Source organism: Pelobates fuscus, chromosome 13 (assembly GCF_036172605.1).
Source record: "Pelobates fuscus isolate aPelFus1 chromosome 13, aPelFus1.pri, whole genome shotgun sequence".
NCBI classification, from domain to species: domain Eukaryota; kingdom Metazoa; phylum Chordata; class Amphibia; order Anura; family Pelobatidae; genus Pelobates; species Pelobates fuscus.
Genome location: NC_086329.1, coordinates 85,577,128 through 85,699,023, shown reverse-complemented (window position 1 = coordinate 85,699,023; position 121,896 = coordinate 85,577,128). Strand labels below are relative to the sequence as shown.

The window sequence follows — 121,896 nt, the reverse complement described above, 5'->3', positions numbered from 1 at the left end:
AACATCCAATCATCCTCAAGCTAGGTAGTATAGTGTTTATTCCATGATCCAGCTGGTCCTCTTAGTGTACCTGTTCTTCTGTGGATAGTTGACAGACACTCATACTATTCAGACTGTGAATAAGGTGATCCCAGAAACAGGAGGTGAACACTGTTCCTCTGACTGAGACAATATATAAAAGTTAACCTGAATATTAAGTGGAAGAGTTCGGCTGTCTGGCTCACAAAGTAGAGCCCAAAGGATGAGATATATTGGAACATCTTCACTAACATATCCTTCATTACCAAAATGGTGTTGTGCTGCTGGGGAGTAGGTTCATCATTAAGCCCATTGTCTGGTCTGATTAAGGTTTTTAAGTTACAGAAAGCTGTCTGGTCTATCTGGAATAGTAATTATATACCTGGAACAAAGCATTTGCAAACATTTAAGGAGTAGAACATTATAGGCAAAGAGCTGAAAAGAAAATCCAGTTCTCCACAATTCCACGTTTACTAAATAAACCCCATTTATATTTAAGGGACATTCTTACACTTTATGCTTTGGATACTGCAAAGTACCCCTCCCCCCCATTAAATTGAGGTATTATTTTAACCCAGGAATATAGAGCTGCTGCCTGTCTATCGTCTGCTCGCCTTTATTACCTGGGGCCTTCTACAAATTACAGGTTTCATCTAACCAGTTACAACATGTTTTATATGTTCTTTACACCTTCTCTGCTTTGTTTTACTCGGTGATTTTAAAATTGGAAATCATAATGTGACAGCAATTCTTCATGTCTGCCAACTCTTGCTTCTAGTCACTAATTAAAACACAAAGTGATTGAAATGGGAAAAACACCCATCATGATTTAAATTGGGGTGTGGGGGTTGTTTTCCTTCATTTATATCATGAGGCACTAAAACTAACACAGTAAAAATAAACGAAGGACCCCTCCAACGTGAAGCAACAGCTGATCTAATACTGTATGAGACCAATAATCAGCAGGGTCTCTGTTGTCTCGACATTGAGGAGGCAAGCCAAAATTAGAAAGAACACTTTATTTCCCAGGGACAGACAGAATAAAGGTGGAATGTACATGGGGCCCACTCTCGCTAAGTGGGGCTCAAGTGAAGAAACCAAAATCAGTTCCTTTTCTTGCTCTTTCCAATCACCTTGCCAGGTGTAACAGCCGGTGCCATTGTCTGGTAGAGTCCAGAGGAGATCTTGTTGACGTAGTAGAGGTCCACCAGAGAGAAAATGAAGCTGGGAAAGGTAAGAAGGCGAGTAAGTTACGGAGTAGGTGAAGTCCTGCACTACATCACAGTGAGTTTCGGCTTATGCCATGGAAGGGGGGGGGGGGAGGGGGAAGGAGGACAGGTCTCATTCAGAAACATTATGTAAGAGCCTTGTGATGTTCATAGTTCTCTAAAGCTGGGCCTTTTGTTGATTATCACCAGACTCTGACATGTGTAATGTGCCCGTTTCTGAATTACAACTTGGAGATAGTGAAAATGATACACCTCTCCAGAGATCCCGACACACTATACACATCGAAAAACTAAGACATGCCATTCATTAGATCTGTCTCGTGGCAGTAAACCATATCTCTTCCTATTAGCAAGCCCCTTCAGGTCTGAAGCCTACTGAATTTATCTTGACCAGCAGGACGGCACATATTTATCTCCCTGTATTAGGAGTCAGCGGCACTAAGACAGTGATAGAACCAATCTCAGCACAATCCCAATTTATCTTCTAATTTCACACTCTGTTGTGTTACTTACCAGGTTGTCACGCAGACTCTGTGTACCAGACCAGAGGCAAAAAGCGCAATAAACAGGCAAACGACAACTGCAGAAAATACAGAGAAAAGTTAAAAAATAGACAAATGCTCAGTGGGTAAGCAGAGAAGGGGTACTGTATAGACAAGTAGTGAAGATCTGACAGGACAGAAGGGGGATAAAGGCGTGTTTCTCGTAACAATTTGCTATTTTTAAATAAAATAAGTAAATAAAGAAAATGTGCTAAACACAGACAATGAGTGGGCAGCTGGAGAGTATAGCCGCAAATATAAAGGGATGCAAATAAATTAACAAAAAAAATCTCACCTTCTGGGAAGATCTTCGCCTGGAATCCTTTCCCAAACACAACGTTCTCCAGGTTACTAAATGCCTGTGGCTCAAAGTTAAGGAGGCATTGGGCTTAAACAGGATTTATATTGCATCATGGAAGTAAAGCGGGACTGATGGACAGTAAATGAGAAGCTATACCAAAGAGTGGTTGAAGTCATTCGTAGAATATCTGTTGCATTTTAAATGTGTAAAATTTTATTTGTTCTTTAGAACAAAGTTAAAAATACAAGAAAAAATATTTATTCGTGTAAAATGTGTTTTCGCCCTTTGGGCTAACTTTTATACTCAACTTTGGAATAGATTTAATACAATAATAAATCCTTTTTTTTAATACAACCTAAGTGCTTTACACCCTTGACATATCACAGACTTACTGGCTCTGTATAAATTCCTACAAACATTTCTGGAGTTCTTTTAAAGAGGACCTTCTATGTATAGGGGAAATGTGGTGAAGCTGGGAGCCCTGCAGTCCATTGGAAAGATAGGTCACACTATGAGCTCTGCAATTCATTTCATAGATCAGGAGAAGAACATGACCCTAGAGGCTTTGGAGTCCACAGAATGAGAAAGATGTGACAACAGACCAAGCACGGTCTATACATGAGGAGAGGGATATGACACTACACGCCCTATAGTCCATGAATGGAATGAGGGATGAAACAATAAGTGCTGTAGTGTCCACAGAAAAGGATAAGAAAATGACACTAAAGATGTGATACTAGAAGGCCTGCTGTCCATGGACATGGAGAGGGAGGTTGAGTTAGTAGCCCTGCTTTCCAATGACGGGGAGAGGAAGGTGGTGCTTGGAGCCCTACAGTCCATGGATGTTTAGAAAGTGGTTTTAAGAGACCTGCAGTCCATGAATGAAGAGAGGGAGGTAGTGCTAAAAGCTAGGGATCGACCGATATTGATTTTTTTTAGAGCCGATACCAATACCGATAATCTGTGAACTTTCAAGCCAATAGCGTACCGATATTCTGTACATTTACCGTATTTTTGTTTTTGCAAATCTTTTTTTTTTTTTTATTAAGTATAAATGCCCAAAATATACGTCAGTCAGATTTATTTTATGTTTTCAAGAATATTTCTGGGTATGAGTAGTGGATGCAGTAAGAGTATTTGATTAGTAAATGCAGTGTGTGTGTGTAGGGGATGCAGTGTGTGTAGTGGATTCAGTGTGTGTGTTTGGTCAGTGGATGCAGTGTGTGTGTAAATAGGTGCAGTAGGAACTCCCCTCCTTCCCACCCCTTACCTTTCTCTTAGTGCCCTCCCACCCCCATTTTCTCTCCCTTCTCTTTTAGTGGTCCCCCCCCCCCGTGTTCCTTTTCCCTTCCCTCCCCTGTACCTTAGTGTCCTCCCTTAATGTTCCTCTCTCCCCCCTCCCTACCATGTCCCATAGTATTCTCTTCTCCACCCCCTCACCTGTTCCTTCTCCCCCCTCATCTGTCCCATAGTGTTCATCACCTCTCTCACTTGTCCCATTGTGTTCTTCTCCCCCCCTACCCTGTCCCATAGTGTTCCTTACCAACCCCACCCCTGTCCCATAGTGATCCTTAACACCCCCCCCCCCCCCATAGTGCCCCTCTCTCTCCCCTCCTTGGTCCCCGCTCCCTGGTGTGTCTCCTGGTAGCGTGGAGGAGCAGAGCAGTGCACACCGTGGTATAGGGGATTCAGTCTCCTGTACCTGGCCGGACTGAGAGGAAGTCTCCTGTACCGCGGTGCGCACTGCTCCGTTCGCACACTCTACAGAGTGCCTAGCTGGCAAGAGGGAGCGCTGTGCGCCCACATCCTGCCGGTCACTCCGATCTAGTGCCCCCCGGCCAGTGCGCCCATCCATTCATTATCGGTATTGCCGGTGATTATCTGCCGATGCCAATACTTAAAAAATAATAATAATCGGAATATCGACAGATAATATCGGCAAAATCGATAATCTGTCAATCCCTACTAGAAGCCTTGCAGTTTATGGATGTGGAGAGGAAGTCAATGAATGGGAAGAGGAAGGTGGTGCTAAGGGCCCTGCAGTCCATGAATGGGGAGAGGTAGGTGGTGCTAGGAGACCTGCAGTCCATGGATGAGGACAGGGAGGGTCTGATAAGAGCCCTGCAGCCCATGGATGGGGAGCGGTAGGCAGGGAGATAGGAGCCCTGCAGTCCAGGAATGGTAAGAGGTAGGTGGGGTTCTAGGAGCTCTGCAGTCCATAGATGGGGAAAGGTAGGTGGTGCTTGGAGACCTGCATTCCATAGATGGGAAAAGGAGTGCTAGAAGCTCTGCAGTCCAGGAATGGGAAGAGGTAGGTGGGGTTCTATAAGCTCTGCAGTCCATGGATGGGGAGAGGGAGGTGGTGCTAAGAGTCATGCAGTCCATGGATAGGGAGAGGTAGGTGGTGCTAGAAGCCCTGCAGTCCAGGAATGGGGAGAGGGAATGGCATGGTGCTTCTAGGAGCCCTGCAGTCCCTGGATGGGGAGAGGGGGGTGGTGCTAGGAGCCATGCAGTCCATGGATAGGGAGGTGGTGCCGAGTGTACAACAGTTCATGGATGGGAAAATAGAGCTTTTACAGTGAGCCAAGAAGCCACGTGCATTGTGAGGTAAGTATTTCAAGCATGTGGAAATGCTAGTTTTCTAAGCCTGCCTCTTGACAAGATAACGCATGCTCACGGGCTGAATAACAGTTAAGACAGCCTGCTAATATCAAAAAAGGATACAATTAATGAGAAGAAGAAAACTCCTGATCCCAGCAATCCTCCAAGTATGGTGAGCCACTCTGAGGATGCAAGTTGCCTGCTGTACATCTGCATCCCAGCAAAGAGCAGCAGGGAGATCAGGGAGGACAACGCCAGAGAAATTCCAGTGCTCACAGCTGCAGGAAAGAGAAATGGAGACAGTCAGGAGAAATTCAGCATAAAATTACATACCAACCCAGGGAACAGAGGAAGCATACGCATCAATTTAACCTTTAACGGAGTTTGCTACTAGATGTTACATGACAATTTTCACTGGCATCTTAAAAGTTAAAGTCACAAGTTATTAGCCAAGCTAAAATACTTACTTGGCATCTCAAATGTGCATGAGTGATATTTAGTTTCCAATTCAAGGTGTGTACAAGGCATGGAGAATCACTGATTAATGAGTGCATTGTGAAGTGGGTCAGCATGAGTGAATGCAGAATTGGTTTTGCACCATTCTCTCGTCTACATGTCACTAGCCCAATCATTAACGCTCCCTTCTGCATATCAGCAGTGTATGTGTGCTTCACCCGATCAGTAACCCAATTTCTGTTTTATTATTGTGTGTGGCGTCCTCAACGCAGGTTATTTACAATGTGGCATGTTTGGAAGGACATGGAAGATCAGAATCTATTAATTCAGATCTGTAGCTGCCTGGCAGGAGAGTGGTAGTTTGTGCTCGCTACATACAAACACAATTGTGTAACTGGCTCATTGACTCCCCTCCAGGGCCAGCCAAGTATTCAGTAATATAATGTTGAGATCCATGCAAGCCAGCATTATAACAGCCAGAATAAAAGTAACACCATTTACCCATGGTTTGCAGTATGCAAAGCTTTTTTGGGAATTTTCAACAAGTCTGACCCACAGTTATGAAACTATTTAAAGGAGAAAAATGTACTACCCAGTATTTGTTCATTATGTTTACTTACTGTCTATATTTAACAATTATGTTTGTGAGGTCTAAAAAATAAAATATAAAAATCAAATCTGTACATTAGAAAATAATGGACCGCTGTTTGGAATGGAAGGATCGGCATACTGAATGAAGGAGGGTTGGGGAGCTCCTCCCACTCCTTTTCTAAAACCTCTCTTAGTTCCTTTTCAATTAAAGGAGCACGGTAACCACCATAACCACTTCAACTAATCGTAGTGGTTATGATGCCTGCCAATGGGTCGGTATTACTGCAAAAAGGTTGACTCACTGTTTAGCAGAAATGCTCAGTCCCTTGCAGCCCAGCCTCCAAAAACAAAATGGCGGCGGCAGACCTATATCCTTTCGCCTTGCGCCATATCAATTAATTGAGAAGTTGGAACGGTTACTGTGCCTACAGTGTTTCTTTAATAATATAAGCTCTGCCCTTTGCACCTGTCAGCCAAACAGAGATTATAGAGACAGGGGGAGAAACATAATTATTTCTCTTTCTCCTCTAGACTAGACTATTATGTAAAATGCTTAAAGTACCTTAACCATCAAAATGGTCTGACACTATGTTAGGCCCCGATCACCTCCAGTCCTGTCTAAATTTCCCCTTCCACATAAGTTTCCACATATGTTTCTAAAATAGAAAAAAAAAAAAATTAAATGAGGCTACGGCACAAGTGCGGCAAGCGCCTTAGGCCTTTCTTATAGGAAATAATTGCTGCAATGCTTTCCCATGGGGATTTAACTGACGCTGGATGTCCTAATGCAGAGCGTGAGGATGTCCAGTGTCAGGTGTCCAAAAGTTGTCTAGTAAGCAGGAAGTGCCTCTAGTGGCTGTCTGATTGACAACCACTAGAGGCAGTCTTAGTCCTGCATTGTTATCATTGCAATTTCTCTAAATCTGCAATGATTTATACTGCAGGACTAAGAGGGACAGTGATATTGCAGCTCCCTCTTAAGGACCTCAGCTAATTTACTAACTTGTCAGGGAGCTAAGGCAGATTCTGAAGTTGATATATGCCTGGTCAAACTTCCCGAAATTAGAATTGAAATTGAAGTTCAAGTTGAAAGGGGGCTTGCCAGGTTTTGACAATTTCCAACACCATGCACAGCAATCAGACATAAAATGTGAGTGTCAATATATGTGCCAGGAGGGCAAGCAGCAACCAACAACGGTGAAACCCTCTGGTACAGATAGAAAGGTCCTGGAAAAAAAACAACAACACTCCAGACACATAATACACTCTAATAATAATACACTTAGCTCGACAAATCCCAGGCGCCAGGTCGCCGTGGCGACTAAATATTTTGCACTGGCACCTGGGATTGGTCAGCCCGTTCCATTCTACTCCTTTCTCGATCCACATGCAGCTCTCTGTGCGCCGGGAAGAAGTGAAGAACTGTAATTACTTCCTACCGGTGCAGAGGCAGCACAAGGGGAATGGGGCAAGCTAACCTGGCAGGACACCAGGTAAAGACCCACTCCACAGAGCCGACCCTGCTCCCTGCCCACCTTCTGCCCCAATGCTGCACACCGGTGGCCCTCTACCATGCGTGACCTCAACGTCGAGAGGAAGTTATTACAGTTCCCTTCACTTCCTCCCAGTGGACACAGAGCTGCATGGGGCTGGAGAGAGAGGAGGCAGCAGAAGGAGGGAGTCTGGAACAGCGGCTGCCTACTCCCATTAGCCGCAGTCAGCCCCACTAACCAGATGTCAACTGTTGCTGCCCAGTCCCACATGACCACAGGGGAACCACCCCCTCCTGAGCCGAAAAGGTAGGAGGGTGGCTAAAAATATGTATTTTTATTTTCTGTGTATCTGTCGTGTGTATGTCTGTATGTCTATTTGTCTGTATTAGTATTTGTCTGTGTGTATGTATGAATGTTCGTGTATATATTTGAGGGTATCAATAATAAATACTTTGTGTGTGTGTCTGTCAGTGTGTGTCTCTGTGAGTTTCCGTGACTGACTGTCTGTGTCAATGTGTGTGTATCTGTCTCTCTCATCGGGTGTGTGTCTGTCCGGCTGTCTCTCAGTGAATGTGTATGTTTATGTCACCAGCCCCCTCCGATCGCATTGGGAATTATGTTTTTATTCATCTTTTTTTCCAGCGCCATGCCGGTCTCGCTGTACCTGGCCCGCCTCTATAGCTCAAATGATCAATTACCAATCAGCATCTCCTCATAGAGATGCATTAAATCAATTAAAAGCATCTCTATGTGGAACATTCAGCGCCTCCATGTAGGGCATGGAGACGATGAATGTGGGTGCTGCACATTCTGGACCATGATAGGAGACATTTTAGTGGCCATCTGAGTGACAGCCACTAGAGGTGTTACTAGGCAGCAATGTAAAAACTGCCTTATCTCCGAAAAGGCAGCTTTTACATTGAAAAGTCTACAGGGACAGGCTATATACACCAGAGCCATTACATTAAGCTGTAGTGGCTCTGGTGACTATAGTGTTCCTTTAAGAATTGTATTTTTGTCGTTGGGGGAAAAAACTGACTCCTACCTTTTTTTTTAGCTGGCTCCCAGATTGAAAGCAAATTTATCAAGCCATGCTTTAGCTTGCAAAAAAAGTTTTTGTGTCGGAGTCTGTCATATTTGTGACCGTTTATAAAAGTGCAGATTTCAGTAAAAGTAATAAAAAGTACTCAATACTTTTATAAATAGGGCAGAAACACCTCCTTGGCTCTCACAAGGGAAAGGGGGAAAGGGGTTATTTCCATCTTGCTGGACTGCCACTGGTTTTCCTGAGAATTTCAACTATATGGACACGTACAGAAAGGGCTGGTATAATGTACAAAGGATACTATATACACAGACAGTAATCTGGTATTATACACAAAGAGTGTTACAATACACTAAATATAAACATAGAGCTTGTACGATGTATATGTGATTCTATATATGTTCACATAAAATGGGGGAGATTTATCAAGGGAAAAATATGCTATTTTGGAGCAAAGTGCTAGTTTGGGAGCAATTACCATAGTGACCAACAAAATGTCTCTCAATATTAACTGTTTGCACCAAAATAGCACCGGTTTTGCCATTATAAATGAAATAAATTCATATACATGAACAACGAATTGCTATATAGTATACAGGACACTATATACACATAATCAGAGAAAATATATATATATAAAACTACAGAGTTGATATAATGTATATAGACACTATATATAATATAACACACAGTATATATCATTACATTACACACTATATAATATATATATATATATAATATAACACACACTATATAATATAACACACAGCTCCCAGCTCCTGTGTCTGTGTTGAAGTTTAGGACACGTCACCCTCCCTTGCTGCCCAGTAACTCGGGCTCCCCTGTCTGTCTCCCCTCCCCAGGCACTGACCCCCCCTTTCCCGCCCTGTCCTCTCCCGGGGGGCCCGCCCTGCCTGTCTCGAGGTCCCGGTTCCCGGTATCTCACCCATGGTGTCTCCGGGACCCGGCTGGATGTCAGGAACCGGTTACAGTCTGCGAGAACCACCGAGCGAGCCCCGGATACAGAGCGCCAGGGGCAGAGCAGCGCCACCTAGGGGGCAGGAGGGCAATAGCTGACCATAGGAACTACAGCGCAATACTGCCTGGAACACTGATATCAGAATGTCAGAATATCAGAATATCAGAGTGTCAGAAAGTCAGAGTGTCAGAATGTCAGATAACCTGGATCTAACTAAACCTGGATTACAGATAACTGAGAAAATCAGAGCACATTACAGAACAATATAGTCCCACTGGAATTTCCAAATCAGATCTTTTCGCTCAGCTATTTTGGCCTAAGATGCACATTTCACTTATTATTTCTCCATAATTCACTGTGTAATGTAAGACACCTCTTTCTTGTTCTTTTCTATATCTCTTTGTCCAAACCGTTCTCAATAAAATCAGGGTCATTCACTAAACAGTTAGTTGTAAGAAATGCTATGTAAGGCCAAAGTAATCGATCTGAAACCATTTCTAAGTTGCGGATTTTTGAAAATCAAATGTGTCTGTTTAGGCCAATTATGTTTACTCACTAACGTCTGAATTGTACTGTATAAAAATACACCTTGCTTCTTTGAACTAGCAGGCAAAATCTATAAAGATATCCCCTGGACTGCAAGGAAGGGGAGGCATGGCTGCTGCCCTGCAGTAAGGGGGTGGGAGTATGAGGGATACATTGTTGCCTATATGGTGGGATATAAGAAGGAGAGCAGATGGGAGGGACTCACCAGTGCAGAAGGAGCAGTCTGGAGCAGTTTCCCGCCCGCCCTCCCCATTTTTTCCTATGCTATGTGATGGTTTCTGGCTTGTGGTGTTGTTTGTTTCTGTTCTTTTTTTGTCACCGCTATGGCGGAGTTCCTGGCAAGCGCACGTAATGCACGAAAAGGATTTGGGGAGTCGCAGCCTGCTAGGGCTGATGGCCGAAGGCAGGCTGTACGAACTCTGGATAAAGACTTCTGGATAAAGAGTATCTGTCTGTTGGGTAGTCACCCCAACAGCTGACAGGTGGAAATGCTGGCTGTGTTAAAGTTTAATAAAGCTGTGGCCGTTGCCCTTACCCAACAATCAGGTGTCATGTCGTTATTGGGGGTAACTGGTTTGGTATTTGGGTCAGCAGTCATGAGATAGAGAGGGATATTTTTCGAAACCCCTACACAATTATTAATCCTTAAAGGGACACTGTAGGCACCCTGACTACTTCAGCTCATTGAAGTGGTCTGGGTGCAATGTCCTATGTCCCTTAACCCTGCAGTGGCTTCCTGCTTTGAAACAGACTTTTGGTCTGGTACCTGACGCTGGAAGTCCTCACGCTCTGCATAAGGACCTCCCGCGTCAAATTTGTCCCCATAGGAAAGCATTGATTAAGGAGGCGTGAGGGAAGGGGGCACTGTAGGATTCTATAGTACCAGGAAAACGGCTTTGTTATTTGTATATATTTCTGGTTCCTTTCATTCCCCCTTCAGATTAGATAGTACAAACGGACTTAGCGTTCCACAGTGAAACGCAAACCATACAGAATACTGGTCGAAAGAGGAAATGACGTCAACGCAGACAGGACGTTACCAAGCGTTCCAGTGTGGAACTCACACCACGGGAACGCGGACACAGCCGACACTCGTTAGGAAGATGATTCTGTGTCGTATTTATAGGAAGACCGACCTGAAGAGGACACATATGCCTGAAGAAGTCAAGCCAGACGAAACGCGTTGGATATACTATCCAGAGATTCTGGATTCATCTGTCCTGGGACTTTTATTCTCATTTTTATTCTTATTTTATTACTATTGTTGTTACTTTATCAGCTAGCTCCTAGACCTAGAGTGATTCACACCATCTGGATCCGCTGGATGCGGAGATATGCTGATTTTTAAGCTGAGTCTCAAAGAACTACTACACTTGAGAGAAAACAAATTCCTTCTACATGTTTAGATTTCCATGCTGATATTCTCATGATGGGCTTACCTATATCCAGGTTCCTGTGAGTGCAATTTATTATCAGCAGGTTGATTTATATCTGACGATATTACCCTGTGTTGATTCTGTTTCCATTTTAGATATCTGGATATATTGGCTTCATTGTTACATAAGGTGGTATTACCTCCTTCATTTAGGAGATTTATTTTCTCTTATCTATACCCCACTTATTGGTTGTTGTTTTTTAATTTATTATCCGGTGTACAGTGTGGGTGTTCATAAAGCACGTACAGTGGTTATATATTCTATCTCTGTTTCTAAAGTCATATTCCCCAACATTGGTGTCCCTAGAAGTGAGACACTGATGGTAGGGAAGCAATGCGAGCTGCAGTGCCACAAATGTGTCACTAGTTCCGCCCACAGTGGGCTGATCCACCTGGGAAGGCGGCAAATGCACGCCAGGCCGCCTGCCAATCATCCAAACCACCCAACTATGTGCAGACTTTGCAGGCTATGCATTGTTTCAATGCTCTCTAGTGCATCTAATAACATGCTCGCACTAAACTTTTTGTTGACACCAGGTAGCAAGGTTACATAGTTACACAGCTGAAAAGAGACTTTCGTCCATCAAGTTCAGCCTTCCTCACATATGTTTTTGCTGTTGATTCAAAAGAAGGCAAAAAACCTAGTCTGTCACGAAGGCAGAACAGGACTCGTAAATCAGGACTGTCCCACCAAAACTTGGATCGTTGGGAGCCATGCAAAATAGCTCAATTGGGAAAGTTCCTTAAAGGGACACTATAGTCACCAGAACAACTACGCCTTAATGTAGTTGTTCTGGTGAGTATAGTCAGTCCCTTTAGGCTTTTTGCAGTAAACACTGTCTTTTCAGAGTACAGGCAGTGTTTACATTACAGCCTAGGAATACCTCCAGTGGCCACTCCTCAGATGGCTATGCATGGAGGAAACCTATAATGTTCCCTTAAGTCAACTCTCACTCCAGGCCTCATATTTTGGCCTAGTATTGGAATGCCTCTGGTTAACGTTTGATAATTCCCTGATAATCCTGGTTATTATTTTTTTATTGCATGGAATAAAGGTATAAATACAAGCAAGTAAAAAAAAAAAAGAAAAAGGCACCGGCAATTCTAAATTCACTAGCTGTTCTTCAAAATATAAGTAATTCTGCCCAAGTTGCAATTGTCAGGATTACAGTATGATCCAGCACGTAGAATTGTGTAACACAGGAGACTAATAGGTAACGTATACCGGGCCTTAGAATGGCTGGACTTACCTCCCAAAGAATAGTCAGAGAAATAGCCGAGGTCAGGGCACACAGAAAGGGACACAACGATAAAGGAAAGCCAGAGGTCAGGGATACTAGAAAACAGGGAAGTCAAAATCAAAGCCAAAGTCAATAACCAGAATAAAGAACGCGCTCTTGGACAACCACTAGGGAAACCACGACAGGGCAATGAGGAAAGGTAATTCTAGGCTTTTATACCTGCTTTACTTTTCTGATTGACCGTGATCGCTCTTTGACCCCAAAACGTGCGCGCGCATTGCGTGCGCGACATCACGTGCACGCCGACATCGTCAGTTACGTGAGAGAGCGTGAGGGTATAATTAGCCTTGGATCTGCAGCGGCCGGCGTTAATTAACATGCCGCAAGTGTCATTCATGCAGATGCACAGCCACTGACCGCAAGGAGAGGATGAATATGTTACATTACCCCCCACCTGAAGACCGCCCACCGGGCGGGCAGGACCAGACTTCAGAGGCCAGCATGTATATCAGAGGCCGGGACCCAAGAACGGTTGGCCGGACTATAACCTTTCCAATCCACCAAGTACTGCAAAGTGCCCCGAGAAAATCTGGAATCAATTATGGAAGAGACCTCATACTCCTCCTGTCCAGAAACAACCAAGGGAGGAGGGGGAACACTTGGGCTAGTATATTTATTGCAAATAAGAGGTTTGAGCAAAGAGACATAAAAGGCATTAGGAATTTTCAAGTAGGCCGGAAGGGCCAGAGAGTACAAAACGGGATTGAGCCACCGAAGGACACAAAAAGGCCCAAGGAACCTAGGGGCAAATTCCATGCTAGGGACTTTAGGCCTGATTTTGCGCGAAGATAACCAAACTCTCTCACCCACTTGGTACACAGGGTTGGCACTTACTTCTGGTATTAAATGCAGTCTTCCATTCATGGTTTTCCTTGATTCTTACTAAATTGTAAGTACTTCTAAGGTCAAGCTTAGTAAATATTTTAGCGCCTTGGAGCCTGTCAAACAACTCAGCAATAAGGGGAATGGGGTAGGCGTTCTTAATGGTGATTCCTTAATATATTCCTCCATTATTTTACTTTCCTGTGGGGATAGAGCATAAACTGCTCCCTTAGGTCGCATAGCACCGGGTAGTAGGTTTATGGAACAGTCATATGGTCTGTGTACATTGGACTGAGTCTTGCTAAATACTTCCTTAATGTCCTGGTATTGTATGGGAGTTTGAGGAGTAATAGCGGGTAATTCGATAGTACCCACTCTCTTGGTGATATGTACTATACACCTTCCCTCACAATCATTACCCCATTCCAATATTTCCCCATTAGCCCAATCAATATGAGGGTTATGCTTACTAAGCCAAGGAAAGCCTAATATGATAGGACAGGAAAGGGATGCAATAACCTGAAATGTAATCTCTTCCTTATGCAAGGCACCAATGGACATACTAATGGGTAAGGTTTCATGAGTAATTAATGGTTGTGAGAGTGGTCTCCCATCTATAGCCTCTACAGCTAGAGGTGATAGTCTCTCCTTGATAGGTATAGTATTACCCTTAACAAATTGGACATCAATGAAATTTCCAGCAGCACCTGAGTCCATCAGGGCTTTGCATGAAAAGTTATTTTTGTCAAGGATAATCGAAATATCAAGGAGAAATCTATATTTATTATTTTCAGAGGACGTCTCCATATCACCTAAGACCTGTCCCCTTAAGGTTGCTTAGGTGCGGTAGTTTTCCAGACGAATGGGACAGTTGTTTCTTTACTACCGCAGTATAGACATAGGCCTACTTTTCTCCTATATTGTCTCTCGGCCTCCGACAGTCTAGTGACCCCCAACTGCATGGGTTCAGGTTCGGACTGTATAGGAAGGTTAGGAACAACAGGTTTGAAGAAACGGGGTGCTAAAGGCATTGTCATAGGTCTGGTCTTGTTTCTAGTAACTTCTCTGGTTCTTAATCTATTGTCAATTTGCATAACAAATGTGATAAATTCATTACGTTTCTTGGGTAGATCTTTGGCGGCAATCTCATCTAGCATAGTGTCAGATAGTCCCTTTTTAAATGCAGAGATTAGCCCACTTTTAGTCCAGTCTACCTCGGAAGCCAGGGTCCGAAATTCTATGGCATGCTCCGAGATAGAATGGTTCCCTTGTCTAATGTGCATCCCTTGTTCAAATGTAAGTTTTAATTCCATAAGGAATTCCTGGTAATTGTGTGCCACACTCTTATTACTCTCCCATAACGAATTGGCCCAAGCTAAAGCTTTAACTTTTAGTTGGTTCATCAGGTAACCAATTTTATCTCTATCTGTGGGAAAAGATCCCGGTGAGGCCTTAAAATGATACTCTATTTGGTTAAGGAATCCTCGGCATTCTTGAATATTAGCATCAAAATGCAGGGGAGGAGATAGAGAGATAGTGGGTGCCTTGTCTACTATAGGTGGAGGTACATAAGGCGGAGGTGAGACAGTAGAAGAGGCAGCAGGCTGCAGATGCACTGTTCGAGTAAGAAGCGTACTGAAGGCCTGGGCAAATTGATCCATGCGGTGATCATTCTCCTCTAGTTTCCTTTCGCAAGCAGCTATGTGCTTACATAATTCTACAGGATCTATGGCTATGTCGTAATGTCAGGATTACAGTATGATCCAGCACGTAGAATTGTGTAACACAGGAGACTAATAGGTAATGTACATGTCTGTCTATATATAGGAGGTCAGACACCGAACGTAGAACATGAACCACGTATACATATAAGATAACGGCCTGAAACCAACCATTGAGAACGCTCTTTTGTGATGTATCTGTACAAACGGCATGTACACTAGCTATACCTTATACCGCTCTAGATGAGCATTGCCTTACAGTTGTATGAGCCATTCACTGTAATAACCTGACAAATACCAAATGTTATGACCTGTCATACTGTTTTTCGTGGAGGCCTGCGAGCCTCATTATCTGATTTATTTTTCTTCAATAAAAAAAGTTTGCAAAAAAAAAAAATAATAAGTAACATATACCGGGCCTTAGAATGGCCGTACCAAAGAATAGTCAGAGACATAGCCGAGGTCAGGGGACACAGAAAGGGACACAACGATAAAGGAAAGCCAGAGGTCAGGGATACCAGAATACAGGGAAGTCAAAATCAAAGCCAAATTCAATAACCAGAATAACCAGAATGAAGAATGCGCTCTCAGATAACCACTAGGGAAACCACGACAGGGCAATCAGGAAAGGTATTTCTAGGCTTTTATACCTGCTTTACTTTTCTGATTGGCCGTGATCGCTCTTTGACCCCAAAACGTGCGCGCGCAGTGAGTGCGCGATGCGTGTGCGATGCGTGCGCGATGCGTGCGCGACGTCACGTGCACGCCGACGTCGTCGGTTACGTGAGCGAGCATGGAGGTATAATTAGCCTTGGATCCACAGCGGCCGGCATTCATTAACATGCCGCTAGTGTCATTGATGCAGATGCATGGCCGCTGACCGCAAGGTGAGGATGAATATGTTACAGCAATTTAGTAAAAATACATAAAACTAGTAAATATTATGAGGAGAGACTGATAAAAAAGCATGATAGTGAAACAATATTAAATAATAATAAGCCTGGTCTCCCAATATAAAGCAAGATAAACAAAACTACTCGTGAAGCACATAGTTTAATAAAATTATAGTGAAATAGGGGGATGGTACACCCCAAAACATAAAGCCTAAACTCACAAGGCAAATCACAAAGCGTGGAGTGTGAAAAGTCAATATGACAACTAAACCTAAACAATTAGTCGGGCTAAGGTATTTAAAAAAATATTGCAAATAAAGTAAACCAAGCTTTCACAAGCCAAATTACATGACAATCGGTAGAGCAAAATGGCCAAACTGATCTGATAAAAAAATAAATAAAAAAACACAAAAGGAAGAGAAAAATAAGTTGGCCATAGAAGTCCAAGACACATGGTTGTTTAGGTCTGGATCCTAGTTGGTGCCGAAACAGTGCAAAAGGTTGCATTTTGGTGACATCCCAGGAATGGTTGCTCACAGGTTTCTTTGAGTGGAACCATTAGCTTGTGCGGAAGTTTGCTGCCCAAGGGAGTCTATAGTCCCAGGTATTTCTGAATAATTTTTTATACGGAGGCTGCCTTTCTCCGCATTAATTAATAAGTATTGGGTAAGTCCCCAATGATGTGATATGGAGTTGGCCTACAAGAGGACAGTTAAGATCTTCATAGACTGTTACCATCTCAGGGTAAAATGACAGGTAACATCCTCAAACAATAAGCTGGGTTATTCCTTACTGCTCTCACCAGCATGTTTTTGGGCAGAGTTTGAGGTAAAGCGGTTAACAGCATCAACAGAGGTGTCTCCAGAGACCACAGGCAACTTGGGGAGACGGAATACTCCCTAGACTAGACTAGAGAGACTAGAGGCCTTGGCCAGCTTGGAGGAAACCAGTATGTCTGCTAAGTGTCTACCAAAATTGGGTAAATTCTTTGGTATTTCGGCATTCACCTGACCCGTGGAATAAAATATTTTACACTTTAAAACTATTTCTGTAGAATGTGTGTATTGTGATAGTCACTTGGTTATTCACAAACCCCCAAAATTATACTACAAGTGCAGAATTCTACCCAAATCCCAGAATTTACACCAAAATTGTAAACTTTAGACTAAAATTGCCAAATTGCATCAGGGCAGTGGGGCAGGACCACAAAAAATGGGGTAGGCCCTGTCCAAAAAGTGTTATGTTAGTGTGTGGATGTATGCTAAAATTTGTTATATACAAGGAGGAACAGTATCAGGGCACCGCAACAGAATAGTTTTTGGCGGAATAGTCCCAATTTTGGGGTCCTGTCCCATTGTCCCAATTTAGTTAATTACCATCATTAGATTCAGGCACAGGGCCACCAGTCCTCTTTTGGGATTCAAAGTGTTGACCTGCCCCGTTTCTGGGGGTTACCACGGATGTTAACCACATCACTGGCGATGCCCCCTCTCAGGCTCACCCACCTCAACCCAATCACATACCTCCCAATGTTGGGAGGTATGCAGCTCTTACCCACAGGATGTGCATGGACCTTGTTCCGCCCATGATGACCCCTGTCCACCACTTAAAGCACCTTCAATGGGGACATGAGCATCAGAACTGGACCATGGAGCAATCAAGAAGGTTGCCTGGTGTGATGATTCATGGTGGGATGAATCATGGTTTCTTTTAGATCAGGTGGATGGCTGGGTGCGTGAGGCAGACTGTCGGAGGCAGTGTTATGCTCTGGAAAATGTTCTGCTGGAAAACCTTGGGTCCTGGCATTCAGGTGGACGTTACTATGCCAGGTACCACATACACCCCTTCATGGCATTGGCGTTCCCTAATGGCAGTGTGGCTCTTCAGTAGGATAATGTACCCTGACACACTGCAAAAAATGTCGAGGAATGGTTTAGGGAACACGACAAAGAGTTCAAGGTGTTGCGGCTGATCAGTGTATAACTTATGTGCACATTAAATTGTCCTTTTATTATCACTTGCTCAGCATATATTCTTCATAATCCCTGCTACTTTCCTTCTCTTTAAATCCTTCTCCCCATATTTATTGTATATTATACTATCCCTATGTTTGTATATTATACAGGAGAATATAAAAATTCACTTATACCGCCCTGTTCTATATTGCTCCATATGACCCTGTCTCTATATTATATAGTCTTCTGTTATATTACTCTTTCAGTATGGATATCCATATGTTGTCGTATTATATTTCTCTCTTGGTAAATAATGCTACATATCCTAATTTAGATATTACATGCCTGTTACATTCTATCCTCCTATATTACTCTCAGTATCTATATCAGCTAGTCATTATATTATACATATATACACATCACCATGTCTTTCTAAAATACATCACCCTGTCTTTCTAACAGTCAACCCTGAGCGGACAGGATGAGCAGATTTAGGGCAATTCCCTAAATAACACATGACTGATGTTTGGTAAAAGCATTTGAATTGAAATTCTGGGGAAAATTTATCAATTATTAAAATTTGAATATTTGGGGTATATTCGTGGCTTAGTGAATTAGCCTATATATTAGCGTATATTTTACTCTAGACTAGGGACACTTTACACAAGGGGTGTGAGGCCATGGATGGGCTGATCTGGGAAATTTTAGGTGATTTACTAATCACAATTTTTGCAACAAATATGTAATTTTGAACAAGAACAATGTATTTTATTTACACGTACTGATTTCTAAACACATTTATTGTAGTTGAAAGACACATTACTGTGAGTATTATTGCTGTGGAGTGCTGTTATACACTCAGATGCACCAACAATATGGAGCTCCTAGAAAAGAGGGACAGAGGAATTTGGGTCTAAAATAGGGACTGTCCCTCCTAAATAGGGACACTTGGGAGGTATGAGTACATGAACATAATTTAATTTTTTAGTTTTTCAGGACTACCAGGTTTGAGTGGACTGATATCAGGTGGCTGGGGGTGTGTCTGGCATGTGGGTGTATACATGATGCAATCAGCACCACAGATAACATAACGCCCACAAAGCGGGCATGTTATCCTGGATGACAATCTGTCTCGCTGGGTATCCAGTCAGGGCTGCCCAAACACCAAGCACTGCATTAGCGCACATGTACAGGCTTAACATGCCCTGAATTTAACTCTAAGTGCACCACAAGCCAGGTCATACTTGCGCATACGGAGCACTTTTACGCACACCTCCTGACACTGGGTGACAGAGCTGGGCTGTGATCAGTAGCAGAGAGGGAAAGTCAATGCCAGTGCCGTATTATTGACCGGTCTGATTATGGCTATTTTGAAGAACCTAAATATATTCAATCATACACGACTTTATGTATATCACACACTCTCCATTTTTATGTCCCTGATTTTTACTATATTATATAATACCCAGTATTGCTCTACTTTAAATATCACTTTGAGTATATTTTACGGTACCTCCTATTATATTCTTATTATGTATCGCGCTATATCCCATTTTGTGTATATTATGCTCCGTCCTATTAATATTTATGTATTGCTCTCTATACCATTGTATAAATATAAAATATTAGCATTTATTTACTTCTATATATTTTATTTTGTGTACATTATACACTTTCTTGCATTATATTCATATTTACATGCTGCTATGCAGTTCATTGTGTGAATAATACACTAGGTCATATTTTATAATAATTTCTGTACTTCTCTATATCCCTATTTGTATATTGTTATTGTATACTATATATACCTTGCTGTTCTTTCACACTCCCTGCGTATTCCTGCATATTATTATTTTATTATTTATATAGCGCCAGCAAACTCCGTAGCGCAGTACAATGCATATCCCTGTATTAATATTACACGCTGCTATATAAGTATCTCTCCATGTATTGCTGGATGTGCTGTGTGTATGTGATACACTCTCTCCTAATATATCCCCCTTTAGGTGTATGTAAGAATCTCCCTCCTGTGTCTCTCTCATAGAGCATGCTCACTGCATCCTCCCCCCCCTCTAGTCTGAGCATCTCCTGCGCTCGCTACACAGCGTATTCACATCCTCCAGGACAGAGGCTCTGACAGCGGTGACAGAGATGGCAGAGGGAGATGATCTGCAGGCATTTACATCCATCATGGACGCCCTCGTCAGGATTAGTGTAAGTAGGATATCGACAGCGTCTGTCTGTGTGTGTGTGTGTGAAATCCCTGTGCGTGGGCATGTGACAAGGGAAGTGAGATAAAATAAAATGTAAAACCCACCATCGGATTATCTAGGCATGTGTCGCTCTGCTGTGATATCCCGATTGTGCCATATTAATGGGCCATGTGTCGTACAACTGAGTATTTCTGCATGTGTCGGACAAGCTTAGCAACGCACTGCTGCTAGTGTCACTCAGCCGGACTATACCCGGCACGTCACACAACTGTAGTACCACTGCATGCGTTAAACATCTTGGTTGTCACTACCGTCTACAGCGGGAGATAGGATATATATATATAAAAACAGATGTTTTGGAGGGTATAAGAAGCGGTGTACGAATTATGTCCTGTTTAAGGCGCTGATAGCAGACGGAAGGCCCAGGATATGCATGGTTGGCGACGTTCCGTGTATCAGCAGGTCCGTCTATTACAGATTCACAGAAAGCAGATCCACAGAGAGGAGTAAGAAGCAGGGCTACTTGTTAGGGGTTCATTCATTTTTTTCCCCTGGCCTGGAGGGGGAAGGGTACATTTGTAAAGCAGACCCCCCCTCCCCTCCCTTTCTTTTCCCTTTAAAGCCGTATCTAAACCTGCAGCACACCCTGGAGTTACCATGGCAACTGCATCCTCCATCTTCTAGGGACACCTCTCCTCCCCTTGTTAGGGAGAAGCGATCTGCAGCCAGAGTCCCTCCCATATATACACAGGGAGGACATGGCAGCCAGGAAAGGGAGCAAGGTGAGTGCAGGGCATTGCTTTGGCAGCCAAGAAAGCAAGCAAGGTGACTGCAGGGCATTGCATGGTAGTAGGGGAAGGGAGTAATGTGAGCACAGTTCATTGTTTGGCAGTCAGGGAAGGGTACAAGGTGAGCGCAGGGCAGTGCCAGGCAGATAGGAAGGAAGGAGCCACAGGGCATTGCATGGCAGCTAGACATGGGAGCAAGGTGAATACAGGGCACTGCCTGGCAGTAGGGAAAGGGAGCAAGGTGAGAGCAGGACACTGTTTGGTACAATAAATGGGAGCAAGTGGAATGGTGGGCACTGTCTGACAATCCGCAAAGGGAGCAAGGTGAGTACTGAGTATTGCTGGTTACCCAGTACCAGAGGCTACGTGGCAGACAACAAAGAAAGCAAGCCATGTGTGGGCACTCCCTAGCAGGACGCATTGATACAGGGCTCATGCAGGGCACTACCTGGCATAGGTAATAATACAGGATGTGTACAGGGCACTACCTGGCATAGGTAATAATACAGGATGTGTACAGAGAACTACCTGGCATAGGTAATAATACAGGATGTGTACAGAGCACTACCCAGCATAGGTAATAATACAGGATGTGTACAGGGCACTACACGGCAGACATCAAGGGACCAGGGTGGGCACTGTCTGGCAGCCACACAATGTGCACAAATATGAAAACGCACTGTTGTAGCCAAAGAAAGGGGGAAGCCTGGTACCCCCTTAGAAGAAGAGTTGCACTCATAGCTTTTGATTAAACGCATAGCACTGCCCAGAAGGGAGACGCATTATCTGTTAGCTTCTAGCCGTGCATTGCAATAATTAAGTGGTCAATAATGCAGGAATTAGGAAAATGTATTGCTTTCTACTTAATTAGGGATCACACAAGGGGATATTTAATGTGAGTTACAGCGTGGCCACGGCCTGGGGCTGGGAGTCATGTGATTTGAAAACCAACGTGGACACATTAGCAGCCTAAATATTATTACCTCAAGGTGATATGGCCTGTAGATTCACCTCAACAAAAACTGTGTAAAGCCATAGATACATCCCAGCACTAACTCCCTGTAAATCTACCTAATATCTCTGCTTCATTTCTCAATTTCAAACCAAGCCTGGTTTCACTCTGCTCAGAGGAAAATCCTCACTAAACTGGAATTATTAATATTTAATCCACTATTGTAAACTGCTGCCTAACTTAAGTATTTGGGCAAAGAAAGGACTGAGTTTAGGGGGAAGACAGAGAAAGAACAAGAGTTTTTTAACTTATACTTTTATCTACAGACAAGCATGAAGAACATGGAACGTGAGCTCTTGTGCCCAGTGTGCAAGGAGATGTACAAGCACCCTGTGATCCTGCCGTGTAAACATAACGTGTGCCGTGTGTGTGCCAGTGAGATCCTTTTGCAGAGAGGATATGTCTGTGACCCCAACTCTGAGCCTAACTCTCCAGCATCCTCTCCTTCTACACGAAGTCCACGCATGGGAAGGAGGATTGTCCCCAAACAGGAGCGCATTATCAAATCAGGTAAGTGGTCACCAAACCACATCTTTCCAATGATGTACGATCACTCATGCTACATACATTAAGTGCCAATTACATATTTGAACCCTCATTCCCATCCCATATATTTTGCAGCCAATTGAATATTTTACTCATCACTATAAGTCTTTTTCCTTCCAACACATTCACCCGCATATCATATCCCTCTCTTCAATCTCACCCCAGTATATTTTAGATATAAATATCCCACCCATATACAATCCTACTCATGTAGAGTATCTCAGATACTGTATCTCCGATGCTTCCAGCATTCCATATGTTGGGTACACATCCTTCTCTCTGCTGGATGCTGGTCTTCTCAAGAAATGTTTTGGGAGTAGGGATCTATAATAATTTTGTGTTTTGCTGCAGGATTTGGTACATACCCTGGCAGGAAACGGGGCCCTACCCATCCACAAACTGTTCTTTTCCCATGCCCTCTCTGCCAGCATGATGTGGACCTCGGGGAAAGAGCTCTGGGGAACCTTTTTCGAAACTTGACCTTGGAGCGTGTTGTTGAGCGGTATCGGCAAACGGTGAACATTAGTTCAGCTATCATGTGCCAGTTCTGTAAGCCCCCACAACAGGAGGCCAGTAAGGGCTGCACGGAATGCAGAGCCAGTTTCTGTAATGAATGCTTCAAGCTCTATCATCCCTGGGGCACCCAGAAAGCCCAGCATGAACCCACACCGCCAACCCTCAGCTTCAGACCCAAGGTGAGCAAGGAGAGTGATTTTGAGTTATGGGTGTTTTGTCTGACATGGCAAACAAATGGTCTTAATTTGGAGTGAGTAGCAGTTTGAGACAGATGACTTAATGGTGGTGTGCTAGTTTCTTCCCACCAAGTTACTGTGAGCAATGATTAAAACAAAAGGGAATTGGGGGCACACCCGGAACATGCATCTTGCAGGAATGGTGCTGCCGTAGTGACCAAAATTCATACATAATACAGATTAAGTAACAGCGCACTCATAAAATACATTTCTAAATTCTATAAGACTACCTAAAAACACCTATCTCAGCAAGCAAATATGGGGATTCAGTTCCACCATATGACTATATTGTGTAAGCCCACCACTACTTCGCAGTTTATGCTGTTCCTTCATCTGTACTGTGAGCATGATGACATGCCTGTGGCACAGCACTCAGTGAGCTGTTTAACAAAACCCAAATATTGGAATGTGGAAGAAAACCACATGGGTAGTAGGAGGCCAAACTTAATTTAATTCACCAGAGTGTTCATCTAAGGGAGAGGTAGCATCTTTCCAATGAAACCCACTGAACATGATCTAGGCCAAGGGTAGCCAACCTTCGGCACTCCGAATGTTGTGGACTATATCTTCACTGTTGCATTCCCAGAATGATGGGAGATGTAGTTCATAACATCTGCTGTGCATACTCCTGCTCTAGGATGAAATTTGGGGAATTGGTCAGTCTACCTTGAGCTTTCGGAGCATAAAAAAAAAATGGTCATCCTCCCTTTCTATATAATGTATGTAAGCAAAGAATGTTTTGTGTTAGATCAGTGTGTGATTGGTACAAGCATGGTAAATAATTCTACAGGTGTTTTTTTGTTTTGTTTTTTTATTTAATTTTTGTTGTGCATCGATACATTTACAGAACTAATATAAGTATATGCCAATATAAGTATAAGGGTATATATGACAAAGTAGTACCCATCAATACAATGTACCGAAAACAAGGCAGCTGAACATTTTCAAGTAAAGGCAATAGTGCATAGATGGGGAAATGCTTATTGAAATAAATCAATAATAGATACAGGACTCAGTGGAGAGGCACACAAAAGGAAAAAAGAGATAAAATATGAAAAAATGCACAGGAAAAATAAAAAAATAATAAAATGTAAAATATATAGTAAAAATAAAGATAATAGTAGAGGATTACTGATATTATGAGTATAAATAGATCAGTTAATTAGGTTATACCCTCTTAAAGAAATCCCTCAAAGGGTTAAAAATATAAATATATATGAGAAAATATGGTGCAAACAGACAGAGTACTATTGAAAATGTATTAGTACATGAAACTGTCAAAAAAAAGCACAGAAAATACAAATATAAAGACCACAAATAATGTAGTCTTAAAAAAACTAGTAAAAACTAATAAAATACGGTAGTCCCAACATGAGAGTGCAAATAAAGGAGATAGCATCAGTACCAGGTAGAGCAAACTTTGGTCCAAAGATGTAAAAAACCACTTTCTAGCCGGCCGGACTGAAATGGATACGGACTTTCTCGTGCTGAGTAACACTGGATATTAGCCGCGTGCGTGTCACTGCGGCTGGTGATGCGTTTCAACTATGCTTTCTCTCAGGAACCGATGTGTGGAGATGCCGCCTTATGCGTTTCGTGATCCCAGATCACTTCATCAGAGGATCCGGGATCACTTCATCAGAGGATCCTCTGATGAAGTGATCTGGGATCACGAAACGCGTAAGGCGGCATCTCCACACAAAAGGACACAGATACATACTAACAGACACACATACTGAAACAGACATACACGCATACAGGCATACATACTGACACACACATACTGAGACATACACACAGGCATACATAGTGACAGACAGACACATACTAACATACATACAGACACACATGCAAGAGGACATAAAGACACATCCATACATACAGACACCAACATACATACATACATACACACACACACACACACACACACACACACACATTCATACATACAGACACTGACATCCATACACACATACATTCATAATGGCATACAGACATACACAGACATACATTCATAATGGCATACAGACATACATACAGACTGACATACATGCATATATACAGACAAACTGACAGACATACATGCATACAGAAATCCATACACACATACACACAGACCTACGTTCATAATGATATGCAGACATACATTCATACAGACATACATATATAATGACATACATATATACATACATACATACAGACATACATGTATGCATACAGACATGCATGCAGTCAGACAGACATAGACATACACACAGACATCCATACACACATACACACAGACCTACGTTCATAATGATATGCAGACATACATTCATACAGACATACATATATACATATATAATGACATACAGACATACATATATACATACATAGACATACATGCATGTATGCATACAGACATACACACGTAGACAAACATGCATGCAGTCAGACAGACATAGACATACACACAGACATACATACATAGACATACATGCATACAGACATACATGCATACAGACATACATACATACATAGACATACACACAGACATACATACATACACACAGACATGCATGCATACAGACATACATAGACATACGGACAGACATACATGCATGCAGACAGACATACATGCATGCAGACAGACATACATACACAGACAGACATACATACACATACATGCATCCAGACACACAGACATACATGCATACAGACAGACATACACGCATACAGACAGACAGACATAGACATACAGACAGCCATGCATAGACATACATGCATACAGACATACACATACAGACAGACATACACATACATGCATACAGACACACATATAGACATAGACATACACACAGATATACAGACAGACATACATACATAGACATACATGCATGCATACAGACAGACATACACAGACAGACAGACAGACAGACATACATGCATACAGACACACACAGACAGACATACATACATACATACATACATACATGCATGCACACACACAGCTCATTTTCCAGCCACACTCCTGTCTCTTACCTTTTCTTTGCAGGAGGGTGGCTGGGGATGATGGGAGTCGGCGCTGCTCCCTCTTCACTGCCTGGCTCTCCCTCTTCACGGCTGGGCCCGCGCGCTCCTCCCGCGCGGAGTGAGCTGGGAGGAAGTGACCACTTCCTCCCAGCAGCACTTGCGGCTGCTTTTTTTTATTTTAAAGGGGCCCGGTCGCGCTATACAACGGCCACAGCGCTGACCGGGCCCCTGAAGGTGGGGGCCCGGGCGGCCGGGCCCCCCAGGGCCGCCGGGCCCGTGACAACTGTTATGGTTGTCACCCCCTGATGGCGGCCCTGCCTGACATTGTCCGACACTTACTGCTATAGCCTTATCAGAGCAATGGCCCTCTGTATGCTGAGGAATCTGTGTCAAAAAAGGCAGATTGTTTGGAGTGTAGACATGACTGCATGAAAGGACAAGCCTATTGGCAAGTAACTTCCCAAATATTTTAACAAGCTGGGACAAAAAGTGGAATGAATCTACAAAAGCATTCGTTATTAGTATACTGTTTTTCGAAAGAAGTAAATACATTTTTGGAAATGGGGAGGCAATCGAAAAGAAGTAAAATAAAGAAAGCAGGTTATAGGCGCTCACTAAAATAGTTGAAGTATACGGCAGCAGTGAACCAGCAGGACTTCCCAATACCTGCTAATAACCATAAAGTGCAAAAACAGAGTGGTAAACCGCGCCACAGAGGAGTAGAAAATAGTAAATTATAAAAATGATATATACATACATATAGGGTATTCCAACAGTATGGTAGTGGATATATACCTTGAGGGAATACAAATATAAAACAAATAATAGTGCAATATGTCAATGTAAAATATATATATATATAATATAATGGAAAACCAGTAAAAAGGCTAACTCACACTTTGCAGAGCTACTAAGAGCTCTGCCGTATAGCGCCTGGACGGTATAATCCCCGTCTTGGGATATAGTGATGGAGGGTAGTATCCAAAGCTCCACAGCCGTGCATAAAACAGAAACACAAATAAAATCCAATGGTATAGAGCGTATTATAAATAATATTAAAACAAGAAGTAAGTATCCTACTTACGATTTCCAGAGCAATGACTTGCTCTGGTGATGAAAGCTTGTGGTGGTATAATCCCCACCAAGGGATATAAACAGGATCCTAAGTGCACCAGGAACAAAAAGTGAAGCAGGGAGAAAATTAGGAAAAAAACTGCAACTTTATTTCTAAAAATATAATATTAGGGGGGGCGGGGCCTGACCGCCGAGCGGGAAGGATGTGGGGCGCCTCGGCTCCTCAAAGAAATTACAACAATCAGGCAGAAATTCACCTTTTATGCCTCCGTTTGGCGAGCGGGGGCCACAGGAAGGCAAGGAGGACACAAAAAGTCACTTGCGGTGTCAATCTCAGCCCCCGTCCTGACAGCAGAGCGGACCACTGGGCAAGCGGGATTGAGGCCTGCCGCGAGGCCTTGGCGGGAGAAACGGCCGATCTCCCGCGCTTGGTCCGGCGGGTCGTCTCATGGGCCTACTAAGGGCCCTGTTCCCCCCCCTGTGGGCCGGGGGGGGTTATCCCGGACCCCACCGGAGAGAGGCAGTGACCGCACTCATAATCCAAGCGGCAAGGGAATCAAAGCAGGACCGCACGGCAAATTCCAAAATGGCCGCCGCGCCCATTCCTAAACGGAGAAAGTGCTCACATCCAACTGAAGCTGCAGCTCCCCGTGCAATCGGCAGACCAAGGGGTTCTTACCTGGACTCCCACTTTGCTCACACAGAGCGGGCACAGCACGCAGGTACCCGAGGCTGATGCAAGCAAGGCACAACAGAGAACTCACACATGACCAGAAAATCGCAAATACAGACACAAGCTAGCACCCAGCGGTAAACACAAGCGACCTACAGAGGGCTGAGAAGCCAGCCGACCCAGCACAGCTGCAGCAGCAATTAAGCGGAGGCTAACCACACAGAATGAAAATCCCGCAGAGTATTGTATATACTTGTGTTTTGCACTGACTTTTTACTACCATTTATGTGTGTAACACAGACGTTTTCATCACTCCAGTGCAAACAATTGCACCTGTCTATGCCTGAAAATAAGCATTACCCGGCAAGCTTAGTGGATCGCTGCCCCCTGGTGGTCAATCTAAAAAATGCGGATCTATCTACACCTAACGCTGTCTGATATAACCTGCATTTTACTAATCTATGTTGTTAAGCATGCCATTAGTTTAATTACTGCTCATATCCTGTGTATTAACTATTGGTAGCATATCAGACCTGTTCTGAACCATTTGTCCTCGACTCAAATCTATAAAGCAATGTCTTAGCATGTTTATCTACTCCTACCTTTCCCTAACGTTTATTTCTTCTTGACTATCTTAAAAAAAAATGTGCAACTATATCCTGTGCCACAATTGTAAAATCCTGTTGTAATTCGGTACATGCTACTGCTGTTGTGGCAAAGCATGAAAGCTTGTAATATTAACGAAAAAATAAAGAATTAAAAAAAAAATATATATAATATTAAAATCGAAATAAAAGTCCAGCACCCAGTCTCCCACAGTACTTAACGCGTTTCGCCCGAATAGGGGCTTCTTCAGTACGCGTTAAGTGCCATATAGCTCCTCCAGCTTACAGAGTCAGAGTGTGTTGGTCTTTGGGTGAGAGTGCGGTTTAACCAGATATTAAAAAACTGAAATGATATTCAGAGTTATTCGAATCTAATACGTAATAATCAGTCTCACACATTGCTGTTGTAGCCTGACCCTCAACATGTTTTCTCGTACACTGGTATATCTTTCGAAGATCTTACTATTGCAAGACAACTGCTAATGGCCTTATTAAAAGCCTCTTCTAATCTAACTTTATTGGACAGTAATGTAGACTTGTGTCTAGATTCTAGGCAATAACTTGGCTGCGAGCCTATTAATGAATTAAACGTATTGCTTTTGAGTGTAGACACTTCGCAAGAAAGAGCTCTGTTGTAGAACTGCGTGGTTAGTACAAGGTGTTTTATTTAACCACAAAATTGCTAGAGTCCGCGGACAGTGGGTAGTCCAAAGGACATGTGGAGGAAACTGGTAACTGTTTGTTGGGTGGAGGTAAAATAGATTGTTTTTCATAAACAAATTCAAGGTTTATTGATTTTTTCATAGATACAAGTTAAGCAATTAAAATGAAGGTAATACAGGCCACAACATATATAAAGCTAAGGAGAACAAAATTAAATAGAAAACACATACCATCCTCATGTAACAAAACCATTTTAAGTTGCGTGTGACAACTACCACAACGGTGGCATAATGTGATGAGTTTTTTTGTTTTATTTTTTTACATTTTTTTTATTTTTTTTTTTTCGGACACTCAGATTTAGAAATTAAGAGCTGGTCAGTTTTTATTCTTGTGTATCACCATTGTGTCAATTCCTCAGTGATAAAATTGGTGATTCAAATATTTATGATACTGAAGGGGATTGATCAAAAGCGTAGGAAAATTAAAACGACCATTTTATTTGCTGCGATCTTTGTTCTTTTTTGCTTCCTCCTTCCCTATTTCCCCCTCTTTTTCCCACGTCCCCTCAGTTTCCCTTTTCTTTATCCAAAACTTATTTTAAATCTAATAGAGTGTTAAAGTGTAATTCTGTTAAAAGTATCTATTACAAAATCAAACTCCATTCACACAACCATTCATACCTGTCCCGGCGTGAGAGTGGAGGCGTTAGTTGGAAGGAGTCTGAGGCAAGTCTGTATCCAGAGGCCAGAGTCTCCATATGTCATTATATAACCCCAGGTTCTCAAGACTAACATATACAGCCGTCTCCATGAATCTCTGATATTTAATGTGTGAGGCAGGTTTTTTTGTTTTATAAAAGTGAATATGCGGAAGGTGTGCATATCTCAAACACTTTAGTTGGTTGATCTGATCACTTACTGTAGCAGAATAATTTGTGTACAAAACTTGATATGAACATTTTAAGGATAAATAGTCACATGTATGTGTTATGGGTTACAATGGCACATCGTTATTCACAGGATTGCTATGCCACACACATCATTCTAGGCTTATGGTATGACACATACCCACCCAGGGCCGCCACCAGAAATTTTGGGGCCCCTAACTCAGCTCAGGGTATGGGCCCCCTGGGGCCCGCCTCCAAATACTGCCCACTGGGTCCACACATAGACACAAACTCACACACTGATACAAAAGGACACAGATACATACTAACAGACACACATACTGAAACAGACATACACACATACAGGCATACATACTGACACACACATACTGAGACATACACACAGTCATACATAGTGACAGACAGACACATACTAACATACATACAGACACACATGCAAGAGGACATAAAGACACATACATACATACAGACACCAACATACATACACACATACATTCATAATGGCATACAGACATACACAGACATACATTCATAATGGCATACAGACATACATACATGCATACAGACTGACATACATGCATATATACAGACATACTGACAGACATACATGCATACAGACATCCATACACACATACACACAGACCTACGTTCATAATGATATGCAGATATACATTCATACTGACATACAGACATACATATATACATACATAGACATACATACAGACAGACATACATGCATACATGTATGCATACAGACATACACAAACATACATAGACAGACATACATACGTAGACATACATGCATGCAGTCAGACAGACATAGACATACACACATCTCGTCCTCCTCCTATACTACTTTACTATACCTGGTGCCCATGAAGGCACCATTCCTTTCCTATTTAGGTATACACCAGATTGGGAAATAGTATATAGGTTATTGTACCTTCACGATAGTGAGGTTGGGCAGCAGGATACCCTGTTATCCATATTAGCACGGAATTAATGCTCTATGGGGAAACCTGTTTTCAGTCTAACACCTGACTTGCTACATTACATATTGCCTTTTGATATTTTAACCTCTCCATTGCCTACTATTATAAGTCCGCTCTATTTACCTACAAGAGCTTTTGTAACATTCTGTGGCATTCAAATCTATTGTAGCATTTGTTGCCTTTGACACACGTGTTCAATTAGTATCGCCCTATATTGTTGCCGGTGACTATTTGTCTCTCTGTCATTTAGTAGCAATTTATTGTTTATTGCTCTCTAACAGAGTCGTACTTTATTATACCGGCACTAAGGGCGGCTATATGCCTATGTAGGTGGACTGTGGTGTCATTGAGGTATTCTTTAGGCAGTATCACTTTAGTAGCATTACTTATTCCCCTTTTTACATCTCAGTTTTTCCCTCTGCCCACAATCACATGTTCGCTCCACTGACCTATTAGAGACTTGGAATACTGTGTGGCATTTGGATTAACTGTGGCGTTTGCTGCCACTGACATACGAGTCCATGTAATATCGCTTTAACTGTTGCCGATTATTATTTGTATCTCTGCTGCTTTACAGGAACTAGTATATTCGTTTACTGTTCTCCACCAGAGCTGTACTGTGTCATATCGGCATCTAGTGCGATTACATACCTCTGTAGGTGGACAGTGTTGCCACTGGGGTATCTTTTAGACAGCAACGCTTTATTGTTATACCCTTCAGGGGTCTTTATTCATAATTTTCACTTAGATGTGTCTCACCTCACTCCCCCCTTCCCGCTTATATGGTAAAAGTTTTAGTTCTCTTTATTTATTTATTTGTTCATTCAATTGCTTATTTATTGTATTTATCTTTCTAATAAAGTCTAATATTTTAACTGGGTTTTCCTCTACATCCCGCATATGTTTATATGCGTTTTAGGACAGATTCCTCTCCTGTTCTCCCTTACACACAGACATACATACATACATACATACATACAGACATACACACAGACATACATACATACATACATACATACATACAGACATACACACAGACATACATACATAGACATACATGCATACAGACATGCATACATACATAGACATACACACAGACATGCATACATACATACATACATAGACATACATACATACATACATACATACATACAGACATACACACAGACATACATACATAGACATACATGCATACAGACATGCATACATACATAGACATACACACAGACATGCATACATTTCGGAAGATTTCGTCTAAGGCAAAGGAAAGGTTTTTTTACTGTAAGAACAATCAGGATGTGGAATTCTCTGCCTGAAGAAGTGGTTTTATCAGAGTCCATACAGATGTTCAAACAGCTACTAGATGCATACTTGCAAAGACAGAATATTCAAGGATATAATCTTTCAATGTAGGGTAATAACTGCTTGATTCAAGGATAAATCTGACTGCCATTCTGGGGTCAATAAGGAATTTTTTGTCCTAGCTTGTTGCAAAATTGTGCTTCAAACTGGGGTTTTTTTTTGTTTTGTTTTTTCTCTTTTGGATCAACAGCAAAAAACAGGTGTGAGGAAGGCTGAACTTGATGGACGCAAGTCTCTTTTCAGCTATCTAACTATGTAACTATGTAACATACATACATACATAGACATACATACATACATACATACATAGACACACATGCATGCATACAGACAGACATACACAGACAGGCAGACATACATGCATACAGACACAGACAGACATACATACATACATACATACATAGTTAGTTTTCCAGCCACCCTCCAGTCTCTTACCTTTTCTTTGCAGGAGGGTGGCTGGGGATGATGGGAGTCGGCGCGGCTCCCTCTTCACTGCCTAGCTCTCCCTCTTTACGGCTGGCGCGCGCTCCTCCCGCGCGGAGTGAGCTGGGAGGAAGTGACCACTTCCTCCCAGCAGCACTTGCGGCTGCTTTTTTTTTCCATTTTTTTTTCTTTTTAAAAGGGGCCCGGTCGCGCTATACAACCGGGCCCCTGAAGGAGGGGGCTCATCGGGTGGCCCTAAGTGTGTGGGCCACCAGATGAGCCCCACATGTGGGGCCCGGGCGGCCGGGCCCCCCAGGGCCGCCGGGCCCGTGACAACTGTTATGGTTGTCACCCCCTGATGGCGGCCCTGTACCCGCCAATGAGATTAGAGCTCATTCAATTTGGTGCAGTTTAGTAATTTCTTTCTTAGCAATGGCTTAAAGGGAAACTCCAGACCCCTAACGCACTTCAGCTTGCTAAGGTGCTATATGTGTGAACAGAGTTTCATTTTTTTTTAATTTTAGAAAAAGTACAGATTTCAACAGAAATTGGCACTTTTATAAATGAACTCTGTTACACCCACTGGATGTTAGACAACTGGTTCTAGTACTTCATGGTTTGGTTAACGCAGTGGAGCTAAACTCAAGGGGCTGCAATTTCCCAGAACAACTGCCTTGCAAAGACTTCTCATTGAGCTGCATTGGGAATTCTGTGATTGGACAGCCACAGAAAGTCTGGGCGGGGTTAGAAGGGGAGGGTTTACAAAGGCTGTAGACAATAGATCTGCAGCTTTTATGAGCTAATTCTAGATATAACTCCAATGAAACACATGTAAACATACGTGTCCATCCACTAGGAAGCCAAAGTGTTCAATATCATTTACCCCCAGTTTTGTTTAAGGGTTCCCATGGTTACAGTCACGTAATTCTGCTATTGATAGAGTCGCTGCACAGATATGCTATTGCTCAAGCCAGACTTTGCATACTATGTGGCTGGACCCCCCTTGCCCCCGCCCCGCCCCTCCAAAAGCCAATTAAAAGGATGTGTCTTACTAAAAAACACAAAAAACTATTTCTGCAAGTGTTTTTCCAAGGCATGCACTTGTTGACATTGTCCGAGGGACGTTGCCACCAAGGGAGCAGCTCTAGCCTCTTTACTTAATAAAATGAGCTATAGATGAGTGTGAGGAAGGGGTTTATTGAACATTTTACCTCGCCAGCAAAGCCAAATTTCTTTGCAATGAGGAAAGAATGAGACATCTGTCTCTGCCTTGATTACAGAGCATTTAACAAAATGACCATTAACCACCAGCACCATTCTTTATCTCAGAGCCTTCTGACAGTTTAAAAGGCTCTTGTGTCTTTATTATACAGACCTTGCTTGGTTCATAAAGCTATGTTCCGCTCATTCTGAATGGACGGCCCTGCCTTTCCACTTGTTAAATGCCCCTGGTATTTCAGGACAGTCAATACATTTCTAAGAGCTGTGTCTTCTATCTGAATGACATCAATTGTCGATCCGATCTCACAGACAATATATTAAAAATATATAGAAACTCAACAGTGCTATGCTAAACTTGAGAAATTTCCACAAAATAGCATCTGTATGTATTATAAAATATATAGGTTAATAATTACAAGGTTTTCACTGTTTTCTTTTCTGTCTTTAATTTTACCATTATAAATCTCAATTTCATGTCAATGCCAGGAATTTGAAAACAGGGCCAAGTATTTAATACAATCCTCAATAATTTATTTATTTTATTTTTATTTGGTTTTTTTTTCCAGAAAATACAAAGATACTTGTACATTGTAGTAAATGATGGCACAGTATACAAATAAACACTCAGTTCGCTTATGGTACATGGTACAAGGTGGGTGCGGAGATCCAGACAGGGAAGAACATTGTCCGGTATCACACATTGTGATTTGTTACATATCGCATCACATCATAATTGTTGCAGCGTCAGGTAGTAGTTTCACATGTCTATTCAAGATTATATGCATGTAGCTACTGTCCATGACCTATTGTCAAGCTTTAGTATAGTGATGGGTTTAGCAATTCCTCATACAAAGGTGCGTACTGATGTGTCTGTATTCTCACCATGCTGTTGGTCAGTGTGAGCGCTATTTTTCTGTTGTCTATTGTTTGGTATCTTGAGTAAATGCAGGTGAATTGGAAGCACTTCAAACAAAAGGGTGCGGGCAATATAAAAAAGAAAAGAGAGAAGGGTAGTAAACTAGTGAGAACGTAACTAAAAAGATGAAGTTGGCTATAGTGACTGTGTGAGTGTGCATCTATCTCCCGTGGGATTCGAGGTTTTATCCCCCTATGGGTTAAATGATTGATTAGTTATGTCCAGCACAGTGGCCAGTCTGTGGGGGCCTTGTGTATGCTTGCATGCTCTAGAAGTATAGAAAGGTTTCAATGTCTACAGGTTGTCAGTGCCCGCAGAGGGCCTAACCCCTAGGAGTCTGTAATGTGTCTGATGTGGATGCTAGTCCCCCAACCGTGTTCATATGTGTTATCCAGGTCCCCCATATACTAGGGTACATAGTCTTATGACCCGATAGAGAATAGGTAATTTCCTCCATTTGTCGAATTTGTTCTACCCTAGAGTACCATTCCTCTACAGGTGGTGGTGACTGCTGCTTCCAATACTTGGGTATGAGTGCTTTTGCAGCTGTTAGTAGGTAGTATTTCAGGGATTTGTGGTATTTCTTAGAGGGTTTAGGTGACGAATGAAAGAAGATCTCCTCAAAGGAGCGTGGTTTGGGTATCTGAGCTAGTGTTGCAATCAGGCTAAGAATCGTTTTCCAGTATGCCTCTAGGACTGTGCACTCCCACCATATATGCCTGTATGTGCCCTTTGCATTCCCGCATCTCGAGCAGGTGTCAGACACCCCCAGATAGATGTGGTGTAAACTTACGGGAGCATGGTACCATCTTGCTAGTATTTTATAGTTTGTTTCAATCATAGGTATGGTGAGTGCATTTGTATGTGCCGACTGAGTCCTTCCAGCCCTGGGGGAAAAGTCGGGTTGTGTGAGAGTCCCATCAACGATATTTTAAGACGTGTGACCTCCATAATCTCAGCAGGGGACTAATGGTTGGGTGGTACTGTGGTAATGTGGGCATTTGCGGGACAGGGGTACTGTCTGCCAGGGTAAGGAGGATAGTGGACGTTGTACCTCTTCTTGTTCAAGGTACTTCCAATGTTGCGTACTCGTAGTGCGACACCAGTCCAGTATCCTGGTGAATTGGGTTGCTAGAAAATATTTGAATGGGTCCAGTAGACTAAGGCCCCCATTGTCTTTCGGTCTGGTTAATGTTTGGAAGGACAGTCTAAGACGTTTTCCGAACTAAATGTATTTTGAGAATAGTTTCTGCAGGCTCGTAAAAAAGGAGGGCTGCACGCTGACAGGTAGTGTTTGGAATAAATACAACAATCTTGGGAGGACATTCATTTTTTTATTATGTGTATTCTACGTAACTAGGAGAAGTGGGGTTTATTCCACCTCGCCCGGTCCTTTGTCAGGTTTTGTAACAGTGGTGTATAGTTGAGATGAAAGATGTTTTTCACCTCCGGTGTAATTTTTACCCCAAGGTATTTTATGTGTGTGGTGGTGATCTTGAAAGGGGCATGATCCCTAAGGTTGTGTATGACGTGAGACGGTGATGTGAGTGGGAGGAGTTCACTTTTATCGTAATTTTCTTGAAATTGGAGATATCAGAGTACATTGTCAACTCAGACATCAGGGGGTGATATGTTTGGTTTAGTGATGGTGAACAATAAGTCATCAGCGTAGATTGAGACTTTGTATTGCGATGTGCGACCTTGTACGCCGGTAATAACTGCGTTGTCGCAGATTGCGTTCAAGAATGGTTTCGAGGTATAGTATAAATAATAGGGGGGAAAGTGGACTGCCCTATCTAGTCCCGTTTTGGATGTGCAGGGCGTCAGATTTCGTGCCATTGATTTGTACTCTGGCCTGTGGGTGTGTATAGATTGCACGAACCCAAGTAAACCATCTGTCCCTCGAAGCCCACCCCCTCCATGACTTCAAATAGTCCACTCTATCACAGGCTTTTCCCGCTTCAATACTCAGTAATAAAGTGTGTGTGTGTGTGTGTAGTGGTCGCTTTATGGATTATATTTAGGATTTTAATGGTGTTGTCTTGGGCTTCTCTGCTAGGTGTGAAGCCTGCCTGATCTGGGTGTACCAATCCCTGGAGAAGGGGCTTCAACCTGTTGGCCAGCATGCGTGCAAAGATTTTTGCATTGTTGTTAATCAACAATATCGATCTGTAACTGCCACAGACAGTATGATCCTTGTCAGGTTTTGAAATCAACGTTATAGTGGCTTCTAAGGCTGTGGGACTAAATGGGTTATCTTTAGTTATAGAGTTGATTGCTTGTAGTAAAGGCGGTCCTAATTGCGGTAAGAATAGTTTGTAGTATTTGTTGGAGTAGCCATCTGGGCCGGGGCTCTTTCCATTACGGGCCTGTTTAATGGCTTGTGATAATTCGTCATGTGTGAATGGCGCATCCAGTGCGGCCTGTGCCGAGCTAGGTATCTTGTTTTTGACATGTTTTCGGATGTACTGTGTTCTGTCAGGTTGGGATGTTGTGGGGTTAGGTAGGTGTGGCGAAACCAACCTCGCCACTGGGCCCTGGAGAAGCCTGTTTGCTAGCCTCCTACCTGCTGACTATGGCCCCTGGGTTATTTGGGGCACATTGTACTTTATATTGCTGCAACTGGCCCTTTTAAAATCATCGATGGACATATTGGGATTTTTTGGGATTGTGGCGAAACCGACCTCGCCACGTGTCCTTGGAGGGGGCCGATTGCCCGCCTCTTGCCTTTGGACTATGGACCAGACTTTATGGGAATGTGATACCCCAGATAGCTATACCATGGAGCCTATTTATAATGTGTCAGACCTTCCGGCATTCGCTAACCGTGGACTTCCGGGTTCTCGGAGCGCGGCCACTCCCCCTCCTATGACGTGGTCGTTCCCAGGGTTCATAGAGAGTCCGCGTCAACACCACAGTGCTGGATCAACTCGAAAGCTCCCGCGAACTTCAAACTGAATATTTACTTCTACTGTGTATCGGACCCGGACTGTTTAATCATTTACCCTCCTTCTCCTCTCCTACGACCTCGGACTGTTTTTGGATATTCTCTTGCCTGCTGCAACCTCGATTCTCTGTGGAATCTCTATCACCAATTTGGATTATCACTCCTTCATAAGTTAAGTAAACCAGATTGGCTCAAACTTAATATATAACCATCCTAAATCTAAGTGGTTCGCTATCTGCTCCACATCAACTCATAATCTTGTTTCCAACACCTACTTATTAATTATCTGCATCCTAATTTGGAACTTCTCGCTGGTTGTGTTAAATTTACCTTATCCTAAAACAACTTCAAACACCGCTGCTGGTTATAACCTGCTAGGAATTAAAGAGACAGTTCAATTTGATTATCTTTTTTATTTAAAGTAATAAACATTATCAAACTCAGAAATCTGCAGTTGTTTCCATCTTATCAACAATTGAGCGTTACAGATTGATCCAGCCTAATTAATGGATACAGCAGATCTCACTTCTGAAATCACCAGATTAAACCAAAGAGTGGATACTCTCACTCAAGGCATGCAAGATCTACAGATCACCAATGAAAGAATCCTTACTTATGTAAGGGACTTGCAAACCCATACTCCTCACACAGTTACACACTCGGCTAGTGACCCTGCTGTCTCCAACCCCGAAAAATTCTCTGGAGACAGGTCCCAATACCGAGAGTTCATCAATTCTTGCAAGTTGTTGATTGCATTAAAACCCCGATCATATCCCACGGAAAGATCTAAAGTTTGTTCTGTTATTTCATTTTTGAGAGGTGAACCCATGGCCTGGGCTCATTCCTTTCTTGAGAATGATGATCCCATATTGGATTCTCTGGATGAATTCTTTGAAGCCATGTCTCTCCTTTACGAAGACCCAAACAAACAAGCGACTGCAGATTTAACCATTAGAACACTGCAGCAAAGAAACCGGCCTGTTGAAGATTACATTGCTGAATTCAAACGATGGGCACCTGAAACTCAGTGGAATGACATAACTCTACGTAACCAGTTCCGTATTGGGTTATCTGAAGCTGTCAAAGATGAGCTCTCCAGAACTGAACTACCTACTACACTAAATACACTTATTCAACTGTCAATCAGTATCGACAGAAGACTTAGGGAAAGAAAAGCTGAGAAATCACTCACTAGCTCTCTATGGAAAAAACCCTTCACCTCTTCAAAGGCACCGGAGAAACCTATAACTCCCGCTGAACCTATGGAAATAGGGGTTGTGAGAAGTCCTCTTACTCCAGAAGAGAGAACCAGAAGAAGACAACTGAACCTCTGCATGTACTGTGCTTCGCAAGAACATGTGGTCCCAGACTGTCCCCTATTGAAACGTCCAAGAGGCGGTAAGCATGGTTCTACCACGACTGTAATGAGTGTACTTCCTTCTAAACCAACCTCTCATTTCTCCTCTGTCTCTCTCATATTACAGTGGGACAAAGAAAGAATTACGACTAAGGCCATTATTGATTCCGGTGCTAATGGGGTGTTCCTGGACTCATCCTTTGTTACAAAAAATAAAATTCCTTGTGTTCAAAAACGTAATTCCGTCTCTGTCCGAGTTATTGATGGCTCCTTAATCTCCTCGGGGCCCATTCGCCTTGAAACTGTCCCTTTAAGGACTACTACTAATTATGTCCATTCTGAATTTCTTGTTTTTGATGTCATAAATTCTCCTCTTTATCCTATAATATTAGGGATAGACTGGTTACGGACTCACAACCCACTTATTACCTGGGCTCCTTTCTCTCTCACGTTTAACTCTGCATATTGCCAGAGAACATGTCTACAACACATCCCCATTTTGCATGTTACTAGGGAATCCACTATACCTTCCAGCTATTCGGAGTTCGCTGATGTGTTCAGTAAAAAGGAAGCAGAGACACTTCCTCCTCATCGACCCTATGATTGTCCGATTGACCTTGTTCCTGGTGCTCCTATCCCTTTTGGACATATTTATCCCCTCTCTGAATCAGAGCTAAAAACCCTCAAGGAATACCTAGATGAAAACCTCCGGAAGGGGTTCATTAGACCTTCCTGTTCACCAGCCGCTTCCAGCATGTTTTTTGTGAGAAACAAGGACCAGACTATACGCCCCATCATCGATTACAGGTCTTTAAATAAAATAACTATTAAGAATCGTTACCCTCTTCCCCTGATCAATGAGTTGATTGAAAGATTAAGAACAGCTACCATCTACACTAAACTTGACCTTCGTGGGGCATATAACCTTGTTAGAATCAAGGCCAATGATGAATGGAAAACGGCGTTCAGAACCCGATATGGTCTTTACGAATATCTTGTCATGCCCTTCGGGCTATGTAACGCCCCTGCAACCTTTCAGCATTTCATTAACGATATCTTCCGAGATCTCCTAGACGTTTGTGTCATCATTTACTTAGATGATATTCTCATCTACTCCAACAACCTTGAAGAACACAGAAAACACGTGAGATGGGTATTATCCAGATTAAGAACACACAAATTATACGCAAAACCAGAAAAATGTATATTTGAAGTCAATGAAATCACTTTTTTGGGATATGTTATCTCCCCTCATTCAATAAGTATGGATACCTCCAAAATAGATTGCATTGTCAACTGGTCTACTCCTACTAATACTAAAGACTTACAACGTTTTTTGGGATTTGCCAACTTCTATAGGAAGTTCATTAAAAATTACTCCAAGGTTGCTCATCCCCTCAACCTGCTCAATAGCAGTAAACGGTCCTTTGCTTGGAACGAAGAGGCTCAAGCAGCCTTTGATGAATTAAAACGGAGATTCACAAGTGCTCCCATTCTTCAACTACCTAATCCTGCTTTTCTCTACGTCATGGAAACGGATGCTTCTGATACAGCTATCGGGGCTGTCCTCTCTCAACACCAAACGCCTCAAGATCCTCTCCATCCAGTAGCTTTTTTTTCACGATCTTTGTCTCCTGCTGAACGAAATTATCCTGTAGGAGAAAAAGAATTATTAAGTATTAAAGCTGCATTCGAAAACTGGCGTCACATACTTGAAGACACACGCACTCCTGTAATTGTTTATACCGACCACAGGAACCTTGAATATCTTCATTCCAACAAAACACTCTCTGCCAGACAAGTACGCTGGAATCTTTTCTTTTCCCGTTTCAATTTTCAAATCATCTACAGACCTGGATCCAGAAATAAAAAGGCAGATGCCCTGTCCAGAATTCACCAAGATCTTCCTGTAAACGAAACTCAACCTCCTAAAATCATAGGTATTATTTCGTCATTAACTGATGATATTAAACATCTTAAAGAAGAAGATCTTGAACTTCCCAAACAAGACAATCTATCAAAAAAGGACGGGTTGTACTACTTCAAAGACAGGTTATACATTCCTCCCTTGCTTAGGAATAAAATACTCTCCTTGATTCATGATTCCCCTCTGGCTGGTCATCCTGGTACAAGAAAAACACTGGAGCTGTCTAAAAGATATTACTGGTGGCCTCGCCAGGACAGAACCATAGAATCTTATGTCAAAAACTGCCCAACCTGTCTGAGATCAAAATCTGACCATCATCCACCATTCGGTCAATTACTGAGCCTACCTGTTCCAGAAAGACCTTGGCAGTCCATCTCAATGGATTTCTTGGTAGAACTCCCTCCTTCGCAACATCATACCACCATTCTGGTAGTGGTAGACCGTTTCACCAAGATGTCCCATTTTATTCCTTTAAAGAAATTACCCTCTTCATCTGAACTTGCAAAAGTATTCATCAACAACATCGTGAAACTCCATGGTCTTCCTGAAGAAATCATATCAGACAGAGGAACACAGTTCACCTCCAAATTCTGGAATGAGATGTGTTCCTCCCTCAACATTCAACGTAAATTATCTTCAGCCTATCATCCTCAAACCAACGGACAAACAGAGAGAGTTAACCAATGTCTTGAACAATACTTGCGGTGTTATTGCTCTCATTTACAAGATGATTGGATCACGTGGTTACCAATGGCAGAGTTCTCATACAACAACTCGGTACACACTAGTAGCAAAATGACTCCATTCTTCTCAAATTTTGGATTCCATCCTTCTTCATTCCCCGATCAAGGACTTCCTTCTTCTAATCCATACGTCTCCAACCATAACTCGTTCATGTCTGCCCTCTTCCTCAGGTTACGTGATAACCTTAAAAATGCATCATCTGCTCAGAAAAAGTTTTTCGATACTGGTAGACGACCTTCCCCTACTTACAAGGTTGGTGATCTAGTATGGCTCTCTTCAAAAAACATTGTTACCAACCGTCCCTCAAAGAAACTAAGTTCACTCTTCCTTGGCCCTTTTCGTATATTGTCACTCATCAACGAAAACGTGGTTAGATTGAAACTTCCACCTACCATGAAACTGCATCCAGTCTTCCATGTGTCGTTGCTTAAACCACACCACTCCGACCCTTTCATGAGGGATGTTCATACCACTCCTGATCCCATTCTGGTACAAGGTGAAGAGGAATACGAGGTTCAGAGGATTCTCGACTCACGAATCCATCGTGGTTCCTTACAATATCTTGTCCGGTGGAAGGGCTACGGAGTTGACGAAGACTCATGGGTGTCGTCCTCCGCGGTGCATGCTCGTCGACTTATCAACGCGTACCATGCTCGCTACCCATCCAGACCTCGTTGACAGCATCCGGTGGCTGCTTCTTATGAGGGGGGTTCTGTCAGACCTTCCGGCATTCGCTAACCGTGGACTTCCGGGTTCTCGGAGCGCGGCCACTCCCCCTCCTATGACGTGGTCGTTCCCAGGGTTCATAGAGAGTCCGCGTCAACACCACAGTGCTGGATCAACTCGAAAGCTCCCGCGAACTTCAAACTGAATATTTACTTCTACTGTGTATCGGACCCGGACTGTTTAATCATTTACCCTCCTTCTCCTCTCCTACGACCTCGGACTGTTTTTGGATATTCTCTTGCCTGCTGCAACCTCGATTCTCTGTGGAATCTCTATCACCAATTTGGATTATCACTCCTTCATAAGTTAAGTAAACCAGATTGGCTCAAACTTAATATATAACCATCCTAAATCTAAGTGGTTCGCTATCTGCTCCACATCAACTCATAATCTTGTTTCCAACACCTACTTATTAATTATCTGCATCCTAATTTGGAACTTCTCGCTGGTTGTGTTAAATTTACCTTATCCTAAAACAACTTCAAACACCGCTGCTGGTTATAACCTGCCAGGAATTAAAGAGACAGTTCAATTTGATTATCTTTTTTATTTAAAGTAATAAACATTATCAAACTCAGAAATCTGCAGTTGTTTCCATCTTATCAACAATTGAGCGTTACATAATGAAAGACTATGGGAAAGACTTTAGCTCCATGGCAATTGTACTGTGTGAGTAGGATCTGCGCGCTATTCGGTAGTTTTGTGCGCGCAGATCCCAGCTATCTGGGGATAGGTGAAATGTCTGTGTGTTATGTGTAAAAGTGAATTTATGTATTTTAAAGTGTTTTACTGTCTTTGTGTCCCCATGTGCTTAATGGAGTCTGTCTCTGTGCTGGGAGATAATTGGATTACTTCTCCAGCACAGAGAAGGCCCTGGAAAGCTAGGGGTTTTAAAAGATACTTTTAGTAACTTTTGAACCCCTGGTCTGATCCATGCCATTTTTTAATATGTTGTTCCCCTGAATGGATTGATTGTGGATATGTAATTTTGTGTGAATGTGATGTATGGTTTTGAAGTTATAAATATTGTGTAAAAAGTATATTTTAAACTGTATGAATAATGGGATTATGTGTCACACTAAGGGGAGGGGATGTGTGGGAGGTAACATCTATGTCATTGGTTATTTTATGCCTCCCCCTGGGTGTGGCCTGTATGTGTGAGTTGGAAATAAAAGCCAGGCTGGATGAGCCAGTCCAGAGTTCCTGTTTTACCCTCAAAGTGAAGTGTCGTCTCATTATTGGGGGAAGGATTGATTGCATGCTGTTCCAGTTGACTGCTAGGAGTGTAAGCCTATTCGCATGGTTTTTCCTATTCAGCTGTATACAGCATTCATATGCTAGAGAGGATTCCTATGCTTCTCAGATTCAGTGGTTGTGGTGTCTGCTGCAGTGCTTGAAGTCCTCAGGAGCGCTAGGAGCATCCTTTAACGGAGGTACCCAGTCGGGGTGCCAGGCGATCCGTTACAGTAGGTTATACAGAGAGGCATAATATTGGCGAAAGATTTCCGCAATGTTTTGCGTTAGGGGGTGTGTTGTGCCCTGAGTGTCCTTCATTTTTTAGATATACGAGTTATCGAGCCTTTGCTTTAGTGCACGAGCCAGTAGCTTGCCGCTTCTATTGCCATGGGCATAAAATAAGTGTTTAGTTAGTAATATAGCTCGTTAAGGCTTTGTGATTCAAGAGGAGAGAATTCTTTCCTCCTAATTTTGAGCGTGAGAAGCGTGGTTGGATTTTTGTCTCTTTTGTGTCGTGTTTCTAGGTCTTGGATAGTTGTGAGTAGGGCAGTGTGACGAAACCAACCTCGCCACTGGGCCCTGGAGAAGCCTGTTTGCTAGCCTCCTACCTACTGACTATGGCCCCTGGGTTATTTGGGGCATATTGTACTGTATATGGCTGCTACTGGCCATTTAAAATCATCTATGAACAGATTGGGACTTTTGGGACTACTGTCCCTTTAAGACTATGAAGCATATTCCAGTGTACTCCCTGTAATATTGTATATGTATTTATGTGTTAAGTTTAACCTGGGTGATTTGTATGCAGTATTCACTGATTGTTCGGTAGAATCACTCCATTCATTATATTGAGTGAAACTACCGAACAACCAGACCACCCAGGAATGAGTGTGCCTCCAATTACCGTTTGCAACAATGTTGCAAACGGGTAATTGGCAATCTGTGCAGTGTGGTCTGTGTCCTCTGGGTGGCTGCCATTCGGGAAACGAACACGTGGCGGCGGCCATCTTAAACTACCGAACAGCGGTGTTTTGCCGTTGAGTGTCTGGAACTAAAATCGGACACTCAACTAGGCAAACACCGCTGAGACCTCCATACTTCCAGAAATTCGTATAGAAACTACCGAATGACCCGCCGTTCGGTAGAAAGAACCCCACAAACAAGGGAATTCATTCAAACCCTCTCCAGGCTCTATAACACAGGCAATTCGTCTGTTTTCATTCCCTTGTTTGTGACCGACCGCAGGGCCAAAATGCATGGAACTGTTTTCGGATACTTTACCCATGCGGTCGGTCAAATCTTTGGAACCCCATATCTCCCGAACCGTTTATCCGAATGAACTGATTTTTGGATATGTTGTCCCCCTGTTTCTGGGGTACATCCAGAACTTGGTTAAAAATGTGTACTGTATAATTGGGTTTACTGTTATCTGAGGGGAGGGGATGTGTGGGCTGAACCATTTATGTGATTGGTTATTTTATGCCTCCCCCTGGGTGTGGCCTGTAAGTGTACAAGTGTAATAAAAGCCAGGCTGGATGAGCCAGGCCAGAGTTCCTGTTTTATCCTCAAAGTGATGTGTCGTCTCATTATTGGGGGGAAGGATTTATTGCATGCTGTTCCAGTTGACTGCTAGGAGTACAAGCCTATTCGTATGGTTCCTATTCAATGGTCTACAGCATTCATATGCTAGAGAGGATTCCTATGCTTCTCAGAGTCGGTGGTTGTGGTGTCTGCTGCAGTGCTTGAAGTCCTCAGGAGCGCTAGGAGCATCCTTCAACGGAGGTACCCAGTCGGGGTGCCAGGCGATCCGTTACAGGCAGCAATGTTTGAGTCTCTTTCTTTTTTCATTCTGGTGCCTAATTTAATAAGTGTTCTTCTGATAACGCATTTATGGGCCTCCCAGGTGTTTAGAGGTGAGGTGTCTGACACCGGATTGTCGTGGAAGTATGTTAGAATGGCTTCTTGTACTTGACTTTTCAATTGTTGGTTGTCGAAAAGCGAGTCATTAATTCTCCAGTTCTACGTCCTGGAATTTATAGTGGGGAATGTCATGAATACATGCACTGGGGCGTGATCAGACCAGGTGATCGGGCCTATGTGTGCCTTACGGAAGAGATGTAAGTGTCTGGGATAAGTGAAGATGTAGTCCAGTCTCGTGTATGTGTCCCGGGCATAGGAATAAAATGTATAATCATTAGTTGTTGGCTGTCCAGTAGTCCATTAGGTGATGAGAATATAACGTTTGTATACAAAGTTTTTTTTGTAGGTACCTAGGATGTGTCTAGTGTCTGGAAGTGTCCAAATGAACATTAAAGTCCCTGCCGCAGATAATGATGCCTGTGGCGAACGTGTCTAGTTTGGAGAGCGTCTGTTTGAGAAAGTATCCCTGCCTATTGTTGTGACTATATATACTCTCCAGGGTATACGTTTGTGTTCCTATGGTGCCTTTGACAAATATGAATCTCCCCTGTGGGTCAGTCAATTGGTCAGCCAGTTGGAAGGGTGTGTGATTAGCTATCAGTATTCCTACCCCTCTCGCTTTCCCCCATTCATAGTCACTGAAATAACCTTGCGTATATCTGCGATTCCTCAAAGGCGGCGCGGCTCCCCTTCTGAAATGGGTTTCCTGTATCATTGCTACATCAGCCCCCATTTTTTTCAATTCTGTAAGGAGCAGGCGACGTCTCTCAGGCACATTCAACGCTCTGACAATCATAGATACTACATGTGAGCACGTTTCAAACTGATTGCCTGAGCTTTCGTTGGAGCGTGAGGAGCGTAAGACATTTATATTACCCGTCTCATGTCCCATATTTTGCAGCATATTACACAAAACACACAGGAGTACACATGCAGTTGTATTTCTAAAGGATAGCTTGACAGTCACAGATAGCCTTATAAAATGAAAAGGAACTGTAATAACAAAGTAACAAAACAAATTCATTTCATAAATGTGTGATTCTATCGTGAATCACCTGTGAGGAGATTCGTGTCAACTTTCGGGGTAAAGGATAGGGGCCCTGCTGCCCTGCGGTTCTCAGTTTGTGGCATGGCTCCTTTGGTGTGTGTGTTGGCGGTGGATAGTCATTGGTGACCTAAGCACGCTCATCTATCATGATGGCTGGGCGAACTATGGTTGGACCAATAGAGTCCAGTGAGGGCCACACAGCAAGTTGGTGGGTGCATCAGTATAGTTAGGGCATTATGTTTACTGACAGTTGCATAAAAGAGGTTTTTGGTTGTTTTCCCCTTCCCCTCCTCAAATTTAAAATCTAACAATAAACTAGAACAGGTTGTATTTCCCAATCTCTCTCTCTCTCTCTCTCTCTCTCTATATATATATATATATAAAGCTTAATGCAGAGGCAATAAGTCCTCAATGGTTATGCATGAGAGGTTATGGGTTATGGTAGCGGGAATTATGCCTGCAACCCGGTTTAGTACGTCGGGTCGGGTAGGTATAATTAATTCCCTGTGCCACGACCAAACAAGGTCTAAGATGTACATGAGTAAGGGCAAGTAGTACAGAAACCTAGTAAATTATATACATTACAACCGTCGTTTTGCAAATTAAGCAGTGAGATGAACTTGGTCATTCAGCTTCTTAACAGAGTCAGTTCCGATCTGCATGCCTAGAGGAATGTCCCGTCACTGGTGGAGAGTTCTGTTGGGGAGGTGTCTTCCGTTTCCTAGGGCCTGTCGCATCCCGTTGACGCAGTGGTTGTGGTAGTTTCGGAAAAGCCCCCATCTCTTCATACCAATCCAAGATCTGTGTGTCTTGTAATCCCAGCGCCTACGTAAAGGTGGGCACATCCTCTGCTGTAAAAATTGTGGCTGTAGTCCTGTTTCCAGTGGCAGTGAGGGCGAATGGGAAGCCCCATCTGTATTTAAACTGCTTATCCCTCAGTTGATTAGTGATGGGTACCAGCCCAGGGCTCTCCGGCCCTGTATGGTTATCCATGACAGATCCTGGAACAGCAGTATAGGATGCTCCGTATAACGAATAGCAGGTGTTTTTATAGCTTGTCTCATGATAGCTTCTTTTAGTGTGAAGTCATGGAGGCAGCATATTATATCACAAGGCATTTCTTCTGGCCTTCCCTTGGGTGTGAGGGCTCTGTGCACCCTGTCTAGCTTAAAGGGACACTCCAGGCACCCAGGCCACTTCTGCCCATTGGAGTGGTCTGTGTGCCAACTCCCACTACCCTTAACCCTGCAACTGTAAATATTGCGGTTTTCATAAACTGCAATATTTACCTTGCAGGGTTAACTCCTCCCACTAGACAGCCACTAGAGGGCGCTTAGGGGTTTATAGCACACATTTCTATAACGTCGCTGAACGTTATGTGAGGACCTCCAGCGTCGCTGAAATCCCCATTGGAAAGCATTGAAAGGATTTTTCTTTTTGCTTTCCTATGGGGAGGTCTAATGCGCTTGTGCTGCATTGCTGCGCATGCGCATTAGGTCTCCCCCCCGCCGGCCGCGCATGCGCAATAGGTCTCCCCTGCCGGATGACGTGGGCGGACCCTGAACCAGCGCCGAGGGACATTGCCGCTGGATACAGGTAAGTCACTGAAGGGGTTTTAACCCCTTTAGTAACATGAGATGGGAGGGAGAGGGGACCTGCAGTGCCAGGAAAACAGTTTGTTTTCCTGGCACTGGAGCGTGCCTTTAATAATTGTGTCTTTTGGGCGGTTTAGGATAGAGTTGAAGAGGCCCGTCAGAATCTGAGGTAGATTTTCTGTGCCAGTATTAGATTCCAGGAGACCCCTAATACGGATGTTGTTCCGTCTTCCCCTATTATCTAGGTCTTCCATGTACCGGCGCAGTGATGTGAGTTTGGGGTTTAACATACTGACTTGCTGCATGGAGCGTGTGATTTGTGTGCTGTGAGTGTCTGTGGTTGATTCAAGTTGTTGCACACGTGCGTCCAGGGAGTTGAGCCCTATCCCCATTTCGGAGATCTTAGCCTGGATAGACTTGTCCAAGTCTGTCAACATGTGAGCGATGTCGTCCCTAGATGGTAGTTTATGCAGTATCTCCCGTATGTCTGTTTCAGGATTCATAGAAGCTTCTGACAGGGAGCAGCTGGCTTGCGAGGCCGTCGGGAAGTGTTCTCGTGATGCCATACTGGATCTCGGGGCCTCCGGTTCTTTGTCGGCTTTTTCAATTAAATATTTTCTGAGGGGCTGAAATCATGACCCCGAGGTGTGCTTGGACTCTTTAGCCGGGGTAGAGTCCCATTTTTTGTTGCCCATCTTGCCAGATTGCTGTGCTTGGGTGCAGATTAAGTTGGCCAAGAATCGGAGCTAAGCGCTCACACATCCGTTCTCATTGCTTGCCGGACACGCCCCCCACAATCTTCAATTATTGTTACATTTGCAAGAAGCAACAAATAATGCGTGACCTAAAATAACCATGCATAACTAAAAATAAATAAATGTAAAAATAAAATTATATATATACACTCTACTTGAACACTCTCTCTCTCTATATATATATATATATGGGGAAATCTATCTATCTACATATATATATTTCCCCAATCTGTCTCAATCCAGAAGGATATATTTATAAACACAGATTTGTACTCTTTTAAATACCTGAAGGTTATTGCAAATACTGTATTTAAGAAAATTAGCACACCATATGATGAGTCACTTTAACCATCACTAATTGTAAAGACTTTGATGCATATATTCTGAGTCTGAGGTCTAAGATAGCCTTCCAGACCTGTCAGACAGCCAGAATACCCAATTCCACTGTCTGATATCAGTATCAGTGTTTGTTCCCTACTGGACAGAGGGTTAAGGGATAAAGGTTTCTTCCCGTCGAAGAAGAGGTCTTCTTTTACCAGCCAGATCTATTAAACTGTGCTTAACAAAGAACTTTAAAGGCGCATATTCATTCATAATAATTTTTTTTTCATTATTTTCTAATCTATTGGCCGTGCAATTCATTAAAAATAGGGGGTCGACATCCCCTTTCACTTCCCTTTAAGGACAATTTCAAATAATGTCTAATTCTTCTCATATAATTTTGCAAAAGAGAAATCGAGTAAGTTCCTCTCTCCTCCTCATACATATAAATGTGCACGGACACTTAAGATGAGCAGTAATCACAGATGCTAATAATGTATTGGTTCTCTAATTTCCGTGTGATTAACTTAAATCCTCTACTCTATAATTACAATTATCTGATAGTATATTAGTCATATGGAAGCAACAAGGCTGCCTGTTGGGCTATATTGTTCATCCAATGAGGGCAAGTAGATGAAAATTTGCAGTGCAAATTTAATGTTATCCACGTGACAGTGTAACCCTAAGAATCTGTGTGACTCTGATCCCAAGGATAGCAATGTCTCTCTAATTGTGTTGTCTCTCCTTACAGGGCTTGATGTGTCCAGAGCACAAGGAAGAGGTTTTATTATATTGTAAGACGTGCCAGCGTTTGGTTTGTCAGATCTGCAGAGTACGTAGGACACACAGTGGCCACAAGATCACTCCAATTATCAGCGCCTATCAAGCATTGAGGGTAAGGAGAAATTTGAGCAGTCTAGTTCCTCAATACGTATTTAAAAGTCATTGGCATTTTGAATATTAATTTGTTTTCTACGGATGTGTCTGTTAGAGGATTGTGACTCTATTTGGCTTGAATGACTATTCCATGTATGCAGAACCCTTTCTGTAAAACGAAAAAAGGGAAAGAACCAACTATATGAGAATGTGAGATGGTATGAAGCAAGTTAATGTACCTGATTTAGAATTGTATACGAGTGCAGAGAGGGCTTATAGCCCATTCAGAGCACAGCTAGCCCTACCAGTGAGTGCTGAGAGGGTTTATAGCCCATTCATAGCACAGCTAGCCCTACCAGCGAGTGCTGAGAGAGCTTATAGCCCATTCAGAGCACAGCTAGCCCTACCAGCGAGTGCTGAGAGAGCTTATAGCCCATTCAGAGCACAGCTAGCCCTACCAGCGAGTGCTGAGAGAGCTTATAGCCCATTCAGAGCACAGCTAGCCCTACCAGCGAGTGCTGAGAGGGCTTATAGCCCATTCAGAGCACAGCTAGCCCTACCAGCGAGTGCTGAGAGGGTTTATAGCCCATTCAGAGCACAGCTAGCCCTACCAGCGAGTGCTGAGAGAGCTTATAGCCCATTCAGAGCATAGCTAGTCCTACCAGCGAGTGCAGAGAGGGTTTATAGCCCATTCATAGCACAACTAGTCCTACCAGTGAGTGCAGAGAGGGTTTATAGCCCATTCATATTACAGCTAGTCCAACAGTAAGTCAATACTAAGGATGATTCATTGCCCAGCTGTACTGTTAGTCTTACCAGTCAGTGTTGATATTTGGTCCAGTATAGCGCTGAGGACTGATTTATAGTTCGAGGGCACAGCTTGTCCCACCAATTAGTGCTGAGTTTTGGTTTTGTTGTGGGTGTGTTATTGTCCAGTGCGATTGAAGATGTGATGTATGACTATTCACAAAACCTGTCCTACTAGGGAATGCAATGATCTATAGTTTGGCCACTCATATATAGGATTCCTATAATTTCCAAGGATATCTATCAGGGTAGGGTGAGGGGAAAGAAGGGGGAGGGAAAGGGATAAACAAACCCCCTACCCCTAAAAAGCCCTACAATATACTTCCGCCCAATCCTGAAAAAAAACCTTTACAATAACCGGAAAGATGCCAAAAAAAGAAGAAAAAACAAATAATAAATAAATAAATTAAATAGTTTCTTTAAATAAGATCCCCCTCTGATGCGCGTCAGGGGCTTTGGGGCATGCTGAGTCCACACTACTGTTTGCAGTGATAGCCTATTTTGTTTTTGTGTTTATAGTACTATAATTTGTGTGTTGTAGTGGGATTTTTTTTCGTTTTCTGAGACATTTTTAGGGATTCATAATTAAAAGTTATGTTTTATTTACACCTTCTTTATATATATATATATATATATATAGTGTATCCTTCGCTTCTCTTCTTTTTTTCATTTTGTCTACGGGGGTTATCCCCCATTTAGGAGGTATCCACAGGCATTATTATATTTTTTCTTTTCTTCTTATTTTTCTTTTCAGTAGCATATTCAATTATTTATAGAACATTAGTAACAAATACAAGGCTCACAATTTTAGCTGCATTTTCAGATACACAGAATAATAATAATCATTAAGTATTGGATTACTGAGAAATATTGTATTAAAATTAACATTTCTCTTTACTTTCTTCAGGACAAGTTAGGTAAGAGCATGATATACATCTTGGGGAGTCAGCATATTGTGCACGGTCAGATTAGTGAACTTGAGGAGAGCATCAGACAGACAGAGGTAAGACTCATGTGATGCAGACCACAGGCTGTGCCCTTCATCTGCCGGACAGATCATTGATCATGACCCTCCTTGCACCAGGCAGACCACTGACCACTTCTCTGCTACTGACAGATGGTCCACTCATCATGCCATGCTTCCAGAGTCAACACTGACTAGGACTTGTTCCCAACAGGCAGGCAACTCACTAGGTCCTGCAACATCTAGGCAGACCATTAACCATGATCTGCACCCTTCAAGACCACTTACTAGGTATTTCTTCTATAAGACAGACCACTGAAAGAGCCATCTGTTGTGAGACAAGGCCCTGTCCTGACCATTTTGACTTTGTCAAATATGCCACCATGACCAACCAGGATGCATGCTTCTCAAACTTCACGTGGTTTTTCTTTATTGTATCATTCATTATATCGAATAAAGCATTGTGGTCTGATTTTGCTCCTTTGAAGCTACACACTAACATACATTGAACAGTTGGATTCCTATTTAGAGTCAGCACTTTTTTTTCTGCAGGTAAGTGGAGCAAAGGCAGAGGAGGAGGTACTGCAGTTAATTGCTTCTCTGCGTTCCTTACTTGAAGAAAAGCAAACCACTCTAACCAGAAACATTGCAGAAAAACAGCGTGAACGGCACTGCGTTCTCGAAGCACAGGTCTCGGAAAGACAAGCACTTCTAGATGGTTCAGGACTCATATGCTATGCTCAAGAGGTCATGAAAGAAACTGACCAGCCCTGCTTCATCCTAGCAGCAAAGCAATTGCACGAACGGTAAGGATTAAGAGTGTAATTCACACGGTTTAAGGAATTACTAGGGGATCTGTGTCAAGTGCAGAGGCAAAAATACATGAAGGGTTTCTCATACACAAGAAAATAGGAAGGTCCAAGTTTAGGGAGAAGGGGTCAACAAGGAAAGGAACATTACGTTTTTAAATGAGGAAATGGGAATTGAATAGGGAAGGATACAGAAAGGTTCTATGTAAGAATAGGGATAAGAATAGCAAGAAGGAGTAGGCAGAGATTCTAGATGTGTAACTGGTGGTGAAAAACTATCTTCTAAAGGAGTGATTGAGCTTTAGGTGACTGGAGAGCACAGATCTATGTTCTAGACCAGGTGTAGGCAACCTTCAGCACTCCAGATGTTGTGGACTTCATCCCCCATAATGCTCTTATAGCCATAATACTGTCAAAGCATCGAGGGAGATGTAGTCCACAACATCTGGAGTGCCGAAGGTTGCCTGCTCCGGGTCTAGACAATTTAATGAGATTTAGTTTAAAGAGGAAGTTCAGACAGATGTTCCATATAAAGAAATAAAGAAGCACAGTGGCAGGATCTATTGATATCAAATAATATAGAGTGCCTAAGGTTTTAGATTAAAGAACAGGCTTCAGTTGAACGGAGAAGCTCAAAGGAAGATGTTTACATAAAAGAATAATGGTCAGATTACCATCAAGTCTAGAGGAAGTTTCTAGACAAGAGAATGAGAATAAGAAGCAAGCATGTCAAGGGTTTCTATATAAGTGAATTTATTGAATGGGATAGGGAACCTATAAAATGGATACAGGTTGACCTATTTGATTATGTATGAAAAATTAGAAGGAAGTACCAGGGAAAATTAAAGATAAGGTTATGAGGATCATCATGTAAAGATGAGTGTCGAGAGGTTCTAGGTGACTACTTAAGTAAATAGAGGATCGGAGATACATTTTAAGTAAAGGATGACACGGAGTAGAGGTTCTGATGAATTAATGAAGATTGCACAAACAAGGGAATACAGAAGGGTTCTAAATGAGGGAATGAGGATTATACAGCCCGATGAGGGAGGGTTAAAAAGGTATACACAGAGTTTCAAGAAAATAGGAAGAGAGGTTCTAGATGAAAGAATAAGAGTCTGATGAGCAGAGACCGTGATACATTATTGAAACAGCTGGAATAACTTCTCTCCCAGAGTCCTTCACCTAGATGGAGGGAGCAAATTAAAGAGATTAAGATCAAAATTGTTCTTATTTGCATTTTTGTTCTTGATTTTCCAGACACATATTTTTTATTTCCTTTTTTAGAAAAAGATAAAAGAGCTAGTGTTGTAAACCTTTGTTTTCTGTCCTCTTAGGATGATGAAAGCTATAGATAACGTGCAGAGTTTCCGTGCCGCGGCATGTGCCCCTCTGCCAACCTTCAAGCTGGATGTAAGCCGAGAGATGAAGATGCTAAATGAACTGACCTTTGTCCGAGGTAAATCGGAGGTTAACGGGGGCTCGGCTCCTTTAGGATCACTTTATTTCCATCCCATTACCGTGGACCACAGTGACACCTAGTGAAATATCTATATAAAGAACGGCAAATCGTAAATCTGCCGCCATTTACCCTCCAGATCTGACCCATACAGTGGGACCTGCACTTTGATTAAGATGCCCAGTTTAACAGGCCAGCAAGGGATCAAGCAAAATGCATCACTGCACTGATCTGATAATCCCTTTACTTATGCTTATTCTAACAACAACAGACTTGGGCATAGAACAGCCCGCAGGCCATAGACTTACAAGGGTTTTGAGTACAGCATCACACCATTTGTCTGTGGATTAATAGAAGGAGATACAGGGGGTGTCGGTAGGCAGAGTGCTGCAAGAGTGGGGCAGCAGGCAGGACTTGTGCAAGGACTTTGCTAGCCCATCAGTGTCTCAATGTTTCCCAGATCACTGGGATATTCTCTGGTGGGCTGCAGTATCTGGGGTGACCAAGCTGTCGGACTGTGATTAGTATGTATGAAGCTCTTGGTGGTGTTGGCGAGTTACCGCAGGGGGAGCTGGGACAGTGCTCATGATATTCATAAAGGACACCTGCTGTTATTGGAGGCAATGGATTCTCGAGAGAGTTTTAAGCATGCTTAGATCTCCTAATGCTCTGTCATGCTGAATTCTCTGGACATAATAATGGAGGTTGTAGGGATATAGGATGTCACACTGCAGTCAGACCCATATATTGTATATTCTGCGTGAGCAAGCCTGTCCACAGATTTCTGAGTAGGCTACCAAAATAGGCCATTTGTATGTGCTTGTCCCCCAAACAATAGATTACCAAGTCTTCCCTTGGACCCAGGAAAGAGTTGTACAGAAATGATTATCCTGACATGAAAAAAAAGGAAAAGGAAACCGCACCCTAGGTGTAATGTACGTACACAATGGTGGTGGTGGTGGTCTCTATACAATTGACCTCAAAAGATAAAACATAAAGAGATAATGGTGCAGTAAATCAAATACAGTGAGTGCGTGAATGGATACTTTGAGATAATTCACACTCACATTTCCCAGAGCTAACTCAGAGCTCAGCTGTTAGTACGCATGGACGGAACAATCCCCGTCTAAGGATATGTGTAAAGTAGTAGATATCTTGGTCATCTCGGATTAGATGATATGTGAAGAGACAGAGAAGTCCAAATAGTGCAATATTTACTGATAAAATAAGTAAATAAAATAATAAAATTCTGTACTCACATTTACCAGTTTTTATGGCATAGGTGGTATAGTCCCCACCAAGGAGCAAGATGGTAACCAGGAAGTAAGAAGTAAAATCCAAATGTAGTAAAATGGAAAAAAATACTTTATTTAACAAATAAATAAAAAAATACTATGAATAAAGTCCTTTAAAATCCACTTGATGCGCTTCACCTGTCAAAAGGCTTCTTCAACACAATTCATTTTTCAAGTTGTTTTCCAAACTTTTACTGAAAATGAGGCTTAAAATGACTTCTCCAGTCTCAAAATTATTCAACCCCCTGAATAGAATCCCTCACAACAGTACAAATATGCAATAAGTGTTGTCTCAAGCACACCTGATATAACTTATCAAGGGTTTAATTAGTCGCACCATGTCTGTTTGAGCTGGAACACTTGAAATACCTGAACTGGATAGGGTTTTTTTAATGTCACGTTTGACTGCATGTTGGAATTAAGTCAAAACAATGTTCCAAACATTTAAGAAAAGAGATCATCACCCTTCTCAAACAAGGAACAGGATATAACAAGATAACAACGGCACTGAATATTCCTAGAGATACCGTTAGAAGCATAATTCTCAAGTTCAAAGTTAAAGGAACAATGGTTACACTACCTGTGCAAGGCAGAAAAAGGAAGCTATCAGTGGCTGCAACCAGATTTCTGAGAAGGCAGGTGTCAGGGTCTTACCTGAGTTGGGAGTTTGTAGCGCAGATATGTTGCTCACCCTTGCAGATAGCCACAGGCCAAGGTGGTCGGGTAAGAATTCACCCAGCCTGTGGGTCTGTGCACGGGGGCTGTGCAGGATGAAGAACCAATACGCAGTACAGGCAAGGACTGAACCAGCAGGATTGTCGAGGGATAGCCGAGGTCAAAAGATGCCAGAGGACATGAACAACGAGGAGTAGCCAAAGTCAAGGGATGCAGAGGTCAGAGTAAACGTAGTCAGAAGCCAGGGTCAATAATACGAAGCAAATGAAACAACAGGAACACTGGTACGAAACAGGATCAAAGACTTGACGCTGAGCACAGGGCGAGGTTGAGTTTAAATACCCTGCTGATGGGAACTCTAGGAGCGACCACGTCTGGCCGTCTGTCTGCCACGGTGAGAACCGTGACAGCAGGTTGTGAAAAACCCTTCAGTGACTGCAAAAGACCTGCAGTAAGACTTTGTGGCAATAGGCACTGAGGTTTTAGTGAGCACAGTAAGGTGTGTACTAAACACAGAAGGTTTCTATACCAGAACTCCAAGATGTAGACTATTGCTGACCCTAAAGCACAAGAAAAGTTGACTCCAATATGCTAAAGATAATATAAATTAGCCACAGAAGTTTGGGGATTCTGTTCTGTGGAGTGATGAAACAAAACTGGAACTTTTTGGCCGAATGGATCAGCAGTATGTCTGAAGGAAAACAAATAAAGCATACGCTGAAAAGAACACTCTGCCCACAGTTAAGCATGGTGATGGCTCGGTGACGCTCTGGGGCTGCTTTGCGTCCTCTGGCACTGGAAACCTGCAGCGTGCGGAATGCAAGATGGATTCATTGAAGTATCAGGAAATCCTAGGAGAAAATGTCATGCTGTCTATGAGGAAGCTGAAGCTTGGGCCTCATTGGACCCTCCAAGAAGACAATGAACCCAGTCATACCTCAGATTCCACCAAGGCTTGGTTGCCTCACTTGAACCCCGTAAAAAATCTCTGGTGGGATTTGAAGAAGGCAGTTGCCACATGCAAACCAAAGAATATTACTGAACCAGAAGCCATTACTCATGAACAATCAGCTAAGATTCCACAGGAACGCTGTCAGAAGCTGGTGTCTGGCTATGCATCTCATTTGCAGCAGGTCATGACAGCAAAAGGGTGCTCTACTAAGTACTACAGTTGCTTGCTGTGAAGGGGTAGAATAATTTTGAGACTGGAGAAGTCATTATAAGTTGCATTTTCAGTTGAATTTGGGGAAAACACTTAAAAGCATTCATTGTGTTGAGCTATTTCAAATGCTTTTGTTTGATTTGTTCATTGGAAGCAGCTGAAAGTCTGTAAATTTTGCCCATGAACCTAATGTGGGCTGAAAGATTGTGATTACAGCTGTATATGGTGTAATTTGGCAATTACTCCAGCCCGGGAGGTTTACTCCAGATCAACTAAGTATTGTCTTTTGTAGTAGAGACAATTATAGGTGTGACTTTAATTGTAGTGTTAAACAGCAGTATATATTATTATCGTCTATTCTTTTGTGTTTTCTTAACCCCTCGGGTCCTCCACTGATATTTACATTATATTGCATCGACATGACAATGTTTTTCCTAGTGGCCAACACCACGTTATAAATATAGTACTGTAATTTACTGTCAAGCTCCAAATATTGAAGCTGACTTTTGACTCATGTTTATAAAGGTTGTTTTACTAATTTGTAGTGTTGGGAACAACTAGACAAGGGTTCCTTAACTCTTCGTTACAAAATTATAGAGAGATCAGTCTCCATTATTCAGTGTTATAGATCACTTTCCATTATCCAGTAGTATAGAGGGATTGGTTTCCATTATCTAGTGGTATAGAGGGATTGGTTTTCATTAACCATGGGTATAGAGGGATCGTTTTCCATTATCCAGTGGTATAGAGGGATTGGTTTCCATTATCCAGTAGTATAGATGGATTGGTTTCCATTATCCAGTGGTATAGAGGGATCGGTTTCCATTATCCAGTGGTATAGATCGATTGGTTTCGATTATCCAGTGGTATAGAGGGATTGGTTTCCATTATCCAGTGGTATAGATCGATTGGTTTCCATTATCCAGTGGTATAGAGGGATTGGTTTCCATTATCCAGTAGTATAGATGGATTGGTTTCCATTATCCAGTGGTATAGAAGGATTGGTTTCCATTATCCAGTGGTATAGAGGGATTGGTTTCCATTATCCAGTGGTATAGAGGGATTGGTTTCCATTATCCAGTGGTATAGATGGATTGGTTTCCCTTATCCAGTGGTATAGAGGGATCGATTTCCATTATCCAGTGGTATAGAGGGATCGGTTTCCATTATCCAGTGGTATAGAAGGATCGGTTTCCATTATCCAGTGGTATAGATCGATTGGTTTCGATTATCCAGTGGTATAGATCGATTGGTTTCGATTATCCAGTGGTATAAATCGATCGGTTTCGATTATCCAGTGGTATAGAGGGATCGGTTTCCATTATCCAGTGGTATAGAGGGATTGGTTTCCATTATCCAGTGGTATAGAGGAATTGGTTTCCATTATCCAGTGGTATAGAGGGATCAGTTTCTATTATCCAGTGGTATAGAGAGTTCGGTTTCCATTATCTGGTGGTATAGAGCCATTGGTTTCCGTTATCCAGTGGTATGGAGGGATCGGTTTCCATTATCCAGTAGTATGGAGGGATCGGTTTTTATTGTTCAGTGGTATAGATCGATTGGTTTCCATTATCCAGTGGTATAGAGACATTGGTTTCCGTTATCCAGTGGTATGGAGGGATCGGTTTCCATTATCCAGTGGTATGGAGGGATCGGTTTCCATTGTTCAGTGGTATAGATCGATTGGTTTCCATTATCCAGTGGTATAGAGACATTGGTTTCCGTTATCCAGTGGTATAGAGGGATCGGTTTCCATTATCTAGTGGTATAGAGCCATTGGTTTCCATTATCCAGTGGTATGGGGGGATCGGTTTCTATTATCTAGTGGTATGGAGCCATTGGTTTCCATTATCCAGTGGTATGGGGGGATCGGTTTCCATTATCCAGTGGTATGGGGGGATCGGTTTCCATTATCCAGTGGTATGGAGGGATCGGTTTCCATTGTTCAGTGGTATGGAGGGATCGGTTTCCATTATCTAGTGGTATAGAGCCATTGGTTTCCATTATCCAGTGGTATGGGGGGATCGGTTTCCATTATCCAGTGGTATGGAGGGATCGGTTTCCATTATCCAGTGGTATGGGGGGATCAGTTTCTATTATCCAGTGGTATAGAGGGATCGGTTTCCATTATCTAGTGGTATAGAGCCATTGGTTTCCATTATCCAGTGGTATGGAGGGATCGTTTTCCATTATCCAGTGGTATGGAGGGATCGGTTTCCATTATCTAGTGGTATAGAGCCATTGGTTTCCATTATCCAGTGGTATGGAGGGATCGTTTTCCATTATCCAGTGGTATGGGGGGATCGGTTTCCATTATCCAGTGGTATGGGGGGATCGGTTTCCATTATCCAGTGGTATGGGGCTATCGGTTTCCATTATCCAGTGGTATGGGGGGATCGGTTTCCATTATCCAGTGGTATGGAGGGATCGGTTTCCATTGTTCAGTGGTAGAGTGTGATAAGGTCCATTCTTAAACACCGAGCCTGTACTGAAATGCTGCTTCACTTTAGGGCCATGATCTCTATGCAATATTTAATTTGGAAGGCTTGTGTTCTACTGATCAGTGATATTAAAGAAAGACCATGTGGTATTTTTTAGGTCCCACTTCGTGGTGTATCAGTATATAATACTTGGTCCAAACTTATTTTTTTTTACATTTGTGAAACCTGTGAAACAAAGACACTAGGCTGATTGACAGCCTCTATGGCTGGCTCCAGTCAGGTTAGACAATGCACAGAGAGCTGCTGATGCTTTACCTGTAGGGTCCTAATGCCCTGACCCCATTTATCACAGTGAGAGCGCATCTAAAGTTGTGCTTGCACTTGATGAAAAGAGTTCCCTGTAGTCCTAGGACCAACCCGAGATGCTGTGACTGGTGCCTGATATCAGGATTCCAGATGAATCTCGGATTGTTGGACGTATTCATCATGATGATGAGGGGCCTTTAATAATGTGAAGAGAACAGAGCAGGTGGCATAAAAGAGAGAGAGTTATCAGATAAAATCTAATAGATTACCAGGAGTAGTTATGGTGTGTGGAATACGTCTTTAAGAAATATCAAAGTGAAAAACGTCAGTCTGTGTATAACAAATATGTTTCAATATATTAGTCCCAATGTTATTGGAGTCCCAGTCTTTATGGAATATTAACACAATATATGGTTAACTAGGATGCAGTTAATACAATGTTCAAAGATTTATAGTGTCTGCCTGTATCAGATGACCCCAGTTATCGGCACAGCTGGGATTATTCTGTTTTAAACAGGCTATTTGTTATAATACTGACAGTGTGTTCTTGAACTTTGTTGTTCCCAATTATGTACAAAAGATAAAAGTAAGAATTACTTTAAGATCATATATATTGGTCTTAAGTACCAAAATCCTTCCGTTGTTCTAAAAAACAGTAAGATGGAAAACCATAGTGCTCACTGTTCCAGCTATATTTATTAAGTAAAAATAATTAAAAACACTCACAATTTGTAGATTAAAAACGAGTGCATCGTGAGAATGCTGCGGTGAGAGGCTTTGTGGCTGTCACAGTCCTTCACTCCGGCCGGTTGAAAGATAGATGTGCGTTCCACTGCTCTCTCCTCCTGCGTTCCACTACAACTCGGTAATTTTGTCGGCAGATGCCGAATAGGTCCTTACTAGTTTCGTGAGGTCAGACTCACTTCATCAGAGGCTGACATCTGTACGGAGTCTCTGTGTTTAAATAGCCAGCCAAATCTCTGCGGTTGTGTATTAACTCCTTGTGGTACAGATGAATATGAGTATATTTTTTGCGTGGAATTTATGGTACAAATTAACAAACATCAATAATGATTTGAAGTCAGAGAAAATTATATAATAATTCAGAGTATCAATTACAATAATGTAAGCATGATTTGACATATTATGGATAAAACAAAGTGTTCCAATTGTTCCAATATTAACCCCTTAAGGACCAAACTTCTGGAATAAAAGGGAATCATGACGTGTCACACACGTCATGTGTCCTTAAGGGGTTAATACATTGGTACATATAAAAATAAAGTAAAATGGTACACGTGAAAAAAGTACATGATTGTAGAATTACATGAATGTTTTTAAGATTCATGGGAGTTAACAAAAACTGACGAGGGAATGATGTAGTAGCCATGAATTTAGGAAGATATCAGAATAATGGATAAAAATGTATAAAAATGCATTTATTTTAAAGTCCACATTTAACCCTTTAGGCTCTAAAGTGTCTAGCTGGAAGATCCATTTTGCTTCAGCTATATCTAATTCTTATTCTAGATCTCTTCCTCTCCATGGGATATTTATTTTTTTGTATTCCCATAAATGTAAGACCTGTGGGGTCTCTTGCATGGATCATATCAAAGTGTTTCACTCTCACATACAAGAGCAGGTGGTGTATACATGTTACATTGGACAGTTTCCTACTCACTAGTTTCTATACAGTGTCCAAACTGTCATGCTCTGGCAACCAGTTAATATTTATCATATTATATTGTATAATAACCTTCGCTAAATTCATGCTTCCCTGCACTAGCTACTACAACATGTCATGTACCATAACTACTAGTTTGAAATCTGAGTTAGATTTAAAAATTTAGTCACCCTTCTATTTTTGGGGGTTTCCATTGGTTGGAAGAGACATAGAAATGAGACCTCAGGAAAATGTGAACAATACGTTGTAGTTGCCTTGTCTGCTGGAGATCAATGAGATACACGGAGAGGAGGCTAATGTAGGTGTTTACGAATTTACCATATATTGTATATTGTATTAAAGCTGAAGAATGGGTCCCTGACCTAATTTTACATTTAAAGTGTTTGTCACCTAGTAAATGCCATCTACGTAGTCTTGGTTGCAATCTATCACATCACAGATTTTGCATAATCAGGTCATAAACCAGGCAATTTTATTGAACCCACTCCATCACAACGTTTCGACCTACACGGTCTTTGACAAAGACTGTGTAGGTTGAAACGTTGTGATGGAGTGGGTTCAATAAAATTGCCTGGTTTGTACCTTGGAGTGCCTGGACCTTTCTTCTAATTTGCTACTCAGCATTTGGCCTCTGGTGCTGAGACTGTCCTAGTTGCACCCAGCTACATACTACTTAAAGGGACAGAGTGCAGTTCCACACCCTACCATAACTAGCATAATCATGTCATATGATCACATGTAATAATTTTAAGTCCATACAATTATTTATCATCTTTTTCCCTTGGTGTATATCAAAATACTATCATACAATTGGAAGAATGTATGGATATACTGAACCATCCATATATTAAGTGGTAGTCTTTGTGATATTTTTATAAAAATAAGCTATAATATCTTGTGCTCCATGATGAAATAGTCTATATGTTAGAAGACTATTCCCCTGTAGCCACAGTAGAACATGGGGAGGTCTCCCTGTCCATGTGTGGCTCATTTCAGACCTGCTTGTCCCTCTCTCTGTTTATAGGAGTCTCAGTCTGATCCAGAGTCGAAGCGATAGCAGAGGCAAGTTTCTAAACCTCTCTCCGAAACAGGAGGTCCCAAACTGCCCCACCCCACCTCCTCTCCTATTATCCTTTAGTGTTTTCAGAGCAACCCCTTGCAGGCCCCTCTTCCACTGACAGGGTGTAGCACTCCCAGCAGTGCTATGGAGGTCTTCAGCACTTTGCTCTCCACTCTGACTTTTATTCCTCTGACTTTTGTTTTGCCCTCCAACTCTCTGCCCAATCTTAGGATAACCCCATGATTTATCTCCCCGTACTCTTGTCTCCCAGCCCGTTATTTCATTCATTGCTTTCTTCCATCTATCCTGTACCATTTGTCAGTCTTTCCTATGCATGCTAGCTCTCATCTCCCCACTACCCTGACATTCTTCCTTCATTCCTTTGCCTATGCCGCATATATGCCACAGCCGTCCCTACATTGCTCCATTTCTTTTCTCCGTGCCAATCCAGGCTCCTTGGACTAAATATCTGCCTGCGTGTTCCTGCTCGTTAACAGATTTGGGAACTTCTTTTCCTGTCTCAGCATGGAATGCTCCCTCTGTCCTTTCTGTACCTCTAGGAACTGCTACCACCAAACCTAACTTCTCACTCTTACTTTCTCCTTTTTCTTTCCAGCTCCGGACGCCCCTGTCATTGACACTCAGCGCACTTATGCATATGACCAGATCTTTCTGAGCTGGCGGCTTCCCCAGGACTCAGCCCCTGCCTGGCACTACACAGTGGAGTACCGCAAGACAGACCCTAAACACAAAGGCCTTAAGTTGTGGCAACGGCGGGAGGAAGTGTGGGGACTCAGCACTGTGCTAGAGGGTCCAGACATCGATAGTGTATATGTGCTAAGGGTGAGGGGCTATAACAAGGCTGGCTATGGGGAATACAGTGAAGACATCTACTTGCACACTCCCCCTGCACAAGGTAAAGGGGTCACCAACTCTACCCCAAAAATAATATTCTGAGCCTTTCATCAGCTCTATCTCCATTATCCACCAAAGCAATCATCTTCCACAGGTTTATACATTAAACTGGAAATTGTTGGGAACTTAAAGTCAATTTATAATTTTAGGCCAGAATAGCAGAATTTAAAAACGCAGCTGACTTGGAGAAATTTTCCAGTTCTGCTTTTTTGAGCAAAATTTTAAAAAAATAATTTTAATTTCCCAGTGATTAACACTTTAGTGAGTACCTGACATTGAGAACTCTTGTAGTGCCCACCATTCAAACATCAGCTTTGCACCATCTACTAAGGTCATTGTATGAAGAACCTTATTTTGGGGAATTGCATTTGCAGTTAGACAATTCATGCTACTACATGTTACACCGCTCGTGTCCTGCTGGTTACTGAAGGGTTTTTTCCCTCATTCATTCTCCTCCAGGTTCACATGTCTCACCTCTGACATGTTTCCACCTTCATTACCTGTGTGTCTTGGTTATTTCTTTTCCTTCTCACTCTTATATTTCGCTCTGTGTTCTTTTTCAGTACTGAACTTTTTCCTGGACAGCAGTTGTGGCTTTCCCCGTGACCGATTGGTGGTCAGTAAGGACAGGAGGGCAGTGCGTAGCGTACCTGGGGTTCCCATGCTCTTTGCAGCTGAGCGTTTAATGACCAGCTGTCATGTTTCCATGGAACTGGTCCTCGGAGATGTGGCAATCACACAAGGTCGTTACTATTGGGAGTGCTTAGTAGACCACAGTTCGTACGTGGTCAAAGTTGGTGTGGGACAGGAATCTAAACTGCAAGAGTTATTCCAGAATTCACAAGACGTGGTCAGTCCCAGGTAAAGAAGCATTAGAACGAGAGTGGCAAAAAAAAGCAGATTATGAAACCACCAAGGGTTTAGTTTATGGCTATTGACCATTGAAATGTATGAAGTATTTCAATATAAGAAAACAGAGCGGTGAGTGGTCATTATATTGAGTGGTGTTTGGTAAGTACATCAGATGTAGAGCTATTGTCATTACACAGACTATGGAAACATGGGTATAGGAAGCAGGGTTAAAGGGTAGATGAGATCCACCAGAAAATATAGTTGAGGGGGGGATGAAAGAGGTATGGTGCCTCCAAGTCATGATGGTGTAGTAAAATCACATGTTTTACTGTTTAAGAAAGATGATAAACCACAACATATTTTAAAGGAGTTGGTTAATCTTCCCTGCATGGCTTTTAAAACAATTACAAGAAGAAGATATAAAAATACAAGTGGAAAGTAGTTTTTTCTTTGGTCCCTCTTTATTTTCCCTGGTTCTAACCTCAATGTACAGAGCACACATTTATTAGGATATAAACAGAATATTATTATTATTAATGGGTATTTATATAGCGCCAGCAAATTCCATTGCGCTTTACAATCTTATAAAAGGGGGAGATTTAACAATAAATGAGACAATTACTTACAGAAAACTTACAGGAACAATAGATTGAAGAGGACCCTGCTCAAACCTGCTTACAGTCTATAGGAGGTGGGGTAAAAAACACAATAGGACAGGAGGTAGCAATCAAACAAGGTGGGAGTGAAGCAGAGCTGGAGGAGAGAGTAGAGTGCTGCCCTTTAGGAGAGAGCAAGAGACAGGAATCTGAGGTAGAGGTTACTCTGGGAGGCCGTAAGCTTTTCTGAAGAGATGGGTTTTGAGGCACTATTTAAATGATTGAAGACTAGGGGAGAGTCTGATGGCGGTAGGCAGGCTATTCCATAGGAAGGGAGCCACCCGCGAGAAGTCCTGCAAGTGTGAGTTGGCTGTACGGGTGCAAGCATTGGACAGGAGAATATCACGGGCAGAGCGTAGAGACTGAGAAGGGGCATACCTACGGATCTGTGAAGAGATATGAGAGGGGATAAAATCATTCAGTGCTTTATAGGTATAGATAAGTACTTTGAATTGACTCCTATAGGATACAGGAAGGGAATGTAAGAATACAGAACAGATACCTGTCAGTATACAGAATGAAGTGCAAAGATTTGTCAATATACACACAGAATGCAAAGCAGCGATTTATCCATATATACACAAAATGCAAAGCAGAGATTTATCCATATATACACAGAATGCAAAGCAGAGATGTGTCAATATACACACAGAATACACATCCAAGATAGGTCACTAAACACAATACAGAGCAGAGTGGGGTACGTTAACTGTGGTCAAACAGTATAGACAATGCACATTGACAGCTGTTATCTCTCAGTAGGTATGATCCTGATAGTGGACATGATTCTGGAGCAGAAGATGCAACTCTGGATATGTCTCCTGCATTTTCCTTCTTGACCATCGGTATGGGAAAGATCTTGCAGCCCCACGGATCCCCACCAACTTCCAGGGACCCTACCGGTTGCACCATCTCTCTTCCTCCCCGCCTTGGGATCTGTCTGGACTATGAGAAGGGACGAGTGGGCTTCTTTGATGCTGTGTCCCACCGCCTTTTATGGGAAGGCAGCGTGGACTGCTCTGGGCCCGTGTGCCCAGCCTTTTGTTTTATTGGAGGTGGCGCCCTTCAGCTGCAAGAGCTGGTGTCCATTAAACATGAGCGCAAGGTGACTATTGGGGGTTTTACAAAAGCAGAATGATTCCCATTCAAAACACAAACATCTACCTATCCACAGCCTGTAAGGGAATCACTCAGCCACCACACAGAAGAACTGTTTCAGTAAGAACATGTTCAATGGTAATATGGCTGCTCCAGGAGTAAGATTGAATGGGCCAGAAAGAGGGGACTAGTTGAAAAACTGGTCATTGCATCCCTGTATACGGTTATCTGTCTCAACATCCCCCGTCACCATCATTGGCCGCTCTGTCCTGTCTACACCAATGTCTGTCTCCCCAGCTCCTCTACACCACTATCTCTCTCCCCATTGCCTCTACACCAATAACTGTCTTAACATCCACTCTGCACTACTAAATGGCTATTCATTTTCTCCTACCCTATCACCTGTCTCTTCACAACTACCGATCTCTCTATCTCCTCTACGACATTATCTATCTCTCCATCCAATCTACATTATCATTCTCTCCATCCCCTCTACGACAATATCTCTCCATTCACTGTACAACATTATTTATTTCTCCATCTCCTATACGACATTATCTATCTCTCCATCCACTCTACATTATCATTCTCTTCATCCCCTCTAAGAAATTATCTATCTCTCCATCCCCTATGCGACATTATCAATCTCTCCATCCCCTCTACGACAATATCTCTCCATCCACTCTACATCATCATTCTCTTCACCCTCTAAATTATCTATCTCTCCATCTGCTATACGACATTATCAATCTCTCCATCTCCTATGCGACATTATCTATCTCTCCATCTCCTATGCAACATTATCAATCTCTCCATCCCCTCTACGACAATATCTCTCCATCCACTCTACATCATCATTCTCTTCACCCTCTAAATTATCTATCTCTCCATCTCCTATGCGACATTATCTATCTCTCCATCTCCTATGCGACATTATCTATCTCTCCATCCCCTATACGACATTATCAATCTCTCCATTCCATGCTGCTCTGCTGTCTGTCTCAAATTCACACTAAACCTCTATCTGTGTCTGTACACTTCCTTTGCAGCATTATATGTCTCAATATTCCCTCTGCACCTTTTTTATGTCTATCCACACCTCCACAAAACTATGTGTCTGAAACTCATACAACACTATTAGTCTCTTAACCCTCATATCACAATCTGTTCTGGATTCTCTCTCTACTACTATCAGTCTGACAGTCTACATGGCTGTCTGCATCTGCATGACCGCTACATCTTTTCCTGTCTCTCCTTCCTCTCTACATTGTTATCAGTTTTTCTGTCCTGTCTACTTCATTGCCTCCTGTCCTTTACCTGCACACGTGTATTCAGCTCTATCCTCTTTTCTGGCATACATGTTTCTGTATTCCTTCCACACATCTCTGTCTCTACATTTCCTGTACATGCCTCTCTATCAGCATCCCCTCCAAATGCACTTTTTCTCTGCATCCCCACTGCATGTGTCTGTCTTTGCATCCTCTCTGCATGTGTCTGTCTCGGCACCCCCTCTACATGTGTTTTTCTCTGCATGCATTTGCCTGTCTCTGCACCCCCTCTACAAGTGTCTTTTTCTACGTCCCCCATACATGTATCTGTCTTTGCATGCATTTGTGTGTCTCTGCTTCCTCTCTTCATGTCCGTCTTTGAATCCCCACTACATTCATATTTGTCTCTACATGTCTGCCTATCTAACCCTGCTTATGTCTGTCTGTAAATCTTTTGTACATGCTTGTCTGTCTCTACACAGCTGTGTCTGCATCTCACCATTCTGTCTGTGTTCGTCTACACCGCTACCAGCTTCTCCATCCCTAACTAATTACCCATCCCTCTAACACCTCTGTTTCTCCATCACTTCTGCACAACTGCTACTCACTTTATTCTGCACAGATACCTGTCTCTCCATCCATTATACCCAAAATATGGCTCTATACCCCCTGTACACAGCTATCACCCTCTTTGTCTCCTTGGCACTGGCATGTATTTCTTCAAGTCCTGTACATTTATATCTGGCCCTGGCTTCTGTGTCAGCCATTTATCCCCATATTGTGCCTCCACCCTGTCCATTATCTAACCCCATGTCAACTTCCTGCACTTGGGCTGGACCCAACAACACTCCTGCTCATCCTTGTCTGTCTGTCTGTCTACTCAGCATTCCCTTTGTGTCGAATTCATAAGAAGAGGGTCAGCGCCTATCTGTGCATTTCCCGTAGCAATGTACAGAGCGGTGTTAAGTATCACTACTTTTTTACGTACTTATTTTTCATTTCTTGAGGGAAAGTTATTTTCTAACGAGATAGACGTCTTCCTTTTGTACTTACAGCAGAATATGGTCTCAGACACCAGACTGTTTCTTGCTGTATCTGACAGACACACACACACGCACCCACCCACTCACACAGACACGCATGCACATGCAAAGCACCTGCGTGACCCAGGTAGCTAACCAACCATTTGCATGTTCCTAGTTGGCTGCTCTGCACTTGTAGTATAAGAGTTCAGAGACCTTTTCCTTTCCTGCGTAAGCCCGAAACAGGAAGTGATTGCCTACATGCCATGTCAAACTCTAGGCAAAGCCCAGCCTGTACACATCGAGAATACATACTACACCTTGCAAGGATCCCATGATATAAGTAAACTGGGCCTGGCCTACTATGAGAGACACAGTGCTGTCCCAAACTAATTCCGGCAATAAGAAGATGGACCACTGGAACAATCAATAAAAGTAGTAAATTTATTACAAAAGGACATCACAGACAATTGCAGATTTAATATGCTAAAGGGAGGAATAAAGAAAACACCTAAAAGCAATGAGTGCCTTTTTTCTTATATTTAAACCCTGGGCACAGGGTGACGATGCGAGAGAACCTGACGAAAGATTTGGATGGAATGCTGGGAAGAGGATATTGAAGGGAAATAGTCTAAATTGAGGATATAGGGATAAAGTGTTGCACGTTGCACTCCTAACGAATCCTGCGGTAATTACCCATTGTGACCACTAGAGAGCAGCACAGCACTATTATTTATTACATTTGAAACATGAGGAAAACCTATTCCACTGATTTGTCCCTCGATATTAGGTATGCCACCAGTAATAATTGTAACATATTTCTAAACTATAACATAGTCAACATAGTCACTAGAGTGGCATGCATTGCTCATCAGTAAGCTGACGTTTCACCTTTTCTTGCCAGAAGTCTTCATATAGGATATAGGTGCACCAACAAATTGTAAATCTAAAATCACACAGTGCGCATGGCAAAATCTCCATATAGACATGGCAACCAGTGTAGGTGCAAAATCAAATATCATCTGAAATGAATATAGCATCCTGTAAATTAGATATATGACAGATGATAAATTGTATGGCACTAGGGGGGCTAGTTGAGGCAGGTGACAATTCCTTTAACACCAATCGCAAACATGACATTATCTGGCTTTGATTTAACAGTTGATGTTCTTCCACTGGAATCAATAAGGACCAAGTCCATCTTGCCTGTCCATAATATACTAGCGATGGTTGAAATTAACTCCTTATGGATATCCAATAAGAATGAAGGCCTGGCCAAAAAAAAGGTCACACAATCTAATATTTTGTTGGACTGCCTTTAGCTTTGATCACGGCAAGCATTCGCCGTGGCATTGTTTTGATAAGCTTCTGCAATGTCACAAGATTTATTTCCGTCCATTGTAGCAATAATTTTTCATCCAAGACCTTGTATTGATGATGGGAGAGTCGGACCACTGTGCAAAGCCTTCTCCAGCACATCCTAAAGATTCTCAATGGGGTTAAGGTGTGGACTCTGTGGTGGCCAATCCATGTATGAAAATTATGTCTCATGCTCCCTGAACCACTCTCTCACAATTTGAGCCCTATGAATCTTGGCATTGTCATCTTGGAATATGCCGGTGCCATCAGAGAAAAGATCCATTGATGGAATAACCTGGCCATTCAGTATATTCAGGTAGTCAGCTGACCTCATTCTTTGGGCACATAATGTTGCTGAACCTAGACCTGACCAACTGCAGCAACCCCAGATCATAGCACTGCCCCCGCAGGCTTGTACAGTAGGCACTAGGCATGATGGGTGCATCACTTCATCTGCCTCTCTTCTTACCCTGATGCGCCCATCACGATGGTTCCCCACTATACTTCCAGTTTTTAATAAGGCGTTGGACGGTCCTTAACCCAATTTTAGTAGTTTCTGTAATCTCTTTAGATGTTTTATCTGCTTGATGCATGCCAATGATTTGACCCTTCTCAAACAGACTAACATCTTTTCCACAACCAAAGGATGTGCCTTTCGACATGGCTATTTAAGAAATGAGAAGCTGCTCATTGCATCAGGTGGGGTTAAATAACACGGTAAACAGTTGAAAGATAATCGCCCAATAGGAGGCTCTTACCTATTTGGTTAGTTAAATCCAGGTGGAGCCTTTTTGTTTTGGCCAGGCAGTGTTTTTGTTTTGTTTTTTGGCCAAGCAAAAGTGTTACTGTATTGCCGTGGCACTTACCAGAATTAGCCACTAGAAGGCAGCTCAAGCAAAGGTAATGTTTCTACATAGATGGAGTGTAGAGATCTGTGCAGAGATATTATCTGTCTATTGACTTAACCGTCAACACAGCCAGTTATACATTCAAAGATATTTTAATATTCCGTATCACATTGCGTAATGTTTAGATGTTCTAAACAGCAGAAGCACTTCTTGCAATTAGGTCATATATATATTATTTAGTTATTTCCTAAAGGGAGCCTCAATAGCTACAGGAAATGGCAAAAGAAAAATGATGTGAAAACAATGGAAGTAGGGAAGCAGTTTTGTAAAGAGATTAAAAACACAAACCTAGGAAAAGATATTTAAAAATTACTGTAGGTGAAACCAATGAGCAAATGTAGGAAGTAAAGAAAAGAAGAGGATTTACCACACTCATAGATGCGTCCAAAAAAATCTGCAGAAACTTTTTATTGCAATTGCTTGTTTATTGTAGCAAGAAAATAATAATACACAGGCAGAAAAAAGGGTTGGGGGCACCACTAAAGAAATAGACACGACTGGGACACAGAATGGTCAGGAATGACCAAGGTCGAGAATGCCAGAAAGAGACTTAATGGTAAAACCAAACCAGGTCATGGAAATAGATCCTCGGGATAAGTAAATACCAATGCCAAGTCAAGGAATTACGAATTCAGACAGTATGAGAAACAACCAGAAATCCTAAAAAAACAGGTAAAGAAGAAAAACAAGAAACGTGCTAATGGATTAGGAACTACAACAGGGCCCAGATCTAAGGCAAGGAAGGGATGACGTAGGCAACTAAATTATAACCAAAACGCATTGTTAGGCATGTTGGATTGCACTTCAACATGGTCAAAATGACGAGTATCGGGGTTATGTCAAAGAAACATTTGTGATGAGGTCTCATCTCTGATACGTAGATGTGGTTATACTAATGCACAGAAGAACATGTCTATGCTTAGTAATTCTCCTCCATAATCTCTCTGTGCAGTTTGTGACACTGTAGACCCTGGGGTTTTCATTGACTGCCTCGAAGAATTCTTTGAACAGCATGGCATGATACCTAGCTGGATCAATCTCCATCTAGCAGATCACAGAAATGTCCTCAAGTTAATGTTGAGAACACTACGTTGGCTGCAAAGCTTAACGACATTCAGAGAACTAAACAATCAGCCACTTGAAGGCACTCTTGGTCCCAACATGCATAGTCAACCCATTTGATCAGTACATCTGTTACAATAATATGTGTTAGAATTCTGTATAACAGCATATGATGCCCAATAATTTTTGCCACACTCTTCCAACTGGAAATACACAGAGCCAGTGATGCTTCTTTAAGGGAAACGTGTTCCAAATTATAAAGTTCATACTTTACATAAAGCTGTGAAGCTGTTGAAATCCAAGAACTTTACTAAATTGTTACTGTATTCCCTTGGCACTTACCAGAATTAGCCACTAGAAGGCAGCACAAGCAAAGGTAATGTTCCTACGTAGCTGGAGTGTAGAGATCTGTGCAGAGATATTATCTGTCTATTGACTTAACCGTCAACACCGCCAGTTATACATTCAAATATATTTTAATATTCCGTATCACATTGCGTAATGTTTAGATGTTCTACGCAGCAGAAATACATATTTAAATTAGGTCATACATGCATTTCCCATAGTATCTTGTACAATATATTCCAGAATAGTTTTACTGTCAGAAAGTGCTCTCGAATTGCTAAGTCTTATATATTTTACTAAATAAGTCATTCTTTTGCCTGGCACATAGATGGGAGTCTTAGTTCTGAGCTCTGTTTCTGACGGATAATAGTATGTTGCACAACACTAAGTTGTTTGTGGCAGCCTCCATAGATATTGTGTGTCTCTGTCAAAGGCCATTTAATGCATGCAATCCAGGAGTGCCACCTCTAGCAAAGCGACAAAGTCACGGTGACCTCATGCATGCCATCGAGGTGGGTCCCGCAGGAAGTGTCCTAAGATAATTGTGTTAAATGTTATTTAATGTGGCAGTATGATGATGACAGAGAATAAACAGGATGTGTACAATATGTGACAGAATGTAAGCTCATGGAGCAGGGCCTCCACCCCTCTGTTCCTGTATGTCCAGTTGTCTGGTTACAATTACATGTCTGTTAGTCCACCCCTTGTACAGCGCTACAGAGTCTGATGGCGCGATATAACCAATAAAATAATAATAATAATAAACACACGATGCTATCACCTGAAAAAGTGTACCTCACATACACACATGAATATAACAAAAAACAAAGTATAATTTATACGACTCTGTAGTGAAGTATAAACTAAAAAGTGGTACAGCACAATAAAATATATGGAGGATACAACCATATATCGCATCCTCTTGTACAGGTTGTATCCTCTATATATTTTATTGTGCTGTACCACTTTTTAGTTTATACTTTACTACAGAGTCGTATAAATTATACTTTGTTTTTTTGTTATAGTATGATGATAACGTTTATATTTTTCTCCCACACCGAGCCAGTCTCGCTGCGGCTGGCCCCGCCTCCATGGCTGAGAACATCAATGTTGATTATCTCAGCCAATCCATTCCTTTTTTTTTTATTGGGAGGCTATTGCACATGTGCAGCAAACCACTGCATCAATCAGCATGTCTTCTATGGGAAACATTTAGTGCCTCCATGCAGATCTATCTATGATAGGCTGAATGTGATCAGCTGACACTCACAGCAAATCACTTTAATGCTTCTTCATTAGTCCGAGCAGGACTGAGGGTCTGGGCAACGTTTAACAAAAGCAAGTTTTAAAAGTTTATCATGGAAAATCTATTTAGCGATTTATTGGTTATGATACCAATCCTCAACGAAAACCGTAATTTGGGAGAATGTAATATTACATCAAACTTTTATCTCAATGAGAAGTAACACGTTCTATCGATGGAATAGAATCTCAGCTTATCCAATGCTTTCCAACATCGAAATCTGGATCCACTTTTCTCTAGTCTAGTCTCAATGTTAAAAGGTACATTTGGTGCCAAAAGAAATCTACAGTTGATAAGGCCTCAAAAATGAACACGGCTGGAACACTGATGTTATTGGAGTTATACCGCGCCACAAGCGTATTTAAAGTGTACATAGTGCAGTAAATGCATATACATACATAGAGGGTTTTCCGCTAATATGATGGTACATATACCCTTAAAAAGAACAAAATACAAAACGATAATAGTGCAGAATGCCAATTAATAATATTACATATATAGTAAGAGGAGAGCCAGTAAAAGTGCTAACTCACACTTTGCAGAGCTACTAAGAGCTCTGCCGTATATATCGCCTGGACGGTACAATCCCCGTCTTGGGATGTATATACTGGAATAAGATACGATGTCCAAATAGTTTCCAGAGCAAGGACTTGCTTTGGTGTTTAAAGTGTTTGGTGGTATGACCCCCACCAAAGGATATAAGCAGGACTCACGTGTGCAGCAGGAACAGGTAGAGAGGAATTGGTAAAAGCTGTGTCTTTAGTTGTGTCTAGATTTTAACCAATTTTGGAACAATAAAGACACAGCTTTTACCAATTCCTCTCTACCTGTATGTATATACATTTACTGCACTATGCACACTTTAAATACGCTTGTATTTTGCACTTTTTTGTTATTGGAGTTTGTCTTTAAATAACTTGTTTGATTTTTTTTTACTAAAACTATTTTGAAAAAAAAAAAAAAGATTGTGCTCCGAACTTTGTAAAATAGACATCTATCTTTTCATATACAATATTTAATCAATAACCTCCTAAACCGAATTAGTATAGTTACCTGTCAACACTTCAAAAGGACAAAGAGGTGGCACTTTAATTTTAGGGGTGTGAATGGGGGTGTGGACAAGGCAGGTGTCTTCTGAGAAATTTTAGACAATTTACTAATAACAAATTATGCAACTAAAATGTAATTTAGAAGAACAATGTATCTTGTTTTGATTGATTTCTAAACACATTTATTGTGTTTTAAAGACACATTACTGTGAGTTTTATTGCAGTGGAGCTTACACTCACACACATAAATGGAGCTCCTAGAAAAGACATTAGGATAGAAAAGATGGGTTTTGGGCTCAAAATAGGGACTGTCCCTCCTAAATACAGACACGTGGGAGGTATGGTTCAACAGTCGAGGCTTGTTTTTTCTATATATAGGGTCCACATTAAGGATTAGGCTCCATCTGCTGATTGCAGGGACTGCTCGAGTGAAGCTTCGAGTCTCAGATGCAGGAGATGATTTAACAACGATTTTTTAAATGTGCATTTCATTCTAAACCCATTGAGCTTTTACCTTGGTTTCTGTTGAAGAAGTAAAACTCATAAAAAGTTTAGAGACTCTTTAAAGATTTACAGGCACATGGGCAATAATGGTTTACAAGCACGTCTCATCTGTGCAAGAATTGTTAAAGGTTATCTGTACATTTAATCCTGTACATTGACATTACAACCTGCCCATGGCCAGATTAAGAGCCCAGTGGGCCTGGTGCTGACAATTATGATGGTCCTAAGTACAAAATCTTATTGACCAAAAACGCTAAACCAGTCCTACCTCCTAAGCGTCATGTATCTGATGGAGATGGTGCTGGAGGGAAACTCATAGGATGCAGCTATGAGAAAACACATACCCTATGCTAATCTCACGCTTTCAAGTAAACCCATACCCCCTAACAGCAGTGTCCAGTAAAGCAGGAAGTCTATGGATGGGGTAAAAGGGTGGGCCACTGACACAAATCACATAACCAGAACTGCCGAAAGGGACGAACATACACAAAAAGTTGGCATTTCTGTGTCTCCATGTCTACCAGCCCCTTAGTGTCTGTGTCCCCATGTCACTAGGGGACATTGAGAGACATTGGGACACTGGGAGACCTGGGGACACAGACTCTTGGGGACACTGGGAGACATGGGGCACTGAGACAATGTGATACATAGGGAACACTGTGATATTGACAGACATTGGGACACTGGGAGACCTGGGGACACAGACTCTTGGGGACACTGAGTGACTTTGAGACACGAGGGGACACTGTGATGTATAAGGTACACTGGAGACTTGATAAAGACCTGGGTACAGGTAAAAACGTTGCGGTGTCAAATAAACCTGCTTAAATCTATCACAGTGAGTGCCTGAGATTTTTTTCTTTTATACTAGGGGACACTGAGACACTTGGGGGCACTAGACCGCCATCTTTGTCAGCCGGTTTAATTAATATACTTTCATAATTTTTAATGTTTTTTTATGGCCGCTTTTTCTTCTTTTGTTAGATTATTTTTTGTCAAATCTGTTATTTTGAATTTTCTTTAGTTCTCGTATGTCTGGCAGTTTGTGTGTGTGTGTATCCCTACGAGTGTGTCTGGAATGTATGTGTGTGTGTGGAAGCATTTGTGGGTTGGTGGGGGCTCAGCGACTGTCTGTTTGGGGCCATAAGTGTCATGATGGCAGTCCTGCCGCATCTGATAGCAGGGGGCAGAGAATTGCTGTGTGATCAGACACATTGTCTCTGAACTTAAAAGAAGGGGCAGAGTGTCAGAAGCTCACAACAGGAGCTGAACACTAAAAAAAAACAACTCAATTTTAAGTTTCTGATTCCTGAGAAGTATGTCACAGTTAAACATACAAAGAGCACAATGGCTTGTCACTTATCCAGGAAACATTGTTCAGAAACTACACAGTAATGGGAAGGGTAAATAATGTAAGCACACAGTAATATTTTCACTTTATTTTTGTACTTTACTTAAAGCGTAGAATAGAAAGGATCGGAATTTGTGGGTGCAACCTGGTTCTCCATTAGTGCAATTAAACAGTTTAAAGGGACACTATAGTCACCAAAACAACTCTAGCTTAATGAGCCAGTTAGTGTATAGACGATGCCTCTGAAGATTCATTCCTCAATTCTCTGCCGTTTAGGGATTAAATCACTTTTGTTTCTGTTTATGCAGCCCTAACCACACCTTGCTGCCTGTAAATGACACATCCTGCATGAAAACAAAATGGTTTAAATTTCAATCAGATGTCACTTATTTTATATATTTTCTATATTTCCCGCTCTGTAAATGTAACTTTCATTTCATACAGGGGGCTCCTGTAGGGTCTAGCAAGCTATAAACAGAGCTGGAGATACGGAAATTCAAAATTGAACAGAACTTGCAATAAAGGAAGTGCAAACGTTAGATGACTCTTTACAGGAAGTGTTTAGGAAGGCTGTGTAAGTCACATGCAGGGAGGTGTGACTAGGGCTGCATAAACAAAGTGATTTAACTCCTAAATAGCAGTTGTTGTGGTGACTGTACTATCCCTTTAACAGATATTCAGTTACTCAGTGTTACATTACATTGCATAGTTGTCAGGATTACTAGTTGATCCAGCACGTAGAATTGTGTCACACAGATGACTAATAGGTAACGTATGACCGGGCCTTAGAATGGCCGGACTTAACGTACCAAAGAATAGTCAGGATACTTGCCGAGGTCAGGGGATATAGAAAGAGACACAACGATAAGAGAAAGCCAGAAGTCAGGGATACAGAATACATGGAAGTCAAAATCAAAGCCAAAGTCAAAAACCAGAAGAAACTTTAATCAGGAACGTGCTCTCGGACAACCACAAGGGAAACCACGACAGGGCACTGAGCAGGATGAGAACTGGGCCTAAATACCCCTCCTCTAGATCTCATAGGCTGTAACCGGCCTTTGACCCCAAAGGCAGTTACCAGGTTCCCATTTGCATAATTGCTGCTCAGCATTAACCCTTCTGTGGATTTGGTTGATGCTCGGCACAACTTTTCCTGTGTGGAAAGTAAATGTCATTAACCACATTTTATCAATTAGCATAATAAACGTAATAAACTCATTGAGTTTTTTGGGTAGTTCTTTGGCAGCAATCTCATCCAACATAGTCTCAGATAATCCCTTCTTAAATGCTGAGATTAATCCGCTGCTAGTCCAGTCTACCTCGGAAGCCAAGGTGCGAAATTCTATGGCATACTCAGAGATAGACCGTTTCCCTTGTATAATATGCATTAGGGCAGTGGAGGCGTCATCCTCCCTGCCTTATGGTTCAAACGTAAGTTTAAATTCCGCAAGGAATTCCTGGTAATTCTGTGCAATGCTCCTTCTACTCTCCCATAACGGATTAGCCCAAGATAAAGCTTTACCTTTAAGTTGGTTCATCAGGTAACCAATTTTAGCTCTGTCAGTGGGAAATGATCCCGGTGAGGCCTCAAAATGATACTCAATTTGGTTAAGGAATCCCCGGCATTCTTGAATATTACCATCAAAATGCAGGGGAGGAGATAAAGAGATAGTAGGTGCCTTATGTACTACAGGAGGTACATTAGGCGGAGGTGACACAGTTGGAGAAGCCGCAGGTTGCAGATGCGCTGTTCGAGTAAGGAGCGTACTGAAAGCCTGGGCAAACTGATCCATACGGTGATCATTCTCCACTAGCTTTCTCTCGCAAGCAGCTATGTGCTGACACAATTCTACAGGATTTATGGCCATGTCGTAATGTCAGGATTACTAGTTGATCCAGCACGTAGAATTGTGTCACACAGATGACTAATAGGCAATGTATTACCAGGCCTTAGAATGGCCGGACTTAACGTACCAAAGAATAGTCAGGATACTTGCCAGGGTCAGGGGATATAGAAAGAGACACAACGATAAGAGAAAGCCAGAAGTCAGGAATACAGAATACAGGGAAGTCAAAATCAAAGCCAAAGTCAAAAACCAGAAGAAACTTGAATCAGGAACGCGCTCTCAGACAACCACAAGGGAAACCACGACAGGGCACTGAGCACAGGGCACCCCAAAGGCAGTTACCAGGTTCCCATTTGCATAATTTCTGCTCAGCATTAACTCTTCTGTGGATTTGGTTGCCGCTCGGCACAACTTTTCCTGAGTGGACAGTAAATTCCATTAACCACATTTTTATAAGCGGATGAATACGTGACAATAGTGCTCTGTGGATTACTCAACAACAACCACAACGGTGACACCAACTTTCCTGCAGTGTGACATCATCTTTGAGATGCAGATATTCAGCAGGTGACTTGACATTTGAATTACAATGCGGCATCGCAAGGAAGGTGACAAGTCAGAAATGTTGTATCCCAAGAAAGAGGATGGGTTGGAAAACACGCAAGTCCGTCACCTGTTTTGTCAGATTGTAGGAAATGTGACAAGGTAGAGGATGAACTAATTACGCCATCAATTATGTCACAGTGCACAAAAGGTGACATGTTACAGACCGACTAGCTGCGCCACTGATGAAGTGATACAGAAAAAAACAGATACATCTCAGGATTCCATAGCTCTGTCAACACTTAGCCAAAAATGGGACACTTTATGTGACCGACTACCTGCGTCACCCATTACGTCACATTTTGGGAAAGGTGAAAAGCCACGCAACTAGCCAACTGCATCACAGCCAGTATTATAGTGCACAACAGTTGAATTCAAGGTTTCCAAAAATAACTTTTTCTTTTTTATCTCACGGCTGAGAGAACAAACACAGGATAATCTTGCATTTCATCTTGTACTTGACAGTCTTACAGTATGTGACCTCAACCCTCCCAGGGACCTTTTCTCATAGTTTTATACCTTGCCACGTGTGTATAAGTCTCCACTCTCAGACCTGTCTCATACATACTGCAAGGGGTATTATCCTCACCAATGTCACAGCAAGGGGTAGTTTAGCTATGTACGCTGAAAAAAAGCCTAGCACTTTAAAGACAAAGAGGAAATTGGGGGCACACCCGGAACATGAATTTCGCAGGAATGGTGCTGATGTGGGGTCCAACATTTATACATTATACAGATTAAGGAACAGCACACACATAAAAATAACATTTTACATTTTATAAGGCTACTTAAAATCACCAAACTCCGCAAACAAACATGGGGCTTCATTTCCCCCAGACGGCTATGTTGGGTGAAGCCCACCACTACTGCCGTAGAGACTGACGTTACGTTGTTCCTTAATCTGTATTACGAAAAAAAGACTTGCATCCATCAAGCTGAGGTTTTCTCAAATCTGTTTCTGACATTGACCCAAAAGAAGGCAAAAAACCCAGTCTGAAGCGCTTTCCAATTTAGCAACAAACTAGGAAAAAATTCCTTCTCGCCTCCAAAATGGCAGTCAGCTCAAGACGCTGTTAACCCACTTATTAAATATATTATCCCTGATAATATAACCTTTTTTTTTTTCAAGACTTCACATTTCAGGGGAAAGGAGGGAGGGGAAGTTAATTGCATTCCTGGAAGAACAATGTGATACATGCTGCAATGATAGTTAAGCTCAGTCATGCCATAGCAAAGGGTATTAACCACTTCTCTGCCAGGTCAATGGACCTCACAAAGGATGATTAAACTCTATTATTAGGACAATGTGATGAACACATTAACTCCCGCCATGCCAGAGCAATGGTATAAATATTACACTGTGTATTAACCCCTCTCCTGCCAGGGATATTTGAGGTAATCCTTTTAACCACATCCCTTCCAGAGCTTTGCTGCAAGTGGTATTAACCCATCTGGAATGTCAATCATGGGATAATAACGCCTCCTGCCTGAGTAATATAATACACAGCATGGGGTAAGCATAATTTCAGGAAATTAACAGAGATATGCTATCTGGCTGACACAAAAGTCGTGAAACGAAAGAAGGCGTGTAGACTTGACATGTTTTTCTCGCTGACTAAATGAGATTACATGCCCTCAGACATACAATACAGAGGTATTGTCTAAACTCTGAATTGTGTAGACTTAAGATCCAAATGTCAAATTTCAGACAAAGTTAACAGATTTGGGGGGAAAAAAAAATCTCCAACTTACCTGCAGTCACAACTTGGCTATTCTAATTTAAATTTTGCTATTTAAATTTTAATTTGCCATAATTCAGAATTAAACAGGTATAGCAATTTGCTTAACCAAAGAGAACAGCCATATTGATCACAGAGAGGACACGCAATGCAGTGGGTGAAATGTTAATTTAGTCTTATGTTTTTACCTGCAGAACCTCTTGAGTCCCAGATTGTGTGGATATTGGGTGAACTTGAAGTGCATTCTATAAAAAATTACATGGGATACAGACAAATGTACAAGAAAGAAGCACAACACCTACGAAGAAGATCACCCTCAATTGTCCTTGGCTGGGCTAAAGCAAGATTAAGCTGAACAGTTATATAGACAATATATGATGACATAACTGCTTGGGACCCATGGAAATCCTCTTAGCTTATTCCCCACATCCATAAATATCAATGGACACCAGATATATAGGGCAAAGAGAGTAGAACACACATTTTATTCAATTTATGGTGGCCTTCATCGCAGGCATCATCAGCTCTCCTTATTCTGTTCTCCATAAAATAGTAGTTGACTTGGACTCTATGGAAAGGCGCAAACTGTGATGTCAACACACGAATGGTGTGACATCATTAAGCTGAACCTTGGCAGGAACATTGGCCGAGCAGCATCACTATATGACAGCGCTAAGGAAAGCACATCAATAATGACTCTAAGCACACTGTGTGTCACCAGGGTGCAGGTGGTTGGACTCGTCATAAATAGCCTACACTAAAAAATACCTGGAGTGACAATGGCTGTGATGGAGCAAGATGGCCGACACTGTGTTAGTTGGTGACGCATAAACCCAACACTGTTTTTCTTAAGTTTTAATGCCACCATTTATGGCCTCTAACATCTTACCATGTGAACACGATCTGCACAGGTCTCACCTTTTCAGTTTCAAAAGGAAATAACAGACAATTCCTTTTCTTCTTTATATATGTTTGACATACTAGTTATGGCCGTTGAATTGCTATAGATAGCAATCTTACATTTCTACAAACATGTTATATAGGACGTTGCTGATGTTTTATCATTCATAGCGCCCACAAACAAGGTGATAAAACCACAGAGAACGTGTCTAAGACATTTTAACTAATGCTGGATGGAGGGAGGCCCTTTCCCCTCTGTCTTTGGCGACTCTGGTCTTTCTGATGACCATAAAGTGAGTCATTCACAATAGAAGGGAGGTACCATTACAATTTATTATATGTACATATGCAGAATAGGAGCAACAACCAGGAAATATGAACTTAACCGACTTATTAAATATCTACTGCTAAACTTTATCTGCACAAGACATGTTCACAAGAACTCATTTCTATCATTATTTAATTTTATAGCCTTACATTTAGGTTCTTACATTAGGTCTAACAGATAAAATTAGATAGCAGAGGTGATCCAGTAAGTGCTGTAACTACAGGGCATATATTTAACTTATATACATACGTTACGTAGACATACGTACGTTCTCTTTTACACATTGCATAGACAAATTCATTTAATTCTTCATCACCCTTGGTCTGGGCAAGTGAAAATATACCTGGTTATTCACTAAAGCGGACTGAAAGTAAATTCATGGTGAATTTAAAGGGTTACTCCAACTCTTTTTAACCCCTTAAGGACACATGACATGTGTGACATGTCATGATTCCCTTTTATTCCAGAAGTTTGGTCCTTAAGGGGTTAAACCCTTTTTTTGTTTTGTTGTTTTGTTTTATAGTGTACTATTCAGCACTAGTGAATACACCTCCCCCACACTATCATCCCCTATTACTTTAGAAAATGCTAAAAAGTAAAGTTAAAATTTAACTGGAATACAGACACACATTTCCTCTTTATGATTCAATCATATTCACATAGAGATGTGCTTGATTGGACTGTATCTCTGTATGTGTCCAGCGATCCAAGTTAAAACACAGCGTATACAGACTCCTAACACCATAACCACTTCTTAAAGCAGAAGTGGTTATGGACATTGGAGTAACCCTTTAAGGCCAAAATGAAAAATATTTCTGTCAGCTACACTTACAGTTCAGCTACCTTAACCTTAAAGTTGAAATACACTTTGAATTATCTGACAGACTCGCATTTTGGTTGCTCACAGAATTTTTATTTTTTAAATCATCTTTACTTTATGGCATTTTTCAACACCCGCCTAAATCTTTTGCACCGTAGTACACACGCACACATAGGTATGTTCCCATGAATTCTGACTTCTGTTTGTTTACAAGTGACTGAGTTAAAATGGCTTAAAAACTATTTATAATTCTCCACGAACTCTCATAATCAGCTTGCTGCACCCTTGCCTTATCTCTGCCAATATCAAAAATGGCTCCTGGTTAGGGTCACGGCAGGCAAACAAGATACCAGGAACTTGGCGACAATAATCTTCAGATTCCTTCAGTCCATATTCGGGGAAATCCTAAACTGTTTGAGCAAGACAACTAGCCTCTTCTAACTCTCTTTGACCTTTAGAGTGTACAATTTAGAAAATCTCCAGATCCTGTTTGTGATGTATTTGAAAACAAAATGTCTCTGGTCCTTGCATAATATGGCAATTAACAAGATATTTTTTTAGTGCCTCTTGAGTGGGGAAAATATTATGCTCAATAAATCTTTAAATCTTAAAATTAATATAAGGGTTAGGGAAAAAGTTAAGATTAAAGGATTAGGGTTTAATTGTTAAGACAGGGCTTTAGGGCTGTTTAAGTTAGATTTATAAATTGGAATTTTCGAGAAAAGGCTTAAGTGATAAGGACATAGTAATATAGTCAGAATAAGGGATTTGGGGTTAAAATTAGAATGTCTGATGTTAATTTATTTAAATATTGTTAAAAATCTTTATTTTACATTTGGTTTACATAATAAAATATTCACTTTCGACAAAGAAACGAGGTAAAAGGGACACTATAGTCACCTGAACAACTACAGCTTAATGTATTTGTTCAGGTGAGATCTATAGCTCCCTGCAGGCAATCTAATGTAAACACTGTATTTTCAGAGAAAATAGTGTTTACATTGATTGATAGGAATACCTCCAGTGGCCGTCACTCAGACAGCCACCAGAGGGACTTCCTAGCATGTAGGGCCCTAAAAAGGCCATGTACACGTCAGACGTATTGTGCAGGAGAGTGTACGCTGTGTACGCGCCTTCTCTCTCCTGCCTGTCAGCAGAGGAGGGGGGCGGGCATTGGGCAAAGACCGCAAGCTGAGCTGTCAGTCAGCTCAGCTCGCGGCCGCGCACACCGCACGCATGCGCGGTAGTGCGCTCAGGATTTCATAGGGCAGCATGAATGCCGCCCTACGAAGTATGTGCGCATGTGTGGTGAGCAATGATGCTTCCAAATGGAAGCGTCTGATTGCTCCCTGCTCGCGCCCGCCTATTTCCTCATTTTGACGAAATAGGGGGCGCGGCTTCACGAGGCTCCCGGCGCTGGAACCAGGTGAGTAAAACGGGTTGGCTGGAGAGTCCCTTAACGCCTTAAGGACACATGACATGTGTGACATGTCATCATTCCCTTTTATTCCAGAAGTTTGGTCCTTAAGGGGTTTTAAACAATTTGGCAAAATTATTAAAGTTCTTTGAATCGGATGGTACTAACCCCCCTCTCACCCTCCCCCCCAAATAATATGCAAGCATAAGCGATACAAAGAAAGACATACAGACTGCTAAATCTACACTATAAAATAGAAATTTAATTTCAAAAAAAAAATAGAAATAGAATATTCACACTTTGAATAGTTTTGTAAGGAATGCTGCCCTTCACAAACCTAAATGTATATAAACCCCTACAAATCTACAAATGAATGACTAATTTAAGAACCAGCTATTTTTTTCTGATAGGTTGTTGGCTTTATGGTTGATCTGTGCTGCTGGAGTTCAGTAAAGAGAGTTTATTGCAAAATATGAAGCCTCCTGTCACGTGGTAACATTTCTAAGCTTCCCAAAACCCTTCGCCATATTTTTTAAATTTATTTTTATAACTTTTTTCATTTTTCAAATCAATATATGTTTATAGCATAAGTATATACAGTATGTCTATAATCCTTTCAAGACTTTTACCATATTTTTGCCAAAAATGATCCATAAAACAGCATAGCCCCAATAATTTCGCTTATGATATCATCGGATTGGAATTTCAGTGAAATTTCAATACAGACTTTATGACATTTTTTTTTTTTTTTTTGTCAATTTCTTTTTTATTGAGGCATAAAATTATATGGGATACAGAATGAGAGAAGGGAGACGATAACGTTTTATACATAACGGGTATAGTACAATGCAATTTATATCATCTTTGAGTAACTTTTAGCCTCATTTTATGTTAAGAAGAGGGGTTCTAGTAGGTTTAGCGTAGTAGTAAAGAAAGTGGTTAGACTTAAGTGAGATATCAAGCAGCGTTATAGCTGCAGTAACACTATATAGGCTGATAAGGTAGGTATATGTTAAGCATCATTACCACGTATGGTCGATTCTTAAAAGTCTACAGGGTATTAACATAAAGTAAAAATTAATAACTTGCTCATGTGCCTACTAAGTGAGTAATACGGTTTAGACATTGGAGAGTATTACATGAGTACCAGGCAGTCTGGCTCAGCTTCTCTAAGTAAGTACATTAACACACAGGCTAGTAGTGCTTGCCTATTTAGGTGTCACAAAGGTTAGAATAAATGCAGGCATAAAACAAATAATGGTAAAGACCACGTTTGGTACATGTTAACATGAAAACAAGGTTAATAAGCAAATCCTGAACGTCAACTAAAATTAATAACGAGTGGGAACTAGCTAATCACACATGTCTAGGCTGGAAGATACGGTAAGTTTATCTTACGTCAAAAAAGGCTAGCGAGGCATGTGGGTTACGGCACAGTAAAATGTCAACTAGCATGTCGTGGCGTGTGCTTGGACAGCGAGGCCACGAGAGTGGTCGATTAAACGGTCGTAGTTTAAGTGCAATTCTGACCTTAGGGCCAGCATGCATAAGTGGCGTTATGGACAGGCTATCATATTGTGACCATGAACCAAGTGATCCCAATATAAAATGGTCGACTTGCATCTTGTAGTGTAATGTGGTAGAGCAATAGCCTAACTGTCCAGCTCAGCCTAATACCATAAATGCAGTGAGTATACATATGTGAAGTCTATCGTGCAGTACTGCCGGGTGAGTGTGCTCCCTTGGTAGGAATAAGGTATGTGTTGCTTATGGCTGGGTCAGTTTACCATGGTAGGTGGCATGCTTTAGAGTCTATGGTTCGATTGGTCAAAAATTTAGTCTCTGCGTTGCGGGCTGGATTGTTGGTTGCGGGCCGCGGCCTGCTGGAGTCCGGGTTACCTCACCCTACGCCCGTTCTGGCGGCTCTGCATGTGTGACTGGGTAAGCGTAAGCCGCACAAGCTCCCTCTGGGGAGGCCTACTGGCGGCGTTTGCAGATGGGTCAGCGAGGATCAGCGAGGAGTGGAAGTGATTGCTGCAGGGGGCTTCTCCCTTTTTCCGGGCATCGTGTAGGGTTGGCACCGTGTGGCTACAGACTCGGTTGCCTCTCGGGGCCGGGTCTTTCCCATGGTGGGCGCTGTGGAGGGTCCTGGTGGTCATCCGCCGCCAGCGGCGGGCGGCTCTCCTGCGATCTGGTCGGTGGATAGGAGGGAGTCTCCTAATGTTCCCCTGCCTGGGTGGGTGTTCTGCCCGTCGGTGCGCGGCGGCTGTTCCCGGGGTCTGCCCGCTCTGCCTTACAGCTTGGGACCGCCTCACCTCTTCTTTATGTTTAGAGGTTTGATGTGCCAGCCGCCTGTCCAGCATCTCCCAGAACCGGTTGAGTAGTGCATCTAGACGCTCGTGTAGAGGCTGGGAGGAGGCATGCTCTGTAGTTTGGCCTGAGGTCGCCATTTTAGGATTTGTGTGGACCAGGATAACCCCCTCTGGTCCTAGGGGGGGGTGGAAGGCCCGATGCTTCGGGTGCCGCTTGTTTTGGAGGGTCGGGAGAGCGGCCGTCTCTCCCCTCCACCATGCGTTGTAGGCACCAAGTTCCCGGTCCGGCTTCCCAGCGTGTTTGTAGGCTTGCGAGGTGTCCTTCTGTACCCCTGCTTTCACAGTGCCAGTTGCGGTGGGTTGAAGGACCGATTCGGGTGAGTTTTCCTCCGTTTGCCGCTGAAAATCGGGCCCAGGCTCAGGAGCTCACAGAAAGCGTGTCTGCTCAGCTCCCCGGTCAGGCCCCGACCCCACTTTATGACATTTTTGTAAAGATTGAATCGGTATGAATCACTCGAACGTACCAATGACGCTTTAAACACTTCACATAGCACTCGTGATAAATCTAAAATTATTGCGCAAAACAAACTAATCAGCTTCCTAAATTTACTGGAAAATTCAAAAAACTATGTTGTCTTTCTATCATTTCAACTTTTTTTTTATCAATTTGAGACAAATCTATGATCACTGTGCGAAGTTACAGACACACAGCAGGCCAGTGATAGGGCCACTTAAATTAAAAAAATCTAATCGCTTTTCTAACTGTGATTATGTCTGTCTTTAGTGAATAGTCGAAGTACGAAAAGGAAATTTTGTTACTAAAGCAAAGTGCCACTAGGATTACATCATGATTCTTTGACACGTTTTGTTGAAGATTGAAACTTAAAGTATAATATGGACATTTAAACATATACTGAGCTCATATGTAAATCATTTACCTATTGGTAAAACGTCAGGGTCAAATTCTCGGCGTGCCGATTTGAATGTGCAAACTTTACAATTTTAATGCTGGGATTAGGTCATATTTGCAGGTTTTTCCCAGCCGACAGCACAAGTAACTCACATAAAGCACAGTATTGACTATTTTAAGACTCTCATGTGATACGTTTGTGATATTTTCCAGCCAGATATAGTGGTCATTGTTTTATGCATTCTTTACATATACATTAATTGTTTGCTATAAATTCCGTAAGACTAAACCAGGATGTAATAGAACATTGAAAAGAAACTACATTTTAGCTAAATCCTTTAGGTAAATGGGGCTGAATTAGATCTTTGTAGGCCTTGAAATCTCAGACACCCATTACAAAAAAGTCAAAAAGTATGTCTTTCACTCACTCTTGCTGAAAATTTTAAAAATTAATTAATTAAAATGTACAAAAAAATTATACAAAAACATGTAATGATAAAAACAACTTTCGTACTTTCGTATTCAGGGTTAATTTTATCTACTAGAGTGTTTACTTTAGGCAGTTCCTTATTAAATCTTTTGGCAAACCTGTACCTAAATGATGTTCTTCATTTTATTAAATTGTAATTAAGATTTTTTTAAAAAAAAGTAATTAAATTATATTCAGATCAGTTTTTATGATTTTCATCAGAATTTATCTTTAATAAAATATAAAGGAACACTCCAATGTAATTAACATATCTATCTATTTTTTAGACATATCTATCATGTTTTTTGTTTTTTTAATAAGTGGATGTGTTCCTTAATTATTTTACCTCCACGTGAACCTCATTTTTTTTTTATAAAAAGAGATTTAATATAGATTTAAATAGGTTAGTGGGTATTGCTAAAATATAAAATGTGCTTTTTCTCACAAACAGCAAAGTTTACAATTACAACAGCAAGATTGCGGAGGGCAGTATCTTGGACCGGATATCACTTCATTAAGATGTAGTAATTTTGGTGCTAGGGTGTCCCCGTTTGATGACTTATACCACACCTAAGCCATTAACAAGGACCTGCTCTATGGTGTTGCCAGTGGCGTACACACAACCCATGGGGCCCCGGTGCGAAAACTGATCCGTGCCCACCCCCCGCGCTTACTGCAGGCCGGGGCCACAACACATGGCGGCGGGCACCTGGTTGCAAGGGTCGCAGGGCTGCGACCCCTGCAACCGCAGTATGTACGCCAGTGCATGCAGATGCACATACACTTAAAGGACCACTACAGACACCCAGATCACATCAGCTCAATTAAGTGGTCTGGGTGCCAGGTCCCTCTAGTTTTAACCCTGCAGCTGAAAACATAGCAGGGTTAATCCAGCCTCTAGTGGCTGTCTTGTTGTCACTAACACACACACACACTCTAACACTCTAATACTAACACACACACACACACTAGCACACACACACTCTAACACTAACACACACACACACACTAACACTAACACACACACTCTAACACTAACACACACACACACTCACACTAACACACACTCACTTTAAAAAAAAAAAAATAATCCTTACCTGTGGGAGAGCTGAGGGGATTCCCTGGGGTCCAGTGGTGTCACCCGGCGGGCAGGCTGGCGGGCGCGCGAGGGAGCAATCTCCCCTGATGTCATCTTCAAGCTCCGGTATCAGTGCGGTGCGCGAGGGAGCTGAAGAGGAAGCACTCAGTGGCCCCCAGGAGAAGAGGCTGGCCACAGTGGGTACATACCGGGGTCGCAGGGCGGCCGGGCGCCCTGGTTGGCCGGGCCCGGTTGCAGCCGCAACCCCTGCGACCCCGGTATGTACGCCACTGAGTGTTGCATATATATGTAGTTGAAAGGACACTCCAGACAAATAAAATATTTCAGCTTTCTGAAGTGCTTTATTTGTTCTGAGGCTGTCTTTTGTGTAACAATTTATAAAGGTTCTGATTTCAATAGATATCAACACTTATACTTAGGTGCTGAAACACTGCCAGGGTTGTCAGACAGCTGGAAGATTTTGCTCCACTGCATTAACCCCTTAAGGACACATGACGTGTGTGACACGTCATGATTCCCTTTTATTCCAGAAGTTTGGTCCTTAAGGGGTTAAAGGAACACTATAGGGTCAGGAAAACAAACATGTATTTCTGACCCTATAGTGTTAAAATCCCCATCTAGCCCCCTGGATCCCCCTTGCCTTCCTAAATATAGTAACATATTACTTGTATTAAAGTCTACAGCTGCTGCCTCTGCCCTTGATTTGCCTGCTTTATGCTGACATCATCAAAAGTGGTGATCTGAGCCAATCACAATGCTTCCCAATAGGATTGGCTGAGACTGTCAAGGAGGCCGATCAGGGGCAGAGCCAGCACAAGTCAAACACAGCCCTGGCCAATCAGCAACTCCTCATAGAGATGCATTGAAGCAATGAGGAAAGTTCAATGTCTGCATGCAGAGGGTGGAAACACTGAATGGCAGTGTCGCTTACTCTGCAGCACTGACCAAGGAAGCACCTCTAGCAGTCATCTGACTGGCCAGTTGAGTTATCACTAGGCTGTAATGTAAACACTGCGTTTTCTCTGAAAAGACAGTGTTTACTGCAAAAAGCCTGACAGGAATGTACCCCATGGAATAACAGAATAGGTGGAATGGGCCTTGACAGAGCTTGACAGGCATAGGAAGTAAGTGTCAGGATTACTGTTTGATCCAGCACGTAGAACTGTATAGCACGGATGACAAATAAGTAACGTATTACCGGTCCTTAGAATGGCAGGATTTAACGTACAAAGAATAGTCAAAAATACTAGCCAAGGTCAGGGAACACAGAAAGGGACACAGCGATGAGGAAAGCCAGGAGTCAGGATACCAGAATATAGAGAAGTCAATAAACAAAGCCAAAGTCAAAAACCAGGTAGAAAACTATAAACAGGAAAGCGCTCTCGGAAAACCACAAGTGAAACCACGACAGGGCACTGAGCAGGATGAGAACTGGGCCTAAATTCCCCATCTCTAGATCTGATAGGCTGTAACCGGCCTTTGACCCCAAATTCAGTTACCAGGTTTCATTTGCATAATTGCTGCTCAGCATTAACCCTTCTGTGGATTAGATTGCTGCTCGGCACAACTTTTCCTGTGTGGACAGTAAATGTCATTAACCACATTTTTATAAGCAGATGAATAAGTGACAAGGGGTTAGTAGGGATGGTCTTAGGGGGAGTATATATGGTGGCCATCTTAAAGATTGCCCCCTTTCTAATCTGCCTACCCATACCTATGGTTGTGTAGGGTCGGTGTTTCCCTTTTGTCTTCCAGATGGATCCCATGGAGTGTGTTCGGGCAATAGTGGAGCAGCACGGCATGGACTGGACCCAAGAAAGACTGGGGATGCCTGGGACGTCGGCGGGGCCTTCACAGACGTTATCAGACCGACCAGCACAGAGGACCAGGCCACCGGACACCGTCACCATACCAGTAAGGAGGAGAATAAGGAGCTCTGCCGTTGAGGAAGGAGAGCACAGGCGGAATACAAGCCATGGAGCAGTTGGAGGTGTAGGAAGTATTCGGCCTGTGCCCCATGTGGGCCGCAACACGGAGCCAATTCTGTCAGGACCACGTGACCGGGGATGTAAGGAGCCCTGTCGTAAAGCGATGGGCAGGTGTGCAGTCAAAGCAGGACCATCTACGGTGGGCTCCAAATGAAAAAAAGAGCGCCGCCAGGAGGTTGGAGGCTGCACTGCTAGCAACAAACTAATCTGGTGAGTCAGATTGCGTCCCCCCAGATGGAACCTTCATCTCCCCAGGCTCAAAGGGTCAGGGGTGAGCGGGCCAGGTTGGCACTGACTAGGGGTGGGAGAAACCGGGGACACTTGCTTAGTTATCAAAAACGCAGGGACGGGTCATGTAGACTCTGCAGGAGCAGGGGATGAGCAGACCGAATTTGGGTGTATACCGGATGTGGCACGACAGAACGTGCACGTGTCGTTCGCCGGTCCCTATCATATCAAGTGTCATATCAAGCAGGACATCAAAGATAAGATTTGGCGGGGGGAATTTGTAGAAATTTTTTCCCTGCCCCCGCTGGAGGAGTACATTGACTTGAAAGAGGAGGACCTTAAGGATGATAAAAAGGAGAGGAATAAAAAAGGCACAGGTATCGGAAGATACCAACGTCTTTCGGGAACTGGCTGCGGGCTTTTTGTATTTTAGCGAGTGTGATGGGGGAAAACTTCTCGGAGCATGGGTCCCAGTTATTTTGTTACTAAGACGGCATATGGGAGGCTTATCATACGTATGGCGGATTAGCATGGTGGAAGTATGATGAGCAATTTAGACAACGCTTGTTGGCCAATCCAGGAATGCGGTGGGACCAGATGGACATGCCACTATGGATGAAATTGATGATTGCACGAAAGGCAACACCCTTTTCTGGGGGGGGCGGCACAGGATCAGCTTCTTCCTCGTTTGGCCGCACAGAAAAAAGGATTCAACAAGGGGCAGTGCAAGTGTGGGGCAATGTGTAAGTTCAAACACGAGTGCTAAGGCTGTGGGAGAGCTCACGTTTACCACAAGTGTTTCAAGAAAGGTAAGGGGGTACATTTGGGCCCCAGCCCACTTCTGCTGGGGGTAACACCAGTGAAGGTCGGCGCGATGGGGCCTAGGCTAAGCCGCTATGCTAACCAGGAAGATGCGAGTTTACTGCGGGTGAGGTTTTCTAAAGGGTTTTTTATTCCATTCAGGGAAAGGGTTGTCATGCGTCACTTTCACAACTAGAAATCAGTCCTTCAGTAGCCAGGGGAAAAATTGTTTAAAGGAGGTGCAGCTGGGGAGGATGGCGGCTCCATTCGGGGTATGTCCCCTCGGGGACTTACGGATTTCACCACTGGGGGTTGTTCCTAAGAAGGAGGAAGGTAAATTCAGGTTAATCCACCACTTGTCATATCCTAAAGCAGAGCTGTCCAACCTGTGGCCCCCCAGATGTTGCTGAACTACAACTCCCATGATCCTTTCAATTAAACAGATAGCAAGGGAATCATGGGAGTTGTAGTTCAGCAACATCTGGGGGGCCGCAGGTTGGACAGCCCTGCCCTAAAAGGTACTCGGTCAATGATGACATCGGCGCAGAGCTCTGTTCTGTTTCCTATGCGTCATTTGACCATGCAGTTGAGTTAGTAAGGAAAGCAGGCTCTGGTGCTCTCATGGCAAAAGTTGATGTGGAGTCGGCTTTTAGGTTGTTGTCTGTCCATCAGGACGGTCATCATCTCCTGGGCTGTTTTTTCAAAGGTGCCTACTTTGTCGAACTTTGCTTGCCTATGGGAGGCTCCACATCGCGCGCATACTTCGAAAAATTCTGTAGATTCCTGGGATGGGAGGTTAGGGAGTAAACAGGGGGCGGTTCTGTGGATTACTGCCTGGATAATTTTCATTTCATCGGGCCTGCCAATGGGACAATTTGGAATAATTTTCTTTGGAACTTTAATGGGTGGGTTTTCTTTCAGGGCCCCACAACGTCATCTGCAGATCTAGAGTTGTTCACAGATGCGTCCGACAGAGTGGGTTTTGGAGCGTATTTTGCCGGACGATGGTGTGCAGCTCAATGGCCGGTAGAATGGATGGGGAAGCCAGTGATGGGTAACTTGGATTTCCTAGAGTTGTTCCAGTTGTTGGTCGCTTTGTCATTATGGGGCGAAAAACTGAGAAACAAACAGGTGCTCTTTTACATGGATAATATGGCTGTGGTTCATGCCATTAATAGTCTGTCGGCGTGCTCTGTTCCCATAGTGCATTTACTTCGCCATTTTGTATTGCTTTGCATGTCTCTGAATATTGTATTCAGGGCACGACACGTGCATGGTTATCTGAACGTGGTGGCTGATGCATTGTCTCGTTCACAGTGGGAGCGCTTTCGGATGATGGTGCCGGGTGTGCAGGAGAACGGTCAAGAATGTCCAGAAGAGATGTGGCGTCTCAGGACGTCCTGTATGGAAGGTTGTCTTTAGCACCAGGAACATGGGCCGCTTATGTAAAAGTCTGGAGGGCATAGGATGAAGTCTCGGGGTGTACTAGTGGGCAAAATTCCAGAGAAGGGCATTTAGATTCACTCTTGTGGTTTATGTGTCGACTGTTTGCAGGACAGGCATCGCCGTCGGTGGTTGACCGGAACACGGCGGCAATGGCATTTCATCTTAAATGAAATGGATGGGAAGGCCTTGTTGGATAGTAAACGTCCGGTGACTTTTGAGGCCCTTCAGAAGTTTTTGACATTATCTACAGTGTGTTTCTCGGGTGTAAAAAGAGTACTGTTCACAGTGGCCTTTGCGTGGACTTTTTTCGGCACATTTCGGATAGGAGCCAGACAAGTGCAGGGGGGGTTCAGCTGGCTGATGTCGAGATATATCAGGATAGGGTACGGATTCAGTTGCGCAGGTCTAAGACGGACGTGTTTGGAAAAGGCTGTCAGGTCACGCTGTTTTCCTTGCCGGGGTCAGTCTTATACCCAGTCTCATGTGCTAAGGCATTTATGGATATTCGTTCAAAACCTGCGGGCTCGTTTTTGATTCACAAAGATGGGTCATCTCTGTCGCGCTTCCAGTTTATTCGGGTATATAAACTGGGGGTTCGGAGATTAGGGTTGGACCCCTAGAGTTTGGCACTCACTCGTTCCGGATTGGGGCAGCAACGGAGGCGTCTCGTCTGTGGCTTGGTGAAGATCTAGTCAAGCGGATAGGTGGGAATCAATACAATTTCGTTCCTACGTACGCCCTCATCGGATTGTTTAAGGGGTGTTTTGGGTAAGGGGGTTTTATGTCTCCACACTGTTTATGTTCTTTTTCTCATTTCAGGTTGGGTGGCATGGTTGATCAGCCACTCCTTCATCTATTGGGCACACCAGAAAGCCGCTGTTCAAAAACAGGGAATGCAGCTGGGTTCCTCACATGCCTTGGTTCAATTACATTGGATGGGTTTTTGGGATTACAGTTGGTTAGGTGTGTGCAAATAGATTTTCAAACATCTGGGGGTAGGTCCATCCCCAGACATTATATTAATTCATGATGGGGGAAATGATTTGGGGCTTATTCCCAATAGAGAATTAGTGAGGCTTATAAAGAGGGATGTGGACTGGATACGGGAACTGGTTGTTGACGTGGTTGTTGTGGGGTCCAAGATGATTCCTCGGCAGCATTGGAGGCATGCTAGGGACCTTGCCGTGGTGGCTCTGTGTAGGGGACAGGTTAACAAGACGATGTCAGTTTTCATATGGCAGACAGGTGGAGTAGTGGCGAGGCATCAGGAACTGGAATGAATGCTTTCTGGGTATTATCGGTGCATATCTCAGGCTTTGGTTCTGATATACTTAATCTTGGGTTTCAGGAGGGTATCAGAAAGGCACTGTTTTTGAAGGGTGGGGGTACTCAGGTGGCTTAAGGGGGTCAAGACCTGAGCTGTGGCGGGGTAGAATGAGTCAAGAACTTGCAGGGTTAGGTTGAGTGGCAAATACTCACGGGGGTTACAGTGGCTTGGTAGGTTTGAGCTCGTCGGTGGCTCTGAACCAGAGGGTGTAGGGGTGTCACGGTATACCCCTACGGTTTGTTATGTATTGGTAAGCATGCCACTTGGTTGGTATGTTATGTGTCATGTTATTGAGTTACTGTCGTATTATGGATCATGTGTATATGTGTGCGTCATTACCTGGGTTAAATACATGTGGTGGGCGAAAGACATTTAAGTAACGTGTGTTCGGAGGTGGCAATGTTAATATGTTAATAAAGCTGTGGACAAATATTTTCCAACGTTAAATTGTAGTCTGCGTTTTAATGGGTGTGGGTATTAAAGTTAAGCTGGATATGCCGATAAGGCCAATATGCGCATGTCATGATTATACTCAACACAACAAATACAATACGCGGTAATTGTTTTGGTGACTATTGTGTCCCTTTAATGTTAGTGGCAGTTGCACTGGGCTACAGATTAAATGGAAGCCTCTGATTGGTTATTTCCCCGGAGTGATACAAAAAACCCTCCAGTTATTTAAATGTGCACAGGGATTTGGGATAGTAACTTTTTCTTTGACTATAGTATTGGGGCTGATGCCTACTATAGTCATTGGTGCCGCCAAGGCGTAGTGGGAGTTTGAGTGCAGGATTTAATTTTGTATATTTGTATTTTCCTGGCAGAGACTAAAAATTTGTGTCTGGGGAAAAAAAGGGTCTGGGGACTAATTTTTTGCCGCATTTTTGTCATTTGGATCTCATTTGCAAAAATTCAGTCTGGTGAATAACCCTGTAAGTGTTTTTTTTTTTTCTTTTCACATGACGTAAAATATTTATATGTGTATCTTGGTGCACAGCCCCTGATCAATGTAAAATTGAATAATATAACAAATTTAAAGAATGCTCATGCTAGAATTTCAAGAATGACAGCAGGGCATAAAATAACCAATATTGGCATGTTTCTGTGTAATCGCACCCCTTACACATCAGACAGTAAAAACTCAATACGTTCTAGTAATATTCCGACTAAAACATGGGAAATGCTTCTTATATGTTATAAACAGAACCGTTGCCAAGCAATAAAAAAAAAAACGCAACAAATTTAAAGGGAACAACTTATTCTTGCAGAAATGTCACAATAAATTTGGTTAATTTCCAGCTAATTATCTCCTTCCCATGTAAATGACCTGGGTTAATGCATAAATGCAGATTTAAATGGAACAATGATTTGCATTAAACCTTTGAAATTATGAGGAAGAAACAGAACGTCATGAGAGTTATGTATGGCAACAAAAGGCTTGATGTGTCTGGTGGTGATAGGGAGTTGAAGAATTGTATTATTGCGTTTGCAAAGTTATGTTTAAATGTCATTTATGAAAAGGCTGGGTTGCATGTTACATACATTTAAAGATATAGTATACCTTGTGTAGGGAGTTTAACATAGTTACATTGCACATACAGAATGAGAAATATGGGGGGTTTATTTCCCTGCAAACCAGGGTTCTCCAAACTCTGGCCCTCCGGTTGCTGAACTACAACCCCCATGATTCTTTGAAAGGAACAGATCGCCAGAGAATCTTGGGAGCTGTAGTTCTGCAACATCTGGAGGGCCTGCTGTAAACTCATAATTTTTATCCTGCGGTGCCAGTGATATTAAAAGCTGCTCAATACTGGCACTGTTTGCACATACTGTATGTTCTGAATAATCTCTACTCACAGATTACATTCCTGTGCTTTGTCGAATGTTGACATTGTAGTTTCAGCCGAAAGTACTGCAAATCCCACCATCCTTCTCAGAACAACGTTGTCGTATTGACACCTGGCAAACGAGCTCCAGATTATTTTACCTCAGGAAGCACTTATCTGCAACAATGCTATATTTACTGAGTCCTTGCAAACCTGGCCTTTCCTCCCTTGCAAAAGGTTAGGCTTAATTCTGTCCCCAGGCTATGCTATAGGCACTACATGTCTCCCTTCTGGCTACTTGTGCCTTTTAATTGAGTGAAGAATTTAAAGTTACAATTTTGTCAGACAGGATGGCGTGATGCAGCATGCCAATCCCTATAAAGGTTAGCGATGGTCATATTTAGTTGTGTACTGGCTCCAGTCCGCTTTGCATTGTATATCTGATTATCTGTAACTTGCATTGCTGTCTGAGGCCTAGCTGAAGATCCAGTTTCTGAGTTTGCCTGGTAGTGGCTATGCTATGCTGCCTGATTCTTGTCCAAAATCCCAGTTGATCTACTACCTAGTCTGGCTGGCTACCATCTACTGTCTAATCCTATTGGCTGACTATTCATTGTTGCTGCTACCATCGTGGGCGTCTGCCCCGGAGTCTACAAATTGGCCTCTAAAAATTGTTCTTGAGCAGTGCGCTATGCCAGTCTATGCCATAACGTTACTGCTTTTTAGATAGAGTCTGAGTTACTCTTGTGCTGGTGATATCAGCACCGCACAGGGGCAGTAGTTAGTCAGCATAATAACAGTAGCTTGCAGCGTCGCCATCACGTGCCTCCCACTAGCGAGTCGCTACCGCTGCCCAACCTTATCACCAAAAGCAAGCCAGCTCAAATATGCAACCGATTAGAACCAGCCAAAGTACAATGAATAGGCTGTATTTTTTCATTCTGTCATTTCTATATGTAATTTTATTAATTTGGTCCCTGAGGAAGTTCCAGTTTGTGAACGAAACGCGTAGGACCTCTTTTTTAAGCCTGTATTTCTACTTTTATTGTTGGGTGATTTTTCATCCTGAATAAATTGTTTTATTTTTTCCACCATCTTGGAAGTCCTGTTTTTTCACTTATCGTTTGGAGCAAGTGGAGAAAGGCATCAGCCCCCCATCATAATCGGGGGAGGCACCTTAGCAACGCTGTCTTTTCATCTACATCTCGTGAGTGCATTTCATGATCACTTACCAATGATTTAATGTAGATTTACACTATGTACACTTTTGTGTTTCAATTATAGATTTCTCAGCCGTATCCCAAATATTCCTGTTGTCTTGTAAAGTACAATGAATGTCTGGATAAGAAAATAGCGGAAAAAATATGTCAGGGGTCACGAGAAGCATGGATAAAAAAAAACATACTTAACAGGGAAAAGAGATGGCAGAAGTCAGGGAAATACGAAGAGTGTATGAAAAATATATATAACGGGAAAAATAGACGGGAGGGGACAATGTGTATAAAAAAATAATGCATAAACGGATCAAGAGATGGCAGAGGACAAGGTGGATGAAGACACCTAACAGGGAAAAAAGATAGCAGGGGTGAAGGTAGAAAATACATAAATTGGTAAAAGATATATGTATGTAAATATATACAAAAAGTTTGTAAATAACATAGCAGGGTTAATCCAGCCTCTAGTGGCTGTCTTCCTGACAGCCACTAGAGGCGCTTCTGCGACGCTGGATGCGAAAATCGCATCCAGCGTGCAGAACGTCCATAGCAAAGCATTGAGAAATGCTGTCCTATGGACTGTGTGAATGCGCGTACGGCACTTGCTGCGCATGCACATTCTGCTGCACTCGGGTGCTGACGTTGGCGGGGGAGGAGACGTCACCAGCGCCAAGGGAGCCCGGCACTGGATAAAGGTAAGCAGCTGAAGGGGTTTTTACCCCTTCAGTGCCACGGGAGGGGGACCCTGAGGGTGGGAGCACCCAAAGGGCACTATAGTGTCAGGAAAACCACTTTGTTTTCCTGACACTATAGTGATCCTTTAACATATAAATAACGGTGCAGAATGTCATACAGTATGCCCTTAGTATAATCAAAATGTCCTTGCCAATCTAACTCACCCCTTCCCAAAGGCTCTGACCTCCCCCCTCGGCATAATAACTTCCTCTTTCCTTTTGGGGAGGATGAGACCCGGTCATTATCCCCTTACTAATCCACCTGCAAACCATCTCCTACCCTATTTGGCAAGAACATGCCCCCCGCCTAGCTGTGATAACACCCCGGGAGTAAATTACAAGGGGAGCGTGGGCAGGAAACTGTTGCTGGCCCGGATCCTAAGTGGCACTGAGGTCAGCTTAATTTATCACCACCCACTTCCTCACACCCAACACTCCCACACATAACAAACAGCCAATCATGTATCATCCATTCCCACACTCATACACGTGCCCTAGTCCACTAATCTGCACACTCTCCCTTGGGACTCATCCTTATTGTTCTTACTGTAAAAAAACCTTTCCTTTGCCTTAGACTAAATCGTCTTTCTTCCAGTCTAAACGCATGGCCTCGTGTCCTATGTAAAGTCCTGCTTGTGAATAGATTTCCACACAATGGTTTGTATTGGCCCCGAATATATGTGCCATCATATCACCTTTGATGCGCCATTTTTCTAAACTAAAGAGGTTTAAATTTGTTAGCCTTTCTTCATAACTAAAATGTCCCATTACCTTTATTAATTTTGTAGCCAGTCTCTGCACTTTTTCTAGTGCCATAATATTGAACAGTATTTAGTATCTGAACCATTAGCAGAAAGCTGCTCCATGGAAAACAAATGCTGTATCTTTTACAAGTAACTTCGGACAAAGTAGGAGTCAGATTTTTCCACGGCTGATCAATCACCATGCTAAATATTTATATACTGTGGACATGTTTATTTTGGTAAATGTAGAGTGATTGATGGGTTTAGTTACAGTTAAGACAATACGTCAGGTGATAAGTGTGTTGATCTGTGGCAGTAAGCTGAAAAGGACCACAGTCTTTGAATGGAGAGACAATGCAACCTCCCCAATCATTATCACAAGGTGCCAGGCAGCCAACAGCTAATACTTTGCTCTGGGAACTACTGATGACATAGCAGTGCAGTGCAACAAAATCTGAATAACTCAATGAACCTCAGAGTTCCCTCTATATCTAATCAAGATAACCCCAGATCGGTGGTATAGTAACTTTGTGTTGGGATGTCTCGTGATGTCTGCTTGTCAGGTATTCCCAAGACATTCTGGATCTACAATCTCATGGATTTTCTAGACCAAATTTTTGGGCCTGACTCTAACAGGGCTATACACTAAAGTAATAATTGTGCGGGAGGGAATTCAATGTAAATTCACAGTGAATTCCAAATTTAAGGCCAAAGTAGCCAAACCGGAAAAATTATCCTAGTCAGGTATTCCTCCAGTTCAGCTACTTTATTCGTAAAGGAACACTATAGCTATATGTATTCCTAACATAATAGAGCCTATTAGGTGACTAGGGTCCCGTTCCACAGGGAATAAATGGTTAATTAACCATTTACTTGCTTAACTTAATCCAGTGCCGGGCTCCTTCGGCACTGGTGACCTCTCCTCTTCCATCGACGTCTGCTTCCGAGTGGAGCCGAATGCGCATGAGCAGCCAGAGGTGCACACGCATTCAAACCTGTCCGTAGAAACTTAATGTTTTCCTATGGGGATCTTTTTTAACACTGGACTCCGTGAGGACGTCCAACGTCAAATAAGTGCGATTTACTCCGTGTAAGTGGCCTCTAGTGGCTGTCAGGGAGACAGGGAAGAGACAATAGTCAGGGTATAGAGGTCTGCTTGTGCAGAGTCCCCTACTCTGAAAATAACACACCAAAGAAACACTCCAGTAGTGTCTCGGGGCTGAACCCCTATTTGTCTATTCCAGAGAGAAAGCTCTGTGTGTAGGTGTAAACTGGAGGAAAAATTAAAATGTATATACTCTTAGTTAGAATGCTACACCCAAATAGTGGTTGTGGTCAGATTTAGAATCCAAAGCCTATTCGGCTATGCCTCTGACTACTCAATTATAAATATTTATCCAGTACCCCTAACTTTCAGACTTCATTACGTTATGTCTATGTAAGGGGGTCAGATTGTAATTAATCAAATAAAGGAGTATTGTAATCGAGGATACAGGGAACAGAAGGCCTTATGTCAATAACTCAGCAAAGAAGATGAAGTAAAATAATATAGCGCTGATAAATGTTAAGTGCTATCTCAAAGTCTACAATCTCACTTGTACTGGGTTGTGTCAGTACGATTCAATAAAAGAATCCCTGTGGGAAGTAAGTACACTTATAGACTTTATATAATTAAGCAAAAATAAGAGCCAAGTTGTTGTACAAATTAGTCTTGGACATAGTCACAATCTTTTAATGTTGTAACTTCAAAAGAAATATATAGTTGGCAACAGTTGCTTAAACAATCTAATCCCACACGTGGGGCTGATAACTTGTATTTGTAGCCCCTGAAGCTCTAAATAATATTTCTAATTTGCTGTCTCTATTTCAAAGAATCCTTTTGTGGTTCTTCCTAGTTCATTAATTCAAAGTAATTCAGCTTACGCTTGAGATCATTAGATATCCACGTACAAAGATAGAAATAGAGAAGCCTCTCTCCCTTGTAATCTCGCTACACAGTCCCAAAAGCCAGCCTGCTGCCCTAAGGCAGGTGCCTTCCCTGCTGAAATTGACAGTGTGTGCGGAGGGGACTACAAGCGAGATCTTATCTTTGTACTCTGACAGCAAAACTCCTTCCCGCATCCTGTGTTGATGCCAGGAACCAGGATATGATGTCCTTCCAACCTCGGCAACACTAAAGGGTGTGCTTGGGAGCAATGCTTGAAGACCATGAAGATCAGAGCTGCCCCACTAGACCCTGGGGTTATACAGGAATATTACTGAAGAAGGCCCAGTCACACTCCCGACCTTTGTAACGCCTGGTGTTTCTGAATACCGTAACTGCTTGTTCTCTGCTTCTGTGTTATCACTGGGACTCAGCACCATTTTCACAATTTTCCATCTCTCTATCTTTTCCCTATGCTGTCGGTACTACGTTGCACATCCTGACACATTCCTTATCAGTTTTCCCAAAAGAGGAAGTGATACCGTGAAACTGTTCAATAAAGAAAACACACAAAACTAAACCAAAGGACACATCAAATAATCGTTTCCTCTCTGGGAATTCTAAGCATTTATATAGATCCCAATCGGAGTGTAAGCTCTTGGTCAGTGTGAGCATTTCTAAAGCGAACACAGTGTGTGAACCACTTCAGATAAGGACAGAATAAAGTTTGCAAACGCAGAAACAATGCTGGCTTTGACAGAGACTAATCTTAAACAAACAGAATGTAATCTGTGTACAAAAAGGGTGATGTCACAGGAGTAGAAATCTACAAAGAAATGTAAGAGAGGAGGGACACATGAGAGGGAATTCACAGGCTTCCAAGTAGATAGATAGATAGATAGATACTGTATAGATAGATAGACAGACAGGTAGATAGACATATTTCTGTAAATTCCTATAAAGATATGTCAAACTTGCAATGCTGGTTTGTATCCAGTGGATGGACTAACGTACATACACGCAGAAAACCAAAATCAGTTATGCCATCCTGTGCCTTTTCAGGCTGGGACTGAGAACCAGCACGTCTACAAGCAGTTGCGTACACACGATCCATGGGGTCCCAGTGAGAAAATTGATTCGTGGTCCCCCCCCCACCCCCCGCGCACTTACACATGGCAGGGGGCACCTGGTCGCAGGGGTCACACTGACCCTCACTAGCAAACACACACTCAATAACAGACACACACAAACTTACATACACAGTAACACACAAAACCTAACACACTCACTGACACAGTAGCAAACACACACTCAGTAACAGACACACACACACAGTAGCACACACACACTGACACACAAAAAGTCACACACACACACACTAACACACATATACACACACACTCATATTTTTTTTTTTAAATTTAATCCCCCAGCCTCCCTACCTTCCAGTGGGTCCAGTGATGCTGCTGGGCGGCCGGTCACTGTGGGCGCGCGAGGGAGCATTCTCCCCTGAGCGCTCTCTGCCCAGCTCCCTTGCGCCTTGCTTACTGATGCAGGAACCGGAATGACGTCATATTTCGGCTCCGGCATGAGTGCGGTGCGCGAGGGAGCTGGGCAGACACTGCACTCCTGACTATCACTAAGAAATACACCTGAGTGGAATGTGGGGGTTGGCTGAGTCTGACTGTGCTTGTTGGCTGAGTGTGATATGTATGTGTGGAGTTGGCGGAGAGTGATTGTGTGTATGTGTGTGGCTGGCTAAGTGCGATTATATATGGGGTTTAGTTGCGTGTGAAGTGATTGGCCCTGCTTGGCCCAGCCATTAATGTCTAAACCGTTGGCAACAAATGTGAGTGCACCCCTAAGTGGAAATGTCCAAATTGGGCCCAATTAGCCATTTTCCCTCCACGGTGTCATGTGACTTGTTAGTGTTACAAGGTCTCAGGTGTGAATGGGGAGCAGGTGTGTTAAATTTGATGCATATTTGAAATTTCAGCGCTTAGTAGATAATCCCCCTATTGATAAAGAGGGTCTTAAAATAAGAAACAGTGAAAAAAAATATGTGTAACACTGTAAACCATATAAAACTGAGAATGAATATGGAATAAGATGACAAAAAAACTGGAAAAATAAATAAATAAATAAATAAAATAAAAAAGATATGAACTCAAGTGGAAAAAATCCAACTGATAAAAAATCCAGAATCAAAAGTGGAAAGATACCACTGCAAAAATCCAAAGTACGGTAAAAAAGGGAGATGTACGTCCTGCACCAAAATCCTAATGTGTAATGGAAAGTAGGGGTCCAGATATACGGAAATACCTTAGATAAAAGGGAAACAGAAACGGTATATAGTGTAAAACCGTAACACAATTTATTCAAGTATAAAATCCCCCCCTACATAAATACTCTTACACGAGAAAAAGAGATACTCATCATGTAGCAGACTGCTTCCCTGCCCAGTAGTTAGTTCGAATGAAGCTGTGATTCCTCCAAGAAGACAGGAACTGCCCGGTGCACTCGGGAAAAAAATGTCTTTGATGTTGGTCGGGGAAACAGCGGACTTGCGGCAAATGCGGCTCAAGTAGGTAGCCGGTGGAACAGAGAATGCTGCAGATGAAGTCTCTAGCCGCATTTGCCGCAAGTCCGCTGTTTCCCCGACCAACATCAAAGACATTTTTTTCCCGAGTGCACCGGGCAGTTCCTGTCTTCTTGGAGGAATCACAGCTTCATTCGAACTAACTACTGGGCAGGGAAGCAGTCTGCTACATGATGAGTATCTCTTTTTCTCGTGTAAGAGTATTTATGTAGGGGGGGATTTTATACTTGAATAAATTGTGTTACGGTTTTACACTATATACCGTTTCTGTTTCCCTTTTATCTAAGGTATTTCCGTATATCTGGACCCCTACTTTCCATTACACATTAGGATTTTGGTGCAGGACTTACATCTCCCTTTTTTACCGTACTTTGGATTTTTGCAGTGGTATCTTTCCACTTTTGATTCTGGATTTTTTATCAGTTGGATTTTTTCCACTTGAGTTCATATCTTTTTTATTTTATTTATTTATTTATTTATTTTTCCAGTTTTTTTGTCATCTTATTCCATATTCATTCTCAGTTTTATATGGTTTACAGTGTTACACATATTTTGTTTCACTGTTTCTTATTTTAAGACCCTCTTTATCAATAGGGGGATTATCTACTAAGTGCTGAAATTTCAAATATGCATGTCTTTTAGAAATTGGGAATTTCTTTTGTTTTAGCAGCTTATCTATCAATATTGGTATTTATTTATATACTGTCTAGACATCTTTTGGCTGTTATAGCCATTTATCTAGTACTAGCGCTCTCTGTTTCTTGTTTTTTGTATTGTGTTAAATTTGATGTTATCACTCTCACACTCTCTCATACTGGTTACTGGAAGTTCAACATGGCACCTCATGGCAAAGAACTATCTGATGATCTGGAAAAAAAGAATTGCTGCTCTACATGAAGACTATAAGATGAAGGCTATAAGAAGAGTTTTCACTCAGAACAGGCTTGAAGGGGGGGGCAGTCAGCCTGTCAGTACTGAATCAAGTTGGTCTGCATGGCTGTCGTCCCAGAAGGAAGCCTCTTCTAAAGATGATGCACAAGAAAGCCCGCAAACAGTTTGCTGAAGACAAGCAGACTAAGGACATGGATTACTGGAACCATGTCCTGTGGTCCAATGAGACCAAGATAAACTATTTTGGTTCAGATGGTGTCAAGTGTGTGTGGCGGCAAACAGGTGAGGAGTACAAAGACAAGTATGTCTTGCCTACAGTCAAGCATGGTGGTGGGAGTGTCATGGTCTGGACCTGCATGAGTGATGCCGGCACTAGGGAGCTACAGTTCATTGAGGGCACCATGAATGCCAACATGTACTGTAACATACTGAAGCAGAGCATGATTCCAACATGATAACGACCCCAAACACACCTCCAAGACGACCACTGCCTTTTTAAAGAAGCTGAAGGTAAAGGTGATGGACTGGCCAAGCATGTCACCAAAACTAAACACTTTGGGTCCAATTTGGACATTTCCACTTAGGGGTCTACTTACTTTTGTTTCCAAAAATGTGAGGGGCGTACTCACTTTTATGAGATACTGTACACTGACACACACACTCACAGATAAGACACACATTTACTGACCGATACATAGACATTCACTGACACATACCCTTATTGATTTGACACACTCTGACAGACACACATTCACTGACACAAAAATGTATTGACACAAACACTCATTGACAAACACACACTTACTGAAAGACACATACTGATAGTCACACACACACTAAATCACAAACACACACTCAATGATTTGACACACATTCGCAGACACACACATTTACTGACCGACATTGATTTGACACATACTGAAAAACGTTTGCAGACATTTACTGACAGACACACACAGAAGCACACTGACCCTCACCCACTGACACACACACTCACAAACATAAACTGACTGACTGACACATGCATTCACTCAGGGCCTGTGCAAGGATTTTTGTCGCCCTAGACGAAAAAGAATTGCCGCCCCATTCTTTCCCCCCACTCGTGCAGATTTGAATACACCGACCCATACATGTGTGCTCACACTGACCCCCCCTACACACACACTGACCCATACACACACAATGACTTATAAAGACACACACACGCTGACCCATGCAGACACACACTGACCCATGCAGACACATGCTGACCCATACACAGACCGATACATACACACACACACAAACACACACACTGACCCATACACAGACACTGACCCATGCAGACACACTGAAACCCACACACACACCTATACATACATACATACATACATACACACACAGATCCATTACATACACTCACAGTCCCATATATACACACACAGACCCATTACATACACACACACGCAGTCCCAAGCAGACTGACATACACAAACATACTGACTGAAACATACTGACACACATTCTATGAAAGACACTGTGCATTCTCTCTTACCTTCATTGCACTTTGCTCTTCATTCCTGTCTTCTTTACTGCGCCCGGCGGCTGACACTTTTTTCCCAGCCCAATTTCCTGTTATTCTCCCGCCCCTTTGTCCCCACCTACGGGGCAAGGGGCGGGAGTGAGGGAATGACGAGCCATTGCGCTGCCGCGGCGCTTGACTAGGAGAGGGTTCCTGACTTAGCAGGCTGTGGTGAATGCCGGAACGACGTTCTACAAGTAAGTGCTCCCTAGCGCCTGGTAATGCTGCCGGCGGCTGCCTCCCGCTATGTATAATCAATCCCACTTGATAGCCACGCGCCGGCCCTGCATTCACTGGCAGACACCCACCCACACTGACAGACACACACACTCTCATACTGACACACATTTTCTCATACACTCACAAAATCATTTTCTTAATTTTAATTTAAGTCCGCTACCTATCTTTGAGAGATCTGGAGTGGATCCTTTACCTGGGGTCCAGTGCGGCTTCCCTGATTCTGACAGCTTCCTTCCCTTGTTACTCTGCTCTCTTGCGCGTTGTTTAGTGCCTGGGCTGAAGTGACGTTACATCCTGGCTCCTGGCATCACTGCAGGGCAAGCGAGGGAGCAGAGAAAGAAGAGCAGGAAGATTACAGCTACTTCACAGTCTCTCTCCCCATGGCACACAAGCACCCGCCTCTTGGGTTGGGGTCCTGAGGTGACCAGCCTGCCAGCTCCTGGGCTCACCGTGTCATGCGGAATACAGGGGGCACAGTCACACTTGCAACACTTTCTATAAGATTGCAATGGCAGTAATTGGTGTTGCAGTAAATTGTCTAAAGAATCGCATGTAAGACACCATAGATACTGTACCTCACAATTCAGGTGTCTTAAGAAGCAGGGGTTATAGGGTTGGACCAGTGATGCAATTGCGTCACTAGCTCCACCCCAACAGGGGAAGACCCACTCAGAAAGGCTACTGACAAATCAACCTGCCATGAATGCTCTCCAGTCCACCTGTCCATCATCCTAACCTAACCAGCCCCTGCGGGGAGCACTGTTTAAGTGATGTGGGGAGCAGGATTCCTTGGTGGTCTGGTGGGGAATTGTTATGGTTTGCAACAATATCAGATGCAGATCACTTTAAGAGCTCCATTGTAGTTTTGGGGACACAGAGAGACAGACATTTGGGGACACTAAAACACTAGGGACACTGAGAGACATGGGAACACAGACACTGAGACACTAGGGACACTGACTGGGAGACATGGGGACACTGGGAGACATGGAGACACTGTGTCCCTAGTGTCTCTGTGTCCCAATGTATCTCCCAATGTCCCTATGTCTCACAGCGTCTCAATGTGTCTCAGTGTCCCCAGGTCTCCCAGTGTCCCCTAGTGTCTGTGTTCCCATGTCTCCCTGCTGCCTCCCCCCCCCTATTTTTCACTTACCTGAGCTGTAGGCTGTCTCGACTCTCTGTGCTGTGTAGCTGCTCCCCCGCGGATCAGTGAGGAGAGGCAGGGGGGGATATGCTGTAACTTCCTATCCCTGCCTCTCTCCACACACACAGTGACCCCTACTGGCTGGTGCTGGTATTGCAGAGTAATCTCCGTTTATACTGAGGAAAATATCTGCATTTGTATTGCCGGTATTACTGCAATACCATCACGGCCAGGCAGCCTCAAATACCCCTATGTTAATCCGGCCCTGTGATAGGGTAACTAATAATAGCAATTATAGCTTTATCCAGATAGGTGTCCTTGAAGGCACAGATCCATATGAGCTTGACTTCCTTTATTCATTCCGCTAGGCAGTGCAGGAGTTAAAGTTATATAGCAGTTGGACCTGGGTCTCCCATATGGACCTTCTTAGCAGGAGACCACCATATCACTTTCTACTCGTAACTGCATTAAGGAGCTCTCGGCAATCTTGACAGATATCTTATTACCAGATTGTAAGCTTATATCAAGATCCCGAGCATTGCTTATTCCAATAGATCTGTGTGTATAAATCCTTTCTGCCCATGCATATGTGTGGCTGATGCCCTGGAAATATTAAACAGCACCATTTATCTCTTTATACAATCATTGTTGTGATATTATAGATTACCAGATGCCAGATATTTTGGGCTAATTCTGTAGCAACTATTTTGTTCTGTTTGGATTTTTTTTATCTCACCCTATACAAGGTAGAAGACCAAGAGGCAGCAGACCTTACTAAACGAACATAGAAAGAAATCTATCATGCTTAATCCATATATAATGTCTGTCCATTAATAATAATAACTGTGGGGGGCGGAGCCTAGCCGTCAAGCTGAGCAGACGTGTTTATCCTGGGCTCCTACAAAATAAGCCGATTTCTGGTGTTTAAACACCGGCTACCTAGAGACTTAACCCATCGAGAGGCATAATCACCCTCAGGGGACATCAGCGCAACAGCCTGATACTTTACTGAAATATGATACCCACTGGAGATCCGCTGCTGCGGCCTGCTGTACCAGAGCCGGGGAGAGGCTGCCGATCTTCCCACTCATCAGCAACTGAATAGTCCTGAATCGCTTCTACCCCCCCACCTCCCTTGGACTGGTGGGGGTTATCCCGGTCCCCACTGGACGGCACAGATCTGCCTTCACAGCATCTACCTCTCACCCAAACCGGACCTAGCCACACTCTAAAGGCTTGGCGGGCTGAAAGATCTGAGCACAGCAGACTGCCTCAAAATGGCGAGGGCGTCTTACCCTCCAGAGGAAATGCACATGCCCAACGCAACGTCTCCTCAAAGCTCCGTGGAGCAATTTCTACAAAGGCTCGACGAGCACTTTCAACGTTTCTGGGATGCCGACAAGCAAGGTTATCACCCCAGTCACGGGTGGATGCTCGTGGAGGTGAGAGCGTGGAGGACACCCTTGGGCCTAGAAGATACGCAACCACCAGAATTCCCCTCTACTGGCCTACCTGGGCCGAGGGCCACCAATGGCTCAACCCAAAGACATCACCCACACCGACGGAGGACCCACCGCTGTGAAAGGCGGCAAACCATCAGGACCCCCCGTTAATCCCACCCCAGGAGGGACTCAGCCCATAAGTGTTACAGGGTCCATGGACCTAAGATCTCGGCCTTTATACCGGCCTGAGGCTGGATGGTGATCTTACTTCGCTCCCAACTTGCCACCACCTACGCCCGCTGCCCTGCAACACGGATCCCAGACTCTAGCGGTGGTTGGGACTGGAGGAGTACTCCCCACAGGGGCTGCTACAGGGCCCAGCCTGTTGCATTCAGCTGCAGCCTCCGAGCTGTGCCTAATCAGGGAGTTGGGTGAAGTACCTATGAATGGGGAACAGTCTGACACCAAGTTGACGAATATCTGCCGAAACTAACAGTTAATATGAAAGTTTAACACTCCTTATGTTTACAGTGATATATTCTTGCTCTTAATTTATGTTTTCTATTTACTTTAAGCCCTAGACCCAGCGGTCCTATCCTACCTAATCGTTACCTCATGACCACTTCTTGTAGGGCAGGATACTCTTGATAACATGGTTCCAGTGGCCATTTTTTAAGTCAGTTACTCACCATATATGCAAGTCTATTTATTTGCAGCAAGCATTGCATTTATAAAGCCAGCAGCATTTGTATACCTGTAGTCAGCGTGTTTGACTACACCTTACCTAGCCTAGCATGTATACATAGCTATACAGCTCACATAAGTTCACTTTTTATTTAACAAACAATTGTGCATGTCATGCTTTCCCTCTTTGTCAGTCCTCTGATAATTTCTCCTCAACATGTATGTCTTGCTAGCTTACTTAAACAAAAAGAGGAATTTAACTGTTGAAACCTAGCTTTTACTAAAACAAAAACGTGTCTGACTAGCAATGTCACAACATGTATTGTATACCGAACCTCTATATTCCTTGATACCGCTGTTGTGGCGTACCAAGGCTGTCTGTTAATTTTATGCACAACAATTTATTTATTTTTAATTAAAATAATAATAACCGTGTCCACAGAACACTTTAATTATATGTCGACACACTTACAACCCTAGGCATTTATAACAATATTGTTTGTAGCAGTTACATTACTAGAGGTATAATGATACAATGACTGCAATTGACTTACCATTGAGATTTATAAACTCGGCAGGCTAACTCACGTACCAAATGTATACCCTGCTTTTTAATCATCACTTTGAGAACTAAATGCACTGTGGTTATAAATATAACCTGCTTTATTTTTATTCTATTGACCTAGTTTTATTGTGAAATAATAAAGGTTACGTTTTACGTTTTATTAGGGCACACTATTCATCTCTTTTTTTTTAAATGAGTGACTAAAATCCCAAAATTAAGAGCTAGTACTCTTTAGAAGAAAGCGCATGTCTCTGTAATAGCTCACGAATATGTATGGCAAGTATGAGGAAAGAGGCTAGCCTATCCTAACAGGGGAACTTTCTATGCACTATTGATTGACGGAGGATGGGAAGATTTCTAAAATGTTTTAAGTCTGTTTTGTACGCAGATCACGACTCTCCCTGATGTGCAAATTACACATATATGAGTCACCAGATACCTATTGTTCTGCTCTGTTCTCAAAACCTGAAGAATTCCAGGAAGTGAAGCCCTGGCCTCATGCCTGTATCTGAAAACACGTCTCAGTGGATATGTTTTATAGAGGGCTAGTGTCATGCTTTGCATAATCTATAAAGCACCAATGCATCCTTCAACAAGAGGCATGCCACGATTTGTCACTTGTTTATCTCTTTTTTAGGATAGATTCTGCTAGATATTTCCTGTGAATTTAACATTTAATTACATTGGATCAGCAAATCTTATCTAATAGAATCTGGCCCTTACTTTGTTAAAATAACTGTAATCAGAATTCTAGAAAATGACATAACTACCGTGGTCAATGACTGTGCGTCTGTTAGTGACTGTGTATCTGTCAGTGATTGTGTCTGTCAGTGAGTGTATGCCAGTGTATGTGTATCAGTGAGAGAGTAAAGGGGGCTCTTATGATACTTGTACCAGGGCCCTGTGATTCCACGTTACACCCCTGCATAGCATGACTTTATATTTGTTATAATTTAATAAAAACTGTATTCTCTTAGGGGCATCCATCAACTTTCCTGTACCTGACACGATTTCTTTGTCTTTATTTTGTCCTTTGTCCTTACTTACAAGAACACTCCATGTATCAACCCACTAAAGGTAGTGGTTATGGTACCAGGGATGCTTTGGTGCCCTCCTAGTGTAATCTGTCAAACCATTTCAGAACAGCGCTGACGCAGAAGAAGTCAGATATCTTCACTGAGCTGAAGCAGGACTCATAAAGACCCAGGCTCATTGGCTGAGTGCTCAGGTGACGCTCTCTGCCAATGAACGCTGCCATGTGGTGCATGGACCTGCTTAGCTCGGTGCAGTTCCTGCAGGGAGAATTCAGAAACAGGGTGACGGCTGCAGCCTCCCAGCATAACCCACCCACCCAGCTATGTTGTCAAACCTTTCTAACATAGTTTGACAAATTACTGTGAGAGTGCACCAGGACACCACAACCATTGCAGATTGCTTTAACTGTAAACTATACACCTGTTTTTCATTTTTTTCTTCTTTAAGGGAATTCCAAACCAGAGCTTACGCTACTTAAGGCGTCACATGATACTCCGTCCAAGGATACTGCTGCCCCTCATGAAAAGTTAAGTTAACTTTTATGTAATATGTTGCCGAATCTGCAATATATTTAACAAAAATGATTCCACTGTGGTCCGTGGTGGAGCACATGGTCTACATCTGTGCCTGGCGCAGACCGTATTAATTGCTCCCTTGAAGTTCCAGCGCTCTGTGAGGGAGTTAGAGTGCTGCTACCAGGATTCCCAGCTTGCTCTCTGACTCTCTTACAGAGCGCTGGAACCACAAGGGAGCAATTAATATGGTCTGCACCAAGTGGAGGTGCAGACCATGGGATCTACCCCCACTGGATCACCAGGAAAAATAGCATTCCCCACCTACTTTAACACCAGGAATTTAGCAGAGAGGGGGGCTAAACTATTTTTGGCCTGAATTAAACATCCATCACACAGCTAACACACACCACACATATAACACAAAGCCAACACACGTATCACACAGAGCCACACGCCACACATGTCACACCCATAACAGACAGCCAATATACATATCACACACAGCCATCACACCTTTCACACACAGCTTAAATAAAGACACCACAGATAACATACACAGCCATCACACGTCACAGACTGCCAACACACAGCCGACACACGACACATATACATTAAACACAGCCATCACACATTACATTACATCGCATTATTGTGAGGTTTAATATGGTGAAGCTCTGTGATACTGTTATACAAAAAGCAAATTACTCTGTTTTGTCAGTTTTAATGCCTAGGAGTTCAAGGAAATGAGAAAAACCCAGAGCTCCAAAGCAATAAAACTCACAGAATTGTTTGTCATCGAGGAATATCAAGAAGTTCTAAACATGAATCTCTTGTGTTTGTATGTGGTGCCTCTGTGTAAATGTAAGGGGGGCGGCAAAATGCATCTACTCCTGGAAAGCTAAAAATCCGACCTGTGAGCAGGTTCGTTTTAACATGGCTAAAGTAAGCTTTCAATGTCATCTAAGATACTGTAATGTGAGAAGCTCTGCGCAGTGCGCACATAAACCAGAGACTTGTTAGCAAGATATAGGAATTTCCACTAAACTGACCGAAAGCCCCAACGTGATAAAAAAATATAATGTCTTTATAGTTACAAATAGACTTTACGGCTCTATAAAAGACAGGGAAATAAGTCCTCAGAAGTCAACAGAAACTTGTTTTTTGGACTATATGTAAATCTTTAAATCCATCTTGAAATCCATCCAGCTTTCACCATTTTGTTTTTATGGTAAAGGTTGGTCCTGTGTATCCGGGATCTTCTGCCGAGAGGCCTTAACCTATCGGTCCAGCATATCAATCCCTATTCATATGATTTAAACATATCTTTAAGAGTGTTAGTCACCAAAGTGAGAATTAAAAGTGAATTGCAAATGTAAAGTCAAAATAACCTAACTGAGAAAAATCTCTAAGTCAATACTGCTTACAGTTTGGTTACTCTGGACTTATAGTCGAAATTTACTTAGAATTCTCACTTTGGTAAAACCAAACAAACCTGTAAGTGTGCAATACAGTGGCAGAACTACCGCAGTCACAGGGTTCGCATCTGCGACCAGGCCAGTCACCCCAGGGGGCCCGGCCAGCCTGTGGACCCCTGCGACCGGGTGTCCGTCAGCCATGTGTTGCGGCCCCGGCCCGCTCGGCAAACCGTCAAGGCTGCACGTTAAGGGTCCCATGCTGTTAGGGCCACCCGATGGAAATGAATTACCAGGAGGCCCAGTCAGCGCTGTGGCACTTTAACAGCGCGACTGGGCCCCCTTTGATGACATCAGAGTGCAGGGAGGAAGTGACTGCCCCGGTCACTTCCTCCCTTCGATCACAGAGCCCGTGCGGGAGGAAGAGAGGAGGGAGTCAGAGTGGGAAAGGTAGGAGGGTGACTTTTTGCATGTGTCTCTGAGTGTATGTGTGTTTGTCTGTCTGTATGTATGTGTGTCTGTATGTATGTCTCTGTGTACATATGTGTGTCTGTATCTGTGTGTATGTGTATCTGTGTATGTGCCTGTGAGCTTTACAATCTAGTCTGGTGGTTTAATGAGAGACTCTATCCCAAGGAGAGTATGACTAGGTTGTTAAAGGGAGACTGTGGGTCTAGGAGCTTCCAATCTAGTTGTAAAATAGGAGATGTTGCCTGATATCCCTGATATAATCTGACACAGGATGGTGAGAATCCAGTAATATTACGAGACAAGTTAGATTGCCATCTACAAACCTAAATGGTATCCTGATTCTAGAAGCTTGCAATCTAAATATACTAAATAAGACTGCCCTAAGGTTAAAAAAAAACACTGCATGCACCATAACTACTACATCCATGGCACCTTCCCAGAGTAAGTAGTCAAATAGTTTGATGAATGGTAGACAGCCACTATAGGCAGTCTTAGTACTGCAATGTAAGTATTGCACACAGACCACTTCAATGAGATGAAGTGATCTGGGTGCCCACAGCGTACCTTTAATAGGTGGTGGCAGACCACCTGACCTCAAACCAAGGTTTTTAAAGTCCAGTAATATTAAATGTCTCCCTTATATGAATTTTAAAGTATAAGTACATTCTGAGACTACTACTATCAATGAAATAATTATGTACAAGACAGTGGTTAAAATATATTTCTACGGGGCGGAGCCTAACAGCGGAGATGAGCGGACGCACCTCGCCAGAGCTCCGGCTAAACCGAGACAATTAAGAGGTACATGTCGCTCGGACCGAGTTATTTTGCCACCAGTCAACCCACCTGAGGCTGGGGAGTCACCCGGAGAGCACCTATAGCGGCAACAGAAGCGCTGACTCCGGAACTTGAGCAGGAGCAGGAATCCAGCGTCTCATCTCACCCAGCTGGAGTATACCAACGAAAAAACAAAGAAACACAGGGCGCCACAATCACTATGTGGATAATATATAATGGGGGTAAAAAAGGAAATATAAGATCAAGAAATAAAGTTAACACGAGTTTATTAATAACAAAAAGATCAAAAAGATCCACAATGGATAGCACAGAACATGTGCAGTTAAAAATGTATATATAAATGAAAAGGCCACAATAGGCCGAAGACCCTTAGGTATAGCAGCTTAACACAACATAATACTGGACTGAATAAACAAAGTGCTAGTGCCAAAGTGCAAGTGGAGATGGAATAAAGTGCACAGAATAAGCCACTTGATAGTTCAAATAAACTAAAGGCAAAATATTGCACAAACAATACAACCAGCATATGTGCTAATAAAACCGCTGATACCAAACTACAGGGTCACGTAATATGCTCAACGCGTTTCGTCTTGCGACTTCCTCAGGAGCGTCTTCTCTCTTCAAAATCCTCTTCCTTTTTAAATCCGCCGGTTTGAAATGTCGTTCACAATGCGCACGCTGCATCACGTGCGTCGTCATACGTCATGACGTACGCGTGATCGGACCGCGCATGTGCAACCATGCTGGAACGCAGGATATCTTTATTGATACTTTACACAGCCGCACAAAGGACGCTCTATAAAAAACGTCCATAGATAATGCGGTCTGAGTGTACATCTCCTGCCTACCCCCCAGCTGACCCCTAACATTCAATTCTATCAGCCTAAGGGGTAATATAAATAATACTAATAAAGGAAAAGGAAAAGAAAAGGAAATATATAATTGCTAAAAATATATACAGGAGAAATAATATATAACGTTAAATAGGGTACAAACCCATAAATGTATATAAATATAAATAGATAAAAGTGTTGGGTGGAAAAAAGGTCTATTTATATTCCCAATAGGCAACACAAAACATACAAAGTACATTAATTGATCTATAAATACATCAAAGGTAGAGAAACGCGTTGAGCATATTACGTGACCTTGCAGTTTGGTATCAGCGGTTTTATTAGCACATATGCTGGTTGTGTTGTTTGTGCAATATTTTGCCTTTAGTTTATTTGAACTATCAAGTGGCTTAGTCTGTGCACTTTATTCCATCTCCACTTGCACTTTGGCACTAGCACTTTGTTTATTCAGTCCAGTATTATGTTGTGTTAAGCTGCTATACCTAAGGGTCTTTGGCCTATTGTGGCCTTTTCATTTATATATAAATTTTTAACTGCACATGTTCTGTGCTATCCATTGTGGATCTTTTTGTTATTAATAAACTCTTGTTAACTTTATTTCTTGATCTTATATTTCCTTTTTTACCCCCATTATATATTATCCACATAGTGATTGTGGTGCCCTGTGTTTCTTTGTTTTTTGGTACATATATTTGTGGTTAAAGTGACCTCTACACAGAGGCTTGCCTGCACTTGTTCTTTACACTGCACCCCACCTACCTTTCATTTTATCTTGTATACTATTTATACCTTTGGGTGTTGATTTCACTCTATTAGGTGTGGTGTATGTGTTGAGAAATTTTATATTGCCTTTATATCTGCCATCTCGAGTTTATTTTAAACTGTGAGTGTTAAATATGGCCTATTGCAGACTTATGACTACCACTATGAGAGACGCTAGAAATAGGCGCAGTGAAGGTCTGTTTTCATTAAGAGAGACTGCTATGAGCCATACGGTGAACAATTTTTCATTTCAGAAGCTCGAGAGATTGGCAGAAAAAGAGGTAAAAAAGTGGTGGGAGATAAAATATCTCCAACAATATTTAAAGTTAGGAATTATACCTAGGGGGTTACGAATTGAGAAGGAACCAGCATTTGGTCAAGAGGACTCTGAATTTATGGCTAAATGGAAGGCCACTCTTGACAAATGCTTGAATCAACTAATGGAGATCCTGGTAGAATACCAGGAGGATTGTTTAAAAAATATTGAAGAAGAAATCCATTTAGTTGAGTCTGAGATCAATAAAGCTTTTGACGAGGAAACAATTAAGGAGAATAGTAAATTATTAAATAGAAATGTGGAAAAATTGGAAGAAAAGATTATAAATACCAAAGAAAAGAAACTAAGTAGAGATAAGGATGATTATAAGAGAGGTGCACAAAGAGAATGGAGAAAAAAGAGATTTTGAGGCCCCAATATAGGACTATAAGGGGAAACAAGGTAACTAGATCTTATAATGGTGGTAGAATGAGATATAAAAAGTATAATACCCCTATAGCATCTAGAATCAATAGGAAGGAGAATAGGAAAGAAAGTAGGGACTCTTATAACATAAGAGGTGTAAACCATGATGAATTAGACAAGGTAGTAAGACGGAAAGAGCTACAGAGAAATGTGACGAATAGCAAAACAAGGGATAAGGTTGATCAACAGAAAGTTTTTTTAGAGAACCGTCCAAGGAACACTCATCAACGAGGTCAGAATGTTTGGTTCCACAGGAACAGGTTTTCCCCTCTACAAACTACCCAAACACCCCCCAAAAAAAGGAAGCTCTTAGGAGCAACCGGAGGCCTAGGGGAAATAGGGGAAGGGGAAACGTCAGATTTAATGAAACAGAGAATATTGAAGGCATTTTTAATTTATCAAAAGAAGTTTTTACTATGGAACAATTAAAGGTTTTAAATAAGGGACTAAAATTTGCCCCACAAACGGACCCTAATATGTTTGAATTATTTATTGATACCCAAAAGTTTCTAAGAAAGCTAACGATTAAAAGAATTTTTGAAAAGAAAAAAGAGGTAGATCTGGAACGGAGGGATATTGAAAGAGACTCTATGACAACCATGGTCCCACTTGATGGGGAAATTACAACACCAGGGATTAGCCATTCAGGTTTGAAAAATAAATCAAAGTTTCTTCCCACTTGGGAAAAAGGAGATTATATACCTGTGTTTTGTGAGACGATAATGAGCGAATTTGAGAAACTCTCTAAAAATAGAGGCAAAGAAAATCTGACAAAAATGGAAAAACAAGCTTTAATAGTCTTAAAAGACAATAAGGAGATAGTGATTAGACAAGCTGATAAAGGAGGGGGTATTGTGATTTTAAATAGAGAGGACTATATGAAAGAGTCACAGAGAATATTAGCGGACTCTAATACTTATAAAATTTTAAGAGGTAACCCCACATGCGAATTTAAAGAGGAATCACATAATATTTTAACATTGGGTATGGATAAGGATATTATAAATAAGGATGAGTTTCATTATATTTTTATTTCCTCTCCCAGAACAGCTGTCTTTTATTACTTACCCAAAGTCCATAAGTGCCTCAAGTCTCCACCAGGGAGACCTATTATTAGTGGCATTGGGTCATTGACCAGTAACATCTCGCAATATATAGATTTCTTTTTACAAAAATATGTGACGTTGGCAAGATCATACACAAAAGACTCCGCCCAGATTATTAAAGAATTTGAAGGTCTAGATTGGCAAGAGGATTACCTCTGGGTGACAGTGGATGTGACATCTTTATACACTGTAATTGATCATGAGAAAGGCATTAAGGCTGTGAAAAATGTGTTGATTAATGATCCTGAGATGAATTTGGAACAAGCGTGTTTTATCTTAGACCTCATCAGATTCATCCTGTTCCACAATTATTTTTGGTTCGAGGGAGTCTATTACCTTCAAACGTGTGGGACAGTGATGGGCACCAGGTTCGCACCAAGTTATGCCAATATTTTTGTGGCAGATTGGGAATTGAGTAATATTTGGCATAATAATCCGTTTGGTGCGAGCCTGGTGCAATGGAGGAGGTATATAGACGATGTTCTAATTATCTGGAAGGGGAGCAGGAGTCTTTTAGCTGAGTTTTAAGCCTATATTAACCTTAATTCATATGGTCTTAAATTTACAGAAGAGATCCATGACACGAGTATTAACTTTTTAGATCTAACTTTGTTTTTAAAAGAAGGAAAAATTCAAAGTAAAACTTTTTTCAAACCAACTGATGGGAATGTTTTTTTTTTAATTTTCAAGCTGTCATCATCGTAAATGGCTAACTAACATTCCTAAAGGACAACATATGAGGGTTTTTAGAAATTGCACAGAGAAGAAAGTTTTTAAGGAACAGGTTCAAATTTTAAACAAGACATTTTTAGATAGAAACTATCCTAGAGAACTTCTGTCCAACACCCAGAGAGGGATAGAAGGTCTACAGAGGAAAGACCTTCTGGTAAAAAGCAATAGAAATAAGAATGATGTAAGGAAATGCTCTGAATTTGCTTTTTTTTTTTTTTATATTCTTTATTTTTGTAATGCATGAAGGTATAACAATGTATATGTGGTACCCCGACGGCATTCCACACACTTTTCATTTATGACATTTATAACATTGGGGTACATAGGTAAACTTGCATATATATTTTTTTTATCATTATGAGAGGTCAGCTTTATGGTCAGTAGCTTAGAGGGGTGATCAGCGCTTGAGACAAGGGAGAGCTAAGAAAGTCATGTAAAGTTAAGCATCAAGACTGTCATACAAGATTTTCAAACAGTGGGAAGCAATGGGTCCCTGAGACCTGTTAAGGTTTGTAGCTGTGCATTTTAAAGTGGTTTGGGAAATACCAAGGTCAATAAGTGAGGTATAAGATGTTGGCATAGCATACTGGGAGTGGACTGATAAAATATACGGAACTGGCAGGCTATACATGTTATCTAGTGGATGCATAGTTAAACAAGATTACAGGTTCAAAAATATATTATTTGTGCAGCACTATGCCACGTTGCTTGCGCTGTGAAATGATTAAAACCAAAAATTATAATTGAGTAATAAGGCTAAACTTGCGTGTGTCTAATGTGGGACATGGTCTTGCTATTAAGTCCCCTGAGGTTACACTGCTACAAGTCCCTCTTTTGCCGGGTCCGGTTTGCAAGGATTATTTCCCTCAGTGCAGTGCCATGTGACCTGTTCTGTCTCCCGGTCATGAAACTCGGCTTGTGCCCGTGGATCTCCCCTTGGATGCGGTAGGTAATCGGGAGTGGGTGAGGACAGTTGGTACCTTGGTGCCCGCAGGGGTCTTCTCTGAGGCCGCAGGTGCCCGGAGCGGGCCCTTGCTTAGGTTCTGCAGGCTCTTTCGTGGGGCCGGTCTGTACGGGTAAGGTACACGCTTTCTTGACGCCATTTTTGTTGAGTATGTTTGCCGCCATTTTACATGCTGTTCAGGATCTCATCCGCAGTATGGTGGGAATTCTTTGCCGTAGGTTCACCACTGTTGCATGGGTCTTGAGGCTTGGGCCGGGATAACCCCCACCAGGGGGGGGGGGAACAGGGCCTGCTCCATGACCCTGAGAGGGTCCGGCGTGATTCAGTCGGGCGGGATAGCGGGGCAGCGGCCGTCTACCCCGCCCACCGCCTAAGTAGGCCTCATCCTGTGCGGACGACTTGAGTCTTTCTGGGGGACTAAAACACGGAGTGCAAGCCTCTCCCCAGGTCCAGTGCCCCCTCATGTATCGGGCCGCGTTCTCTGGTCGTTGAAAAAGGTACCCGTTTAACTTGTACTTAATAAAATTTCGCTCAATTGCAGGAGCTGTGTTTTTTTGCGGCCGGTCTGCATGGCGGCCAGGCCCCGCCCCCTGAATTTGCTTTTTTGACAAAGTTTAATAACAAGGCCGATCTAATACAGAAATCAATTAAAAAGAATTGGCTTATCTTGTTGCAAGATAAATATCTAGGAAAGATTTTACCTCGAAATCCCAAGGTAATATATAGAAGACCTAATAATTTAAGGAATATCTTAGCCCCTAGTGTTTTACCCAAAAAAGAAATTACAAATGAGAAAGTAAATTTTTTTATTAGAAAAACCAAAAGGTTTTTTTTAAATGTGGTAGGTGCAGTACATGTAAATTCCAGAAAAACAAGACAACGGAATTTTCTAGTACTGTGACCAAAGACATTTTTAAAATTAAACATTGTATCAATTGTCAGAGCAAGTATGTGGCATATATGTTACAGTGCAAGTGTGGAGTCCAATATATAGGACGTACGATCAGAAAACTTCACGTAAGATTGTTGGAACATTTTAATGGAATTAAGGATAAGAATATGAAACATAGTGTACCTAAACATAGTGTACCTAAAAAACAGCCTGTAGGGAATTCGAATTTAAGGATTTTATCTGTATTGGGATTGATATAATTGTACCACACTGGAGGGGCGGGGATACTGAAAGAATGTTAGCCATGTGGGAGACAGAGTGGATATAGAAAATGAAGTCCTCTGTCCCCTCTGGGCTTAATACAGATTTAGATAAACTGGCTTTTATGGATTGACGTTTTTATCACACCTTTTAACTGTTATTTTTACTGATGTTCCATGTTTTTCTTTTCTTTTATGAAGTAATATTTCAATATATTAATTAGAAGTTGTCTTTAATATATATTTGAATTTTGATGTTGAGAGTGCTTGACGCTTTTTTATACTTTTATATATCTTCATTTTTATGATGTTACATTTTTCGTTTATTCATTTTCTAGTTATTCCTTGTAAGAAGGATTATTTTCGTGAGCCCGAGGATTTCTCTGCGGACCTTGATGTCCTTTCATATGATGCTCTTATTATGTATCGTTATATGTACATATTTTTAATTCAACATGTCTCTACCTTTGATGTATTTATAGATCAATTAATGTACTTTGTATGTTTTGTGTTGCCTATTGGGAATATAAATAGACCTTTTTTCCACCCAGCACTTTTATCTATTTATATTTATATACATTTATGGGTTTGTACCCTATTTAACGTTATATATTATTTCTCCTGTATATATTTTTATCAATTATATATTTCCTTTTCTT

General features: G+C 42.4%; 2 protein-coding genes across 6 annotated transcripts; one reads left to right on the top strand and one right to left on the bottom strand.

The window, feature by feature from the left end:
- Positions 1-1,022: 1,022 nt before the first annotated feature.
- On the bottom strand, positions 1,023-9,327 carry KRTCAP2 (keratinocyte associated protein 2). Its single transcript, XM_063440439.1, has 5 exons — positions 9,223-9,327; positions 4,815-4,969; positions 2,085-2,148; positions 1,761-1,827; positions 1,023-1,242 (listed from the first exon to the last, which is right to left on the bottom strand). The coding sequence occupies exons 1-5, from the start codon at positions 9,224-9,226 to the stop codon at positions 1,122-1,124; spliced, it is 411 nt and encodes a 136-aa protein (XP_063296509.1). The 5' UTR covers positions 9,227-9,327; the 3' UTR covers positions 1,023-1,121.
- Positions 9,328-20,019: 10,692 nt separating this feature from the next.
- TRIM46 (tripartite motif containing 46) lies at positions 20,020-69,533 on the top strand. 5 transcript variants are annotated; one of them, XM_063439608.1, is made up of 10 exons: positions 20,020-20,142; positions 22,208-22,451; positions 22,839-23,182; positions 50,415-50,558; positions 52,254-52,349; positions 52,863-53,116; positions 54,457-54,578; positions 63,818-64,117; positions 64,680-64,977; positions 66,387-69,533. In XM_063439608.1, exons 1-10 carry the CDS (start codon positions 20,080-20,082, stop codon positions 66,760-66,762), a joined length of 2,241 nt encoding a protein of 746 aa, XP_063295678.1. In that variant the 5' UTR covers positions 20,020-20,079; the 3' UTR covers positions 66,763-69,533. The 5 variants fall into 5 exon arrangements, with proteins under 5 accessions (XP_063295678.1, XP_063295677.1, XP_063295680.1 ...); XM_063439607.1 differs by having other exon boundaries at positions 66,384-69,533; XM_063439610.1 differs by lacking the exon at positions 20,020-20,142 and adding an exon at positions 20,895-20,923.
- Positions 69,534-121,896: the final 52,363 nt, after the last annotated feature.

What these genes read in the sequence shown, in the direction of transcription:
- TRIM46 (XM_063439607.1), top strand. Translation starts at nt 20,080, where the DNA reads ATGGCAGAGGGAGATGATCTGCAGGCATTTACATCCATCATGGACGCC. An exon ending in CCCTCAGCTTCAGACCCAAG is followed by an intron (nt 23,183 to 50,414) that starts GTGAGCAAGGAG and finishes CTCTCCTTACAG; the next exon opens with GGCTTGATGTGTCCAGAGCA. An exon ending in GCACACTCCCCCTGCACAAG is followed by an intron (nt 64,118 to 64,679) that starts GTAAAGGGGTCA and finishes GTTCTTTTTCAG; the next exon opens with TACTGAACTTTTTCCTGGAC.
- KRTCAP2 (XM_063440439.1), bottom strand. An exon ending in GGCGAAGATCTTCCCAGAAG is followed by an intron (nt 1,828 to 2,084) that starts GTGAGATTTTTT and finishes TATTTTCTGCAG; the next exon opens with TTGTCGTTTGCCTGTTTATT. An exon ending in AGAGTCTGCGTGACAACCTG is followed by an intron (nt 1,243 to 1,760) that starts GTAAGTAACACA and finishes TACCTTTCCCAG; the next exon opens with CTTCATTTTCTCTCTGGTGG.